Source organism: Halichoerus grypus, chromosome 7, assembly GCF_964656455.1.
Source record: "Halichoerus grypus chromosome 7, mHalGry1.hap1.1, whole genome shotgun sequence".
Lineage (NCBI taxonomy): Eukaryota > Metazoa > Chordata > Mammalia > Carnivora > Phocidae > Halichoerus > Halichoerus grypus.
In genome coordinates, this window is record NC_135718.1 from 150,966,528 (window position 1) to 151,081,812 (window position 115,285).

The 115,285-nt window shown below is 43.4% G+C and overlaps 2 protein-coding genes and 1 pseudogene across 8 annotated transcripts; 2 read left to right on the plus strand and 1 right to left on the minus strand.

Moving 5' to 3' along the window:
* Nucleotides 1-24,586: 24,586 nt before the first annotated feature.
* Nucleotides 24,587-24,772, minus strand: LOC118530961 (ATP synthase F(1) complex subunit epsilon, mitochondrial pseudogene; annotated as a pseudogene).
* A 2,498-nt stretch (nt 24,773-27,270) lies between these two features.
* Nucleotides 27,271-59,799, plus strand: SLAMF1 (signaling lymphocytic activation molecule family member 1). 2 transcript variants are annotated; one of them, XM_078078450.1, is made up of 7 exons: nt 27,271-27,603; nt 35,471-35,809; nt 37,562-37,846; nt 46,799-46,897; nt 49,524-49,597; nt 57,608-57,700; nt 59,291-59,799. In XM_078078450.1, the coding sequence occupies exons 1-7, from the start codon at nt 27,528-27,530 to the stop codon at nt 59,513-59,515; spliced, it is 1,191 nt and encodes a 396-aa protein (XP_077934576.1). In that variant the 5' UTR covers nt 27,271-27,527; the 3' UTR covers nt 59,516-59,799. The 2 variants fall into 2 exon arrangements, with proteins under 2 accessions (XP_077934576.1, XP_035940608.1); XM_036084715.2 differs by having other exon boundaries at nt 27,273-27,603; nt 59,123-59,429.
* A 134-nt stretch (nt 59,800-59,933) lies between these two features.
* On the plus strand, nt 59,934-99,556 carry CD84 (CD84 molecule). 6 transcript variants are annotated; one of them, XM_078078452.1, is made up of 8 exons: nt 59,934-61,556; nt 83,995-84,342; nt 88,473-88,724; nt 89,067-89,186; nt 89,844-89,876; nt 90,874-90,971; nt 92,011-92,070; nt 93,943-99,556. In XM_078078452.1, exons 1-8 carry the CDS (start codon nt 61,508-61,510, stop codon nt 94,000-94,002), a joined length of 1,020 nt encoding a protein of 339 aa, XP_077934578.1. In that variant the 5' UTR covers nt 59,934-61,507; the 3' UTR covers nt 94,003-99,556. The 6 variants fall into 6 exon arrangements, with proteins under 6 accessions (XP_077934578.1, XP_035940625.1, XP_077934581.1 ...); XM_036084732.2 differs by lacking the exon at nt 59,934-61,556 and adding an exon at nt 69,854-69,988; XM_078078455.1 differs by lacking the exon at nt 59,934-61,556 and adding an exon at nt 69,929-69,988 and having other exon boundaries at nt 84,145-84,342.
* The last annotated feature ends 15,729 nt before the right edge of the window (nt 99,557-115,285 follow it).

The window sequence follows — 115,285 nt, forward strand, 5'->3', positions numbered from 1 at the left end:
ACCACCATAGGGGCCAGAGCTTCTGCCTCCAAAATTTCCTCCTTTCATGGGTCCAAAATTTGAGGATTGATCGTTGTAATTGCCAAAATCATTATAGCTTCCACCACCTCCAAAGTTGCTTCCATCATTACCAAATCTGTTATAGCCATCCCCACTGCACCAGATCCACCACCATCTCCACTGCCACCAAAGCCACGTCTACCACTGAAGTTCCCTCCATGACCAAAGTCATTCCCACCAAAACCACCTCCATGACCATCACCAAAGTTTCCAGAACCACTTCCACCTCTTTGGCTGGATGAAGCACTAGTCATCTCTTGCTTAGATAGGGCTTTCCTTACTTCACAGTTGTGGCCATTCAGAGCATGGGACTTTTGAATGACATTCTTGTCTACAGAGTCATGGTCATCAAATGTTATAGAAGCAAAACCTCATTTTCCGGGTAAGATGGTTGCAGTGCGTGCGCTGAGGACCTGGAGCCAGAATGCTGGGTGGCTGATTTGTGTTCGTTACTTTCAAACATCTAAAACATAGGATAGGATAATGTATTCCATTCTCCATATCCTGAGAAGGAATGTGAATAAGAGGAGAGAGGAGTCTAATGGGTAATTATGGACATTAAAACAATAAATATTCTACAGAAATGAAGGTATCATAATGATCATTTTGTAAGAGGCCCACTTTAATCATAAATAGCATCAAGGTGAGTTTATAGCAGCAATGTCCACAATAGCCAAACTGTGGAAAGAGCCAAGATGTCCATCGACAGATGAATGGATAAAGAAGATGTGGTATATATATACAATGGAATATTATGCAGCCATCAAAAGGAATGAGATCTTGCCATTTGCAACGACGTGGATGGAACTGGAGGGTGTTATGCTGAGCGAAATAAGTCAAACAGAGAAAGACATGTATCATATGACCTCACTGATATGAGGAATTCTTAATCTCAGGAAACAAACTGAGGGTTGCTGGAGTGGGGGGTGGGGTGGGAGGGATGGGGTGGCTGGGTGATAGACATTGGGGAGGGTATGTGCTATGGTGAGCGCTGCGAATTGTGCAACACTGTTGAATCTCAGATCTGTACCTCTGAAACAAATAATGCAATATATGTTAAGAAAAAAAAAAAAAGAAGAAGATAGCAGGAGGGGAAGAATGAAGGGGGGGAAATCGGAGGGGGAGACGAACCATGAGAGACGATGGACTCTGAAAAACAAACTGAGGGTTCTAGAGGGGAGGGGGTGGGGGGATGGGTTAGCCTGGTGATGGGTATTGAGGAGGGCACGTTCTGCATGGAGCACTGGGTGTGATGCACAAACAATGAATCATGGAACACTACATCTAAAACTAATGATGTAATGTATGGGGATTAACATAACAATAAAAAAATTAAAAAAAAAATAGCATCAAGGTGAATATAATCCAACGTTTTGATTTGCATTCAGAAATCCAGGTTGCTTCTAATGTTGTCTAACTGACTGCTGTATGTCCAAGTGAAATTTTGTAACAAAAAAGAAATTGTTTTAAATCTACTTGATTTTTTTCAAAATGAGAATCACGTAAATTAGAAAATAATGAATCAAGTGAATGTTATTTTTAAAATTTAGCCAGTACAAGGAGTTACGAAGAAAATAAAATCGTCCATAATCATATCGCTGCTAACATTTAGATCAAGGTAGCTGTATACACAGCTATTCTTTTTATAGAAATGAGATCACGCTATAGCTACTATTTTGTAATTTGATTTTTTAATTTAACATTATGAGTAACTTTACATGTCAATAAATAATTCTACATTAAAAAAAAAAAAAAAGAAGGGAAGCAAAACCTCTCTTTTTGCCACTGCCCCAGTCAGTCATGATCTCAATCACTTCGATTTTCCCATACTGTTCAAAATAATCTCTTAGATGACCTCCTTCAGTGCCTGCTTTAATGCCACCAACAAAAGTCTTTTTCACAGTTAAGTGCCCACCAGGTCTTTGAGAATCTTCTCTTGAGACAGCCCTCTTTGGTTCTACAACTCTTCCATCCACCTTGTGTGGCCTTGCATTCATGGCTGCATCCATCTCCTCCGCAGTGGCATACGTGACAAACCCAAAGCCTCTGGAGCGCTTGGTGTTTGGCTCTCATTACCACACAGTCCGTAAGCATTCCCCACTGCTAAAATGGCTCCTCAGACTCTCAACGGTTGTTTCAAAGCTCAAACCACCGATGAAGAGCTTCTGCAGCTGTTCAGGCTTTTTGGGAGACTCTGACTTAGACATGACAGTGGTGGGAAGGGAGACTTTAACGATGCCTACTCGGCGGTGTCCACGGGCAGAAAGGAGTAATCTAACGAACATATCTTTTTATTTTACTTCTTGAGGCACACACATTTTTCCAACACTCTGTGGAAGCCAGTGGCTTTCACGACACAATTCCTTTGAAGTCATTTTGAGTCTCTGTGAACTCCTACAGGCCTTTGATCCACTGGATTCTGTACTCGTGGGGCACCACGAATGTGTACATTTGGATGAGGCAGCCAGAACAGGATGGACATGCATACTGCATGGATTTCCTCTGTTCATGTGCATGCTCCATTGTCCCAAAGGAATTCACTTAAAAAAACACAAGTTGAAAGATGAAATGATTAAGAATTTCAAGATGGTGACAGCAGAGCACCAAACCAAGTGAAGAACCCTCTGATCATAGGGTCCTGTTTGACTCAATCGGTTGCATGCCCATGCAGCTGGGTTTGCCTCAAGGATACCTGATACCTTACACCAAGACAATACTTCTCTGGGAGTTCCAGTACAAGGACCTAGCCTTATTCTCATGGATTCCCCAGCCCCTCATATGTTTATATACATCAAAACTTAGTGGGGAGATTTTTAGTGAACTCAAATGTTAAAAAAAAAAAAAAAAGACGGGGCCCCTGGGTGGCTCAGTAGGTTAAGTATCTGCCTTCAGTTCAGGTCACGATCCCAGGGTCCTGGGATCGAGGCCCTGAGAGTCGGGATCCCTGCTCAGTGGGGAGTCTGCTTCCCCTCTGCCTCTGCCCCTCCCCCAGCTTGTGCTCGCACACGCTCTCTCTCTCTCTCTCTCAAATAAATAAAATCTTTAAAAAAAAAAAAAAGACAACAGACTCCCAAATGGAGTCACTTGTGCTAAGCCCATGTTGCCAAACCAAGACTTAATACCTAACTTAATTGCAGTTTCAATCTCTTCTAGGTTGAACCAATCAATCTGGAATTACCAGATTACCTCATTGCCCCTAAAAGAAGGTGACCTTGCCTGAAAGAATCCACTCTTTGCTAGTAACTTTTGTCCTGCTCTCTTCTGCCTATGAAAGTCTTTCATTTCATACAGCTCTTCAGAGCTCCTTTCTATCTGCAAATGGGATGCCGCCTGACTCATGAGTAAGACCAATAAGATCTTTAAAATGCACTCAGTTGAAATTTTTAAAAAGATTTTATTTATTTATTTAGAGCCCGCAGGAGTAAGGGGAAGGGCAGAGGGAGAGAAAGAATCTCCAGCTGACTCCTCACTGAGCACAGGGCCCAACACGGGGCTCAATCCCATGACCCTGAGATCATGACCTGAACCAAAACAAGAGTTGGACGCCCAACCGACTGAGTCACCCACGTGCATTAATGAGCCATTTGTCTTTGTGCAAGGAAGATATTCCAGCATTTGCCCAAAGTTCTTAACTGTGAACAGCCTCCAGTAAGTCCCATCCTTCATCCTTACTTAGGATGACATCTTTGTGGTCCTCCTTCAGGCCACTCTGGTGAGTTCTGCAGCACTGCCCTCTGCTGGCAAAACTGCAGCCAGTTTAAGTGAAAGGTAAAGCTAGGGATGAGGTCAATGCTACAAAAACTTTCACTTCAACTGCAGCAAACCTGGGCATCTTGTTAAAATACAGATCGAGTCAGTAGGTCTGAGGTGAGGACTGAGATTCTGCATTTTAAACAAGATTCTAGGAGATACTGATGTCTTTGTCCACAGATCGTTTTTTTTCCTCTGTAATTTTTTTTTAATTTTTTATTGTTATGTTAATCACCATACATTACATCATTAGTTTTTGATGTAGTGTTCCATGATTCATTGATTGTGTATAATACCCAGTGCTCCATGCAGAACGTGCCCTCTTTAATACCCATCACCAGGCTAACCCATCCTCCCACCCCCTCCCCTCTAGAACCCTCAGTTTGTTTTTCAGAGTCCATCGTCTCTCATGGTTCGTCTCCCCCTCCGATCTCCCCCCCTTCATTCTTCCCCTCCTGCTATCTTCTTTTTTTCTTAACATATATTGTATTATTTGTTTCAGAGGTACAGATCTGTGATTCAACAGTCTTGCACAATTCACACCGCTCACCATAGCACATACCCTCCCCAATGTCTATCACCCAGCCACCCCATCCCTCCCACCCCCCACCACTCCAGCAACCATATGATCCAGCAATTGCACTACTGGGTATTTACCCCAAAAATTCAAATGTAGGGATCCGAAGGGGTACGCGCACCCCGATGTTTATAGCAGCAATGTCCACAATAGCCAAACTGTGGAAAGAGCCAAGATGTCCATCGACAGATGAATGGATAAAGAAGATGTGGTGTATATATACAATGGAATATTATGCAGCCACCAAAAGGGATGAGATCTTGCCATTTGCAATGACATGGATGGAACTGGAGGGTGTTATGCTGAGGGAAATAAGTCCACAGACCAGTTTTTGAGCAGTAAGGCACAAGATGTCCCTGAGCTCCCTGGTTCTAGGCCTGTCCAAGAGACTTGGTTTTCTCCCACTTCCTGCCCTGCTCTGCTCCTGGACAACACACTGCTTCCCTTCTCAAGTTAAAATGTCCAGTGGTTCTTCCCGGGTTCCCACGATCCCCAGGTGTACCACTATGTCACCAGGGACCAGCTCGTCCCAGAAGGCAACACAAGGTGACACACAGAAGGTTTGCAAGACCAAGAGCTCCTGAGAAGTGAGAGAATGCAGCCTTCATATCTGGCCCTGGTGGTGGGACCTGGACCACTAAATTAGACCTGAACCCTTTGACCAATGAGCTTATTCATTCCCCACCCATATTTCCTGAGCACTGGGCCATACTGGGTACTGGGAGCTGCTTAATGAGAGCTAACATTGACTGATGTCATCAATGTGCCTGGCTCTGTGCTGAGCAATTTACCTGAATGCACTCTTTTAAGGAATGGGGATGGGTATTGGAAGAAAAAACTTTCTAAACTGTTCATTAGGGATTTTGATTTAAGATTTTATTTATTTGAGAGAGAGAGGGGGCGCGTGTGCACAGCAGTGGGGAAGGGCAGAGGGAAAGGGAGAAGCAGACTTCCCTCTGAGCAGGGAGCGGGACTGGGGGCTCTGGCTTTATCCCAGGACCCTGAGATCATTACCTGAGCCCAAGGCAGATGCTTAACAACTGAACCACCCAGGCGCCCCAGGGATTTGGATTTAAATGGCTTCCTTGGCAGATGCTTAACAACTGAACCACCCAGGTGCCCCAGGGATTTGGATTTAAATGGCTTCCTTGACCCTGTTAATGCTACACAATTCTTGCTGAGACCAAAGCTATCTTAGAAAAGTCCCATCCTTCATCCTTACTTCTTATCGAGGAGTAACAGGATCAACCTCCTCCAGTGCCTTGGGGCTATGTTCAAGTGCACTTGTTAAAGTGGCACCCAGAGAGATGTGCTCTCCCCTCTCCCTACCTGTTGCTCCCTCAGAAGACTGCATGGGGGGGAGAGGACAGATTTAGCCCAGAGCCACCTGCATCAGCTGCAAAGTGGTAACCACAGGCCCTCATTCTCATTCACCAGCTGCAGGGCCTCTCCCGCTGTGCTCCTGCTGGGCCAACCGAGGCCCAATCTCTTTCTTTGTGCAGTCTCCTCCCTGACCCCAGCCTCTAGTCTCTCCTCTCCTCCACCATCTTCTCCCTTTCCAAAATTCTGTCACCTCATTTTCTATTCCCATCATCTTCCCATCTCTTATTTTTTTGTTCTTCTGGTCCACATCATCCTGTGGATCATTTCTTTCATTAGTTCTGCTCTTCACTCAACCATTTCTGCCTCTGATGTCCCATCTGCCCACAAGGGTCTGCACAGCCCCTGAGAGGTGATGCTTTGGTTGGTTTCTTTCCTCCCTTTGTGAAATAGGAAGTGTGGTCCCCTCAGTAAATGTCTTCCAGCGCTGTGACTTCTGTGCCTGGGGGTCCAGCTCAAGCAGAGCTCCCTTTGGAGCTTTAACCGGATTCCAATGGGACTTTTCCTCGTGCCTCAAATTTAGAGCTAGGAAAAAGAGACTTCACTTTTTGAAGAGAGCTACAAATAAGTTGGAGATAGTACCACCTCCAGGGGTGACTGAACTGATTTTGCTACTCAGGCAATCACCCAGCACTTCTTCTTTTTTTTTATTTTATTTTATTATGTTATGTTAATCACCATACATTACATCATTAGTTTTTGATGTAGTGATCCATGATTCATTGTTTGCGTATAACACCCAGTGCTCCATTCAGTACATGCCCTCTTTAATACCTATCACCAGGCTAACCCATCCCCCCACCCCCTCCCCTTGACCCTGACTATGGACTCAGTTTGTTTCTCAGAGTCCATAGTCTTTCAAGGTTCATCTCCCCCTCCGATTCCCCCCCTTCATTTTTCCCCTCCTGCTATCTTCTTCTTCTTCTTCTTCTTCTTCTTCTTTTTTTTTTTTAAACATATAATGTATTATTTGTTTCAGAGGTACAGGTCTGTGATTCATCAATCTTACACAATTCACAGAGCTCACCATAGCACATACCCTCCCCAGTGTCTATCACCCAGCCACCCCATCCCTCCCACCCCCCACCACTCCAGCAACCCTCAGTTTTTTTCCTGAGGTTAAGAATTCCTCATATCAGTGAGGTCATATGATACATGTCTTTCTCTGATTGACTTATTTCACTCAGCATAACACTCTCCAGTTCCATCCACGTCGTTGCAAATGGCAAGATCTCATTCCTTTTGATGGCTGCATAATATTCCAGTGTATATATACACCACATCTTCTTTATCCATTCATCTGTCAATGGGCATCTTGGCTCTTTTCATAGTTTGGCTATTGTGGACATTGCTGCTATAAACATCGGGGTGCATGTACCCCTTCGTATCACTACATTTGTATCTTTGTCACCCAGTATTTCTCATCACCACTCCATCTAAACAGAAGACTGGGGAGGGAATAGAAAAAAGGGAACCATCAGGATCAAAGTTGTTACAGTTGGGAGAGACCTGTGGCTTTTCCCTCTCCTCCTCATGAATGAGGTGCCCTTCTCATTATGCCCATTGAAAGGGGCCTCTGCAAGCCCCTCTTGAGAGATTCAAGGTATGCAAAAGAAGTGGATACTAATGCCTCACTTCCTGGCCAGGCAGTGATCTATTAATCTTCCCTAAGGTAGAAGTGTGACATTGGGGGCGCCTGGGTGGCTCAGTCGTTAGGCGTCTGCCTTCGGCTCAGGTCATGATCCCGGGGTCCTGGGATCGAGCCCCACATCGGGCTCCCTGCTCCGCGGGAAGCCTGCTTCTCCCTCTCCCACTCCCCTGCTTGTGTTCCTTCTCTCCTGTGTCTCTCTCTGTCAAATAAATAAATAAAATCTTAAAAAAAAAAAAAAAGAAGGGTGGCATTGGATGGGAGCTGGCCTGCACACACACTGCTTGGAATGGCAGGGGTGTCGTGTCCCCAGAGGATGCCGCAGACAGGAACCAGGCTTCACAAGGTGGGCGGATCCCAGTGGCAAGAGGTTGCTGCACCATCAGTGGGAGCTGAGTGGGAGGAAAGAGGGCCAGAAGAGGCCAAGTCAGAGAACCTCTCCCACACAGCACAGTCTTCAGTGAAGAGCTCCCCACCCCCACAAACCTTGCTGAGGCCCCTAAAGCATTTGCATGGTGCTTCCCAAAAAAGCCAATATTTAGGTGTGTGTTATAGAGGCATCTGCAGTGGGTGAGTAGCAGCCAGAGAAAGAGATGATTAACAGCAGCAGGACAGCTAAGAAACAGTTTGGCTCTCTCCTCCTTGCCCTGAGCCATTTGAGAAGCTGGAACTGGATGAGGTAAAATGGGAGGGTGGGGAGTTTAGATCATACTTCCCTCCCCATTACAGAGTTTCTGGACCATGAGATAAGCCTGTGCTGGAGTGACAGGAAGAGGTTAAAAGGGAATTTTACATCGAACTGTACTATTAAATTACTAGAAGTGATAAAAATGAAACTGAGGGATTTTCCCAAAACATCCTTAAGTGACAGAAGGCAGGTTTGACATAGACTTGATGTGAAGGAGGGAAAGATCATTCTTTGATGTTAGCTCCCAACCCGCTGAGTTCAGAATATTTAAAAAAAAGATGGTTACTTGTGTTTATAAAACAGCTGCTATGAATCAAACACAATCCTAGATTTAGCACTCAGAAAGACAAACATCGTTCTTGCCTTCATGCAGATGATATTCTAGTCTGGAAGACAGCCCTAAGGAAAATTAGTAATTTAATTTCAGTTAAGACAGTGCTACAGATACTAGATACGACAACTTCTAGACAGAAGAGTAGTGAGGACTGAGCTAAATCAGGAAGATGGGATCTAGTTTTGAGGGTCAGAGAGAAATTCCTTTTGGAATCAGAGACTGAGAAAATGAGCAGGCGTTAGATTGGTCAGGGGAGTGTGTGTGGAGGAAGAGCCCTTGAGATGGAAGAAAGGAGCATGAGACAGGGATGCTCCGGAAGAAAAAAACAACCTGGTTGCTGGAGAGATTTGAGTAAAAAAGTATCTAAAGAAAGCTGCGGGCATATTTCTAGATGGCAAATAGAGAGCCATCTTGGGTGGTGGTCCTTGAAAAATAAACCAGTTCTCAAAGAATTGGATGTTCCTTAGCATAATAATTCTGGGGCTTTAATTTCATAAGAGTCAGAGTCATATCAAAGAAAAATTTCATTTTCCTGATGGGACTGAGCCTGTTTATTTCCTAGGAAAACTAGTGAGAAAATTAGCTGCAAAATTTCACTGGCATGGAGACTTGATTAGAATGGAGAGGACCCATTTTCTTTCTCATCCTTTAGACTACAGTTTACCTTTCCCCACTCCAAAACCAACTTTGATTGAGCAAAGGAGAATTTCAATCGCATCAGGCCAAAGCCAGGGCATTTGTACTTGCAAAAGGCAAGGGAGGGTTGCAAAGGCAGGACCTGTGCCCTCTGGATCAGCTAGTTGTATGCAAGATACCCAAACAAAGGAGAATTTTACTGAAGGGTTTGGGAGTAACTAGGAGAATCAAGGGGAAAGCTAAACCCTGGTGTCTAGGTAGCAAGACTTAGTGGGCAAATTTTTAGGGTTCCCCATCAAGATGAATCAGTTCTAATTATTTTCCAGACTTGTGACACTGCTTTGTGTGCAAATTCCTGTAACTAACCACTGTTTCTTCTGAAGTTCCCTGGGCTTTTGAGGTCCACTGGGCAATTCAGTAAAGACCTTTATTTGCATCCATGGTAGAGTGGGTATTATTTTTCTGAGAAAACCAGGAAATATAAGAGGTATTCTGGAAAGGGCCAGTAATCACTTTCCAATCTCTTGTGAGGGGACTGGGAGAGGTAAGTTTGGAGGAGAATCGGCCACACCTTCTTGTGATTCTCCAAGTAGTCAACAAAGATAGTTATTGATAGCATCGAGCAGATCCATAAGCCAGGACCTACAGAGACACTGCCCTAATTCCCACTTCCTACCTCTCCTGCTTTGCACCAGCAGATACAAAACTGAATTCAGGAAAGCCTAACTCAGGAAAAGGAGGGAAGCTTTGCCACTCCTGAGATACAGGCTGAGATCAGTGGGTCTGGGAAGGCTGGAGAAAGCATGGCAGGAGATGAGACTGCTGGGGCAGCAGGGCCCATTTCATACAGGGTTTGGGAATTTTATCTTAAGAACATTGGCAGGTGAATAGTGGGCTTTCAGCAGGGAAATGCATGGCCAGATTTGTGTTTTGAAGATTGCTTTCATTGATGTATGGAAACTTGCCAAAATGTTACAGATTCTATTGATTCTGTAACTAATTCTAAGTGATTCTATACGAACTTTCTGTAGGATGAAGAGGCAAATTTTTTGAAATATTTCATTGAAAAATTCCAGATATCAGTTTGGTTTTATGTATTTATTTATAAGATTTATTTATTTATTTTCATGGGGAGGGGCAGAGAGAGAGGGAGACAGAGAGAATATTAAGCAGGCTCCATGTTAAGTGTGGAGCCCGACATGGGGCTCGATCTCACGACCCTGAGATCATGACCTGAGCCAAAACCAAGAGTCAGATGCTCAACCAATTGAGCCACTCAGATAGCCCTCAGTTTGGTTTTAGTTTATGAAAATTTTTTCTACTAGATATGGGATGATTAATATAATGCAATATGGAAGCTTTAGAGGTAGACCCATGGGCCTCAGAAATGACTGTGGTAAATATATATACTTCTATAAATATTATCACATATTTACATATGATAATAAATAAATATAAATCTATTTACATATTAAATAATTGTATATTCCTACATAAAGGAGAGACAAAATAGGTTCAAAATGTTGTGGCTACATGGACAAAACTGGGGAAGGACTTGAAATAAAACCTTGAAAACAAGTATTTTCTCAGAGCCAGGTGCCCCGAGATGTCCCCCTCTTACATGGTCAAACCATTTCTGGGTGGCAGAGACTCCCAATTGCTTACTAAATAAATATTTAGGGGCGCCTGGGTGGCTCAGTCAGTTAAGCGTCTGCCTTCAGCTCAGGTCATGATCCTGGAGTCCTGAGGGAGTCCTGGGACCTAGACATATCTGGCTTCCTGCTTCGTGGGGAGCCTGCTTCTCTCTCTCCCTCTGCAGCTCCCCCTTGCTTGTGCTCTCTCACGCACGCTCTCTCTCTCAAATAAATAAATAAAATCTTTAAAAAAATATTTGTCTTCTCTTTTTTCTCAAATCAACAAACCTGATATTTAGTTGCACACATTGCCATTACTGTAAAGGTTGCATTTCTCAATTCCTTTACGTGTAGATAAATTTTAGCTATTGCTATATAAGCAGAAATTGTGTGGGATTTCTGGGAATGGAATGGAAGGTATTTTCCATTTCTTCTTTCATCCTGCTTTCTAGGACAAAAATGCATGGATGGAGTTTCAATAGTCATTTTGAACCATGAGGATAAAGGCCATGATAGAACCACCATATCCTAGAGATATCCTAGATATCCTAGAAATATACAAAAATCAGTATACCTAACTCAACTGCCTACCTCTTTTTTTTAGTGAGAATAATAAAGATGTATCTTGTTTAAGGCACTCTTTTTCATTTCTCTTTAACTCATCTAATCTTAATCCTAACTGATTTTCATGTGTAGCTTGAAATACAGTTACCTACTCCCCAAAAGGAAACAACTAAAAGTTATAGCTAACTCTTTTTTTTTTTTTTTAGATTTTTAAAAAAATTATTTATTTGACAGAAAGAGACACAGTGAGAGAGGGAACACAAGCAGGGGGAGTGGGAGAGGGAGAAGCAGGCTTCCTGCCTAGCAGGGAGCCCGATGTAGGGCTTGATCCCAGGACCCTGGGATCATGACCTGACCCGAAAGCAGACACTTAAAGACTGAGCCACCCAGGCACCCCAAATTATAGCTAACTCTTGTACCTAGAAGTCATGCCATGGATACAGTCTTCTCTGAGTTCAGTCAACTAAATGATGGCTATTTTCCCTTTAGTTCTCTTTATTACAGGCCAATCTTACTTGTGAATAGAAATTCTAAATAAAATATTACTAAATTGAATTCATCAACATAATAAGATATGCTATAGGACTTATCCCAGGAAAGCTAAGATATCTTAACTTTCAAAAACTCTGTTTATGTAATTAACTACATTGGCTAATTAAAGGGGGAAAGCATAAATCACTTCAATAAATGAAGAAAAAAGGTAAAATCTTTATGACAATTTAAAAATCAACATAGTAGCTGAGAATTCTCTTAACCTGATAGAATTTCATACATGCACACATAGACACATGGCACACACACATGGTACGGTAGCAAAAATGGCAGAATAAGGGCCTCCAAAAGCTCTCTCATCAATAAAGTCAATGAGAATATAGGGAAAAAATAATCAGAATCATCTTTTTCAGAATTCTAGAAATGAACCAAAGGCTTACAGCAATTCAGAGAGCATTTATTCAAGAAGAATGGCTGAATCCCAGTAAGAATAGTGAGTTCTGTGGTATTTTAACTTGCCCTACACACATCCTACTCTGTCTAGCCTCTCTCTTGCCTTTAAAACCAACAGCCCACAATCGTGGTGAAAGCCAACAGTGTGACAGCCACTGGTGGGGCAGATAGGGGTTGGAACTCCTTTGAAACTTCACTCTCAGAGAATTGTCGTTATTTGATCTATCTGGTGGTTCCTTGAAAGACCCCACTTGCAAGGTTGTCTTTATTGGACCTGACTGGGAAATCACAGTGTGAAAGCCTTTATCCTGTGGGTGTTTGTCAAACACAATTAGAGGCAACTGATTAACTTTGCAGCTTTCTGAGGTGTTGGATAACAGTTCTTTTATTCTTATTTTTCTGTTGAATCCAAAAGAAGAGAAGAAAGCTTCCATGAATAACATAGGTAGGGGTTATAGGTAGGTTGTAGTTCAGCAGGGCTCTGCCTCACAATGTCTTTCCATTTCAGTTCCCAGGCACAGGAGCAGCTTCTTTCTCTGTTAGGCTATTCTCTGGGAGAGGGTATGAATACAGAGTAGAAGGGTCTTTTTTTTTTTTTTAAGATTTTATTTATTTATTTGACACAGAGAGAGAGATCACAAGTAGGCAGAGAGGCAGGCAGAGAGAGAGGGGGAAGCAGGCTCCCGGCTGAGCAGAGAGCCCGATGTGGGGCTTGATCCCAGGACCCTGGGATCATGACCTGAGCCGAAGGCAGACGCTTAACTGATTGAGCCACCCAGGCACCCCTAGAAGGGTTTTTTTAAAACACAGGTTTGACTGTGACATTTCCATGCTTAAAATCTTCAAGGATAGGTGCTTTAGAGGGCCTGAAGGTGACTACTAATCCCTACATGACTTGGCTTCTGTGAATTTCTTCTGTCTAATTTCTAGCCTGGCCCCTCCCTAGCATCAATGCTGCAAGCTTCCTGAACTACTTGTAGTTCCCCAAATTCACCCAGCCTTTGCTCAAGCTTTTGTATTTCCTGGAATCTCCCCTCCCCCTCCCCTCCTTGCTTGCCCAAAAACTCCTACTCATTTTTCAAGATTCAAACCAACTGTTGCTTCTCCAAAGCCCCAAAAACACTTCTTAGGGATGAGACTCTCTCCTCCCCCATACATTACTTCTTTATATCCCCTGTGAGATGGAGAAGATTATTGCAGAGAAGACTCAGAAATCATCAGTAGGGAGGCCCAACGAATTTGTATTTCCCCATATTTTCTTCAATCTTGGAAGACCAAGAGAGGGAAGTGGCATGCCCGAGGCCATGTAACAAGTTACCAGCAGAGTTGAAGCTGGAAGTCAAAGATGTTTTCTCTTTCATTTGGAGTTTGCTGATGCCCACTTGGGCACTCTTTGGGACTTGACCTATTTTCTCTCCTATGTTCATAAAGGTCTCCTGGATTCTCTCAAACCCCAGACCACTGAATTTTGCAAGGCTTGCTATGATGGCAATGTTGGTAGACTTGCTGGTACCTCAAGAAAGCCCTGGAATGAGTTCCACTTCTAGGCTTATACCTAACATCTAGAACCACAATGGAAGCCTCTGGAAGGCTGCATGATGTAAGGGAAAGAGCATAAACTCTGGAGCCAGACATCTTAGGTTTGAATTCCAACACCCACCAATTACCAGTTTTAGAACCCTAGGAAAAGTAAACTTTCTAGTCTCAATTTCCTCATGTGAAAAATTGGATGCTCTTTTCATCAAGATTAAATGAGTTAACCTTAGTAGATCATTCAGCACAAGGTCTGGCATACAGTAAGTACTCAATAAGTATTAGTTGCCTTCTTTTGTCTCATACTGCTCCCTCCTCTTTCCCAGGCACAGGAGTTTAATTTGACTGAATCAAGACAAGATCTCTTGGCCTAACTTTTTCCAGGTGTAAAATAAGAAGGAATTGATTATGTGGTCTCTGTACCCCAAATAATACCTTCTTTCTATTCTTCTTGCTTTTAGCAATCTTCCCTTCAGGTCTGTGGACAGAGCACAAAACCTGCCCAAGGGTGTGACTTGCACAACAGAGTTTTTGCTCTCAGAGGAAGTAGAGGGGAGTTGGGAGGTACCTGGGGAAATGCAAATTTGTGGCTAAGTAGGACTTCCCTGGGTCTGATGATTTCCAAGATGCTGCTGAGATATAATTCCAGTGATGACGTGGAGAGGAGAGGCCAGTCCTACCTCAGAGAATGGTTGTAATTAGCATGTCTATTCCACAAATAGTTTTAACACCTACTGTATGTCAGGTATTGTTAGATTGGGGAAATATGAATATAAATAGAGCAAAACGAAACTCAGTGAGGGGGTGAGTAGATTGACCTAAACTGAAGAGACCTGGTTTCTGGTCATTGCTTTATAAAAACTGGCCATGTTGCCTCTGGCAAGTCCCTCAGTAGTAAGTGTTAACCTCTAAATCTCTGCTTTCTGATAGTGAGATGAGGGACATGGAAGAATAGCTTCTAAGGTTTTGTGTGTGTGTGTGTGTGTGTGTCCGTGTCCCCAGATTTATATCTTCTCTGAAACTGAGTTCTGTGTATTCAAGTACTCTCTGGAAATTTCTATCTGGATGAACCATAAACACTTCAACTGAACATATCCCAAGTGAACAAACTAATCTTATACTCTTGCTCCCAATTTTGACCCAAAGTTATCTTTACCTCCTATACTTCCTATCTCAGAGACTGCCATTGCTATACACTTGAAGACTACACCATAAATCTAAAGGCCATTGTATACAGGTTCTTCTCTGTCACATCCCACATCTAATCAGTCGCCAAACTTTACCAAATCCACCTATGAAATGAGTCTCCAATGGACCTCCTTCTCTCCTACCTCATTGCCCCTTCTTTAGTGGAGATTATTAGTTCTTCTAATCATCTCCCTGTCTGTAGTTTTACCTAAATCTCTCCCATACTGTGCCTGAAGTAACCTTTCTGAAGCAGAAATATGGTTACTCACCTGCTTAAAACTTTTGGTGGCTCCCATCAAGAGGATGATCAACTTTCTAAGAGCATGTTTAATTATTTATGTGTGAAAAAGAGTTTTGATCAGGTGGAAGGAGGGACATTATCTCTTGTTGGAAAGCCTCAGTTCCCTTGGTAGAGTATCCTTAGGAATGAATGAAAAAACAATGAGGAAGAGAAGGGAACTAGCAAACATTGAGTGTCCATGCTATATCAAATACAGTACTTTATAGACACTATGTTGTTTTACCCCTTGGAAAATATATGAGATATTTAAGGTCAGGTTCCCCCCAAAGTAGACTCTGAGATGGAGATTTGTGAGCAGGAAATGTACCAAGGAGTACTTGTGAAATCAACACCTGTGGGAAGTGAAAGACAAAGGACTGAGCAGAGGGAGAAGTGGAACTCCGGAAGCAGTTGGAACAAAGGCCTCAGCTGACCATCCGAGGACCTGGGGAGCTGGGATGCCCCCTAAGGGCTGCTCCAAATTGAGGCAAGGGGACTAGACTTTTATACCCTTTCAGTGACCAGCTGACCATTTGTTAGATGTAGGTGGTGCTCATCAAAGGAACTGCCTGAGGGTGGCTCCCAAGGAGAGACTTGACTGCAAGCTGTCAAGCACCAGTGCTTCTGGCAACTGGGGAATGGTTGCTTTGGTTCTCAGACCCAAGCAGCACATCATAGCACCCATTACATGAGTAAACTTGTAGTGCACTATTTTATAGAGGAGAAAACTGAGTGTCACCAACAATGTGATTTATCCCAGGTCATACACGTAGTGAATGAAATCCCTGTAGTTACAATTCATATTTTTCGGACTCCATGCTCCTTTGACTACAAATACTTCTGCAATTAGAAAAACTTTCATTGGCGTCAGGTCAAACCTGAACCCTCAGAGACTTTGGGTGGCATAAGTTATTACACACGTTAATCATTAGAGGAAGAATTAGAGCCAACCCATAGTGAGGCCAAGTATTTAAGGTCTTAGAGATTTCCAAGAACAGACAGTGTAAGTTTCAAGATCTGTGGGGCCTCCAGGTGAAAGCCAGGACAAGCAGAGCGGGACCATGCTTATGGCAGGCCCAACGTGGGTCTCTGTAGAGGACTGGTAGCTGGAAAAGCCAGCAAGGCAATAATCACAGACCTGGCAGCCAGTGGCCAGAAGTGGCCCGCAAGTTAGAGAGCTCAAAAGGCTGATGGTAGAGGGACCAAAGGGAGGGGGAAAGAGAGGGCCTTAAGGTCAAACGGAGGCAGTTTCTTTTTTTTTTTTTTTTAAGATTTTGTTTATTTATTTGACAGAGAGAGACACAGTGAGAGAGGGAACACAAGCAGGGGAGTGGGAGAGGGAGAAGCAGGCTTCCCGTGGAGCAGGGAGCCCGATGCGGGGCTCGATCCCAGGACCCTGGGATCATGACCTGAGCCAAAGGCAGACACTTAACTGACTGAGCCATCCAGGCGCCCCAAACGGAGGCAGTTTCTAAGAAGAGGACAGGAAATACCAAAGAAGTCAAGGGTCATAGGTACTTAATGATAAATACATTAGGATATGCTGTGCAGAACTCAGAAAGAATGATGAAGGCTTTGCTAAGCAGCATGTCTCCTAGGCCAGTGTGGCAGGAGGTAGTGGAGCTTATGTTCAAGTGCTGTCCCTGTTCCTTATTTACTATGTGACCTCAGACAAGTTATTAGCTCTCTAAGGCTCCGTTTCCTCATCTGTAAAGTGGGGTAGTAATAGTGTAGGGCTCGTGGGAAAGAGAAGCTGTTTCTGTTGTGGGATTCTCATATTCTTCCATGCCCATGACCTAGCATACCTGTGTCAACATGCCAAATTTAGAACCCAGGATCTTAAAGCAAGTTCTTGTATTTTGAGAAGTTCAGTAAGCAACATAGGAAGCACCCTGATTGCCCCTCTTGCTCCCAGCTTTCTATCTCAGTGTGGAATGGTGGACACTCTGGGATGTGGGTACACGTCTACAGAAGGAAGCCCCCATGGGAGATGCTAGCTGGAGGAAAGCTGAGAAGGACAGCTAGGTCTTGGGGTGCCATCTGAGCACACAGTTTAATATCCTGGCCACTTGGGGTCCAGACAAGACCAGGGTTTAGTATTTTAATGGCCTTTACCCTGGTTCTATCATCAGGGAGCCACCCTCTTGAAGACTGTACAACAGAAATAGAAGCCTGCTCTTAACTGACTTACTCACTCCTAGAAAAATATCTCAGGATGGAACCCAGGGCTTGTCGTTTTAACTCTGTTATCTTGCTTAACAAAGCAAACAGTTAAACTAAGGAAGGAAGCCTCTGTGTCCAGGTATGGTCTATACTTTCACCCCATGGAATGCCATCTATAGTTTAACATTTTAAACAATTTCATGATCTTCTTTTGCTCTCTTTTCAAGGCAAGATAATTATTAATACAATATTCTTTAATAAATCCCTGTTCAGGGGCGCCGGGGTGGCTCAGTTGGTTAAGCGACTGCCTTCAGCTCAGGTCATGATCCTGGAGTCCCAGGATCAAGTCCCACATAGGGCTCCCTGCTCACCAGGGAGACTGCTTCTCCCTCTGACCCTCCCCCCTCTCATGCTCTCTCTCTCTCAAATAAATAAATGAATTAATTAAAAAAAAAAAGAAATCCCTGTTCATTAAACTAGGCAGCAGCACATAATCATACATTTTAATGTATTATGTTAAATAAAAAAGAACACAAAAGTGTGTGCAGAGCCGTCATTTTAGTTACAAATGTGCTCATGGAAGGGGTGACCTACTGAGGCAAGAGGAAACTTCACTTAAGCTACTGCCCAGGAAGGAGTGTAGCTTCCATGCTGGGCTCCAGCGTCTTGACTACAATTGTTATTTAGAACTAGCCCAACTCTCAGGTGTTTACTTGGGATGACACCCGGAGGCATTTTTTACTTGAAACTTCGTAATACAGCAAAAGAATAAATTGAGGTGACCAGACCCATCTTAGAACTCTGTAAGTATTTTTACAGTCACAGTTAAATTAAAAAATAACTCATTACTATGCTGTGTGATTTTGATCTTGACTTCAAATCCCTCTGCATGTAGATTTTGCGAAACTGAATCAGGTTTGGCTAACGGCTCAGTTCACATTTTCATTCTGTTTCACATTTTCTGTTCTGATTTATATGTAATTGTATGGTTCCTGTTATGTTTTCTATGCTGATATTTTTATTTATGAAGTGTGATCTTCTATACTGAGGTGTTCAATTCCTTTATAACAGAGCTTTTAAATACTTATTGCAGAAAATTCACCTTTTTTTTTTTTAAGATTATTTATTTATTTATTTATTTGACACAGAGAGAACAAGAGAGAGAGAGACAGAGAGCAAGCACAAGCAGGGGGAACGGCAGGCAGGGGAGAAGCAGGCTCCCCGCTGAGCAAGGAGCCCAATGTGGGGCTCCATCCCAGGACCCTGGGATCATGACCTGAGCAGATGCTTAACCGACTGAGCAACCCAGGCACCCCACTCACCTCTCTGTCTTAAATTGCTGAGAGTTCTTAATGGCCTCAAACGTGCTTCATCTCTAATTTGTGCTGCAAAGTTACTGTTGCCTCTCATGGGGAAGCCCAGGACCGACATTCATTGCCAGGGTTCCTATAGCATTCTGGTCCAGTTTCTGAGGATTGTCCCTGATCTTGACCACAAGGTAGTACTTCCTGTGCATCACCTGCTGCGGCCACATGTGGTTCATCATCTAATCACTCATGCCCACTTTCAGGAAATGATGAAACCGAGAGACACCAAGTACAAAATGGCTACCACATGCTGGGCTTTGCGCTGAGTGCCTTACTTGCATTGATGTCATTTAGTTTCCCACAACCCTGTGAGATGTTTCCTTATCTTTATGTTACTGACGAGGAAAGAAAAGTTCAGAGAGATTATGTAACTTGCCCAAGATCACACGACTTATAAATAACAGACTGGGGACTTGAACCCAAGTCTCTCTGACCCCAGAGCCAGAGTTCTGAGCCAGCCTAATCTAGGGCCTCCTAAACAAAGAGTTGGAGATCTGCAAACTTGAAAGCAGTTGTGACAAGGCTAGAAGACTATGGAAGATTTTCTTTTCTTTCTTTCTTCTTCTATTCCTTTAAAAAGATTTATTTATTGGGGTGCCTGGATGGCTCAGTTGGTTAAGTGGCTGCCTTCAGCTCAGGTCATGGTCCCAGGGTCCTGGCATCAAGCCCCATGTCGGGCTCCCTGCTTGGTGGGAAGCCTGCTTCTCCCTCTCCCCCCCCCCCCCCCCCGCTTGTGTTCCCTTTCTCGCTGTCTCTCTCTCTGTCAAATAAATAAATAAAATCTTAAAAAAGAAAAAAAAGATTTATTTATTTATTTTAGAGAGAGAGAGTGGGGGGAGGGGCAGAGGGAGAGGGAGAGAGAGAATCTCCTGCAGACTCCCCGATGAGCGCAGAGCCTGACCAAGGGCTCCATCCTAGGACCCTGAGATGATGACCTGTGTGGAAATCAAGAGTCAGACGCTTAACTGACTGAGCCACCCAGGTGCCCTTCTTTCTTCCTTTAAAATGTTCTTCAATACTGTATTACATTTGCAATTTTAAAAAGAGGAGACAGAACCCTAATATTTAAAAATCCCATTTCCTACAATCCTTCTCTTAACTAGAAATGTTATTTGATAAAGTCATTCAAGTGGTTGATAATTAAATGTGTAAGTCCTTGTATGATTCCATCATTAAGGGATGTTGAGAGTCATTATATTTAAATCTGATAGAATGTTTTCCTCATGGTTAGCGTGGGGTCAGGCAAGTGCATGGAGAAGAGGAAGCTATTGGACTTCCTTGCTGTGCATCATCCGAGGGTATCCCCACACTCTATCGCTCTCTCTAGTGATCCCAGCTAGAGTTCTTCACTCGAGTCCCCCAGTCTATAGCTCCATTTTCCAAGCTGTTCAAGTGTCCTAGCTTTTCCTTCTTCCCTGGACTCACTTCAGGTCAGCCTACATCATTGGCATGTCAGTGCAGAAATCCCATTACATATGTGGCCTGTGAGCATCTCAGAAGGTCATTCAATGACCTCATGGAGCATGCAATCCCTCCTCCCCAGCTGTCTTCATCTCTCAGGAAAGTGATCACTGGTTAGGGACTGGGACTATTCAGAAAGGAATGAATTCTGTTCCTTGCCAGGCTTTGCAAGAAGAGTGCTCAGTGGACTTGCCAAAGAGCCTTCTAGAACTGCTAAAGAGGAGCCCTTAGTTTGAGCTTTGTGTGAAGGGAAGAAGAAGGCTGACCATGGTCATCCAGGGTTTGTAGCATACTTTGCGAATTATTGTTATATTTATAACTCTATCTAAGAAGGTAGATCAGAGCTATGGGAGGCAAATTTTGGTGCACAGAAAAGGTCTGAGGTTGGTGACTCAACAGCACTGTTACTGGTTCCTAAACTCAGTTCCTTCCTAGAAGGAGTGGAATGGCGTGGGCATTTCCCTCTCTCTAGCAGCTTATGCCGGTAGAAAGCAGGCCAGCAAACTACATGGCTGCCACATAAGGTAATTTGGGGGATACTAGGAAGCACCCCCAACCCTACCAAGAATACTTCTCAAAGAGCTGTGGAGACCGCAGGGACAAGAGAAATTTAGAGTCAGTCCAGGGAAGCCCCAGAAGGGAGAGATCCCCACATATTGGCTCTGGGGTCTGGAAGGAGGGCAGGAACATCAGTGGAAGTGACTAGAGTTTGGGGAGGTAACCGTCAGATTACGGATGCGCATGGATATCTCTCCTCAACCTCTAGACTCTAGTGTTCTGACCTGGATCTGAACATTGGAGGAGGCGCTGATGTGGGAAACCTGCGGAAGGCCTTGGAGTGAGTAATTTCAGCCTCACAGGCTCGGTAAAGGCCAGAAGGCACTGCAGGTGGCATCTTCACAAGCCACTCTGGGCCATGTCTCCAGCTTCTCTTCCTGAGCCTGGGTCACTCAGCACATCCATTTGCTCAGGAGGATGGCTACTGGCATGAACACAGAGGATAAAGATGTTGGGCAAAACCTGGGCCTTGGTCTGTGATAGAGCCACCTCAGAGCCTGGTTTCTGCCCCCCTCCACCCCCCCCATGCCCCTCAGCCCCCACAGCCCCAACCCACTGGAGGGCTATCTGCTCCACTGGTCTGCTCAGTCTCTGTATCAGACACTTGTCCCGTGGGCTTCCTCATCTCACCCAACAGGGCTGAGCCAGGGTGTTTTTTCCAGTGATTTCCCCGGGCTGATTTTAGACTTTGCAATCAGGTCTCCTAGGAGATGTTTCAGAATTTGGGGGAATTTTGTATTTTCATTTTGTTTTTGTGGGTTTTTTTTTATTGTTGTTGTTTTAATTTTTTTTTTTTTAATTTTTCTTATTCCAATGGATGTGCTTATCATGGGCTCCAAGCAGCCAGGTAGTCTGGTCTGCCCCTCCGTGATCCCTCCCTCTGGTGGTGGCTCATGTTATAGGGACCTCTCTGGTCAGAGGCCATGATGAGCACAGTCTTAAGCTGGGAAGCAAGGATGCTCAGGGGCAGCCCAGCTCCAGGCAAATTCAGGCAGGTCACTTTGCCACCCTAGCCATAAAGTGTCAGGAGAGAGAGTAGCAAATCTTAGGGGGATGTTACACCCTCCTGTTTAGGAGATAACCTCATTGTGCAGCCCACCTGAGATTGGGGAGAGCTCTTTTCCATAGACATATGGTCCTCCTCAATCTCAGAGTGGGGTTCCATATAGCCAAAGGGAAGGAAATGCTGCTTTGTCACAGGTGATGGAAGTAAGGGCAGGAAACGCTGCTCACTCAGGATTCTCCTGTTGTCCATACCTTCATCTCTGTGCCAGAGGGAATATTCCATGGATAACAGGTGATTGACCAACATGAGCCTAAGGATTGGTTAAAGTTCTTGCCAAGTGTAATGGAAGTGGTATGGTGAGGGGAGAAGGCACAGACTCTGGAGTTAGGTAATGCAGGATTTGAATCCATTTCTTCCATTTTGGGCACTCTGAGCCATTAGACAAATTATTTAGCAGCTCTGTACCTCAAGCTGTAAAATAGTGATAATTATACCTGCTTTTTCCTATTACAGAAATTAATGAAATAACGTATGTGGAAGCCCCAGGCATCCAGGGAGTTCAATTAGTAGGATTTCCTTCATCCTTATCTTCTTGAGTATTCGTGGGGATAATGAGTACACTCCAGGGAAAGAGAAAGAGGTTTTGACCTGGAGTCAGGGTTCCCAAGTTTGGTCCAGTTCCTGCCTTCCATCACCACCAGCTCTGCTTCCTTCATAGGGCTGTTGTAAAGATCAAATAAGGTAGTGAATATGAAGGCTTTTGAAAATGGACTTATAAATATGAGGCTTTATCACTTGCATATCTTTGGTTGTGGGTCTGTCCGAATCTGCTCTTTACAGCTGATGGAAATGGCTTGGTGTACCAGATAACAGTAACTACAAACCTTGTGGTGGTCACCTTGCCGCTCAGGTCCTATCTTGGTTTCCTGTGGCTGCCATAACAAATACCACAAACTTGATGTGGCTCTACTGTAAGTCTTTGTAAATACTCTTTATCAGGTGGAGGAAGTCTTTCTCTATTTCTGGTTGGCCAAAAGCTCTTATTAACAATTTTGTTAATTTTTTTCACACCTGTTAATATGATCTTGTGATTCTCCTTCTTTATCCTGTTGATAGGATAGATTGATTTTTGAATGTTGAACCAGCCTTGCATGCCTGGGACAAATTCCACTTGGTTGAAAACATCCCACTTTTTATACATTGTTGGATTTGATAGGGTAATATTTTGTTGAGGATTTGTGTACTTACGTTCATGAGAGATACTGGCCTGTGGCCTTTTTTTTCTTGTGATGTTTTTGTCTGATTTTGATATTAGAATGAGTTAGAATATTGAATAGAATGAGTTAGGAAGACAGTATAGAATGAGTGAGTTAGTATGATTTCTGATTTGGAAGGCTATTTAATTGTTGATTCAATTTGTTAATAGAAATAAACCTATTTAGATTGTCTATTTCAACTGTGAGTTCTGGCAAATTATGTCTTTCAAGGATTGGTCCATTTCATCGATGTTATCAAATTCATAGGCATGAAGTTGTTCATAATATTCCTTTATTGTCCTTTTTATGTCCATGGATTTGGTAGTGATGTCCCCTCTTACATTTCTGATATTAGTAATCTGTGTCCTCTTTTTTTTTTTTTTTTTAATTTATTTAGCTTGGCTAGAGGTTTACCAGTTTTGTTGATCTTTGCAAAGAACCAGCTTTTGCTTTCATTGATTTTCTCTATTAATTTCCTGTTTTCAATTTCATTGCTTTCTACTCTAGTTTTTATTATTTCTTTTCTTCTGCTTACTCTGGACTTAATTTGCTCTTCTTTTTCTAGTTTCTTAAAGTGAAAGCTTATGTTACTGATTTTAGGTCTTTTTTCTTTTCTATTATGTGCATTCATTGCTATCAATTTTCCTCTAAGCACCACTTTTTTTTTTTTTTTTGTGGCTGAATCCCACAAATTTTGATAAGTTGTGTTTTCATTTTCATTTTGTTCAAAATATTTAAAATTTTCTCTTGAGATTTCTTCTTTGACCCATGTATTATTTAGAAGTGTATTATTTAATCTCCACATATTTTGGGATTTTCCAGTCATTTTTTTGTTACAGATTTCTAGTTTAATCCCTCTGTGATCTGAGAGCAGACAATGTATGATTTCTATTCTTCTAAATTTGTTAAGATGTGTTTTATGGCCCAGAAGGTGGACTATTTTGGTGAATGTTCCATGTGAGCTTGAGAAAAATGTATATTCTGCTGTTATTAGGTGAAGTAGCCTATAGGTATCAGCTGATTGGTGGTGGTGTTGAATTCAATGGTGTACTTACTGATTTTCTGCCTATTGGATCTGTCCATTTCTGATAGAGGGGTGTTGAAGTCTCCAGTGATGATAGCAGATTCATCTATTTCTCATTGCAGTTCTATCAGTCTTTGCCTTATGTATTTGAAGCTCTGTTGTTAGGCACATATACGTTAAGGATTGTTATGTCTTCTTGGAGAATTGACCACTTTGTCATTATATAATACCCTTCTATTTCTGATAACAACATTCCTTTCTTTGAGGTCTATTCTGTCTGAAATTAATATAGCAACTTATGCTTTCTTTTGATTAGTGTTAGCATGTTTTCTCTTTCTCTACCCATTTACTTTTAATCTTTATATGTCTTTATACTTAAAGTGGGTTTTGTTTTTGTTTTGCTTTGTTTTTTTGAATCATACTTCAATTTATTGGCATTGTCAGGCTGTGAACAAGACAGGTATTTTTTTTCCCATGAAGGGAGATCTTTTTCAATCTGCCCTAACATATGCCCACACATCGTCACCTGGAAAATGCAGCGTTTCAAGCTTCAGTCAGAGTAGATTATTCCTTTTTCACTTTCACAATTTTTTTGCTGCTGCCGGAAGTCTTCTTGGCATTTGTTTCTAATTCTATCGTCAGTGCATCTCTCACTGCTTTTGCACAGATCTGGGAGTATCAGATGTAGCTGAGTCCCATCTGTCACCAGTACACCACCATGATGCCTCAAGAGTGAGTGCCCCTGGCCAACTCGCAAGGACATGTCAATGCTGGCTTAGTGGGCAGCCCAGCTACAGGAAGATCAGGCCTGAGAAGCAGAAGGGGCAGGACTCTGGACCTGCCAAACCTGCCACCTCTTGCCCTGATCCACCTCCCTAATGGTCCCTGTTGTCCACCAGGAGCCAATAGGGTCTCGTTTTTTTTTTATCCATTCTAACAATCTCTGTCTTTTAATTGGTTCATTTAGATCATTGGCATTCAAAATGTTTCTTGATATCATTAGAATATTATTTACCATATTTGTTACTGTTTTCTATTTGTTGTCCTTGTTCTTTGTTGTTATTATTGCCTTACACTCTTTTTCTGCCTTTTGTGGTTTAATCGAGCATTTTATTTTCTCTCTTTTCTTAGTATGTATGGTATACTATTTTTTTAAACTTTTTTTTTGTGGTTGCTCTAGATTTTGCAATATACATTTACAACTAATCCAAGCACATTTTCAAATAACACTATACTGCTTCATGTGTAGTGTGAGTACCTTATATAACAAAATAATCCTAATTCCTCTCTCCTATCCTTTGTATCATTGTCCTTCATTTTACTTATATATAAGCATTCAGAAGCATATATATACATAAGAAATATACATAAGCACACATAATTGAATACATTGTTATTATTATTTTGAATGTGTTATCTATTAAATCAATTAAGAGTAAAAAAATAAGTTTTTATTTTACCTTCACTTATTCCTTGTCTGATGCTCTTCCTTTCCTTATGTAGATCTGAGTTTCTGACCTATATTATTTTCTTTCTCCCTAAAGAACTTTTGTGAATATTTCTTGCAAGGCAGAACTACTGGCAACACATTCCCTCAACTTGTGTTTGTCCAAGAAAGTCTTTGTTTCTCCTTCACTTTTGAAGGATGATTTATCAGGATTCAGAATTTTAGGTTGGTGTATCAGATTCTCTCAACTCTTTAAATATCTCACTCTATTCTCTTCTTGCTTCCACTTTTTTTTTTTTAGGTTAAAGAAATGAGCAACATCAAAGATATATATTGCAACTTTGTTTGCTGGTCAGTGACATTAGTGACCTTTTGCTGAATAAGATGGTAGTTATTAAATACTGGAATAGTACTTCCTCAAATTTGGCATGCTATTTACAACATCAAGGCTACAGTCATGATATACTTTTAAGTGTAATCTGAATCTTTACCTTTTCTTTATCACTTTCTTACATCTATAAAATCAACAAAATATTAAAACCAAAGCTCTGGTTCTGTCATTTGCCAATACGCTCCCACCCTGGCTGATTTCAAGCTACCAACATGGTGTCATTGAAGGTAGTACAACAGCCCATATGATATCTGGTATTTTATTTCCACCATAGAGATACAATAGTGGTAAATGTCCTCAAGAGCATAAGTAATAGTAAAATGTTGTGAACTAATTAGGAAGTAATGAGTTTTGAGTTTTTATTCCCTTAGTTTTAATATAATTTATTTAATTGTAAATTCATACAATTTGAATTCTTAATAATGATAATATTTATCAATCACCTAGCTCGCAAGATTCCTGAAAATTTAACATTCGGCTCTCACTAGTTGGTACATGCTAGCTCCCACACACCACCAGGTAGTATTGTGGGGAGGATGCTTGGGTGTCACATGAGAGAGGGAGAAAAGCAGTGAAGATAAAGAGTAAGTTCACATATATCACCAGCTCTTGTTACCCTAATTTCCTCAGGAAGGCCCATTGGAGAGTGCCTCTGATCTGTTAAAATGGTTTTTTTTTTTTTTTTTTAATTTTTAATTTATTCATTTGAGAGAGGGAGAGACAGAGAGCCCATGCAGGGGGAGAGGGAGAGGGAGAAGCAGACTCCCTGCTGAGCCAGGAGCCTGACATGAGACTCGATCCCATGACCTGGGATCATGACCTGAGCTGAAGGCAGATGCTCAACCATCTGAGCCACCTAGGCGTCCCTAAAATGGACTTTAAAAATAAGAGTCTAGTCTCTCAGCGTAAAAGATGGTAAAAGCATCTTTCCAGTGTTTTCATTTTTATGGCTTAACTCATGGAAAAGTATGTCTTTCTTCTGCCAGTTTTAGTCCCTTCTCCTCCACAAAAAGTGAGACACAAGCTTTGAAATAAAGGTACACAACCAGAGCTCATTGAATTCTACCACACTGCACCTAGCTGGGAAATTGGGTTTCTGCCCACTGATCTGTCCTTGTCTTCCCCACGTCTCTGTGGCTTTGGCATCAGTACTGCATGTGGAGGTGTGGAACAAATCAGACATGAGACGTAAGAACTCTTTAACGTTTAGTCATCCAAGTTCAGCCTTGAACTAACTGACCCAGATTTCGGAACCGTCTGACAAGACTCCATCTCTTCTTTGCACTCTAAAAAGAGTTACCAGATAGAACTACCAGGGAAGGCAGGGGTGGGGAGGAGGGGGGTAAATTTCTGCTCAAGGCTGGGTTTGCTGAACTACTTTCCCGTCTTTAGCAGTCTGAGCATTTAACACGGACTTCTTGGGAACAGCAAAGTGATTTAAAGCCTGAAAGGAGATGAGCAATCCTCGAGACTCAGGCAGAAAAAGTCCCAGTGATACAGGAAGCCATCTGGTTCCTGATGCATAACTAGGCGGCAGAGGCAGCTCTGCCTGACACGGACCTCACTCACTCTGTCGTGGCGTCTGCAAGCAGCTGCTGGGCTCCTCAAGGGGCTCCCTTCCCTCTCTTCACCGGCTGATGGATCCTAAGGGGCTCCTCTCCTTGAACTTCCTGCTGTTTCTTTCCCTGGCTTTTGAGCTGAGCTGTGGAACAGGTGAGTGTTCATCTGTTTGAGGATGTGAGTCCCGCCATTACCTGCCGGGAGTTAGCCAGCCCATGGATGGAGAGAAGTCTCAGGGACTGGGGCTGTGGTTTGTCTGCCTCTCTCTCAGGGTTTGGCTCTGAGTTCCTTCTGACTCTTTGAAAGAGGAAGGAATGTTGTGGGTTGGCTCAGCCCCACCAATCCTAGTTTCCAAGGAAAGCAGGAGCCCTCAGCCAAAGGCACTGGTCACATTCCAGACCAGGTTCTCAGGGTGGGAGGTTCTAGTCAAGGGTCTGGTTGAGTGGTTGTTTTCACATCTGGCAAAGACCCAGACTAAGGGACTGAAAAGGACGGATGGAGCTTGGGGAGAAGATGACTCCTACATCCCTGCCCTTGAAGGGGAATCCTCACACATGTGAGCAAACCAGAGCTATGGTCCAACAACAAGGAAGGGCTGTAGGGGGAAGAGAGGGTAGAAGTGAAGTGAAAACCTCAGGCATCAGCTGAGAACAGACAGTAGCCACAGTGTGGTCATACTGGTGGCTACTTTCCTGGAAGAGAACCTCCCAAGGTAGTGAGACAGGGAGGGGCCAAGATTTCTGGAAATATAAATTGGGAACTCTCAAGGGTCAGGGCAGCTCCAGCAGTAGGGCCAGACACACAACACAGGGTTTGGGGCTGGGCTCTGCTCTTGTCTTTCTGGCTTGTGTTCCTCCCAGAGGCAAGATGGGGTTCTCTGTTAGTAGTATCAGGGCTATGAGAAACAGTATTTGAGAAAGAAAAAGCCATACAAGGAGTGGACTTTGGGCTGTGAGGAGTGTTGAAGTGCTTGCAGGCCGGTTACACTAGGGGAGGCAGCCTGGAGTGGAAGCAGCATTAGGGAAGGGGGGAAATCCTGAGGCTCTGGGTTGTTTTGCACTTGGGGTTTTCAAGACCACAAATCCATTAAGGACTTTTCCAGGAAAAGTCCAGAGATACGCTAGGGATGTCGGAGAGGCTGTGCATGGGATCTATCTTTTGCTAGACTCCCAGATAAAGAGGACATTTATTGACCCCCTGTTTCCCACAGAATCAGGCAGACCCAGAGCTATTGCTTTCTGAGGTCTAGGGAAGGGGTGATCGAGCTCAGGGTTCAGAAAGCCAAACTGAACCACTTTAAGCCACCAAAGAGAGAGCCAAGACTTCCCAGTGCACCTCATTTGTGACTCTACCATTTGGGGATATTTTTCAGTGACTATCAGGAGTAATGGGGTTGAACAGTGAGCTGGACTCTTTAAATCTCTGTGCTTGCTTGCCTGCTGGCCAGCCTGGCCCATGGTGTCCCCATGGCACCAGGTGCTGACAGCGCTCCACTGGAGGTTTGGAGGTCCCTTGTTAGTGAGAAGCAATACAGCCCCGTGGGGCGTGATTACCCAACCTGTAACGTCTGTCTTCCTTGCATTCCGTTTTCTCTGAAATATGCACATTTTTAGTGTTTTTATTTTTAAATACACACCCTTTTGTGAAACCCCAATTAAACACAGATGGAAAAGCTTTGCAAGTGGGACAGGTCAACCACAACAGTTACTCAACCAAGAAGTGCGATTCTTGTAAAATCAGGACCCACTCTCCTTCCCATCCCTACTCAGCTTGCCTCCCAATTCCCTGTCAGAATTGTAAAATCAAAAGTCCACATGTCCCTTCCCCCAATAAAGCGAATTTTCCATTCCCTCAATGGTATATTTTGAAAATAGACTTTATTTTTGGAGAAATTTTGGGTTCACAGCAAAAGTGAGCAGAAGGTACCAAGATTTCCCCCTACTCCCACACATACATAGCCTCCCTATTATAAGCATCCCCCACCAGAGGGTTGCATCTCTTACAACTGATGAGTTGCCCCAGGGGGATTTTGTATTCCTCCATGTGGGTCTGCCCCACCTCCTTCACACACATGAAGGACAAGTGTGTGGGTTCCAGATTTGGCCCATCTTTGTTCACTGGGCCATTCTATCCCAAGATGTAGATCTAAGCACTTCTCAAAAGATTTAATACTGGGATACTTTTTTCTCAAGAGATTTAATACTGGGATACAATGCCATCATCTTCACATCTCCAGCACCAGACTGGAAATCAGAACATCAGGGCTGATTGGTTTTATCCATAGACTGACTTTGGACAATCCCACTGAGTAACTATCTGTTAAGGACACGCGATGTGGCAGGCATTGTGCGAGGTGTGGGGGAAGCAAAATGAACATCCACAGCCTTTGCCCAGCACCTGACATATCAGGGCATATCAGAGCCCTGCCACAAATGATTGTTGAATGAATAATAATAGTATGTACAGCCTGCCTCCCATATTCCAGGCATGGTCCTAAGTGCTATGTGTATTATTCATTTAATTCTCACACCAACTCTATGAGATATGTTATTATTGTTACCATTACAATTTTATAGAAGAAGGAATGAGAGGCACAGAGAAGTTTAGCCCTTTCTCTGTAGTCACACAGCTTGACTTCAGAGACCTCAGTAAATGAACCTGGATAAACTTATGTTTGGTGGGAGTGGGAGGCATGTTAAAATTTGTATCCAGGTCCATGGTAAAAATTAGAATATGCTATCTATAATTGGAACATATAAGTTGATTTTAATTGAATTGAAATGAAGTGTAGGAATATTCAAAAGGTGAGAGAAGTTGATAAAATTATAGAAGGAAGTAGAGGGCATATGGAAGTATTTGATCTGGAATTGGGAAAGTGGATAAGAACTTCTTTCATCATGTAAGTTTTCATTTAATTTTTTTATTAACTGGTTTGTTTATTGGAAGAGTATCACACATATGTCTATTTAAAACTTCAAAAGTACAAAAGGGTATATACAATGGAGACAAATTCGCCTACTATCCCCCCTGCTGGAGGCAACTGCTATCACCAGTTCCTTGTGTATCTTCCCAAATATATACACTGGATTTTTGTAAAACTTGAAGAGAGTATTCCAGATGAAGGCACCAATGCAGAGGTGAGGTGTTGCGAGTGTTCAGGGGGATGGCAAGTGGTCTGCTGAGCTTGAAGCCTAGGGTCCATAGCCAAGGCTTTTCCATCTGCTCAGCTGGCAAGCAGGGAGAAGGGTTCCCATCATTTCCCCCCACACTGTACTTCTTAGGGATGTTTTACAGATGAAACAGAGTACATTCTGATTTCGGAGAAGGGGGGAACTTAGACTCTGTTGCCATTTGCTCACTCATTCAGTTTTTCATTCTCTTGAGCAACAAGGATTTACTGAGTTTCCTCTATGTCCCAGGTGGGTGTTAGGACTATAAGTGGACAAAACAGACACAGTCACTACTCTCAGAAGCTTATTCCTGAGTAAGGATGACAGGCATAGAATCAGAGTTAAAAGCGTGATGAGTGATGTGAAGGGGACATAAAAAGGCACTGGAGGGAGGCCTAGATGCGGCTAGGGGTCAGAGGCAGAGACGGGAAGCACGGAAGGAGTTAGTCAGGAAAAAAGAGGGCAGGAACTGGTGTTCAGGCTGGGGCATGGAAATGCCAGTACTCTGAGTCAGAAAGACCAGCAGCAGCAAGGAACGGGGGGCGGGGGGTGGTGGTGGTGAAGAGGATGGCTCTTGGGACTGGAGGTTAAAGAGCAGCTTCTCTTCCGGGGCCTAGATTTGCTGTAAGAAGTGTGAGGCCTGGAGAGACCCCCGCCTCCTCTCCCTGAAAGCTATGGCGAGAGGCTGTGAGCCCATGTGAACGTGTTATGACCCAGCAAAACAAAGCGAGTGGTTATCGTTAGGTAGAATCCCATCCTGTGAAGGGTTGGCCAAATGGGGCTCATTTCAGGAAAATATCCACGGGTCCATGTGAATCACTCTACTTTCTAAGGAGAATTACCCTTGAAGAAAGTGAGTTGGTGTTAATGGCTACAAATGTTTCCTCCAGACTCTTGAGTAAACAGGGCTGACTGAATCACAGCCCTGCTGGAAAACACGCATCAGGCAGTAGGATGTTTCGGGAGCGGGGACTCCACTTGAAGGGTTCTGTGAACCACTTTAAAGTCCCCACTTGTTTTTCCACTTGTGCTTGGGTGGTGCTGGTTTTTGGTACCCCTTCCAGACCCAGCCACTCACACACACTCGGTTGTGAGATCGCCATTCTTCATGTGGGCTGCAGGGTGTGAGGGTTTCTTCCTGACCGATTTTTGATCTCACTCCCCGTGCGTGAGTGAGCAGATGCTGCCCAGGCTGCCCTCCCATCTGCTCCTTCTTTTCTTTTTCTCTTTCCCTTCCTATTTTCTTTCATTGATTTCTTTGGTGGTGGTGGTGGCTCCTCCCTATTCCATCTTATATCCTCCCTTCCCCTCACTTTTCCTTAATCGTTACTAGTCTCCACCAATCTCACCCTAATTTCAGCCCAGGTGGACTGCCTATTGTTCTCTCCCAATCTCTGGATCTCTAGCCTGATACTAGCTGGGCCCTTTATGGGCCCGTGTTGGGATTTCAGGGCATTTTGGTGTCAAGAACATCTGGACCAGTTTGTCCAATTCTCCAACAGCCCATGTGAGCTGCAAGTCAATGATGTCCTTTCTAGGTGGCTGCACTCCTTAAGCAGGCGGTTTTGTTTTACTTCTCTGGCTTCCTTATCAACTAAAGCAATCTATGCTCTCTGAGTCATGGGCTCATTCTTTTATGAGAATTAGCTTATGGTTAAGTTCAGTTATTAAGTTCAGTTACATATCGGACAAAGCTAAATAAAAGAGATTTTAGTCAGGTAACGTAGCTTTCAGCACTCATATTTTGAACAGGTATTTATTAAATGCCTACCATATACATGTTTTGTGGGTTAACTACTGTTGTAGGTCTTAGACACAAAACAATGAACAACGGGGTGCCTGGGTGGCTCAATCATTAAGTGTCTGCCTTCGGCTCAGGTCATGATCCCAGGGTCCTGCGATTGAGCCCCGCATCGGTCTCCCTGCTAGGCAGGAGGCCTGCTTCTCCCTCTCCCACTCCCCCCTGCTTGTGTTCCCTCTCTCGCTGTGTCTCTGTCAAATAAATAAATAAAATCTTAAAAAAAAAAAAAAGCCAATGAACAGAATGAAATTCTTCCTCTTGAAGAGTTTGCATCCTAACCAGGGACACAAAAATAAAATAAAATAATGTATGATATATCATCAGAAAGGGGTAAGTGTGCAGTCAGAAGGGGTGTTTATTTTATATAGGATGGTCAGAGCAGGTTTCTCAGAGGAGATAATTTTTTTTTATGTTATATTAATCACCATACATTACATCATTAGTTTTTGATGTAGTGTTCCATGATTCATTGTTTGCGTATAACACCCAGTGCTCCGTGCAGAACGTGCCCTCTTTAATACCCATCACCAGGCTAACCCATCCTCCCACCCCCCTCCCCTCTAGAGCGCTCAGTTTGTTTTTCAGAGTCCATCGTCTCTCATGGTTCGTCTCCCCCTCCGAATCCCCCCCTTCATTCTTCCCCTAGAGGGGATAATTTTTTGAGCAGAAACCTAAAATAAAGTGAGGGAGTGAGCTATCCCGATATATAAAGAAAAAAGATATCTAGAAAACAGCAGAAGCAAAAGCTCTGAGGAGGGAATGTTCTTGATGAGGTGTTTGAGCCAGTATGACCATAGTGCAGTGAGTGGAGAGAGAGGGAAGGCGAGGGGTCAGGGACGGGGTTACCCAGAGTCTTCGAAGCCATAACAAAGCCTGTGGATATTTTTTCTATGGGTTTCAGAAATCCCTGGAAGTTTTAAAGCAGGGGAGAGACAAAATCTGACACAGGTTTAAAAAGATGACTCTGGGGGCGCCTGGGTGGCTCAGTTGGTTAAGCGACTGCCTTCAGCTCAGGTCATGATCCTGGAGTCCCGGGATCGAGTCCCGCATCGGGCTCCCTGCTCAGCGGGGAGTCTGCTTCTCCCTCTGACCCTCCTCCCTCTCATGCTCTCTGTCTCTCATTCTCTCTCAAAAAAAAAAAAAAAAAAAAAATCTTAAAAAAATAAATAAATAAATAAAAAGATGACTCTGTCTACCGCACGGATGCCAGGAGATTAGTTGGAAGCCAAAGGTCATGTCAGGCTGTGACTCTGGTGGCAGAAATGAGGGAGGTTTGAGGTGCTTGGATTGCAGACATGTTCTGAAGTTAGAGCCAACAGGAGTTGCTGATAGACTCCATAAGGAGTATGAGAGAAGGAAATGAGTCAAGCATGATTCCCAGTTTTGGTCTCAGAATTTGGGGGAGTTGCAATGTTGTCGGTGGGAGGGGCTTTGGAACCAAGAGTTTGTTTGCTAAGTTTGCAATGCCCTTTCGACCTCCGAATACTGATCCATGTAGGCAGTTTGGGTGGGAGATCTATCTATGCAAGTGTTCCAGAAGTATGTCAACCCATGCAACTGGATGAGTGTGGCTGGGAGGGACGAGATCGGAGTACTAAGTCCTGGGATGATCCAATATTTAGAGGTCTTTAAGAGCAGCAGGTTCCAGTCAAGGAGACTGAGAAGGAGAAGCCAGTGAAATAGGAAGGAAACCGGGAGAGTGGGGTTCCAGGGGTTGAATGAAGGCAGTGTTTCAAAGAGGGACTGATGAACCATGTCAAGTGCTCCTGAGAAAGCAAGATGTGGATGGAGAATGGACTCAGCACCATGGCACATACAGTGACCTTGATAAGAGTGGTTCCAGTGAGTAGTAGGGAAGAGCACCTGCTAAGAGTAGGTAGAGGAAAAATGAGTCAGGAAACAGAAACAGAAAATACAAACACACATTAAAGGACTTTGCAATAAAGGAAAAGAGAGAAATGAGGCAGCAGCCAGGGATGAACCTGGGGTCAGGGGAGGGGTTTGTAAGATGAGGGAAGTTACAGGTTGGAATGTTGTGTGTTGATGGAAATAACCCACAACATTCTATACCAGTAATAAAGCTGATGGTGCAAGGGGTGGGGGCTATTGCAAGAGCAAAGGCTTGAGGTGGGTGAGTGTTCATGATGGAAGAGGCTAACCTTAATGGGAGCATAGACCATCCATCTGGGTAGGTGGGTTTCTCAGTGGTAGTTTCAAATGGAAGTTCTCTTCTCATTTCTTCTACATTTTCAGTGCAATGAGAAGCAGAGTCATCAGCGGAGGCCATGGGTTTGAGGAGAGGGGAGGTGTTAAATAGTCAGCAGTAGGATCTCTTACAGTGACTTGAAAGGGTGTGGTTTTTTGTTGTTGTTTTTTTGGGGTTTTTTTTTTTTTGGTGGTTGTTGTTGGCTCAGCTCTTTTGAAAAAGAGAAATAAAATAATTTCTTACCCTTGATATTAGAAACTATCTTATGGTCTTTTTGAGAGCAAGAATTCCACAGTTTGAACACTGGGCTCACCACTCTCCTAGCTCCACATCCCTCAGACTTTTCTCTTTCTTCATTATCTGAAATGATGCTCTGTAGCCTTGGTCTCCTGGGCTCACGAGCTCAGAATCAGCTTCAGTTGCTCTCTGCCCTTCATACTATGTACCCAGTGGTGGTGAGAAGTCTGGTCAAGGAATTAGCAGACCTGGCTTCTAGACCAGTTGCTGGTTGTGTGACTTTAGGGATGTCATTTAACTTCTCTGTGCCTTAACTATAAATCTGAGTTGACAGAATTATCTCCCAGATCAAAGAAACCCAGTGTCCTAGTTAGTTTGTACATCTCCTTTGTAAGTAATTTTAAGATTTACATTGGGATTTTTGAAATATTGAGAATATAGTGGGACTGTCATGACCATTCTTATAGGCTATTAAGGACCTGGCAACCCCAGGGATAGTGCAAGAGGAAGAGGGAGGACCTTCCATCTGTCATTCCTGATCCACAGACAGGATGTGATTCTCAAAAGCCCCTACAAAAAGGGACTTTCTTATTCTTCCTCACACAGGTGAGAGCTTGATGAATTGCCCAGAAATCCCTGGGCGGTTGGGAAGCAGTTTACTGCTGTCCCTGGCATCTGAAGGGATAAGTAAGAGCATGAACAAGAGCATCCACATCCTCGTCACCAGAGCAGAATCACCGGGAAACAGTGTCAAGAAGAAAATAGTGTCTCTGGATCTTCCAGAAGGGGGTTCTCCACGCTATCTGGAAAATGGCTATACATTTCATCTAGAAAACCTGAGCCTGGGGATCCTGGAAAGCAGAAAGGAAAATGAAGGCTGGTACTTCATGACCCTGGAGGAGAACTTTTCAGTTCGACACTTTTGTCTGCAGCTGAAGCTCTATGGTAATAATGGGGCTTCCCCAGTCTGCACGGGTCAGGGTGGGGGGCACCCGAGATCATCCTTTACCTAAGGATTTAGGCGTCTCTCAGAAGCAAGAGTATCCAGGATTGGGAGCAACTTGAAAGGTCACCTAGTCTAGGGTGTTTAAACTGTGCTTTAGGAAGAGGTTTTAGAGATTCACAAATCTTTTTTTGTCCAAATTGCTCATTGGTGGTAGTTGATTAGCACTAGTTAGCCCTACCCCCATTTCCCAAAGAAAAGGAACCCAGCTGCTTATGGACTACAGGGCCGTGGCCCCAAGAGTCTCAATTAGCAAATAAGACTTGGTTTGAAAAAAAGGTTTTTCCCTCGATTTTTAAAATGTTTGAATACCATAGATCGAGCCCAGCCTTTTTTCCGTCGATGAGGACATTGAAATCCAGGGAGAAGTGGTTGGCTTGTGCTTATACAAGTCCTCATGGGTGGTTCCCTGAATCAGCCCGTGCACCACTCACATGCCCTGTGCTCCTGCACAGTACCACATCTACCTGGTGGAAAAGCACTTTTTCTCATTGAAACAGAGGCTCTGGTTATAAAGCCGCTCAGCTGCAGAACTTGAACTAGAACATAGGTCCATCTGAATCCAAGGCCAGTGCTTTTTTGAGCCTCTTTAAATGCCAGCCCCTCTTGAATGCACCCGGAGTTTGTGTCTCTTTGGCCCAGAGGCTCTTTGAATTTCCAGGAATCCTGACAACAGCCATGCGGGTTGTCCTGCTTTCTCATAGAGAGACTTCCTCATCTCTGAGACGGGACAGAGAGCCCCACCTACCCAGCATCCCCCTTCCTCCACATAGTGTGTGCAGGCTCCCCTCAGCCCTCTGCCAGGTACGGGAGAGCTCTGACTACTCCAATAGTGGCCTAGGGATGACACATCATGCATTTTCTAGAACAGCTCACTGCCTTTGTCACATCTTGTCACATAAATTCTTACCTTGGAAGATAACAGTCTCTGCAACCATGAAAGAAAGAGGCTGGGTTTCAGAGTCAGACAGCTTTAGGTTCTGATCTCAGCTTGAGTGATATTATGTGAGACACCCCACCTCTCTGGGACTCAGCTTCCTCATCTGTAAAATGGGAATACTTATAACTAAGGTTATAATTGTTGAGAAAGTTGTCAAGAAGATTAAAGACTATGATACATGTAAAATTCCAGAATCGTGCCCATCCTACAGTAGTTGCTAAATAAATACAACCTGCCCCCTTGCCTTGGCCATTTCACAGCATTAGAGTGAGATCCCCCCCCCGCCCCCCCCACAGACACACACAGACACAGACACAGACACATAGACACACACTCACAGACCCCCACGCACACACTCCAGGTAAGACCCCACCACTATGTCATTCTTTCATGTCTAGAGGTAATACTTTAGCCAGTGACAATTAAACCATGCAGGATTAGTTGGCAGAAAACACCACAGGTAGAAAACAGAAGAGCAACTCAGATTGGGAGCATCAGCAAGAGCAAGCGGATTCCTAACAGTAGTGGTAGGAGGGAACTAAAAGACAAATGATTTTTCCCTATTTTGTCCTGAGGTCGTACTGGAAAGGAGAGAGGGATTTGGGGGAACCAGCGGATCCCCACTAGAAATAAATCACACTGCAGACCCACAGGGAGGGAAAACTACCATTAGGCTGCATTTTCTTCTAACAAGAAGGTCACTTTAGAATCCCAGGGGGTTCAGTGATGGCTTCCTTCCTCCCCCTCCTGACAGAGCAGGTCTCCACTCCGGAAATTAAGGTGTTGAACTGGACCCAGGAGAATGGGAACTGCAGCTTGACGCTGGCCTGCGAAGTGGAGAAGGGGGACTATGTGGTTTACAGCTGGAGTGAGGAAATGGCTACTGACCCACTGATCCCAGCCAACGGTTCTTACCTCCTGCACCTCAGCCTCGGCCCTCAGAATGTCAACAATGTCTACTTCTGCACCGCGACCAACCCCATCAGCAACCGCTCACAGATCTTCACCCCGCAGTCCAAGTGCAGGCCAGAATCTTTAGGTGAGTGCCCTGGTGGGGGCGGGCATGGCACATTGATGATATGGGCTCAGTCCTCACCTGGACTAAATGCTCTGCTCCCATAGCCGTGGCCTCCACCTTGGTAATAACACTTTCCATTTTCTCTATAGTTGAGAAAAGCCTCCTCATGTGCATTCAGTGAATGCCCTCTGCTCATAATCACCAGGTTGGCATTATGCTCGGTTCATACTTGAGGACAACAATAAGAAATGATGGGGCCAGACCCAGCGTGCAGGCCTCCCAGTTGCGATTCTTCCTCTCCCCTCCTGTCTTGGCTCCAAGCTGCAAGGGCAGCTGGGTGAGAGAATGAAGGTGGCAGGTCCCGACTCCCCAGTCCATACTCCACTAATGGTGGGACAGGTCTGTACCATCAATAAGTACTGTTGACTACCTATGCCCAGCAAATTGGGCGTGGATATGATACATGATCTCTGCACTCCAGCAACATGTTGTAAAGATAAGACATGAGACAGAGAGCCCCACCTACCCAGCATCCCCCTTCTATTACTAGAGGTAATACTTTACCTCTAGTTCAATAATGAAAAGCAGGATATAATGAAGGGCCACATTTTATGGAATGGACTGTGAATCTCATAGCAAGTCAAAGGCCAGGGGAGTCAGCTCTCAGACTGAGACCTGGACTGTGAAGTTTGGGAATAATAATAAATCATGTAGTACTTTGTTATTGGCAGAGCACTTTCAATGGTATGATCTCTTTTAATCCTCACAATAACCTTACCAGATACGTGGTATCATCGTCTTCAGTGTACAGATGAGGAACTTGAAGGTCGTAGCATTTAAGTACCCTGCTCAAGTTTCTTCAAATTATAAACAGTAGAATCAGCACCTGCACTCAGACCTTCTGACTACTCAGTCTCCAGGAAGAAGAGCCTCGTTATTCTGCTGTCAGAGGAAGGGAGGGCTGATTAAGTAGTTGTTTGAGGTTGGAAGCAGGAAAGATAGACCACTGAGCCTTTTCAATAACAGATCCTGTGTCCATGCCTCAGGTGTGTACAGGGACAGAAGGACCTGGGTTTTGGCCTTCAAAGAATTACCTATGTCGTGACTTCTCCTTCCTGCATCCACCACAGGGAACAGGAGTCATTCCAAGGAGACTTCAGCCCACAATAGACTTGGTGTCTGTGCAGGAGGCTTTATAGAGTTTACAGAAGGTGGCCCCAGGGATCCTCGACCCAATGCTGTTCTGTTTGCTTACAAGGATAAGGTCACTTCACCTGTCTAAGACTTAGATTCTTTATCTAAAATAATAACAACTGACAAATCTTAATTGTTTATTGTGTGCCACTTAGGTGGAATCTCATTTAATCCTCACAGCCACCAAATAATATTAGTATTCCCACTTTATAGATGAGGAAGGAAAGATATCAAAAGGTCACACACAGAGCAAGTAACAGCTGAGCTGTCTGATCCTGGAATCCTTACAGGTACTAGTGGAAGAGAGTGCACAAAAATCGCAGGGTTTTTTCTTGGGGGCACAAGCTTCTGTGGTTATAGCAACCCTCTTAGAGCAAAGACAGGACATCAAGTGTTTTACCCTGGCCCATCTCAAAAAAGGAAGAACTCTCTTCATGCTTCTCAGTGTGGCTTAAGAAGAATTTAATTAGTGCATCCCAAAGTCTTGATAGTTCATGAAGCTTAGCTAGGGGCACTTGGCTCAGGACATTCTAAAGAAACATGTGAAGATGCTCTTACTTACCTAGGTTACATTAAGGACCAAGTATGCACAATATGACCAGCTTTACTGAGTATGGAACAGGCTCTAGTGAGGGGTGAAGGAATATGAACAATAGAAACATGGCGTCGTGAGAAAGCCCCGTGAGGATCTCAGCTCAGCCGTTAGGAGAACCACCTGACATGAGGCAGTCTTTTCACTGTCTTGGGCCCCTGTTCCACCATCTGTAAAATGAAAAGGGTGACCTAGTGAAGTTCTGTCCAGAGTCCATATTCTATGATTCAGTTTGCACGTACATTCATAAGAAGTGCTAACAAAAGATTACAACAAGTATTAGTCTGCTGGGGCTGCTGTAACAAAGTACCACGAATGGGGTGGCTGAAACAACCCAAACTTATTGTCTCACAGTTCTGGAGGCTAGAAGTCCAAAATCAAGGTGTTGGCAGGGCTGGTTCCTTCTGACGCTGTGACGGAGGGGTCTGTGGAGGTCCCTCTCTGTGGCTGGCAGGTGGCTGTCTTCTTCTGTCTGTTCACACTGTCTCCCCTTGAAACATCTCTCTGCTCAAATTCCCCCTTCTTATAAGGACACCGATCATATTGGATTAAGGCCCCCCTGTAACTAGGGCTGCCATAACAAAATACCACACACTGGGTGCTTAAATAACAGAAATTTATTTTCTCACAATTCTGGAGGTTAGAAGTCCAAGATCAAGTGTTGGCAGGGCTGGTTTTTCTTTCTGAGGCCTCTCTCCTTGGCTTGCAGGAGGCTGCCTTCTTGCTGTGTTTCTATAGGGTCTTTCCTCTGTGAATGCACAACCTGGTGCCTCTTTTTGTGTCCAGATTTCCTCTTCTTATAGGGACACTAGTAAGATTGATTAGGGCCTACTCTAATGGCTTAATTTTAACTTAATCACATATTTTAAGATCCTATCTTCAAATATATTCACATTCTGAGGTACTAAGGGTTAGGGCTTCAACTTAAGAATTTGGGAGGGATACAATGCAGTTCATAGTGCCACCCTGATGACCTCATTTTAACTTGATTACCTCTATAAAGACCCTGTTTCCAAATAAGGTCATGTTCTAAGGACTTCAACATATGAATTTTGGGGGGAAACACAGTTCAATCATAACACAAATAGAGATCCCTCCAGTGCCTAGGTGGCTCAGTTGGTTAAGTGACTGCCTTCAGCTCAGGTCTTGATCCCGGAGTCCCGGGGTTCGGGTCCCGCATTGGGCTCCCTGCTCAGCGGGGAGTCTGCTTCTCCCTCTCATGTTCTCTCACTCTCTCTCTCTCAAATAAATAAATAAAATCTTTAAAAACAACAACAACAACAACAACAAAAACAAATAGAGATCCCTCCTCCCTTCCTCTAAGGATGAGGGACAACAGCACATCAGAGATTACATAGCTGGTCTGTGGCGTGCCATTCTTAGTAAACCAGGTTGCCTAAAGACAGAAAGCAGAGTTTTATTAGTTTATTGATTTGTGTTTGCAAATGAATATTATTAATTCTTAAAATACTGTGCTTAGTTTGACAAAACTTTTATTGAGCTTCTACTATGTTCCAACATTGTGCTTGGTGCTGAGTACACAAAGACGAAAAAAGATATGATTTTTGCCCTTAAGGAAGAAGATAGTTTCTGTAAATAACTGATCCTAGATTGTGTGGTGTGATGGGCAGAATGGAGGTAAAAAGAGGAAGCAATGATGGACACCATCTGGAGGAATCAGAGAGAGCATCATAGAGGATGTGACATAAACTGGATTTTGAAGAATAAACAGAAATTATCCAAGCAGATAAAAGAAAGACATTCCAGGCAGAGGGAAAAGCAGAGGCAGCTGGGTCTTGTCCTGTATTATCCTATAGGCAATGGGAAGTAATAAAGCGTTTTAGGTAGAGGAGTAACATGATCACCTTTGCATTTCAGAGAGAAAATTCAGTGGTGTGGAGAAGAGGTGGGGGCAGGACAGAGGCAGCAGAAAGAGAAACTAGTTGTGGGGAAGAGCTACCATTGCAGTGATCCATCAAGAGACGACAAGGCCTGGACCAAAGCAGTGACCATTAGTTTAATGAACACTTCATACAAGGGACTTTCCAGTCTTGGGATGAAGTGGTGGGGTCTGAGAGTTTATTAAAGGTCTCTTCACCATGCCAGTTTTCTAATGACATTTGTCCAGCCTCTCAGTCATATATATTCATCTTTCTTCCAATTGCCATATCATTACTTTACAGTACGAGACATCTTAATGTCTCTTGCTATGAAGCATCTTTATTGCAAAGTCCAAGTCTTAGTTTGCTACAGAGCACTCTCAGGGAGTCATGTGAAGCATGTTCATGTGGGTCAATCGTGTGTGACCTGCTGTTGTTCTTCATGACCATCTTCTGAAATAGTTGTATCTATGCTAGAATGAATAATACAAAACCTTAAGTAATTCAGCTAAAAGGGAATGCCCCTGGAAGCTCATCTTGAAAAGAGGACCCTTTTCAGTAGAGTAGCAGAAAGTTGGCTCAGCAAGTCTGGGTTAGCTCAGAGGAAGAGACAAATGACACCTACCAGCGAGCCCCAGGGGCTCCCCCTTTCTGACAAGGACTTTCTAATAATGGGAGCACCCGCTGCTACAGAGTCATCTAGACGTTCCATGCGCAGAGGCAGGTCCCTCTTCATGGTACTCCCAGTCAAGTAAGCATGACAATAGTGGTAGAAGGATGGAACCTGGTACTTCTCATGGGCCTTGTTTCATGGCCACAGCGGCTGCAAGGGAAGCTGAGATGGGTAGGCCGAAGCTGGACAGCCATGTGACTGGACAAGGTTTGTGCTGCCACGGGAGCGTGGGGGCAAACGGTGGGCACAGCTGCCAGCCTCTGACACACAATGCTGGGTGGGACAGGCAGGTGTAAGGGGTTTTTCTGGAAACTGTGAACTCTGTAAAAATGTGTACTTGGACGGTCCCAGATCTCAAATTAGTGCATGGTTTGTGTGAGCATCCTCCCCCCCACCCTCAATTCTGAGTGGAAGCCACCATCAACAAGAAGGTGTTTTGTTTTGTTTTGTTTTGTTTTTTAAGATGGCTGGCTGGCTTCTTCAAGTAGTTGCGTGCCTTGCAGACTGCTTGCTGACAGAACCACATGAAAGGCAGGAAAGAGATCTAGCATTCTCAGACCGTTATGGTAGCGTCTCGGATCTCCTGGGGGCAAACTATATTTGTTTCTCAGAGTCTTTTTTGTTTACTTCTTTATCTCCTTAAAGAATAAGTTTTGGGGACTTGAAGGGGGCGAGAAACTTTTGTGTTTCTGTGGCAGCAGACTTTTAAAGATAAAAAAGGTCCTCCAGCATTTTCCTTGGAGGCATGCCTACTTGCCAAGTTGTCACGGTTTAAACCACAGCCAGTAGGGTAGAAGAATGGTGCTGGAGTTCTCAACCAGCCTCCTTGGCTGCTTCTAGGAGGCTCCAGGGGGGAAAAGGCCCCAACCTCCTGTACGGGAATATTCAGATTTGGTTTCTTTGCGAATGAACGAACAACATTGCTCTGATTGCTGAGCAGCACCGATCTGAGAGTCCTCACTGAGGAAGAAGATGGAGAGCTGGAGTCTTCTGTCACAGGAAACGGTGGTTTGAAAATGGGAACACAGGTGGTGCTGAGGACACAGGCACACCCTCTTTTTCTGGTTCCATTTCATTATTGTGAAGCATATGCTAAGTAGGTCATCTCTCATTCCCATCGATTCCTGCTTTGAGCCATTCAAAAGTAACCCTGCATTCCTTCTGAGACCTTCTGATATTCAGCGCTGTGATCATTCTTAACCAAAGGATGCAGGACAGTCCTCCCCCCAGCTTTGTTCTATGGCTTCTGATTTAATTTGCCTTCCTTTATCATGTGCTTATTAGGTGCCCCCCAACCCTATGTTGTATCAGGTGGGGGGCAGTGCAAATAAAGCATAAGGAACAGGGTCTATCTTCAAGAATTTACAATCCAGGTGGGACCTTATTAGGTAGAAAAATATTATCATCTTAAGAAACCTCTACTAGAATTCTTCTCATAAGGAACAGGGTACCTTCATGTAAATGTTAGAGGGCAGAAGGTAAGACCCACCCCAAGGAATTCAGCTGTGGGTTAGATGATTCTGTATGAGAAACGGGACAGATATGGCTTGTGCAGATAAAGGAAGAGAAAAAGAGGGTCTGAGCCTGTCAGATGGTGGAAAGCTGCCCAGTTTACAATGCACTCTGCTCCCTGTGACCTTTCAACTCTTCAGTAGAGGATTCACATCCACAAAATTCTTGGTGTAGGTTTTGGGCGTTTTTTGTGTGGAAACTGATGAAGGCACAGAGCCTTGCACGCAGGATAGCCCAGACTGCAGCAAGCAGAGTCATGCGAGCAAAGACTTGGAGGACCACCAGGAAGTAATTACCAGAAATTGCAGGAATCCTCTGTAGCCTGACCCCAACAAGCCATAAAAGTAGCATTTTGTCCATGTTTATCCAAATTGCTAAGGGCATAGAGTTTCTGACATTCAGTTTCCATATAAACATTCATATCACTAGATAATAGTACCAAGTAGATGAGCACCAAGTACAAGACCACTTGGACCTGCTAGATAGGGAAACCAAGTCATAAGCAAACAATAGGATGGGGCTGGAGTGTCTCTGAACACCAGTGAAGGGACTTCTCTGGATGTGAGATCAAACCTATCTTCTGTCTTTCCAATCAATCAATAGGACCTACTGTGTGTCAAGTCCTAAGACAGCCACAAAAGAGGCAAAGAGGTGGCCTCTGGCCTCTGAGAGGCTAGCAGCTAGGTGGGGGATTGAGGCTAGTGGAAGGAGCTAACTTTTCTGCACCACATTTATGCTCCAGGCATTGCTCTGGGCACTTCCCTTAATTATTTCCTTGGCTTGTTAGAAAGACTCTGTGAACTAAATATTGTTGTACTCATTTTGCAATCAAGGAGACTGAGGCCCCAGAGGTTATGAGCAATCTATCTGAGGTCGCAGAGCTATCAAGTGGTAGGTCCAGAATCTGAATCCACCTGTCTGGTTCCAAATGACCTCGCTGAAAATGGTCTGCACCACAATGGTAGTGTCACAACTCAGGTTCTAAGACACACGACGAAAACCAAGGTGCTGCACAGTCCCAGGGAGAAGGAAGAATGGGAGCTGGAATGGTCAGGGAAGCCGACACAGAGAGGGTAGGATTGGCCTGGGGGCCAGCACTGGGCAGGCCTGGTGGGCAGCTGAAGGTTGAGGAAGGGGAAGGGGCACAGCACAGCACAGGGGACAAGAATGGGCAGGTGTTGGAGGGAGGATGTGGACGGTATGGGCACCTCCCAGGGCTTTCGGGGGGGGGGGTTGCCCATCGCCATAGGGGAAAACACAAAATGTCGAGTCTACAGTTCTCATCCTGCCCAGCTCTGCCATCGGCTTCTCTGTGACTCTGGGGACACCTCTGAATCTCATGGTCCTCAATGTAAAATTAGTGAGTTGGGTAAGATAACGCAATAGCTCCTTTAACAATTAAAAGCCTCTTGGACCTATCACTTAAGTCCTTGAACAGATTCATATTACTTTGTATACAAAGACTAGGAGAAAAATTAGGGCTTATGAAATCTCTCTCAGGACAAAGGCCTCTCAGATCTGGCAGGAGACAGGCAGAAGCTGAACATTTATGTTATAGGACAAGGAGAGCAGATGGCTTTCATCCTCCTGACTCCCTGGAAAAGCCAGAGAAGGCTGGGGCGCAGTCCTTCTTAGTTCACGTGAGAAGGTGAGCCCCAGTGCATTAGCAGCAGTACCGGGCGACAGGAGAAAGGCTCGCGTGGCAGGTGTGCCCAGTGCAATTTTGTCATCGGCTACGTTGTGGTTCAGAGGCACCTCCTTGTTGGTTGGTTTTACTTTATTTGTATCTCAAAAGAAATTTGAGGGAAATATTACCTTTTAAAAGGATTGAAATGGTTGGAGTCTTTGTTCTTAAATGAACTGTTGTTTTAGAAGGTCCCAACCTAGGTGAGGGAAGAAGGAAGAGGAAAGAGTCTCAGAATAGTCAGAGCAACTGTAACCATTTGCTGGGTCAGTTCCATGGGCTGATGGAACACGATGGGGCTTGGCTGCTGCCGTGCAAGGGTCAATTGTATTTAGACCCTTAATGCTATTACTTTACTTAGAATCCTGGTGCTTCAGGTTGACCCCAGCGTTCATTACCTTGGGGTAACTCACCCCAAGCCCGTAAGTCTCTCTGACTCTCCAAGAAGTCTGTCTTCAGCATTCAGCCACGTTTCTACCCCTCGACGAAGCTCTAGTATATGAAGGTCTCCATGCCTGCTTCCTTATGCACAAAACGGGAGTAATGAGAGTAACTACCTCGTAGGATTGTCGTGAGGATTAAATCCATTAGTACACACAATGCACTAAAAATAAAGCCTGGCCCATTGACAATGCTCCATAGTTGTCTGTTATTATCTGAGTAAGCTGGATGTCTTGTTTGCTGGGGCATGAGTTCTCATTCACTGTTTTCCGAGGTACTGCTCCTGGCTTGGAAGGATTTGGCGAAGTGCGTACAGGAGAGAAAGAAAAAAAAGAAAAAAGAAAAAAGTAGCTCTACGACCTCGAGCCTGGCTGACTGCTACTCTAGGACTTGTGTTAAGCACTGGAATCCCTGAGAGGAAAACATACATGCTTTTCTTTCAGTTCAGGTTCAGTGGGTTCAATACAGTTATTTGCATGGGAGGACAATAATAGTACTATTATGTTTATTTTTAGAGAACAAAAGTCGGTCGTTCTTCCTCCCAGCGTCACATGAGCGTGGTGTGGGAGTGTGGGGACAGCAGGTGGAACCAGCATGTTCTTTTTACCAAAACGGATGCAGGACTCCTCAGAGATTTAAAACCAGGGAAATGGGCAAGCGATGTTGACTTGGGACAGACAAAGATGTGTCTGATTTTGGATACGTGGTCATGCAGGTGCAAATCAAGCATTTGAATAGAAAAACCCTTACAGGAGTTAGGACATTTCCATAGGAAATTAGGAAAGTCGAGTATGGTGAGAGGAATTAGGATAAGAGAAGAGGTAGGAAATCGTTAGTGGTCTGCCGCTGCTGTCTGAAACCATTAGAATGGATGTGTCCCCTGAGAGAGAATATAGACAGAGAGCACGGGGCTTGGGCTCCCCACTTCCGTGAAGGATGTTTTTAACCTTACAGTACTGTTGAGATTGCCCTTTGACTTTTTTTTTTTTTTTTCCAGAATCAACACAATGGGGACTGTATGCCGGGCTGTTCTTAGGGGGCATTGTTGGTGTCATCTTGATTCTCGAAGTGGTAATACTGCTGTTGAGAAGAAGAGGTAGGTGTCTGCCAATAAAGAGATTGCTATCAGACCCTGTGGTAAGCAGGGAACCTCTCCGCACAGGGCAGATCTGCTTGCACCACTCTGGCTTTCTGCCTGAAGCACCTTTGCAATAACACTAAATACACATACCCTGGGACCTTGCTCAATTCAGTCTAATTCAATATGTCTTGATCCCTAATTAGGCCACGGGGATGGAAAGAGGGATGAGCCACAGAAGGTTGAATGTGGGAGACATGACAGAGATCGTTCATGTTCAACATGACTAGCACTGCAGGGGAGGAAGGTACCGGATGCTGAAGGGGTCCAGACAAAAGACTTGACAACGTTCACTAGACACAGAATCCAGGGGACTCTTGGATCTCGTTCAAGAAAAGTTATAATTACGGACCAAAAAAAAAAGGGCATTATAATAAGATGTTTTCATCCAAGGGTTGAAACTTTTCTACAATCTCTTTTTATTCTTGCAATTTCCCTCCGAGAATTGTAAGTTAGTTGTCTCTACGTGACTTAGCAGTGGGGTAACAGAGGCACAGAGAAGCCGTGTGACTCATGCAAGTTCACCCAGCCAGCTAATGAGAGAACCAGAACTGCATGTCTCCCAACAACCAGGCCACGTGCCACTGGGAAGGCCCATGTGCCACTGGGAAGACCCACAGCAGAGGGAACACTTTTTGCTAAGATTTTTACACAAATTCTGACTCATCTTGGGAAACTGTACAATTTGTGAGGTTGCTTAAGACCTGACTAAGCAATATGGAAGATCACCCAGGGTAGCTATTAAGGCCCAGTTATTCCCTTGCAGTTTAAGCGCCTAGGGGAAGTGTCTCCTGGCCTCCCCTCCAAAGGGTCCCCTGGTTCCACGTCACAGGGAAATGTGCTCGGCCACACTTTCATCACCCACCCACACCAAAGTCAGAAGGTCCTGCCCCCAGATCAGGATAGGTCCCTGGGCTGGCTTTCCCACGGTGAGGACAGGACTTGATCCTCACACCACCAAGTCGATGGCTGATCTTATTCTCAAGTAGATCAGCGTTCTCACGTGTAACCTTCTCAAAAAAGCCCTTACCACAGCACTCTTGCTGGGTTTGCTTGTATAAGAAAGTCTAGATCACAGCACATCCACCTACTTTTATCTCATTTCCTCCAACTAAGAGTTAGATGGGGAGGGGTGAGGGTAGGGTGATTCAGACAGAAACCGTGTTGAGAGCCTAAGGCGATGGGGCAGGGCACCCACATTTGGTTGGATAAGAAGGAAACATTGAGATACCAGGATTGAGAAAACGGAGATTAACGCAGCCATGCTAACCTAGCCAGAGTGGGTGCCAGGATCCTAACTCACATTCTTTCCTCAACCACATTCTGCTCATCGCATGTTTGTGCTCTGAAGGGAATAATGCCCCCCCATCTGCCCACAAGTCCCTGTCACCCTCCTCAGCATACATATCCATCCTTTTCTCCAGCCACCCTGTATTCCTTGTAAGCCAGGAACATGAAATCCTTGCCTCAAACCTACGGGAAAACCTACATTAATTGCTGTACCCTTTGCAAGACTTCGTTTTGATTCTGTTAGCACTTTCTAATGCTGTCACCTCCAAAATGGCCTGGCTCTGAAGGTGTTCAAATGGTTTCTCTGGCAATTTCATATCCAGAATACAGTGGTTAAAAACATAGGGTTTGGCATCAGACAAACTTACATTCAAATGCGGACTTTGCCACTGACAAGCTATGTGACTAAATAAATGAACTCTCTTCTGCAAAATGGGGATGGTATTATGTACCCACATGGTATTGTTGTGGGTATCCATGAGTCCAAACGCAGAAAGTACCAAATACAGTGGCGTCCATGGTTAGACGATGGATCATGGACAGGTGCATGATGGCTGGTTGGCTGGCTGGCTGGCTGGCTGGATACGTACACATATAGACAAATCTTTTAATGGAGTTGAATTAACACATCAATGTTTAAGTCCTATGGCCAGCAGGGGGCGGCACAAGGAGCATCTGGGAATAGTCCTTAGAGCCAATTTAAGTACATGAAGTCCTGCTAACAAAGGACAATTTTGTGCTTCAGGACACAGTAGGAAAGGACATTACACAGTCTACATCTTCATTTTACAGTTATGGTAAGAGGCCATCAAGTGCCCCAGAAACAGAGGGGTGAGAAAGCTGAGTGAAGCAATGTACGACAAACGGGAGAGTACAAAAGAGTAATGAGCCCTGTCCTCGGAGAACTTAGAATCTTATTAGGAGACTAGATATGCACATCAAACAATAGAGATTAAAATAATTGAATGGCATTCCAATTGCATGTAACACATACTGGGAATTTACTATGTGCCAGGCACTGTTCTAAACACTTTACAAATAATATCTCCTGTGATCATCACAACAACACTGTGGGTGCAGATACTTCAGTCCCATTGCACAGATAGAGAAATAGAATTAGAGAGATGGAGTAACTAACCTAAGGTCATGTGACACATGTGTTGGGACTTGGTGTTTGTGCCTTTGGGACTCCTGGGGCAGGTGGGGAGGTGGTGGGGGGTAAAGACCAGACAGGTCTGAGCAGAGTTTGTGGGCATGCCAGACAGAGATAACCACTGTGGTTTCTTTTCCCCAGGTAAAGCAAATCATTACCAGCCAACAATGGAAGCAAAAAGCCTTACTATTTATGCCCAAGTCCAGAAATCAGGTGTAAGTTCTCTATTTTCTTTGTCTGGAGTGGGCCTGTTTCCCCGTGGGATTCCTGGCCAGTCCATCTTGCAAAAGGCATTAAACTTCAGTGTCAGAAGGGACTACTTGTTATTTGAAATAATGGAAAACACTGGGTACTCTTCTGGTCATCCATGTCTTCATAAGGGAAAAATGAGGAAGCAAGAAACACATGACACACGACTCCTCCAGCCCTGGGGTTCCGAGTGTCTGTGGTTCCCTGTTACCAAACTCTTCCCTCTCTAGGGACAAGGGCGCAGGCTTGAGGACAGAAGGAAGGTGCAGTAAGGCTGTTGATGATGTGCTGGTCTGATCCAAGTGTAGGAGTGTGCAAAGCACCATGGAGACAGGGAAGGAGGATCTTGAGGATTTGGGCTGGGTAGATGGAAGGTGATATGTAGGCTGGAGATGAAAGATCTGATGGAAGGCGGTTGGACTGAGGGAGAGCCACGATGAAGTTGAGGAGCAGGTATGTTAGGCGTAAGAGGGAGGCTAAAGGAATATGGTTAGATGGGTATATACTCTAGTTCTTCAGACATGAAGGCAATTCTAGGTGATGTACGGACCAGAATGTGGCCATTCAGAGGACTCTAGGACAAAGCTCTTATTTCTGCCGCCCCCTAGTGGCTTGGAGGGTTTAATACATAGGCCATCACTACCGCTGAGAACCAGGCTCCATTTAAATATAGGAGAGTCCCAAGAGCAAACTCCGTCCTTGCATTTACACATTTGGTAACCAGTTTCAGCTTTAGCATGGTGCCTTCCCTATCTACTCTGTCTGATGCTGTTCTTTTTACTCTAAACTACGACATATATGCCAGAAGTACGCAAAGTATAAATGTCAGCTCAATGAATTACCCTACCGTGTTATCTAGTAAAGCAAATCTTCCCACCTTGTTTTTCTCCAACAGTTTTCAACTAGTCTTGTCCCTTCGTACTTTTGTATATATTTCAGAATCAGCTTCTCAAGTATCAGGAAAGGGGAAAAAATCCTATTAGGATTGCATTGAATCTACAGATCTATTTGAGGAGAAATTACATCTTTCAGTATTGAGTCCTCTAATACCATATAGCTACCAGCCTGATCAAGGAACAGAACATTGCCAGCAACCCCCACAAGACCTCCTGTACCCACCCCTTCATCTCTATTCTCTCTCTCCTCACCAAAGATATCACTGTCCTGACTTCTAAAAATATATTTTAGCGTGCTCTCTCTCTCTTTCTTTAACTTTATAAAAATGGGATTCTACAGTATTTTTCCTCTTGGGTCTGGTTTTTTCCCCTCAGTATTACTTTCATGAGATTCGTATGTCTTTGTGCTTGGATATAATGCATTTATTTTCATTGCTTTATAGAACATCACTGCGTGAATATACAAGAGTTCATTTATCTAGTTGACTATCGATGGACACTTGGGTTATTTCCAGTTTGAGACTATTATAAAAATTCCAACTATGAACATTCACATGTGTATCTCTTGGTAGATATGTGCACCTATTTTTGTTGGGTATGTACCTAGAAGTAGAATTGCTGAATCATGCAGTATGCACATCCTCAACTTGGCTAGATAAGGCCAAACAGCTTTTCAAAGTGCATGCACCAGTTTACTTTTAGGCCAGCTACACATTCTAATCAAAACTAGGTGTTATCAGCCTTTTAAATTTTAGTCATTCTGTTGGACGTGTCTTTTTATAGTTTTATTTTGCATTCCCCTAATTATTAAGGAAATTGGACAATGCTTCTTATATTTATTGGTCATATTAATATCCTCTCTCTTAAAGTGCCTGTTAAATCTCTTGTCTGTTTTCCTTAGAATTTCAGGCTTTTTTTTAAATGATTAGCATAAGTTCTTTAAATATTTTTAGCTTTTTGGCAGTTACATTTTATTTTATTTTTTAATTAAAAAGGGTTTTTTTTGGCAGTTACATTTTAGCAAATACCTTCACCCATTCTGTGTTTCGCCTTTGCAATTTCTCAGTGACACCTGATAAAGAAAGGTTCTTAACTGCAGTATAGAGCAATTCAGTAATCTCTTCCTTTGTAGATAACGATTTTTGTGTCCTGTTTGAGAAATCTTTCTCTACTCCTGGGTAATTAAGATATTCTATCATTTTCTAAAAGCTGTGTGGTTTATCTTCCACATTTATATCTGTTATGTACCTGAAAATGGCTTTTGGAGTAGGGTGTGAGATGGGTCAGGTTTCATTTTTCTCCGAATGGATGTCCTATCGACCACATATTGAAAAGATGGCCCTTGTCCCTGTTAGTGCCATCTTAATCACAAACCAAGAGTCCGTATATGTGAGGACCATTGTTTTGGTTCTCTGTCCTGCTCCCCTTCCTGTTCGTTCACGTTTGTGCCGGTACCATACAATCTTTACAAATTCATTGTAGATTACAGATTCATTACAAGTCTGGTATCTGGTAAAATGTCTTCTTATTTGTCTTTGTTCTTCTTCAAGAGTTCTTGGCCATTTTCTGTCATTTGTATTTTCATATATATTTTAGATTCAGTTTGTCAAGTTCCACCTAAAAATCCTGCTGGAATTTTAATCAGAACTGCACTGATCACTTTGAGGAGACCATACGCACTTATAGGATTGAGTCTTTCCATTCACAAAATAATACATCCTTTCCTTCATGTAGGTCTTCTTTAATTTCTCTAAACAATGTTTTATAGTGTTTTGCATAAGAGACTTGTCTGTCATAATTTATTACTTGGCATTTGAGCGTTTGAGATTTTGGAATACTATCATCAACATTATCTTTTAAAAAATTTTTAGTTTCTATATATTATAGATACATAGAAATACAATTAATTTTTGTATTTTAAACTTATATTTGCAACATTGCTAAACTCACTTATAAATTCTAGTCATTTTTCTATAGGTGACTTGGATATTCTCTGCACAAAATTGGATCATCTGTAAAAAAAACTACACTATATTTCTTCATTTTCAAATCACATAACTTCTCCTCCTGTTTTACTGGCTGAGATTTCTTATCCAGTGTTGAATGGAAGTGTTAAAAGAGGCGTCCTTGGATGCTTCCAAACTCAAAAGGGAAACTTTCAACATCTGGCCATTAAATATGGTTTTTGCTGAAGGTTTTTATAGCTGCCTTTTCATCTGATTGAGAACATTCTCTTCTGTTCCTGGTTTGCTAAGGAATCGGCGTTGAATTTTATCAACACTCTCTCTGCATCTATTGATATGGATTTTTTATATTATCTTTTTTATTTATCTGCTGAACCACACTGATCTGCAAAGACTACACTGCATTTGCGTTCCTGGAATAGAGGCGATGTAGTCTGGTCCTTTTTAAATATCGCTGGGTTTTATTTTATTAATATTTTGTTCAGAGGATGCTGTTGCTGTGCTGTTTAGGCTTCCAAGTGGAATTGGCCTACAATTCTCCTCTCTTGTAATGCCCCGGTGAGGTTTTGATAACAAGATTATGCTAACCTCACAAAATGAGTAAGAGTGCATGTTCATTTCCTAGTGCTACTGTAACAAGTGTTTGCAGACATGGAGACTTAAAGCTACAAAGTCATCCTCTAACAGCTGTGGAGGCCAGAAGTTCAAGACGGAGGTGTGGGCAGGGCCATGCTCCTTCTGAAAATGTTGCTTTACCTCTTCCAGCTTCCGGTGGCTCTGGGCCTCTTTGACATTAGTTGGCTTGTAGCTGCAGAACTCCAATTTCTGCCTCCACCTCCGCATACATTTCTTCTCTCTCTGTCTCTGGGTCTTCTCCTTTCCTTTTAAGAGTAAAAGGACACTCATCACTGGATTTAATCCAGCTTGACCTGAGTTTGAAATCCTTACCTTAAGTACATCTGCAAAGATGCTCTTCCAAATAAGGTCACATTTAGAGATTCTGGATGGACCCATCTTTTGGGGGTCACAGTTCAACCCACTATAGGTTGTATTTCCTCTGGGCAGGATTGATGTTATTTTTCCCTTAAATATTTGGTAGGATTAATGGGTAAAGCTATCTGAGTCAGGGGTTCCTCTGAGGGAGGAATCTTTTAAATTATAATTTTTTTTGAAGCTGTTATATTTTTATTTATTTACTTATTTATTTATTTAATTTATATTATGTTATGTTAATCACCATACATTACATCATTAGTTTTTGATATAGCGTTCCATGATTCATTGTTTGCGTATAACACCCAGTGCTCCATGCAGAACGTGCCCTCTTTAATACCCATCACCCGGCTAACCCATCCTCCCACCCCCCTCCCCTCTAGAACCCTCAGTTTGTTTCTCAGAGCCCATAGTCTCTTATGGTTTGTCTCCCCCTCCAATTTCCCCCCCTTCATTCTTTCCTTCCTGCTATCTTCTTCTTCTTCTTCTTTTTAACATATAATGTATTATTTGTTTCAGAGGTACAGATCTGTGATTCATCAGTCTTACATAATTCACAGAGCTCACCATAGCACATACCCTCCCCAGTGTCTATCACCCAACCACCCCAACCCTCCCACCCCCCACCACTCCAGCAACCCTCAGTTTTTTTCCTGAGATTAAGAATTCCTCATATCAGTGAGGTCATATGATACATGTCTTTCTCTGATTGACTTATTTCACTCAGCATAACACTCTCCAGTTCCATCTACATCTTTCCAAATGGCAAGATTTCATTCCTTTTGATGGCTGCATAATATTCCATTGTAGATATAAACCACATCTTATTTTTTTTTTTTTTAAAGATTTTATTTATTTATTTGACAGAGAGAGACACAGAGAGAGAGAACACAAGCAGGGGGAGTGGGAGAGGGAGAAGCAGGCTTCCTGCGGAGCAGGGAGCCCGATGTGGGGCTCGATCCCAGGACTCTGGGATCATGACCTGAGCCGAAGGCAGACGCTTAACGACTGAGCCACCCAGGCGCCCCTAAACCACATCTTATTTATCCATTCATCTGTCAATGGACATCTTGGCTCTTTCCATAGCTTGGTTATTGTGGACATTGCTACTATAAACATTGGGGTGCACATACCCCTTCGGATCCCTACATTTGTATCTTTGTGGTAAATACCCAGTAGTGCAATTGCTGGATCGTATGGTAGCTCTATTTTCAAATTTTTGAGGAACCTCCATACTGTTTTCCAGAGTGGCTGCACCAGCTTGCATTCCCACCAACAGTGTAGGAGGGTTTAAATTATAATTTATTATACCATTCTCCTCCCTTTTAATAATTAAGCAACTTTTTTCCTGTTTTTTAGTTGATAACCTCGAAATTATAAAATGCACCTTGACTCACCAAAGTCTAACATTTATTCTCTTCCTGGACAAAACTTCATCTTCCCTTTAACTTCACCTTCTGATTTATGTGCCTTTTTTTGGCCATTATTTTAATTTCATGTATGTTTTAAACATAGGAGACCTAATTGTTACTGTTTTATACATCAGTATGCATTTACACTTACCTATGTTTTTTTTTTTTTTTAAAGATTTTATTTATTTATTTGAGAGAGAGAATGAGACAGAGAGAGCATGAGAGGGTCAGAGGGAGAAGCAGACTCCCTGCCGAGCAGGGAGCCCGATGTGGGACTCGATCCCAGGACTCCAGGATCATGACCTGAGCTGAAGGCAGTTGCTTAACCAACTGAGCCACCCAGGCGCCCCACTTACCTATGTTTTTACAATTTTCTTTGTTCATAGTTGCAATGCTATATGATATCATATAAAGACTAATAACGTAGACAATGATTAAATGTTAATATTTCCTTTGTTCTTATTCATAATGGTGATATGATACCATTATAAAGACTAGGGTAACAGGGAAAATTATGTAACACACATTTGCTGTCTGCTAGGGAACTCTCGTAGGTCTTCTCAGGACTGCTATGTTGTACAACTCTGGGAAACAGTGCTCATGAAAAATACGTGAGAATAACACCCCTGGAGTTTCTGTAAATCACGCTCCCTAGACTCATGCCCTAACTGAAGACACAGGGATACAAAAATGTACTAAGTTATTACAACTATGTTTAAGAGAATTTCCTAAATCCAGGTTAAAATCCTGAAGGGAAAAATAACAATGTGCTAACCATGTTGTGTTGAAGTAGTAAGTATAGGTGGTTTCCTTTATACTTTCTTCCTCCTTTCCAAAACTTCTTCACTAAACATGAAAAGCGTAAGTTACTAACTTCTCCCCCATGCCTCTAAGTCAGGTCATACCAAAGTCCTCACAGACAGGAAGACAGGCAGGGGTGGATAAAGGTCTCTTAAATTGTTTCACATTCTCTTCATCTATCTCCTTATTGCAAATAATTCTTCCTTAAATTCATTTTTTCTCTGAAATCTAGTATCTATGAGTTGTATGGGATCTTGAAAGTCATCTATTTGAATCACCCAATTACTGCTTGAGTTATCTTTTCATTATTACTTCCAAAGTGTTGGCTAGCTCCTTTTTACTAAAATACAGTGTGTGAATAGGCAGCATCAGCATCACCTGGGACATCTTTAGAAATGCAGAACCTCAGGGCTTACCCCAAGTCTTCTGAAATAGAACCAGCTTTCTAACAAGACACCCACGTAATGCATATGCACATTCAAGTATGAGAAGCCCTGGTCTGCCTCAGGCACTTCCAGTAATGGCGAATTCCCTGCCTCCCAAGGCAATCCATTCCACATTTGAGCATCTCTCAGTATTAGAAAGATCTTCACTATATTGAACCTCCAAATTCCAATCTTAGTTTAAACTCGAAGGACTCTACAGGACAAATCTAATTCTTTTTCTACATGACAATCCATCAAATATATAAAGAGAAAGATCATGTCCCACCTTGAATCTTCTTTCCTCCAGTAAACGTTTTCAATTCTTTACCTTTTCCATCAGAGGACGAGATTCTGAGCTTTCTCACGTTAAAACCCATGTTTAGTTTCTAGTCTTGCTCTACATCCAGGAGAAGTGGGGAGTAGCAATATCCTACACTGGTGTCCCTGAAGTGTGTTGAAAGGATGACTTCCCTGGCATAAGTCTTGTTACCTCTATTTAATGGGGATGTGGTCTCAATTTACCCCTACATTGACTTCGTCCTGGTATTATGGATTTTAAGTCATTTAAAGTAACATCAACTGATTTTTTAAAAATGTGCCCAGTACTATTTTTGTGGGGAATGTGAAGAAATACAGGAATAATTAGTCTGTTTGAAAAAAACAACATGTAAATATATCAGAGTGCTTTAAATATCGCACAGTTAAGTGCCATCATGTATGAATTAGACTTTAAATATCTGGGGTATTTAGGTCATTATAAGTTGGGGTAAGCAAAGAAGAGTAGCATGCTGGGAAGAGCATGCACTTTAAGCTGAGAGGCCTCGTGAGACCCTTAGCTTTGATATATCATATAAAGACTAATAATGTGGACAATGATTAAATGCACATAGGAAAATATTAAGTCTTTCCGAGCCTTAGCTTCTCCATCTGTGAAATGTAACAACGGGATTTAACATGCAGAGTTGATGTGAGACAAATGGGCACTTGTGGAAAACATTGTATGTATGCTTATTATTATGCTTATTATATTATTAAGTTCAGTACTTGGGCAGGAAAGAGAAGTCACAGGAAACCCTGTCAGAGTCAGGAATAGCAGGAACAGCAGTGTGGGATGGGATGAACTCGGTGACAGGAGTGAGACAAATGTTATGAAGATCCCGTTCCCTTCAACTGCGCTGGTGACAGCCCCACCAGTCCTGGTTCACCATCAGGAAGACTTACAACATCTGGGAAGGTCTGATGGTGCAGTGGGCTGCCTCTCGAGGCTGTGAGCTCCACGATGCCGCTGGGGGAGTCCAAGCAAAGCCCTGAGAATTGAATTCTGGGGAATTTGCAGGAGCATTTCCACCTGGGAAGGAGGCTGGACCAGTTGACTCTGAGGGGCTCTCTAGCTCAAATCTTCTGGATCTTGTGCTTCTCCGTGGGGAGAATCAGATGGAAACAACTCTGCTCAGCTGATTTCCTCTTTCTTTGCTTCTCTTGTAGTCTGTTCAGAAGAAACCTGATCCCCTGCCAGCTCAGGACCCCTGCACCACCATTTACGTTGCTGCCACAGAACCTGTCCCAGAGCCTGTCCAGGTGAGGCATCTCTCTGAGCTTCTTCTCTGCAGGGAGGGAAGAGGTGGTGGAGGGGATGGTGGGACCTGGGTAGAGCCGAAATAAAACAGTCCTGAAGTGGAGAAGGCAAGCCCTAGAAAGTGGGTCTCAAGGATCCTCCACGGTCTTGGCTGCGGGACTTCCGGGAGACCCCTCCTGGCCGCTCACATGGGAATACAGCTCTTTCTCTGTTCACTAGTGTTTCTCTGAGAGCTGTCCAAAAACCACATCAGAATCCGCTGGCATATTTGCTAAAAATAAAGATTCCTGGAGCTTTCTCTTAGGATTCTGTTCAATCAGAATGTCCATGGTGAGCAACCAGACATTTATCCATTAAAAAAACAGCCTCCCCAAGTGGTCCCAGAGCATGTTTACATTTGGGATTTGCATCTTGAGTCCAAGAGCTCCTGAGTCCAGCTGCATAATAGAATCGCAGGACAACTTTGTAAAAAGGCTCATGCGGGGGCTCCATCCAGCCCAGTTTCATCAGAATGTCTAGGACTGGAGCTGTGCCTGGCACGAGCCCACAAGAGAATATGGTGTGCAGCCCAGACTAAGCCTTGCTATCTACCCCCACTGCAAGATCAGCATGGATCAAGTTTACTTGATAGGAATTATTTCTTTTCCTAAATGGACAGAAATAAATTCTGGGCTGAAATCTTGGCTTCAGTGGGGTTCTATTAAATAAAGCATTTTATGAGATAATTGAGGATCAAAAGGCCACAGAAATGCCTACATTGACTCCTCTGCCTCAAAGCTCTTACTGGACTCACACCCGGAGATGCCTGGGACGATGCCCTGTCTGCATCTGGAGGTCTATTCTCAGAACACTGTCCTATTCAATGGGGAAGTAAATACATGAATCTGATTTTAAAAAGCTTTAAGAAATAATGTAGATTTTTAGTGACGTTTTCTTCATCAAAAACAGTCTTGTTGTATTTCACATTTTACAGCAAAACTTCCTGAATTCCTCCATTCCTGTCTTTCTCTGACTCTTGAATCTACTCTACCTAGCAGACGTCTTTGCCTGCAGTCCTGTCTTTCCTCCCTCATCTCTGCTCCAATTCTTCCTTCTCTCTTTGGGTCTCACTATCCCTTTCTAAAGCTCCGTCAATTAGAATTCTCTTGGTTTCCCCAACTCTGCCCCATGCCCAACAGCAAAGCAAATGGTTTTCCTTATAAGGCAAGGTCAGGGCAGAGAGCGAAGAGAGACATCTCCTGGGTCTCCCCAATGGTGATGGGGTGCACACACCTGGAAGGGAGCTGGAGCCCTGAGGTGCCGCTCCCAGCAAGTCACTGCGCCACCTGATATCTGAGACTCTTTCCTTTTACTAAGCAGCGCGCTTTCCATCTGTAGCCTGTGAAGCTGGTGCCTCTACTCACAGACTTCTGTTTTGTCCCCAGGAACCAAATTCCATCACAGTCTATGCCAGTGTGACACTTCCAGAGAGCTGACACCACAGACTCAGTGAAGGGACTTTCTGAGGGAATATAGAGGGGCCACAGTAAACACTGAACTTGGCTCCATGTCCCAAGCTCCCGTGACACTCTGCATATCTGTACTCTTCTCAGATCAACTCCTCGGTGATGCTTCTTCCACAGCCACCTGTGGGGTGGACAAGGGACCGAGGCTTTCCGAGCACTCAGCCTGCTCCTCAGAGCCCAGGCCTGGAAGAGAGAACTATAGGTACAGCTTTCCAGCTTTGTGGTATAGCAGACGGAATGAGTCATGTGGGTCCAGTGAGCCCAGACCTCCAGTTGTCTTGCTCCGTGCTGGGACTGGACAAGAAGAGCTGAAGGCAGGAAGCTGCGACATCCAGTACCTCTCTCAGACAGCTGACGTCTGCAACGTCTTACGTCTTGGCTGCCTGTGCTTGGTCCTGGGAGCTGACCCTGCTCCACACAGACCTGATCGAGGCTCTGCGCCTCACTTTCTCTCTCTGGACGGGCAGTGAAGGGTGGACTCCTTCTTATATGTAGAACACTCTGAGATTATTCTCTGAAAGAAGCTAATAGAGTCAGTATTTTATTTGCAAAACCCAGAAGCTGAAGGGTCAATAAACTGACAACATAACTGTGAAGTCTCTGAGCTTTGAATAATGGAAGGAAAATCACCTGAGATTCTCAAAAAATTATACAATATTTAAGTTCAATATTATATATCATATATATACTTACATATGTAATGTTTAAGTATAAGAATACTTAAAAGTAGTCCATGCAGATGGCATTAGGTTTAAAGAAACATGGCAAGCGTTTGGTGGCGCCATTATAGAGGAACTCGGCATAATCAGACCTTGTCCCAGGCTGATCTTTCACTTCTCAAAAAGGTCTTTAAATCCCTACTTCTCTGTTTACTCCACTGAGCAACGCCTGTGGATCCTCAGCTAAGATGCTCTCGCTGTGTCCTGAACCCATTTACATCCATGGCCTCACGACATCTGGGCCTTTACCAGGCACCTGCACTCCCCTTCTCACACTAAATGTATCCTGACGTAGAAAATTAACATATTGTAACCCAACAGCTTCAAATAATTGCATGCTGAATAACTTAAATTGCAGGCTGCAGACAGAAAGAGCCTCTTCTAGCAAAGTCCTATTTTCTTCCTATTCTCTGCTCTCAGGCAGGCGTGCTTCAATTTAAGCTCTTAGTTCAGTTGGTTAAATAGGTTCTTGGAAGACCTTGGTGAACACTGGTTCAGAAATCACCAGGCATCTCCCAACCGTATAACGAGGGTACCGACTTTCCAGTGCAAGGATGCTGGGCACCCGCTGCACTGCTCTTGTCCTCCTGGAACTAGACCCCGACTCTTCCTCCCCCTCCCTGCCTCCGCTGGACTTGGAAACTCAACGTTGCTGGCCTGCTGTCTGCACCAGTGTGATCTCTCCAGCGTCCCTTCGTCCCTTCCGTTCTAGTTTCTAATTCAGAGTCTGGGACTGAGGGGCCAGTGTTAGGTCATGCAACCATGTTCCGCCTCCAGGGGAGGCTGGGAATTGAATATCTGACATGTTCCACTTTCACAGTGGTTGGTGAGTTCTGCCTCTTACAAGTTAGGGAATTCCGCAAACACAAGCAAGTGAGATTCAATGCTGAGCAGGCAAAAAAGAAAAAAAAAACAAAACCAAAGTCCACTACACCGCCCTCGTATAAACGTAGGCTCATTAGCTGTCTGTTCTCAGAAACTGAGGAAGCTTCTATCAAGGATTTGTAAACCCTGGGGTTATGAGCACTCAGTCCCTTACTACAACTCAGAGTGTTCTAGCAGGTCAGTTCTCAACACTTGGGTTTTTTCTGTGGCCGAATTCTACCCGATGGAAGGAAGGAAAGAAAGGGGGAAAGAAGAAGCTCTCTCCTCAAAATTCCCTGACCGAGGCTCAAGACCTCACTGAGGAGGATGGCTGTGTCTTGTGGACTTTCAGGCTGTCCTTCAAATGACATTTAGATGTCAGGTTCTGCACCATCAGGCTCCAGGGTCAAGTGGGAAAGCGCACACGCCTCAGCTCACACCCTTCCCCCGGGGCACTGCTGTGGGGCTGGAGCTTTCCTTTTCCTCAACAGTGTTAGGTTGAATTCATCTGTAATTAACCTAACCCTTCAATCAAACTGCTACTTTAGAGTCTAGTTTCCCCGTGTTTCTTTTCTAATGTTTTCTTTTGACTGAGCATATCTGCATTCTAGAGAACTCAAGAGGAACAGACCATTCTCGGTTTTAAGGGTCTGGGCTCGGAAATGCAACTGGGTGTGGTCCCAAGCCTCTTGAGGACACTTAACTCTGCTCCTACAAACCGATGCGATTGGTGAACCATGCACAGGCAGGCCGAAGAACCACTGATGACCGTAAGTTACGTCTCTTCCTGGGTTTTTGTTTCTACCTCCTGGAAATGAATAAAATTCGGACAGTCCATCAGGGAATTTGCCCTTTTGTCTTGTGCTACCTGGAAGATTCATAACAGAGCCATCCAGCAAGACACGTTCCACAGCCTTGTGTTTCTGCAGCTATGAAACGCTGAGGTTGGGGCGCCTGGGTGGCTCAGTCGTTAAGCGTCTGCCTTCGGCTCAGGTCATGATCCCAGGGTCCTGGGATCGAGCCCCGCATCGGGCTCCCTGCTCCGCGGGGAGCCTGCTTCTCCCTCTCCCACTCCCCCTGCTTGTGTTCCCTCTCGCTGTCTCTCTCTCTCTGTCAAGTAAATAAATAAAATCTTAAAAAAAAAAAGAAAGAAACACTGAGGGTGGCTGATTGGGTTTGATGAGCTGTGAAGCTGTCCCTTTCCTGGGATGCGGGCAAGCGTTAGCTCTGTGCCCCCCAGTCACCAGAGTCGGGAGCCACCGTGCCCCAGAGAAGACAGCTGTATGGGCCCACGCCTGCCAATATTCCCAAGGTGATATCAACAGTAGAGTTGCCTGGGCAACTTTAAAAAAAACACTGATGCCCAAACCCTATCTCAAACCCAAACGAAATCTGGGTGGACGTCTTCGGAGCCACCACCTAAAGGCTGCCTTGAAAGCCGGAAGGGATTTGTGATGCGTTGCATGCAGCGGCCACAGGAGGGAGATGTCGCAGCACCGTCCCCTCCACACCAGCACCGCCAAAACCCTTCCGGGTCTGAGGGAGGAGGACTTAGTAGTGGCGGGCTCCCTGAAGCGGTGGCTGGATTCCCATCAGTTCACAGCACTGACAGGCTGGCGGGGAGAGCTGACCCCTCCCCTGGAGACAAGGAAGCCCAGGGTGGACTGATGGCCGACTCTAGTCAAGGTTTGCTGCAGTATGTCTCTGTCACAGAAGACTCCTACTCAGCGCTTCACCTATTCAACAAAGTTATTAAGTTCCTACTAAGTGTCAGAGCTCTTCATCTAGTGGGAGATGCAAAGAGCACAGACGATGATCGCAGCCTTATGCTAGGTAGACAACCATGTGATCTACTGGGACTCACGTGAAAAGAAGGAGATGCTGTTAGTAATGACAGTGGGGCGGTGGCTGGGCAAACCAGAATGGGGAGTCTCCTTAGCAGAGGAAGAAAGGGATGCTCAATTAGCACAGAGGAGGTGCACCAAACTCAGACTTCAGGAGTGAGGAGAGTAGGCTTATTTTACCTAAAGTTTGAAGTAACAATGGAAAAGAAGTAGAACATTTCCAGCCGAAGATAAGACACAGCAGCTCAGAATTTAAAAACAAAACAAACCAAAATGAACCAAGATTTCAGATTTACTTTTATGGCAGTCACACTTCCGACCTGAGAATAGGAAGAGGAGAAAAAAAAAGCATAATTTATGCAAATATCTATGCAAATGTTTTACTCTCTAAATGTATGCGATTGTTCTGCAAAATTTATACTCCTGCTGACAGTACTTAGAGCTCCTCCTGTCCCCGTTCCTCAATAGCACTTGATATTAGCTGATTTTCTTGGCCAATCAAGTATGTGATCTAGTAGTTATTTTAATTTTCGTTAAAATTATGTCTAATTTTTAGACATAAGTTTATGTCTATTTGTAGACATAATTTTTTGAAAATATTTTTATGAAACTACTTTTCCAGTTCACCATTATAATAAAAATCAATTTGTCATCCAATATATTAATATTTCAGAAATCAAATAGTATTAATTAGCTAAGTGCCCTTTTAAATCTCAAACATCCTTTGGTTCGGATGACAAATTATGTGGTTATTCTAGAAAGGAGAGAACAAGGAATTGACCCATGGAGTTCACAATGTGGACATCATTCCAGCTTACTGAGAGAAATAAATGCTAAGTCATTTTGTTAGGAGGTAGGGATATCAATACTAATTAATTCTTATTACTGATAGAAAAATATAGATTTGTATATGTTTCTTAAAATGTAATATGTAATCACTAATAGAACCGATTGGTTTCCAGATGTAGGACAGTCTATTAAGGCATTATGACATATTGGCGAGAGAAAGAACGAGGCAGTAGAAAATGTGGCTTCTGGCTGACCTGTTTGTGGATGTAATGCTCCACCAAGAAGAAATTAGGAGGACACACTACAGCGAGTTGGCCCAGGGGCACCATCATGAAAATGTCAAGCGGCCAGGTCAATTTGAATAAAAAGAAACATGGCCATCCTTCTGACAAATTCTAATTGTATTTCAAGCAGTTTTTGTTTCATGAATGTAAATGCTATGCTGTTAGGTGCCTGAAAGTTTTACGGTCACTACATCCTTTAAGCAGACTGCGTCTACGTTTTATCATCATGCATGCTCTCACTCAAACCACATACTACAATGTGCTTATTGCACAGAGCTCACATAAAAAGGAAATTTAGGAATTATGTTGGAGGCTTGATGACATCAGGTGTATTGACTACTTGATAGAAGTTCAAGGACTAGCAATCACTAGAGAATACACCATCCACCATTTTCCAAGGAAAGGTGACACCAAATATATAAAATGTCTAACAGTAATACTGAGAGTCTGACATTTGGGGATATTCAGTCAATCTGCATACTTGCAACAAAAATTGAACACAGTGTAAATTGAGTTTCAGGTTCCCAAAGTGCTCTCTACTCAAGAAAACATGTGTAGGAGACTCCAAAATATGCTTAAAATATATGTATATATATATATATTTTTTTACATATGTATACACTGCAAAACAATTACTGTACGTACAATAATGAGCACTCCAAAAGTTATTTTGTACCTTTTGTGATCCTACCCACCTGTCCCACCCATCCCCCAACCAGGTAACTATTGATGTGCTTTCTTTCTTTCTTTTTTTTTTTTTTTTTTTGGTCCCTATAGATAAGTTTGCATTTTCTAAAATTTTTCTGTAACTGGAACTTAGAGTATACTTTGTATCTGGCTTCTTTCACTTGGCATGATTATATTTCACTTAGTGATTCACCCATGTTGGCATGTGCATTAATGTTTTACTGCTGAGTAGTATTCTCTTGTATCAATATAACACAGTTTGTTTATCCATTCACCTGTTGATTGGCATTTGGGATGTTTCCAGTTTTTGGCTATTACAGATAAAGTTGCAACAAACATTCGTGTACAAGTCTTTGTATGGACTAATCTTGTCATTTCTTTTTAGTAAATGCCTAGAAGTAGAAGAGCTGAATTATGTGGTAGGTGAAGTTAAACTTGTTAAGAAATTGCCACTGGTTTCTAAAGTGCTTGTAATATTGTCTTAGTCCATTCAGGCTGCTATGACAAAAGACTGTAAACCAGCTGGCTTATGAACAACAGAAATTTATCTCTCATGGTTCTGGAGGTTAGAAGGTGCAAGGTCATCATGCCAGCAGATTCGGTGCCAGGAGGTCCCAGTTCCTGGTTTGTAGATGGCTGTCTTTGTGCCGTGTCTTCACGTGGTGGAAGGAGGAGGATGCTCTCTGCACCCTTTTTTATAATGGCATTAATCCCACTCAGGAATGCTCCATTCTCATGATCAAATCACTTTCCAAAGCCTCCACCACCTGATACCATCACATGGAGGGTTAGGTTTCAACGTATGAATTTTAGGGGGACACAGACATTCAATCTACAGCAACCATTTTAGGTACATATATACCAGCAATGTGTAAGAGTTCCGGTTCCTCCGCATCCTTACCAGCATTTGGTACAGGGAGTCAGGTTTCTCCCGAGAAACAGAACCAATTGGATATCTATGTGGGTAGCTAGAATGAGGTTTCTTATAAAGAACTGGCTCATGATGATGGTGGAGGCTGTAAAGTCCTACAGTGTGCTGTCTGCAAGCTGGAGAACCCAGAGGGCTAGTGGTGTGACTTCCAGTCAGAGTCTGAAGGTCTGAGAACCAGGAGCATGGATGGTGCGAGCCCCAGGCGAAGGGCAAAGATTGATGTCTCAGCCCGGGCAGTCAGGCACAGACAGCCAATTCAACCTTCCTCTGCTTTACTCAGTGCACCAATTCAAATGCTAACCTCTTCTAGAAACACCCTCACAACACACTCAGAAGTAATGTTTTACCAACTATCTGGGTATCCGATAGCTCGGTCAAGTTGACACATAAAATTAACCAACCCAGCGAGTCTTTTTAATTTTACCCATTTTAAAGTATGTGTAGAAGTACCTCATTGTGGTTCTAATTTGATTTCCCTAAAGGCTAATGACGTTGAGCATCTTTTCATGTACCTCTTGGCCATCTGTATGTCTTCTTTAGAAAAATGTCCATTCAGATCTTCTGTCCATTTTTTAATTGGATTTTTTTTTTTTTTTTTGTAATGGAGTTGAATGAGTTCTTTTATATTTTGGATATTAGCACCTTATCAGATAGATAATCTGCAAATATTTTCTCCATTCAGTAGTTGCTTTTACATTTTTCTGATGGTTTCCTTTGTTGCACGGAAGCTTTTTAGTTTAATGTAGTCCCATTTGTTTTTGCTTTCGTTGCTTTTGATTTTGGTGCCAGAATAAGAAAATCATCACCAAGACTTATGTCAAGAAGCTCACTGCCTATGTTTTCTTCTGAGGGTCTTGTGGTATTCAGGTCTTTAATCTATTTTGAGTTAGTCTGTCTATGGTGTAAGATAGTGGTTTGTTTCACTTTTTGCATGTGAATATTCAGTTTTCCCAACACCATTTAGTGAAGAGACTGTCCTTTCCCCATTGTAGATTCTTGGCTCCTTTGTTATAAATTATGTGACCATATATGTGTAGGTTTATTTCTGATTTTATTTATTTGACCCCTCTCTCTTTTTTATTGGTGAGAGTCTTTTCAGTTCTGTTTATCTTTTCGAAGACCAGCTCTTCTTTTCATTGATCTTCTTCCTATTTTCTTTCTCATCCCTATTTCATTTATTTCTGCTCTAGCCTTTATTACTTCCTTCCTTCCACTAACTTTGGGCATCACTTGTGCTTCCTTTTCTAGTTCTTTGAGGTGGAAAGTTATTTATTTGCTTTTTTTTTTTGGAGGTAGGTATTTACTTCTATGCACTTCCCTCTTAGAACTGCTTTTGCTGCATCCCACAAATTTTGGTATGTCATATTTCCATTTTAATTTATTGCAAGGTATCTTAAAATTTTTTTTTTAATTTTTTATTGTTATGTTAATCCCCATACATTACATCATTAGTTTCAGATGTAGTGTTCCATGATTCATTGTTTGTGCATAACACCCAGTGCTCCATGCAGAATGTGCCCTCCTCAATACCCATCACCAGGCTAACCCATCCTCCCACCCCCCTCCCCTCTAGAACCCTCAGTTTGTTTTTCAGAGTCCATAGTCTCTCATGGTTCCTCTCCCCCTCCGATTTCCCCCCCTTCATTCTTCCCCTCCTGCTATCTTCTTCTTTTTTTTTTTTCTTAACATATATTGCATGTATCTTAAAATTTTTGATTTCTTCTTTCACCCATTAATTATTCAGTAGCATGTTGTTTAATCTCCACATATTTGAGAATTTTCCAGTTTTCTTTGCATAATTTCTAGTTTCATACCTTTGTGGTCAGAAAAGATATTGATATGAATTCAATTCTCTTTAATTCATTAAGACTTGCTTTGTGGCCTAACCTATGACCTATTCTGGAAAATGTTCCATGTGTACCTAGGAAGAATGTATGTTCTCTTGTTTTTGGATGGAATGTTCTGTGTATATATCTTTTAAGTCCATTTGGTCTAGTGGGTCATTTAAGGCTGATGTCTCCTTATCATTTTCTGTCTGGATGATCTATGTGTTGATGTAAATGGGGTATTAGGGACCCCTACTATTATTGTCTTGCTGTCAGTTTCTCCCTTTAGGTCTATTCATATTTGCTTTATATATTTACGTGCTCCTATGTTAGGTGCATAAATACTTACAAATGTTATATCCTCTTGTCAGGTTGACCCCTTTATCATTATGTAATTGGATGTACATAACTTTAGATGCAAGGACATACACAGACTGAAGGGGAAGGGATGGAAAAAGATATTCCATACAAATGGAAACCAAAAGAAAGCTGAAGTAGCTATACTTATATGAGACAAAATAGAATTTGAAACAAAGGATAATATATATTCAAGTATAATATATTTTATTCTGCTTTGCTTTATTTATTTTCTTGGGAATGTAACCCCTTCCCTCTGCATGGCTGTTTGAGGGAGAAGCTGATCATTAGTATTTCCCTTAGAATGAAATTGAGCTGGAACAGGTCAACAGTGTTAGGTTGAAGTCATCTGTAATTAACCTAACCCTTCACCTCCTTCACCATCAGTGCCTTTTAGAGCTTGCTCATATTTGAGGTGGGACAGGGTTGGGCTGTAGTTTCAGTATTTTTTTGTCTACTTTTATATTAAAACTCTAGAATCCAACTATTATGAAATATGGGGTATCTTACAATGTGTCTCTGATTTCCAGTCCCTCCTCAGTGCCACTTTCTCAGCAAAATTCTGGAGGGGATGGGAATTGTTGGGCAAAACTATTTGGTTTTGCATTGGAGGCTTCTGAATTCCATCCTGTCTTGCCAATTTCATCTAAACTTGTCCTTCTTCTCAAAGTCTGTGTCTTCTGGTCTGAACCCCAGACCAGCTTCCTGCCCCAAGTCTTGAGCTATTTAGCTCTTTGCTCAACTACAAAGGGCACATGTTTCACTGGAATTCAGTCCATCAAGGGTTTTTTGCAAACACCATTCAATGCATGTCCCATAGAAGAGTATGATTCTTATTTTGTTTTTGTTGTTGTTATTATGGAATGGGAGGACTTTTGTATCTTTCTGCATCATATCAAGAGAAGAAGTCTCAAAAGTTAGTATCTTCTTGATAAAAATATACTAGTTATCTGGTGATCTAAGGCTGAAAGACAGAGAAAAGACACTGGCCCAGGTTCAACAGGAGATACGTCCTTGAGTAAGATACCAATCTAGAATTCCTAAAGACATAGACATGAGACCAAGCAACAGCTGTAAATGGCCAGAGGGGATTGAACATTCCTATAGAGAAGGAAAAAGGAAGAAAGAGAACACAAAGTTGGGTTTTCAGCAGCTCTTGGCAACTTCATATTCTTTCTTCTTTCTTCCTTCTCTGTGCGATGAATAGATGATAGATGTGTGATTTTGCACCTGTAGCAATTACATATGTCAGGAAGTAATATGGTTCAACCTTATGAAATGAATAAATTAATTTGGGAAACTTCATTTTTATTTTCAATGTTTCTTTGGTCCCAAACAGCTGCCTGGTTCACCACATACTACCTTTATGTAGATAAAGGTATTCAACTACTCAATTTTGAGCAAGTATATAAGGAGAATGATGAACAGGATAGTTCCGTGAATGATTTGGGAGCCCAGGAGTTGGCCAAGGACACTTCTCAGTGGGAAAACCTTTACACAATCTTACTGCCCTTAGGTCTCAGAGGCCATGTCCTCAGCTTCCCCCAACGCTCCCTGAAACAGCTGGGTTCAAATGTAAACTGCTTGGCTCCTGGGCCCAAATATTTATTCCCATCACCTCTCCCTGACACCCCACACATATACAAGGCCCCTATTATTCTTCTAACAGGGAGTGGAGGCCTCTACTAGAGAACAGTCCTGTATTACATGTAGTTCAATCATAATATAATTATACTCATTATGTTATATAGTATACAATACACATAATAATTTATATAATCAATATAATTATATAATACAATTATATATAGTAGAATTATATGTAATATAATTATATAACTGTAATTCTATAATGTGCGTTGCTACCATTTATCACGTTCCTATTGTGTCAGCACATTCTTCCTATTCCCTATCCCCCTACCACATTTCACCTAATAATGCTAACTTGCTCTTCAAGTCTGCCTCAGCCGGGCTGTCAGTTCCTTTGGAAAGCCTTTCTCACACTCTCCTTGCCTGGGTTAGAGTCCCCTGCTGCTCTCCCAGTTCCCCGTATTTCCTCTCTTGCAACACTTATCGTACTATATAGGAATTGCCTATTTAATTGTTGATCTCCCCAACAGGAACATGAGCTCCATGAACAGAGAGGGATCAGTTGCTTTGTTGCTGTGGATAGTGCCCGTTTGCAGAAGAGCGCCGGGCACGCAGTACGCATTCAATAAATATTTGCTGAATAAATAATTAATTAATGCGAGGCATTTTGTATTATATAATAGGAAAAAAATTATCATCATAATACATAGACCAATGTTTCTCCAATCCGCTCGCTCATACTTCCTTTCTTAGCGGTGGCTATAAACTGAGCAGGGAAACTTACTTGCAACTGGCTCTTTGTTGGAGGAACGCCTTCTTGTTCACACGAGATTGCAGCCTAGAAGGACATGGCTCAGCGCTCCCTCTGGATCTGCTTCCTGTGCCTACAAACCTGTGAGTTCTGGCTCTTGTTGATGCCCTCCTAGTTTTCTATTAAGTTTTAGAAATTGCCCGTAAGGAAGACATTGAAATGCCTTCTCCATCTATTTTAACAAGTACACCCTGGGTTTCAGAAAGTATCCAACTGTCTGGGGAGAGACTTAAGATCCAAACCTAACTGTTTTTCAGCTTTTGAGTTTATGTTTCTGAATTTTATTTGTGCCCACTCTGCAAACCCTTCTGCTCAGGAGAGTCAGCACTTGGTAGGCCCACCGAGAAAGCACAGCAAAAGAATGTATCATCTAAAACCTTGAATAACTTAAAAGCATTTCTTTTTGGCTTTAGATGCTGGTGTATAGTTTTTGACAGAGATGTGCCTTTCCAAATTATATTTCATTACTGTATCAGGTTAGAGTAATGCATACCTATAATTATCATTGTAAGATCTTCATCTCTATAAGCCCCCTTTATTTTCAAAGCACATTCAGAATTATTATTCTGCTTCTATCCTTCAAAAACTCTCCAAAGTAAATGAGGAAGAGATTGTTATCTCCATTTTACAATAAGTTAGGTCTCAAAAAAGAAATGGAGAACTTGAAACTACTTTTTTTACTTACAGCTGAACAGTAAACTATAAGGACACATGGATACTGGTTGTTGTTAGTACAAAGAAAACTATGTAACATCAACACAGCTCTGGGGTGTTTTGTCTTTGCAGTCTCTCATTACATCCAAACAATTACCTTCTGTATATAAAAATTGACTATGCTTGGCATTTCTTTTTTTTTAAGATTTTATTTATTTACTTGTTGTTTTTTTAAGATTTTATTTATTCATTTGACAGAGAGAGAGAGAGAGAGCACAAGCAGGGGGAGCAGGAGGGAGAGGGAGAGGGAGAAGTAGACTCCCCACTGAGCAGGGAGCCCGATGTGGGGCTCGATCCCAGGGCCCCAAGATCATGACCTGAGCCAAAAGCAGACACTTAACTGACTGAGCCACCCAGGCACCCCTATGCTTGGCATTTCTAAATCTACTTATAGTCTCTCCTACCCACTCTGAAAAACCACTGGCAAATTCCTGCTATGTGTTAGAACACAGAGAATCTAGTGGGTTGAGATTTCCTAAAAAGGTAGAATCAATACACCTTGGTCTCTCTGGTTCCCTTGACCACTTAAAGATGTGGCTCCTTTAATTTGAACTTCATGGAGATTGCAACGACTAGGCAGGACAACTTTTGGGATCCTGTGCTAACCCCCCTGACATGGTAGACAGAAAATGCAAGTAGATGGGGAAGAGAGTTGGATAGAAGCTAAGTGAAAATCTAAGGATGTCCCCAATCTTCCAGAGAAGGGCTGGAGGGTGACATTTGATGTCACTTAATTTGCAAAGCATTCTACAATTTTTATGCCTATATTCTTATGGGATTCACACTAAAGCCATTGAAGTAAGCAAAAATAGATATTATTAATCCCATTACACACAGAAAAAGGATAAACTAAGACTCAAGTTAAACAATTCACCTGAAATTTCACAACCTGATATTTGTAAGGTTGCAAAACGATGTTGGTTCCTCTAATCCTAAGGATGGAGCTCTTTCTGCTCTACTCTTCTTGGCTTCCTCTCATTGGGTTTTCAGTTTCTTGAGGCTCTTTAAAGTGTTAGTGCATGCAGATTTAATGTGATCCTTATTAAAATACCAACAGCATTTTTTTCACAGAACTAAAACAAACAACCCTAAAATTTGTATGGAACCACAAAAGACCCCGAATAGCCAAAGCAATCCTGAAAAAAATAAAATAAAATAAAACTGGAGGCATCACAATCCCAGATGTCAAGATATACTACAAAGCTGTCATCATCAAAACAGTATGACACTGGCACAAAAATAGACACATAGATCAATAGAACAGAATAGAGAGCCCAGAAATAAACCCATGATTATATGGTCAATTAATCTTCAACAAAGGAGGCAAGAATATGCAATGGGAAAAAGACAATCTCTTCAACAAATGATGTTGGGAAAACTGGACAGCTACATGCAAAACAATGAAACAGGACCATTTTCTTACACCATACACAAAAATAAACTCAAAATGGATTAAAGACCTAAATATGAGACTTGAAACCATAAAAATCCTGGAAGAGAGCACAGCCAGTTAATTTCTCTATAACACTGGTCCTGGCAACCTTTTTCTAGATATGTCTCCTGAGGCACAGGCAACAAAAACAAAAATAAACTATTGGGACTACATCAAAATAAAAGGCTTCTGCACAGTGAAGGAAACAATCATAAAATTAAATGACAACCTACTGAATGGGAGAAGTTGGTGATAAGAAAGTTGGGGCGCCTGGGTGGCTGAGTCGGTTAAATGGCCAAATGACATGTCCAATAGAATTCCTTTGAAATCACTGAAATAAGAGAAGTCTGAGTACACAAACTCATGACTCGTCCACGTTGGAAAAGTTTTCTCAAAGAACCAAGACTCACAGTCATGTGCTCCAAATTCCGCTTTCCCATCCTAACTTGTGACTATGATTCTGATTCCCTACCTCTGCAAGGGTCTAGCCACGCACCCTCTAGGGTGGAAGACGGAAGAATCCACCACTTTTGCTCCATGCCCATTGTCTTCTATATGTTCTTTCTCACACTCTTTTAATTCTTCCTTTTCTGTACACTTTTCTTGCTTCAGTTTCTTTAACCATTCACCTGGCTCCCATTTCCTATCCCCCAGCAATAATAGTAATAACTAACCATTTATGGAGCAATCATGACATGTTTGGCATTTCTCTAAGTAGTCATATTTATTATTCACCTTAATCCTCACAATATTGTATGAGATGAACACTATCAATACCCCAGTTTTACAGATGAAACACAGGAAACTAGAGGTCGTTTAGCCGAAAAGTGGAGGAAATAGGATTTGAACTCCAATGTTGTTAAACTTAACCACTGAAAAAGGCTGCCTTTGCCTTTGATGCCCTTGATGCTGAAATGGAATCATTCAGGCAGGGAATGGGGCTGGTGGGCAGGTCTTTGCCAACCATAGAAGTTTAAGCAGGGCACTGAAGCAGAATATCCAAGGAAATGAGCATATCCAGACATGGTTCAAGTATCAGTCATATCAATATGATGTGAGTGGATTTAAATTAGTTTTTTTTCAAAATAAACAAAGGTCCAATATCAACAAGGTCTTGATGTCCTGTTGAATGTATAGCACAGTAGAAGGATTTCAGAAGTCAATACTGAGAAGTCCAAGAGGTGAGTGGGCCCACCTGGATATCTGTCCACAGATAAGTAGGTCCTGACCATTGTCCTGGGGGTTAGGCACAGGATTTCATGGCTGGAGGGGTCCTGGTGAGATCCAATTTGCTATCAGTCCAAAGTCCTTGTAGAGAGGGGCCTTTGAGATAAAGATAAAGCCTCTGTTCTAGAAAGAGGTTTGAGCAGAATATTACTGCAGACATTCAGAAAGGTCTAAAAAGCAGAAGCCCACTTATAGAAATGGAAAAATATGTTATGTATGGGGGAAACTGGATATCAAGACATCAGCTCAAAAATCCTGGTTCCAAATAGAGGCTGGGAAAGAGCATCAGTGTGCTAACACAAGACTTGTAGGAGGCAGTAGAGACCCACCTCGGCAGCCTGATGCGCTGAAGCAGGCCTGGAGATCAGCATGGTGACTGACCAAGCAACCAGCATGCCTTCACAAGAGCTCCAAGTTTCAGTGGTAGACATAGGCTAGTCAAGTGTTTCCTGAATCAAATCTTTCTTGTCTTGAACCTTAGAGAGGAATGAACCTGCAAGTTTGGGATTACTAGGCTCACCTGTGTGGAAGCTGGAAAAGAAAGAGGTATGAGCAATCAGTTGGGAGACTGATGTTGGTGGCACTATGTACCCATATTTTCTTTGTTATACTCAATTTTTGATTATACACCAATAGAGGGAAGTAGTGGCTGGCCAGGATCCCATCTCGGTTTTGAGAATTTGTGTGTGCACTTGTTTTTGTTTTGAAAAAACGGATTCAAGTCAACCCAGATCTCAAAAAAGGTGGTAAGAAAGTTGGGGCTTCTGGGTGGTTGAGTCTGTTAAATGACCAACTGTTGATTTCAGCTCAGGTCATGATCTCAGGGTCCTGGGATTGAGCCCCACATTGTGCTCTGCACTCGTCGGGGAATCTGCTTCAGGATTCTCTCTCTCCCTCTGCCCCTCCGCCCCCAATAAATAAATAAATCTTTAGGGAAAAAAAGAAAGTAAAAAAATCTAGTAGACATTAGTATACTATTGTGTGGGGGTGGTAGGTTCCTTTACTTAAACCCTTGTGACCAAGGACTTTCCACCCTCATGGAGAATGACACAAAACTGGTTACTCAACCCTTTGCTTCCTCTTTGTCCTTTACTCGCCTTCACTCAGTGTAACGCACTGTAACCCATCCTCTCCTGACGGGTGCAGGGTGCAGTCATCTCCAGCTGCCCTTCTGTGCCTGTTGTATTTAGGGTCCCCCGACTTATTGATCTAGGAGACAGTGGGTGGAAGGAGAGGAGGGGATGGTTAGCTAGTGCCCTCAAAGCACAAGAAACGCTTACTCGAAGGATCCTAAAGAAGCTGGGAGAGGGGGATGGTTCTGGTGGCTGTTAGCAGCAACATGCTCTTCCTCATCTCTGCTCTCGGTTTCAGCTCCCTGCTCAGGACTCCAGTGCTCCTACTTTCCTTTTTCCCTCCAGAGTTCACTGGGGTATTATTTTCATCTCTCTAACCACGGGTCTTTGTTTTATATAGCACACACATACAAGTGCCTAGTATATGCCAGACACCGTTCTAAGAAATTTACAAATATTAACTCCTTTAACTCTCATAACACGTCTATGAGGTAAGCGCCACTATTAGCTTCATTTTAAAACTGATAAAACGGAGCACAGAGAGGTTGCTAACTTTCCCAAGGTCTCAAGCTCACGCAGTCAGGTTCTTCTTCACTAAGTGAACACCCAAGTACACACCCTAGGGTTCCAGCCTTTTCTTGCCTTTGCTTCTCCTCTAGTGTTGTCTTTCTCACCCCTCCCTTCTGTGGTCTGGTATATGGAAGTCAGGAAATCACAGTCACTGAGAGATGTTGTAAGAGTGGGTCACCTCGGGGCACCTGGGTGGCTCAGTCGTTAAGCATCTGCCTTCAGCTCAGGTCATGATCCCAGGGTTCTGGGATCGAGCCCCGCATCAGGCTACCTGCTTAGTGGGAAGCCTGCTTCTCCCTCTCCCACTCCCCTGCTTGTGTTCCCTCTCTCGCTGTGTCTCTCTCTGTCAAATAAATAAATAAAATCTTTAAAAAAAAAAAAGAGTGGGTCACCTCTTCCTCACTGGCCTCCCAAGGTTGCTCAGCAACCCTTTCATCCCCTTAATCAATGTCTTGTTGGCCCTCTAGAATGTTCCTTATGGTAGCATTTCCTCAAAATTTTTATATTTATCAAAATAATAACAGCAACTACCATTTATATGTGCCAGGCATTGTGCTAACTGCACAGCCTCATAATTGTATTTAATAATTATCCACATTTGAGAGGTGAAGAACCTGAGGATCAGAGAATTTCAGTAATTTTCTCAAAATAGCATAGCTAGGTTCAAATATACCTGGATTCAACACCTGTGCTCCTCATCTTTACACTTCCTACCTAGACCCACCCTCACCTCTTCACTCTTAGCAGAGAGCCTCACCTTCTACATTACTAAAGAGATGCAGGTCATCAAGCATGACTATCTTCTATTTAATCCTCTCTACTCCAAAATGTCCACTGTGTATTAAGCACCTCTAGGTGCCCCCAAACAATTCTATGGGATGGGTATTATTACATGCCATCTTGTAGTAAAGTAAGATAAGGACCTCAGTAAATATCAGGGGTTGAACTTGAGCACAGACCACCTGACTCAAACCTGTGTTCCCTCACCTCACCAAGCAGCCTTTCTTCTATCCCCATCCCCAACAATACCTCAAAATACTCTGTCCTTTCACTCATCATCTCCTTTTCCCCTTCCACTTCAGACGAGGTATGACCCTCTTCTGATTGAAAATCTCTGCCTTCCACTTCCTGCCTCCATCCTTTGTTCCATGACAAACATTAGTGGTCTGTGTCCCTGTACTGTCCTGGGTCTGGGGATTTTAAGTTACAGTCCCTGGACTCAAATCATTCACAGGGCTCAGAAACAGACACACGGGTTCATGACTACTACATAACATAGCAAGTACCATGAAGGAAAAACAGAGCTCCAGAGAGCCCATGAGTAGGAGCACCTAACCTAGAGCAGGGCTGATCAGGGAAATTTCTACATGGTCTTCTTACCTACCACCTACCCCAACTAACCTCTTCTCTCTCTCTCTCTCAGGTAAAATTGGTATACAACAGTATGTAAGTTTCAGGTGTACAACACTATAATTTGACATCTGTATACTCTACAAAATGATCACCACCAAAAGTCTAGTTACTGTCAATCACCATATGGTTGACCTTCACCCATTTTGCCCACCCACCCTCCAACCCGTCCTGGTAACCATCAATCTGTTCTCTGTACCTGTGAGTTTGTTTCTGTAGTATTTTTTTTTTTTTTTTGGATTCTGCATTTGAGTGAAATCATATGGTATTTGTCTTTCTCTGACTTATTTCGCTCAGCATAATACCCTCAAGGTCCATCTGTTGCAAATGGCAAGATTTAATTCTTCTTTATGGATGAGTAGTATTCCATTATATATATATATATATATATTCCATAATATGTAATATATTATATATATTATTTATATATATTCCATTGTGTGTGTGTGTATACCACACCTGCCTTATCCATTCATCTATTGATGAACAATTAGATTATTTTCCTATCTTGGCTATTGTAAATAATGCTGCAATGAACATAAGGGTGTATATATCTTTTTGAATTAGTGTTTTCATATTCTTCAGCTAAGTACCCACAAGTGGAATAGCTGGATCATAGGGTAGTTCTAGTCTTAATTTTTTGAGGAATCTCCATACTGTTTTCCATACTGACTGCACCAATTTACATTCCCACCAGCAGTGTATGAGGGTTCCGTTTTCTCCATTTCTTCTTCAACACATGTTATTTTTTGTCTTTTTGATAATAGTCATTCTAACAGGTATAAGATGATATCTTATTGTGGTTTTGATGTGCTTTCCCCTGATGATTAGTGATGTTGAACGTCTTTTCATGTGCTTGTGGCCATCTATATGTCTTCTTTGGAAAAGTGTCTATTCAGATCCTCTGACCATTTTTTAGTCAGGTCATTAGTTTTTTCATTGTTGAGTTGTATGAGTTCTTTGTATATACTGGATATTAACTCTTTATCGGATATATGATTTGTAAATACCTTCTCCTGTTCAGTGGGTTCCCTTTTGTTTTGATGACGGTTTCCTTCACTGTGCAGAAGCTTTTTAATTTGATGTTGTCCCAGTTGTTTATTTTTCCTTTTGTTTCCTTTGTTTTTAGTGCTAGATCTACAAATGCATCACTCAGATTGATGGAACTTGCTGCCTACGATTTCTTCTAGGAGTTTTATGGTTTCAGGTCTTACATTCAAGTCTTCAACCCATTTTGAGTTCATCTTTGTTTACAGTATGAAATAGCAGTCTAGTTTTATTCTTTTGCATGTGGCTGTCCAGTTTTCCCAGCACCATTTATTGAAGAGACTGTCCTTTCCCCCTTAGATGTCCTTGGTCTCTCTCATAAATATGCAGGAAATCTCTTCTGTTTTAAGACAAAATCAAGTAAATTAGTTTTACTGGCCTCTCTAGCTACCATTCTATTTCATCCCCTTTCTTTCACTGTCAAGATTTTCCACTTACTTAGCACATATTCTATTCTCAATCCTCTAGACTCTGGCCTCCATTCGAATCATCTTACTTGCACCACATTCTCAAGGGCCATCAATAACCTCCTAATGGACAAACCTAGAGTCCATTTTCAGTCTTTATTCCACTTGAACACTCTGAATCACTGAACATCCATGACAACCCCCTTCTTGAGACCATTTCTTCTCTTGGATTCCATGATATTGTCCACTACTGGTGCCTCTCTTGCCACTTGTTCTATTTAGTTTCTTTTGATAGTGCCTCCCTGTGACTGTTCACAAAGCAGCCTTGGACTTTAGCCTTCCTCTTCCTGAATAACTCACCTCTCCCTCCATCACCTCCTCTCTGCGGATGATTCCTAACCTACTTAGATTTCAGTTCAATGGCAAGTGACAGTTTTCAAAAATAAGAGTGGCCTAAAGAAGAAAGAAGTTTATTTCTTGCTCATGTGAAAAAGTCTGGAGTCAGCAGTTCCATTGGTTGAATAGTTGACAAGGTAGTGAGGGATACATACTTTTTCAGTCTTCCTGCTCCACCATTTTCAGTACTTGGCTTCCTCCTCTTGATCCAAAATGTGTGTCTGAGATGCAGCAGCCATAGCATTCCAGCCTGCAAGAAGCAAGGAAGAGATGAAGAAAGCAAAATGCCCTCTTCTTAAAGACACAACAGTCATATACAACTCTTGCACTTTCATCCCATTGACCTGAACTTAGTCATATAACCAAAGTTAGCTAGCAGAGAGCTGGACGATGTAGTCTTTATCCTGGGTGACCACATCCCCTGCTAAAAATTAGGCATTCTCTTACTAAGAATAAAGGAGAGAACAAACATTGGAAAATAACTGGCACATTCTGCCACAACCCCCAAGCAATACTTTCTGCCCATTCTCTTTCCTTATCTTTCATCCTTCCAACTACTTACCAAGATTGTCCACCATCATCTTTTTTTTAATTTTTAAAAAAATTTTTTTAAGATTTTATTTATTTATTTGAGAGAGAGAGAATGAGAGACAGATAGCAAGAGAGGGAAGAGGGTCAGAGGGAGAAGCAGACTCCCCGCCGAGCAGGGAGCCCGATGTGGGACTCGATCCCGGGACTCCAGGATCATGACCTGAGCCGAAGGCAGTCGCTTAACCAACTGAGCCACCCAGGTGCCCTGTCCACCATCATCTTAAATTCAACATTTCTTTTTTTTATTGGAGAGGGCGGAGGGAAGGGAGAGGAGAGAGAGAATCTTAAGCAGGCTCCGTGCCCAGCACAGAGCCTGATGTGGGGCTCAATCTCATAGCCCTGAGATCACAACCTGAGCCAAAATCACAAGTTGGATGTTTAACCCACTGAGCCACCCAGGTGTCCCTCAAACTCAATATTTCTAACACTAAACCTATTTTCTCCTTTGGACTTTTTTCCAGCATAAACTTAACCAGTTTTCCAGTATCTATCAGTTTTCACTGACACAAAGTAGATTCTCAGAATATATGGTTGAACAATTGAATTCTATCAGGTTCCTCCTTATTCCCTATCTTTCTTTGCACTATCTCTCTAATTCAGCACTTCCTTTCCATTCATCTTATCATCCTCTGGTTCATGCCCAGATGCCTATAATAGCTTCCAAAATGGTCTCTCAAGCCCAGTTTCTCTTTCCTTTTACTCTTCCTACACATAATTACTATATTACTATGACCCTAAAGTATCATTTTAATCTTCATCCTTAAGAACTTTGATAGCTCCCCTCTGCCTATGATGTAGACCTCAAACTCAAGGTTGTCCCAGATCTAAATCAGATTTGTATCTCCACCTTATCTCCTTTACTCCGTTATGCAAATCTTATATTCATTCAACCCACATCGCATTTTCTCCTGCTTCTAAATTTTTATTCAGGACCTGAGGACCCGAGAGAGTCATCCTTTTCCTTTCTCTTCAGTAAAATTCTATTTGCTCTTTCAAAGTCCTCCTCAAATTCTCTAAAAACTTTCTCTAAAAGTTTTCCCTAAGCTCTATAGCTCAAAGTGATCTCTCCTTTCTTTGTATTTGTACTGTAATTACTGTCTCTACCATTCACTTGAATTGACCATTTACTACCTCATTTTTCAAAGGAGAGTTATGTGTATGTGTGTGTCTTATTTCCTAAACAGTTATGAAATTCCTAAAAAACGGCAGGGAACCGGTTTGGTCATAGACTTGCCTAGTGTATTACATGGTAAGTCCTAAAGACATTTTTGTGCTACAAGTTCTCTCTGGAGATGGGTTTTCCTTAGGTCTCTTCCAATGCTAATATAATGTTTGCATTATATTATAGCACCTGGATTATATTACTATTATATTATATATTATATTACTATATATAATAATATAATATATAAATATAAAATATGTAAAATAATATATATAATAATATATAATGTATATTATATATACTGTAGCACCTACATTTTATTATAGCACTTACATTATCTTACAGCACCTAGAAGAATAAATATTGGGGTAGCTTGATACGGAGATTCTTTTTTATTTTTTGTTTTATTTTATTTTTAAAAAAGATTTTATTTATTTATTTGACAGAGAGAGAGACAGCGAGAGAGGGAACACAAGCAGGGGGAGTGGGAGAGGGAGAAGCAGGCTTCCCGCCGAGCAGGGAGCCCGATGCGGGGCTCGATCCCAGGCCCCTGGGATCATGACCTGAGCCGAAGGCAGACGCATAACGACTGAGCCACCCAGGCACCCTTGGAGATTCTTTTTTAAAACCTAAACCTTTTTTAAAACCTAAAGTCTTACTAATAAAGTCTCACTAATAAAGTCTTACTAATAAAAACTCCATCAAGTGGAGTGGTACGTAAAACTATCTTTCTGGGCTTTACTTGAATTAGCCCTTAATAATGGCTCTTTATACATTCTTCGGTATGGTCCTGGACCCCCCTGGGCCATCATAGGGGTGGCCTAGGAAGTCCTAAATGGCACATACCAGTTACAAGGATGATGATGAAGAAAATGAAGAGCATGAGAATCATCGTCATTATCAACTTGAGAAACAACTAACATGTATGGTGCCTTAATGGTTACAAGACATTCCACTCATATTATATGATTTGCTGGTCACTAATTAGATAGAACAAACTTTATGTTATTGTTTCCATTCTACGGATGAAGCGACTGAGATTCAGAAAGGCTTTGTGGCTTTATGAAAGTTGGCCAGCTTTTAAGCAGAAGTGCTAGCACCTACATCACCAGGCTCCTTGTCTTTCCAGCCACCTGACTCAGACCGCAGTCAGAGTGCCTGGAGGTGACCGAGTCTGCATCTTGTGCATTGGTGAGCCCTAGGCCTTTCCTCAGCAGCCCAGGATTCTCACCAACAACACAAGCTGCAAGAAGAGCAGCAGGACTTTCCCCAGTTTGACCTGACCTCCACTGCTCCTGTCTCCTTGCCCTTTGATGCACCAGCATCACTTCCTGAATGACTTGCTATGGGGGAGAAGTCAAAAACAACATGACACATGCTCCGCGTTTTGGCCGCCGAACCGCCATGAGCCCTAGGAAGTTCTGTTTTCACAAATCGCCTACACACTTCCTGGAGCTTGAGGAGAGAACCCACATCCTCTTCACATTTTTAACTTGAATCTACAGAGCAGAATGACAGTTAGGTGCCAGGGTCTGACTTTTAAAAAGCCGCACAAGACATGGACTATCTGGCACCAGGATCAGCTGTCTAATTGGCAGACGCCAGCACAACATGAAAAAGGTGGGGGGGGGGGGTCCTTGTTCCAACATGAAAAAGGTGGGGGGGGGTGTCCTTGTTCCAACAACAGTAAGACTTTCCAGGCTGCGTCGCTGCATTACAGCACGTTCAGAGTCCTTCTGAGCTCAAGGCTCCGTGCACCTGCACAGGTTGAGAGGGACTCAGGCGGGCACACACCACGTGCCCCTCTGCCACACCCCATCGGCCCAATGGAACAGTTCATCTGGAGAGAATTAATGCTCAAGAAGCTGGATTTTGGTAAACTAAGACTCTTGCCACTGAAGGCGGCCTTAGTCTCTCCTTCTGTTCACCCAATAGTTTGTTTCTTTTGCTCTTACCATTTGGCACTCATCAGATTGTGCTACTTTTTTTTTTTTTTAATTTTTTTTATTGTTATGTTAATCCCCATACATTACATCATTAGTTTTAGATATAGTGTTCCATGATTCATTGTTTGTGCATAACACCCAGTGCTCCATGCAGAACGTGCCCTCCTCAATACCCATCACCAGGCTAACCCATCCTCCCAACCCCCTCCCCTCTAGAACCCTCAGTTTGTTTTTCAGAGTCCATTGTCTCTCATGGTTCTTCTTGTGCTACTTTTTACTTACATACACGTCTGTCTTATTCTCTAGGCTGTGAGCTCCTCAGCACTGCAACCACATCCTATTCTTCCCTGAGTCCCTAACACAGCATCTGGCACAATGTTAGCACTTAACAAATGTCTGTAGATGAGGGTTCTTAGTTTCCCCCTCCCCCATGACCCTGTTACGTCTTCTTCTGTACTTAACCCAGCCCAACTAAGTCATCATGTCTCACCTGGGATGGTCCTCCTAAGGCAAAATCTTGGTTGGTCTGAAAGAAAAGAGGTTTGTATTCGCAATCCGTGGGCTCATGCAGGGGTTACTGGGCTGGAGGGCAAGGGCGGCCATTTTATAATTATATTGCCTTTCATTTTACAAACCACGTATTAAATCAGTTTACCTTCATAAGGTGAAAGAGGAGAAGAGAGAAAAAAAATAAACCTCTCATTTCCCCCCACATTAGATTTTAAAAGCGTTCATCCTTCAGGTTTTACTAGAAAGTGTTTCTGGATTTTCCAGAACATGTCAAGTCCCCTTGCTATTCTTTCTCAAAGCACCGTAATACTTATACAGTTGACCTTGAATAATGCAGGGGTTGAGGGTGCTGACCCCTCATGCACTTGAAAATCCATGTATAATTTTTGGCTCCCCCAAAACTTTACTAATAGCCTACTGTTGACCAGAGGCCTTACAGATAACAAATAGTCAATTAACACATATTTTGTATGTTTTATTGTGTTACAATACCTTATTCTTACAATAAAGTAAACTAGAGAAAAGAAAATGTTATTAAGAAAATCATAAAGAAGAGAAAATACATTGGCAGTACTGTACCATATTTATGGAAAAAATTCATGTATAAGTGGACCCACAGGGTTCAATTCTGTGTTGTTCAAGAGTCAACTACATATTTTGTATCTGTGCATCTGTGGTTATCCAATCAACATGGATCTCTTCCTTTAACCGTTAAGTTCCTGAGAGCAGGAACTTTATATCAATTTTTACTCACCACTGTATCCCCAGCTCCTTACATCGCACTTAAAAGAGTAGATGCTCAGCAAACGTTTGTATTAGAAATTTGATTAATAATTACCTGCCGTAGTATCTGGGACAAAGCTGACCTTGAATAAATCCATGCATTCATTCATAAATGTATGAATGAATAAATGAATTTTGCTTACTTCTGAAGTGTTCCAAGAGATTCTAGGCAACACATAAGTGAATTCCATTTATTATTCATTCCACAAATATTTACTAAGCACCCAGTACATGTCATGTACTCATCTAGAGGCTGGAGATAGAGTAGTGAACAAAAAAGACCTCCCCAAATCACCAGCTTGAGAAATATTTACTCCAGAACTTCCAAAGCATTCTCTGCCTGTATCTTCTGGGATTAACGGCATAAATGTAGCTTTCTTCTTGGAAAGACTATAGCAGCCAGGCACTTGTCCCAGCTCTTCCAACACTTGGCAATATGATCTTGGGAAAGAAAGACACTTAATTCTCAAAACTTCTGGAGGTGTATGGTCTTCATCCCTCTAATCCCTTAGACCTTTCAGTCTGTAAGTCTAGATGAATGTTTTTCATGAAATAGATCCCTTGAAATTCACTGGAAACTCCGTTTTTGAATGAAAATCCCTTAGAAAATTTAGCCATCATAACATATTATATGTAGAGTAGAATACCAAAAACAAAAACAAAAACAAAACACAAAAAAACAAAAACAAAAAACCGCTCCAGAGGTTGGATGAGCTGCATCCAGGCAGCTCTTCAGGGAGGCTCAAGCCTGGGGAGACAGGAGACTTTAAAAGGTGCAACAGTGAAATGGCTATATGGTTTTCTATTTATGTCCCCAGGTCTGGAAGCAGAAGGAAGTGACACAGACGTCTTCACGGTGATTGGGATTGTGGGGGAGTCAGTCACTTTCCCCTTAAATATCGAAAAATCACAGCAAGTTGTCAACATTGTTTGGAACTCTGAAACATCTGTTGCTTTTGTAACGCCAGGAGACTCAGGAACAGCACCCAAAGTTACTGTGACCCACCAAAATTATAATGACCGGATAAATGTCTCACGTAAGAACTACAACCTGGAGATCAGTAATCTGAGGATGGAAGATTCGGGCATCTACAAAGCCGACATAAATACAGAGACCCTTGAAGGGATGATCACCACCACCAGGCGCTACAGCCTTCAGGTCTTCCGTAAGTTGTGGGAGGATAAAGGGCTTGTTTTGTTTTGCAAATTTGCTATCTATAGAACACCTTTATTTCTTTATTGGTTTCCCTAAATCTTTCTGTACTTATAAATCCTTATGTAAATACACCAATACTAAAAAAGAGGATGTGATTTTGTTTGTTTTTAGCTATGTAATCTTCAATCAACAAGTTGTCCCATGGACCTGGTTTTTCTTTTCTATAAAATGTGAATAATCAATCATATTATTCACTTCCCTTGGTCACTGAGAGGATCAAGTGAGATAGTGTATGGAAAGCACTTCTTTAAAAAAAAAAAAAAAACACCTCTTTATTTTAAAATAAGTGTAGCTGCACAGAGAGGTGTAAAGAACCAGGCAGAGAGGGGCGCCTGGGTGGCTCAGTTGGTTAGGCGTTTGCCTTCGGCTCAGGTCATGATCCTGGAGTCACCGGATGGAGTGCGGCATCCCGCATCGGGCTCCTTGCTTAGCGGGAAATCTGCTTCTCCCTCTCCCTCTGCCCATCATCCTGCTTATGCTTTCTCTCTCTCTCACTCTCTCTTTCAAATACATAAATAAAATTAAAAAAAAAAAAAAGAACCATGCAGGGAGGTTCTATGTGCACGTCGCCCAGTCCCCCCTTTTACACAAGTTGCATCTTGTGTAACTATAGAGAAGCAGGAATAAGGAGCTTATTCGGATGTCACAGTTGTACGGGCTCTCATTTATGTGTGAGTATATGTGTAGCTTGCATAGTTAATTCACATGTGCGCCCTCATATGATCACTACCGCGATCCAGATCCTCAAGTGTACCATCGCAGCAAGACTCCCTCAGCCGCCGTTCAGAGTCCCGCGGTCCCTCCCCAACTCCCGGAAGACCTTAATCCGTTCTTCATACCTATCATTATGTTATTTCACAAATGCCACATACATGGACTCATGCAGTAGGCATGCTTTTGAGATTGGCTTTTTTCACGCAGCAGAATTTATTTGAGAGTCATCTTAATTATTACCAGTATCAATAGTTTATATCTTTTTATGGCTGAATAGAATTCCATGGTATAGATGGACTAGTCTGTTCAACCATTCACCCATCAAAGGATATTTTAGTTCTTTCCAGTTTGGGCTTATGACAAATAAAGCTGCTATGCACATTCATGTACAAGTTTCTGCATGAAATGACTTTTTGCTTCTCCGGGATAAATGCCCAAGAATGAAAACATATGGTAGATCCATTTTTCTTTTTTTTCTTTAAAAGATTTTTTTTTATTGTGATAAAACATACATAACACAACACTTAACACTTTAACCATTTTTTAAAAGATTTATTTATTTATTTTAGAGAGAGAGAATGCAAGTAGGGGGAGGGGTAGGAGAGGGAGTGAGAGAAGCAGACTCCCCGCTGAGCGCGGAGCCCCAACAAGGGACTCGATCCCAGGACCCCGAGATCATGACCGAGGCCGAAATCAAGAATCAGATGCTTCACCGACTGAGCCGCCCGGGCGCCCCTGTTTTCATCTCTTCATACGTTCAGTGTTACCCCCTCACCTCTGGGAGGTGTTATGCTATCCGCAGGTGGGATGGACCACGGGAAAGTCTCATTTTTCGCTCTATACATCTGTACAGATCACTGTTACAGCTCACCGAGGTCACTCCAGACTCCTCTGGGGGTTTTTCACAAGCCATCACTAAATCTGGTCTGGAATAGATCCCTTGAAGAGACTCACAAGACCAGGGCTTCTGGTGCGGTTGGAATGAAAAATATTTACAGCTTCTTCCTTACCATATTCTACTTCCTCACAGGCACAGACAAGTTTAAAAAAGCCGGGTTGCCCACCTAACAAAATCTATACCTTTTGGGGAGTTAGTGGAGAAGATAGTGATACAGGAACTGACATTTACTGAACTCTATGTGTCTGGCCTTCTACCACTTAATTTTTAAAACATATAGAGAGATCACACATATTTAGGCAATACACGCACAGAGTAAAAGCAGTATGCAGTGCACTGCAGCACTCAGCAGTGGTCACTGCTGCTGGCTTGTTTTGTCTCTCCCACAGATAATTAATGTGGCTAGATAGATGATAGATGATAGAAAGACAGATGGACGGATGGGTATTAGAGAGTTCTTTAAACACAATAACCCATGTAGCCCTCACAACAAACAACCCTAGCAGGAGAAAATTATCCTCAGTGAAGCTGTGTGCGTCCCCGTTCTAGAGAGCAGCAGAGCCTGGTCGGACCCAGGTCTCCAGTGGCTTCTCCACTCTCAGCCACAGCCCCGACCTTCTCTGCCCAGCAGCCTGATGCAGGTAACTTCTCAGTTCCTGCTGAGAAAAATGAGATAGGATCCTATTCCTTACCACTATCCCCCACCTCAACACCCAGCAAAAAAGAGTTTCTCTAAGAATAAGTAAATATCAAGCAGAGAGTTGGACATTCTTGTAAATCCAGTTTCTAAAGAAATGCACACACACACACACACACACACACACACACTTTCGCTCATTTTTTCCTCTATACATCTGTATAGATCACTGTTACAGCTCACCGAGGTCACTCCAGACTTCTCTGGGAGTTTTTCACAAGTCATAACTAAATCTGGTCTGGAATAGATCCCTTGAAGAGACTCACAAGACCAGGGTTTCTGGTGTGGTTGGAATGAAAAATATTTACAGCTTCTTCCTTACCATATTCTACTTCCTCACAGGCACAGACAAGTTTAAAAATACCACAGGAACTAGAAAGCCACATGCTGGTTCCTTCTGAATCCTTCCCACATGGCTAGGGGAGAAGGAACAAAGCCTAGCACAGCAGCCTGGCCAAGAATGAACTAAATTTACCAACTCAGAATGTGGGCATTTTCTTATCTGCTGGTAAAGGGAAGATCTTCCCTTTCCTTCTGCCGGCCCCAGATAGCTCTTAACTTCAACCTAAATATAATTGTTCTTCCGTAACCCTTTACTAGCCTACAACTTGGACAGTTACCTTTTGATTGCTTTAGTAAAAATATTTTTTTAAATGAACTTTTAAAGAGATTTTAACTTTTCACCAAGGGCACTTTAGAACAACACAAAACAACTCAATGAAAACACACCAGAAAACAGAGCCAAAAAAAATTTTTTTAAAGACTGTTTCGTGCAACGGTGTGCTGGTCCTTGACGGTGTCTGCGACACAAAGGACGTGCGGCACACGATTTCATAAAAGGTAATAAAATATACCCTGGTCTCTATCGTGCATCCCATAGAGCTAATTGTACGCACAGAATGCTCTCGTTGAGTTGTGCTGAACGTTCATACCTCCCAGGCTACAGGTGTCATCGACGAAGAAGCCAATGAGAATGCTGGCTGATAGTTTCATGAAGTGAGCTAAGAAGGAAAAAGTAACTCAACAAACATATATTTCAGAGCTTCGCTTGCACATTAACAAGAGAGACCTCTTTGCTGAGTTGGATAACGGTTTTCAAATACTGGAAGAATATTTCCTAGTTTTTTTGGTGCTATTCACCAAAAAACTTTTAAGTTTAATCAACCTTAGCTATCTTTCTTCCATTGTTTTCTTCTGTCTAGACTGAAACTCCGCAGAGCAGTCAACCCAGCCCAAGTTTGAGCATTTGCCAATTTCTCTTTTGGGGGGATGGGGGTAAAGGGAGAGAGAGGGAGAGGGAGGGAATCCTAAGCAGGCTCCATGCCCAGCGTGGAGCCTCACGTGATGCTTGATCTCATGACCCTGAGAACATGACCTGAGCCGAAATCAAGAGTTGGAGGCTTAACCGACGGAGCCACCCAGGCGCCCCATTATTTGCCAATTTCTGTGGTGTAAATACTCCCTCTGGGTTTTAAAACTTGCAGAATTGGGAAGACTTTGTATATCATTACAAAAGACAGATACTGTAGATGTAAATAACTTTTAGAGTGTAGATAAGAGTAAATTGGCACCCCCCCCAAAAATAGAAAGTGGTGAATGTTGAGTATGTATTAGCTTTTTAAAATACAATTAATTTAATTTAATTTTTTTATTTTACTGTAAGTTTTTATAATTTCATTTTTCATGAATCATTTCTGAAAATTTAACAGTCGGCTGTCCCCGTACGGGCTAGCTCCAGCTCACCACTGACACACCTGTCTTCCCCTCTTAGGTCGGCTTGGGAAGCCAAAAATTACGCAGAGTTTAATGACATCTATCAACAGCACATGTAATGTCACCTTGACATGCTCTGTGGAGGAAGAAGAAGAGAATGTCACATATAGTTGGAGTCCCCCGGGGGAAGCGGGGAATGTAGTTCGAATCTTCCGGACCCCCGACGACCAAGAGCTGACCTACACATGCACAGCCTGGAACCCCGTGAGCAACAGCTCAGACTCCATCTCTGCCCAGCAGCTCTGTGCAGGTGATCAGCTCCATCCAGCTCTCCTGCAGTCTCCAGCACTCACTCAGAAGAGAGGCCTGGGCTGGGCCTTGTTCCCCACGGTGGTGGGGAGGCCAGGCCTGGTCTCCAGGGGCATCTCCTCCCGGGAGGGCCTGGAAAAAAGGCCAGAGCTTTCTGAGATAGGCCAGGCATCTGGGGTGTTCTGAGGCAGGCCCTACTTGGCCCTCTGATTCTGTTTCTAATGCTGACTTTGAATAGCAGAAAGTCCAGTTTCCCTTGGAGACTTGGCACTCCCCTGGAGGGCACCCCATTTTGATAGTGCCCCTGAGTGTGGCCGAGTCCCACTGTCTCTTCTGTTTCCAGACACTGCAACAGGCCTCCATTCTCGCCACACCGGGCTGCTGAGCGGGCTGGCGGCGCTCTTTCTCTTTATACTCATTGTGCCTTCGGTACTTTTGTTCCTTTTGTGCAAAAGAGGACAAGGTAGGATTTTTCCAGAAGGTAAAATGTGGAAATGTACCTTCCTTCTTCCTGGGACTGAAGTCATTTATCCAAGGTGGGGTAGAGCGGTCCTTTGTTCCGGGGAATCCGTCTTCTTCCAATCCCCCCTCCTCCACCTCACCATCTCCAGAGTGCGGACCCCTGGATGACAGTGCCCTGAGTGGGCTTCATAATCTGTGCCCGGTGTCATCGGTATCTGGTGGGCCCAGAACCTGGGTGTGAGTTCAGTACCGCCATTGAGAAGCTGTGCTTCACTGGACATGTGTCTTTCCCTCTCTGGCTCAGTGCTCTCACGCGTGAAATGAGATTTGAACTAGAGGGTCTCCTGGGTCACTTCCAATTCCATCATATTTTGACTATGACCTTTGGAGAGTCACAGAGGGACAGGTACTAACTTTGCATTCCATGGGCGTCACTAGATCCCTCTGGATCCCTCTGGATCTTTCTGTAGTTGTGCCATCTGCAATGCAGAAAACCTAATCTTAGGCCCCCAGAGGAGCACTGTGCCCTCCTATACCTCCTAACCCCATGATCTCCCCAAATCTTCCTTTCCCACCAATCACAGTAACAAGCCTGGGTATAGAGGGGCTAAACCTCTGTTTCCATGTTCCTGACTCTCCTTTGGGTCTGATTCCTCAGGTTCCTTCTTGAAGCCCTTCAGTAAGAACTCTGGTAAGTTCTCAGCCACCAGTTTCCCCGGATGACAACTGGGAGAGATGAGTTCACGGCAGATTGGTTAAGACTCAGCTTGTGCCTTGCAGGCGGTCTGGGCCGAAGGTCCCAGCTCGGCCGTTTATCAGTTACAAGTGATCTGTCACCGTAAGCATGTTTTGTCAGTGGTAAACCAGACATACAGGATGCGCTGCACATACTGATTAAGGGGATTAAACGGAATTACCCACATAAAGTACTTGGCCTGGAGCCTGGTACGGAGTAAGGACTCAGTAAACGTCAGCACTGTGCTTACGACTGACGGCCCAGGCTTGGCACGGGAGGAGTTAAATTCTCTTCCCTGGAGAATTTAACTCAAATGGCTGTGTGATGGGGAGAAGTCCTGACTCAGGCCATAGGGGATCTTCAGGGTTCCTCCAAGAGACATCTGTCTTCAGTCCCTCACAGTCTCTTGGGAAGGAAGAAGTGCTATTTTTCCATCTATCAACGAGATGACAGAGAGCGCTCGGTCTGGCTTGCCTGCCGGGCCTCAGGCAGGGCCTGGGTCGGTCTGGCTCTCCTGCCTGGTCTGGCACAGGGTCTGGGACAGGACTTAACTCTGTGTGCCGCTCAGCTCACTGTGATTTGTGGATGTCTTGGTGCCCTGAAACATGAAGGCCCCAAATTCTAGCCATCTCTTTTCGACTTCACCCTAAAATGTTCCACGTTAGGAGCAAGGAGAGGAACACACTGGGATGGATGCCTTTACCAGCCCAGGAATTCTTAAGAGCAGGGACTTGTCTCTCCGGGCTTTGCCTCTCCGGGGCTCCCACACCACATGAAATCCCGACAAGAAGGAGAGGCGGTCCCAGGACCCGAGCATCTGTCTCAAGACGATGATAGCCATTTGACCTTTTAGGGCTTCGTTTCTTTACCTTAAAAAGAGAACCTTAGAAGAGGTCATCTCTAAAATCTCTCTGCCTCTCACGCACCGTGCTTCTATGTTTCTTTGTGACAGATGCCATCTCAAAGAAAACAATATACACCTACGTCATGGTTACAAGAGATGCCCCGCCAGCAGAGGGCAGAATCTACGATGAAATCCCCCAATCCAAGGTGAGCTGATGCCACTTACGGGTCCTCACCACCACCCCCAGGAAAGGGAGTCGGGGCAGCAGGCCAGGGATCTGGAGGGTCCAACCAAGCATCATCATGTCAGGGAAATGAGGCCGTGAGCCCCCCGACGAGGACAGGAACATGGCCAGTGGTCACCCTGTGGCAGCCTCTAGGGGTGGAGGCCGCCAGATTCCACACGGGGGTCTGGCTGTGGGTGAGGTGAGAGGCCTGACTAAGAGTGGACTGCCCTCCACGAGGGACAAACAACAAGGGAGCCCCTGGTGTAAGGGGAGGGCTGCTAGGTGGCCACCGACATGGGAACAAGGGCACAGAACCGAGAGAGGTCCCCCCTTCTTAAAAGATTTTATTTCTTTATTTGAGTGAAAGAGAGAGCACGAGCAAGGGGAGAGGGAGAGGGAGAGGGAGAAGCAGACTCCCTGCTGAGCAGGGAAACCCCATATGGGACTCAATCCCAGGACCCTGGGATCATGACCTGAGCCGAAGGCAGACGCTTCACTGACTGAGCCACCCCAAGAGAGGTCCCCTTGAACTTCCTGGTGTGGCGGCGGCAACCCCCTCCTCCCACCTGCCTTTCACCTGCCTGCCCCGCCCTCACCTCCACCCTGAACCAGGCTTCTACAAGCACCGCCTCCCTCTGTGCCCCGTGCCCGCCTGCTCCCCCAGAGGTCGACAAGAGTGCTGGGCAACAGAGGTCTGCCTGGTCCGTCTAGCACCGTGCTTGGACTGATGGGCGGCTAGGTGCACAGAGCCAAAATCTTCAGCGAGCAAGACCTAGTCTGAACCATGCAAACCCCTCCTCTTGGCTCCTGAGGGTTTTACCCAGCAGCTACCCACTCCTCCCGCCCCACACCCGGCCCTGACCCTCTCCGAGGCTGGATGGAACCAGAGCTGAGGCCGGGAGAGGAGGCTACCTGGCGGGAGTGGGAGCAGGGGGGCAGCAGGCCGGGCAGAGGCGGGAAGGGGGCCTGGCGAGGTTTTGCCTGGGCCCCTCACTGAGGGGAAGATGGGTGTTTTACAGGAGCTCCCTGACAAGGAGGAGCCAGTGAACAAGGTTTATTCCACATTGCAGACTGATAAGGTAAATCCTTTTTGCTTCTTATCCCTGTTGCCTGTCTGTTCCAGCCATTCTGCTGCACGCTGTCCATCCAAGCAGGGGCCAGCTGGCTCCCTCGGTGCTCCTCTCTGTCCCCCTCAGGACTAACTGCTGAGGGCCGTGGCACAGAGCCCGGCCCCCAGGTCCATGGCCATCCAAAAGCTGGCCTGCTTGGGATGCTGGGCCTGCCTCTAAATGCAGGAGCCCCCCGGCCTCCGAAGTGCGGTGTGGAAACTCCAGCCTCTAGAGCAGCTGGGGCCATGCCGGCTCACAGAATAAAACTAGACAACAGGTGCCCCCCTCTGGACAGACACAGGCCCACACCAGGTGCCCAGACAGACAAGTGGAACACAGGCTGAATTTCAGGTCCCGTTTCCCCCGCCAGCCGACTTGCACAGGGTGCAGCCCGCACAACAATTTGCAACGGAGCTTCCACACTCACAGTACCCTGTGCCTCAGTGTCCCGCTCTGGAACACGCGTGCACGGAAGGGAGGACTTTCAGTCTGGGGCATCTGTCACTGTGCACGAGGATCCTCATTTCTGCTACAGTCAGAAAGCCAGCTTTGGGGTCTCTTGGCAAACCAAATGTTTTGCCAGTGTTCCTGTTTAAGAGTTGGGCAAAATCATCATGAAAGATACATAGGAACCCAGGGAGTCTAGGGGGAAGGGAAAGTCGTGAGAACAAATAACGAGTGGGAGGAAACATTAGGAAACTGGCTGCAAATGGATGGGAAATGAGAAGTAAAAGCTGATTCGGTAGAGGGCATCTGTGAGCTGCAGACGCAGGACACTTGCAGGGGAACTCAGTGCACAGGTCGTTGGGGTGTGAAGCTAAGCCAGTGTCCTGGAGCCCGAGACGGAAGGGCCTTCCCTCCCTCAGTGCGCAGGAGAGGGAAGGAAGGAGAAGGAGACTAAGGGGCACCGGAGGGACGAAGGACGAGGGGAAGGGGAAGGAAGAAGTGAGGGGCAGGGGGCCGCATGTGTGAGCCGAGATCTGAAGGACAGGGGAGGACACGGGAGGTGACACTGGCAAGGACTGGATCAGAGGGATTAATCAGGGCGGCCGGGTTGAGGCATCTCAAAGCGTGTCCTCTAGACAAGGCTGATGGCGATTATTGATTGGTCATTATATAATTTAAGAAGAATTGTTTTGTTTTGTTTTGCTTTTTTATTCTGTTTTTTTTTTTAATTTTTTATCGTTATGTTAATCACCATACATTACATCATTAGTTTTTGATGTAGTGTTCCATGAGTCATTGTTTGTGCATAACACCCAGTGCTCCATGCAGAACGTGCCCTCTTTAATACCCATCACCAGGCTAACCCATCCCCCCACCCCCTGCCCTCTAGAACCCTCAGTTTGTTTTTCAGAGTCCATCGTCTCTCAATTGTTTTTCCTATCCTTTTGGGTCCACTTTATTTGGGAGCAGGGTGTGGGGAGGGCTCTAGGTCTGTCCACATAACTAGAGCACAGGACGCCGACTCGCCAGTATGTGAAGTGCAGTTATGGAGGTTCAGAAGGAGCTGAGGCTCAGCTAGGAACAAGGAAGGCAGGTAGCTTGAGCCTGGATGTTGCTCAAGCCTATAATCAAAATCAATGCAAATACCCCCTTTCCTTCCTGCTGCTTTTTTCTGGGCTCCGCAGTTGATGACCCAAGGGTTTGCAAGCGGGTGACCAGAGCAGAGGCAAGGGACCCAGCAAAGGGCAAGGCCCTGCTGCCCCAGATTCCGCCAGCACCAGGGAGGCCTGAGGCATCTCCCTGTGCCGTCTGTCTGTCCCGGGCACCACCCAGGGCTGGGCTTCCCCCGCAGGATCTCTCAGTTAACCCGCAGTTCCAACTCCCTCTTGTGCACAGATGGGGAAAACCAGCTCTCAGGACGGCAAACCTCCTGGAACCTATGAAAATGTGATCTAAGCTCATGGCCAGCATTCTCCCTGTGGACACTGAGCTCCAACAACCATCGATACCCCGGCAGATGCCCCGGACCCAGACTTTCTCTGTGCACATCTTACCTGGAGATTGCAAACCATCACGCCCCAATCTGTGACTTTTTTGTGACTGGAGGTGATGAGCCTTCCCAGCAACCCCCTATGTAGACAGGATTGGTATTTTGCATGCCTGTACCCAGCCATGGCACGCCACCTAGGAGGCTCTGATCATACTCAGTGTCGTGGGGAGCCCTGGTGCACGACCTCCACAGTCCACACAGCACCCGAGACAAATTAGACAAAAGCACCCTTCCCCCAAGGCAGATGCGGCCCCTCCAAGCACGTGGCTTGATGAGTAGAGTGTGGGCTGCATTTCAGCCTCTATGTGCCCCTTTGCCCAGGAACCTTTGTGCAGGGGCGGCTGGCTGGCCCAGCCCGCCCATCCATGATGGTGTCGCATGGGAAGCCATGGGAGGTGTGGCTCTCGGCTGTGCGGACACACCATCCAAATGGAGGGTTGGAGAATGTTCCTAGACAGCTGCGGCATTTTTCTTCAGGCTCTACTTCGGAAGGCTCATAAGATTTTCTTTCTGGCCAAGCTTTCAACTTGACTGGGCCATTTATGGGGTGACCAGACATTTGGTTAAATACGATTCTGGGGGGATCTATGAGGGCATTTCTGGATGAGATTAACATTCGGATTGGTAGATTGAGTAAAGCAGATTAATCCCCGCTCCTGTACGGGTGCATATCACCAGATCCATCCAGAGCCTGAAGAAGAAGAGGACAGAGTAGGGGAGAATTAATTCTCTCTGCCTGGCCATCTTAGAGCTGGGATATCAGTCCTCCTGCTTTAGGACTTGGACTTGGACTGGAGCTTGCACCATCAGCTCTCCTGGTTCTCAGGCCTTTGGACTTACGCTGGAGAACTACACCATGAGCAGTCCAGCTGCAGACCCTGGGATTTCTCAATCTTCGTAAGCACACAAGCCAGCTCCTTGTTATATCTGTTTCCTGTTGGTTCCATTTCTCTGAAGAACCAGACTAATACCTATTCCAAGCAGCCTCGGCAAGAAGAAGAGACCGTACCCAGTACCCCATTCACCAAAAGGACTTGACCAGCTATACTTCTGACACTTTAGGGGAGCTGAGTACAACCCAACCATCGAAACAAGAGGGTCATTCTTCAGAGGGAACTTGGCAGATGATGGTGTAGATGATGAAACTGGCTTCGCCTCACCTCTGTTACTAAGGTTCCGTCCAGAGAGTCACTGCTTCACGCTTTGGTTCGATGCCCCTGCGCCCCTGCCACCAGCGCTGAGGAGGAATCACCCATGGCTGAGCAGAACATTCAAGTGATCGTATGAAGAACTGTTTCCCTTATGTGTGAGCACCCATAGCCAGTGAAATCCTAAATCCCCGTGAGCAATCCCAGGCTGGGCAGCAGAAGTGAGCTGCATTTAGGCAGAAGGAAGGTGTTAGTTTCAGTGAATGGTTCCATTGAGCCATCTAGCCCTGACCACCATTAGCACTGTGTTGGGGGATGCAAGACCCCCAAAGTATCAGATGAGCATAATGTCTGCCCTGGTCTAGCTGCCCTGTGCAAGGCAAGCACGGACACTACACATAAATGCTGAATTACACGTTTTGGGGAGTGGCAGCAGCTAGTACAATCAGGGAAGGCTTCATGAAGGAGGTGGAGCTGAAGCTGGGCTCTGGAGGAAGGGTAGGATCTGGCTGAGAATGGAGAAGACAGATGGCATCCAACTGAGGAAAGCACAAGAAAGAAGCAGAGGCCGAACCGGCGTGATGTGTTTTGGGCACCACCCCAGATGCACTGAGCACGTTCACAGTCCCTTGCCTATGATGGCAGAGTGCCTCTGCTTTGGTGTGCCCCCCAACCCCCAGCCCTTTCCACACACGTCAACGCTCAGCTCAAATGTCACCTCCTCTGTGAAGCTCTCCCTGGCATCACTGGTCAAATTAATTATGGCTTTTTTTGCCCTCCTTTCCCCCCCTTGGTCCTTATATCACTGCAACTCATTTCTTTCTGCCCCGCAGTATAGATCATTATTTGTTTCCCTCCACACTGTACATACTGAAGGGCAAGATCCATGACTTCATGACCATGGAGAGTGATCATGTGCGCTGAGAGTTTCAGTCCCCTGTGCATCCACCACCAGGCAACGTTGTGCCTTGTACCCTGCCTGTGAGCAATAAATGCTATTGAATAGAATTGAAAATGACCAGCCAGCTCAAGTAGAAGGTACACGTTGCAAGTATTGATAGACAGAAGCCTACAAGCATAGTGGCATCCAATTACGGCAAGCGTTAAATGTCAGAATGCAGACGTCAGTGTAAGGACATTTTGGAGGGAAAAGACTCTCAGAGTTAGACCAGTGAAGACATCACCGGAAGCCATGAACCAGGTGTGAGTGAAAGGCAGTCACTCCAGGGAGGGACATGAAGGAAGAAATAAGGAGACTTGTCATAAGGATGGAGAAATTCCAAAGGGACACCGAACAGGCTGGGTTTCCCCTAAAATAAAAGCATGCCTCACCTTTGTGTGAGCTGAGGGACCGCTCCTGAACATGGTCCTTCTCTAAACTGTCCTTGCTTCTCCCCCAGTGAAACTGCTAGTGTCCTACAGCCCCATTGGCAAGTAGGGGAGAGGAATAGAACCAGAGGCAAGAGTTCCTTGGGTTTTCCAGGAGAACAAGCCTGGGAAGGAACTAGTACCCAGGAATTCTTCATGTGGCCTTTGGGATTTGGGACCACTGAGCTCCTGTCTCTCACTTTCTTTTCTCTGACTCTTCTGATCTATGAAGATATAAGCTACTCACCCCATCTCTAGGGGCTTGGTTCTCAGATTCTCCTTCTGTGAAATGGGTGTGATCTCATGTATCACACTAAGATGGGCCAGTTCTTACGGAGGTGCATTGAAATTGGAATCTTAGGGGTAGGGCCCTCTAGTGGCAAGTGCCGGTAAGGCAGCACAAGCCAGGCACCTGCGGGTCCACATGGGCTTTCAGCAGAGAACAGGGAACAGGAGGAACAGTGCAGCGAATGCCTCTCAGAAAAAGAAAGTGAAGCCGATTTAAAATGTGATGCTTTTAAAAAAGCTATAGAATGCTCTAAACTGCACAGCCCACAAGAGAGGAGCTTGGCTGGGCCACTTTGGAAACCCAGCAAAGAAAGGAAGGAGCCTGATTGGTCTGGTGATTCTTTTTTCCTTTTTTTTTTTCTTTTTTAAAAGATTTTATTTATTTGAGAGAGTGAGAAAAAGAGAGCGCGCGCGCACAAGCGGGGGGGAGGGCCAGAGAGAGAGGGACAAGCTCCGCCAACTGAGCCCCACGCGGGGCTCAATCCCAGGACCCCGCGATCATGACCTGAGTGGAAGGGAGAAGCTTAACCCCCTGAGCCACCCAGGCGCCCCTGGCCTGGTGTTTCGTAGGTTCAGCCTGGAGAAAAGAAATGGCTGGGCCGTATTTTCTTCCAGATCCATTACTTTTCTTCTACTTGACCTTTCCCTGAATTTTCCTGGGTTTGAGTAATTTTCTCAAGAACCCTTAGAGACAGTCTCTACTGGCTGTAAAATGAAGTTTGGAGGAGAAGGCAGAAGGCGGAAGGGTACTGAGTGGTCCCAAATGCAGGCTCCGATGCTGGAGTGCCTGGGTCTGAATCCTGATTTCTTCGTTCTGTGACCTCAGGCAAGTTAGGTTCGCCTTTCTGTGCCTCAGTGTTCCCACCTGCAAAATGGGGACAGTAAGAGCTCCTACTGTGTAGAGTTAATATGAGGCAGCACTATAAGAATATGCCTCCAAGCTGATCTTACAGGCTTGAACCTTCATCAGGCGCTGACCCTGTGTCAGGTTCTTGCAGCACAAACGTAGCTGATATTGTGCCAATTAGTGTTGTGCGCTGAACTTAACTCCCAGGCCTCCTACACCGATGCTTGTTCCTCCTGTCATTTCACTTACCATGCTCCCCAGCCAGACGGAGAGAACAAGGGCTGGTCTGAATAATAATAATGCAAACAGAGAGCTCCTGAGGGCAGGGAGACTGCAAGAGTTAATTAAGGGCTTCTTTGTATACCAATTGCTATACTAGATGCTTTATACAACTCACAACAACAACAATTCTTCCAGCTTATGTTAAGACTGAGGGAATAAATACCTGGCAAAATCAGGCAGCTGGGGAACACAGGGCTTGAACTCAAGACTTCTTGTCACCAAGAGCCACACACTTGCACCTGACCACGCACTTGAGCCTTCCTATACCTGGCTCTGGACTCCCAGCACCTGGCACTTTTCTTGACATTTCATAGGTGGACCAAAAATATTTGTTGAATGAATATGTACGTATAATAATATTTTAAAGACACCAAGAGCAGCTCCAAGTAAATGTATTCATATATTAATTCCGTTGTTGTCTGGATAACCACTCAACTCTTCTATTGGAAACACCCATTAAGAATGTTGAGTAGAGCTCACTGTCTGCATTTTGGGCAGAGCTGGTTTCACAGCCAACAAGGGATCCAGGTCATAAACACTGCTGATGAGTTGTTATAAGATGAGAGAAAAACAGTGCAAATTTCCACTATTAATATCAGAAGAATAACAGAAACAGAAGAAGAGGTAAGAATTTATGAGCTGTGCAACACTATTTAAAAGTTTAAAAACAGCTGTGTGCCTTTAAGTTTGATGACCCACCATACTCATAATAACTAACATTTATTGGAGCCTATTATGCACCATTCCCCACCTGAAGGTTTTATATGTACTAACTCATCTAAAGCCCACAAGAAACATTAAAAATCATCTAATCCCTGAAGATGCAATCCTCCTTCACTTTACAAATTAAGAAACTAAGTCACAGAAAGGCTCAGCAACTAGTCCAAGTTACTATGGAAACCAGGACTTCACTGCTGGCCTCCCAGGTCCAGGGGCTGGGCGCCGAGCCACTGTTCTCAGTGCCTCCCCTACCCACAGCTTCCCAAGGCAGGAGACTTGTATTCTTGACTCCAGACGCCCTACATCTAAGCAGTCACTAGGTCTTGTCAAGTCTAACTCAACCATGTCCCCTCAATCTGCCTAGCCTCCTTCCCAGTGTCCACTCTCCCAGGTCATTCCTTTATCACATGTGACCTGGGCTGTTATCACATAAAGAGCAATCTTTCCAAAATGCTGACCTTATCACTTTATTTTTCTACTGAGAAATTTTTCCTGTGGGACCAGACTCCTGAGCAATTTGACCCATCAGACTGTCCGGGCCTTTCTCCTGCTTCTTCCCTAAGCTCCAGTCACACAGAAGTACGTGGGTCCATGAACCCACCCAATCCTTTCCTGCTCTACATCTTTGCCCACGCTGTGTCCTGTGCCTGGAAAACCTTCTCTCCTTTCCATCTCTAGCTATTTTATACTCAAGGACCAAACCGAGGATCCCTCTTTGTGTAGAATTCTGAACCCCCCCGCCAACTCAAACTTAAATATATAGCTCGCTTGTAAATTTCCGTTAATAAAGTATTTATTGCCCATAAATTTTACCTCCTAAGTGCCTAAGAAATGAGACTACAGGCTCCATTTCAGCAGGTAAACACAAACTAGTCGATAATGCACCTATTTTTTTGTGTGTCTTACTTTGTTTTGTTTTTCAAGAAAAGAGACCAAGCAAGTAGCAAAGAAACAGCAAAGACTCTCCAACGTGACAAAGGGCCTGTGCTGTCTGAAGCCTCAGGCCCTGAGTAGCCACAAAGGGACTGTGGGGTTGAGGGCAGTAAGACAGAAATTGAGGACGAGGAAGTCTACCGTGAGAGAGGTGACCAGGACCCCGAGAGAGGATGGAAAGCTAGCCACTGGGAGGGCCAACACCAGAAGCAATAAACCAGAGCACAGCACAGGCACGTGGCTGGAGGAAGGGAAGGCAGCTCTGCCTCCATCATCCTAAAGATAGGAAACTGGGCACTTAAGTCACACCTCCCTCCAGGACAAGAGCTTTGCTTTATTCCTCTTGTCATTCACTGCACCCATGATAGAAGCTAGTGCCTAGGAGAGCTTCATAAACATATGAATAAATATTTGTTGAACTGAACTCAGATTGGGACCCAGACACTGGGATTCTCCGTTTCAGAGTCTGGGTCTGGGGAATGGAGAGCAGAGGTTGTGTGGGTCACTCACGGTGCCTCTTGGAGAAAGCACTGGGCTTTTCAGTGAGAAGGATGGGCTGTGGTTCCCTCACAACGGTGGGTGCAGGACCTCAGGATGTTTTGTAAAACCCTGAAGGAGAATGGACTTGCTAAGAGGTGGTGTGTGAGATTTCAAATGGAAGCTTCTAGATCTGAAAACACCTCCATAACTCCCCGCTTATCAGAGAAGCCCCAGATCCTCTGCTCGGAGCAGCTCTTTGCAGATGTGCTTGGGCTCCCAGCTCCCCCAGCTACATCTCCACATCCCTTTCTTGTTGGTCTGAAATTAAGCTGCTACCCTGAAGAACTTCAGAGTCCCTTTGTAGAAACTCTGTAAGCAGATACAGAACTACTTGAGAAGATTAAAAAAAAAAAAAAATTGGTGGTGTTCTTCCAGTGGCCTGAGGTTCTGGCACATTTCATTTATTTTATCCTTATGCGTTAACCCTAGGACTCTTTCTCTACCTCTCCTCCTTCCCCTCACCACCTCCAATACCAACGCCCCCTACCACTCATCCCTCAAGGCTCAGTGCAAACGACCCTTCCTGGGAGCAACTTTCCCTGCTCCTGCAGACCGTGTTTGATGCCCACACTTTGTTCTCATTGTACTACATGTCTTTCCTTCACAGAAGATTTCAAATTTTGTCTTTAAATATTTCTCCTTGTGATTATTTAGTTAACGTCTCTCTTTCCTCACTAGACTGAGCTCCATCAGGGCACAGAACATGGCTGGTTTTGCTCGCCATTTGTACCCACAGTACCTGACCCTGTGCAAGTTGGAGAGGAAGTCTTCAATGTTATCATATTTTGATTAACCTAATGAAATGCACCAGTTTGTGCGGACTTCACCTGCCTTACCTGGAACGTGAGAATCCTTTGGCATGTGTCTCAATGACAAAGCTATTTACTCCTAAACATTAAGACCCTTAATAAGTCTCTAACCTTTGGGTAGAAATGCAGTAGAAAAATATCGAATGTACTTCCTGTGCAGGAAACATAGTTAGGGGTCAGAAAACATAGAAAAAAACTAACATTATAAGGCTAAGACTTATCCTCGGAAAGGCGTGCTCACAGGGTCGTCCTGGGCTGGTGTCTGGGAAGTTGGATTTGGGGAGTTCGACCGCACCCTGATAAGAGTGGTTCACTGAGCTTAAGCTATTTGTACAATTTGGTTTGTGCTGAACACCTGATTTCCTTCTGGGGTTCTGAAATTTTGGTATGTGCTAGGCAGACAGTGCCTCCATCTCTGACAGTTGAAAAAAAACCCTGGAATTCTGGGCGGAGGCAGGCTTCCAGGTGGACCACATTTCACACATGTTGGCACAATGTGTTGCTAGAAGAATTAAGAATGGTCCTGTGTGATTCCACTGGGATAAGACTCTTGGAAGCTTCACCTGGTTTCTTCTGGACACAACTCCAGGTACCATTCCCTTTGCTGATCTTGCTTTGATCTATTCCCTGTAATAAATCGTAGCCATGAGTAGGACTATATGCCAAATCCTGTAAGTCCTCCTAGTGAATCACTGAACATGGAAGTAGCCTTGAAAACCCTTAACACACCTCCTAAATGTTTTTGCAGTCTATCTGACTTCTCTTCTTTCATCTGCCAATAGCTGCCGCAGTCGGGGCCCCCACCACCTCTTCCTGGACAACAGCAGCTTCCCTCCCACATCCACACTCATCCTAGTCCAATCCATTCTCTACACCGCAGCCAGAGTGGTCTTCCCAAACACAAATGTGATCCTGGTGGCAGGAGGAACCAATGGACTGCTGGTGTACCTTTATATCTGTAGTGGTTCACAAGCTGAGAGTTTATAAGTAGAAGAACTTCTTTAACCAGAGAAAAATTGGAAACAATATTCAGTAATCTAATTTCCATAAATGTGCCAAGGCTAGGTGGTCTCATGAACTAGTTCTATCATATTCAGTGACAGGATAATTCCCATGTAATTTTAACTGTTCCAACACATAGAAACTTCAAAGTTCATTGAGCACTATTAATATAACACTGATTCCAAACTAGATGAGGATGATTCTCCAACAAGAAAAATATAGACCAGGGATCAGCAAACAACAGCCTGTGTACAAATCCAGCCTGCCAAGTGTTTTTATATTACCTGTGCGCTAAGAATAGTCTTTACAATTTCCAAAGGTTGAAAAAAAACTTGAAAGAATAATATTGGTAACATGTGAAAATTATATGGAATTCAAATTTCAGTGTTCATAAATAAAGTTTTATTGGAACACACACAACAGTCATCTGTTTATGTATTGACAATGGCTGCTTTCATTCTACAACAGCCAAGTTGAATAGTTGCAGTGAAGAATGTATAGTTGCACAGTGTAAAATATTCACTACCTTGACTTTTACAGGAAAAAAGTTGTCAACTCCTGATAATCTCACTTATACATATAAATACTAAGATCTTAATTTAAAAAATAAGAAGAAAAAAATCTTAATTTAAATTTTAGTAAATGAACCAAGCAATGCATGAAAAGAAAAAAAAAATACAATCAAGTAGGGTTTATCCCCAGAATGCAAAGATGATTTATCTTTAAGAAATCTTCTATTGCGGGGCGCCTGGGTGGCTCAGTCGGTAAGCGTCTGTCTTCGGCTCAGGTCATGATCCCAGGGTCCTGGGATCGAGTCCCACATCGGGCTCCCTGCTCCGCGGGAAGCCTGCTTCTCCCTCTCCCACTCCTCCTGCTTGTGTTCCTGCTCTCACTATCTCTCTCTCTGTCAAATAAATAAATAAAATCTTTAAAAAAGAAAAAAAAAGAAATCTTCTATTGCAATTTATTGTTTAAACACATTAAAGAGGAGGGGAAAAGACCATAATCATCTTGACTGATGCCAAAAAATGTATTTGATAAAATTCAACAACCACAACTGATTAGGAAAAAAATTAGCAAATAGAATAAAAATAGAAGACGTTTCAGTCAATGCCCAATCAGAAAAATTGAAACCATGTTAAATATCCAAACCCCACAAATTGAACATAAGAATTGAATACAAAAGTGATGGAAGGGTTTGAGGAGTGAAACAGGGAAGATGAGGTTACTGACCAAGTCCAGGAAGGTGTTACCACTCTTGGGGGACTTTGCCTTTGGAACTAGTGCTGTCCCATCACAGGATGCCAGGAGTCCGTACTCCAACCAAAGCCACAAGAATCTGGGAGCCTAAGTTGCCCCACCACTGTGGCTTCCATCATTGGAGCCAGAGCCCACAAATACCACACTGCCAAGACTTCTGGAATGACTGCTGGAACTGCATTGCTAGACCAAGAACCCTGGAACTGCATTCATTTCCCATTATTGCTGCCACTGCTGGGGACATTATCAGAAGCCAAGATGAAAAAAACGTTTCTCCCTTTTTCCCACTTTCCAGTGTTTCACCAGTACCACCCATTGATAAAAGTATAGAATAATATCCCTCATGAATGTTGATGCAAAAATCCTCAACAAAATACCAACAAACCAAATTCAGCAGCACATTAAAATGATTATATATCGTGACCAAGTTGGATTTATTCCTGGAGGGCAAGGAAGGTTCAACATAAAAAAAAACAATGAACGCAATAGAACAATTAATAGAATGAAAGGGGGAAAAACCACATGATCATCTCAGTTGATGCAGAAAAAACATTTGACAACATTCAACACCCTTTTCATGATTAAAAACAGTTAACAAATTAGGAATACAAGGAAATTACTTCCACATAATAAAAACCATGTATTAGTTTGCCAAAGACTGCCATAACAAAGTACCACAGGCTGGATGGTTTAAACAACAGAAATGTATTTTCTTACAGTCCCAGAGGCTAGAAGTCTGCAATTAAGATGTCAGCAAGATCAGTTTATTGTGAGGCCTCTCTCTCTGGCTTATAGATGGTTTTCTTCTCCCTGTGTCTTCACATATCTTCTCTCTGTGCATGTCTATGTTCTAATCTCTTCTTTTTATAAAGACATCAACCTTATTGAATTAAGGTCCACCCATACGACCTAATTTTAACTTAATTACCTCTTTGAACATCTTATCTCCAAATACAGTCACATTCTGAGGTAGTGGGTGTTAGGACTTCAACATGTGCATTTTGGCAGGACACAGTTCAACCTATAACATTCTGCCTTCTGCATCCCCCAAATATGTCCTTTTAACAAGTAAAATATGTTCACTCCATCCCAACAGCCCCAAAGTCTTAACCTATTTCAGTATCAACTCTCAGTCCAAAATCTCATCTAAATATCATCTAAATCAGGTATGTGGGAATCTCAAGGTATGACTTACCCTGAGGGAAAATTCAACTCCAGTTGTGAATCTGTAAAACCAGACAAGTTATATGCTTCCCCAATATAATGGTGAGACAAACAAAGGATAGACATGCCCACTCCAAAGGGAGAAATAGAAAAAAGGAAAGGAGTCACATTTGTTTGTTTTGTTTTTTTAGAGTCCATATACAAGTGAAATCATATGGAATTTGTCTTTCTCTGTCTAACTTATTTCAGTTAGCATAATGCCCTCAAGGACCAACCATGTTGCTATGATTTCCCTTATATATGGAATCTAAAACAAAACAAAACACACAATCAAATTATGACAACAATCAAATTATGACAATAACAACCCAAAAAACCCCAAGCTCATGGATAGAGATAACAAATTAGTGGTTGTCAGAGGGGAGGGGGGCATGAGGAGAGGGTGAAGTGGGTGAAGAGTTTCAAAAGATAAAAACTTCCCATTATAAAATAAATAAGTCATGGGGATGTAATGTATGTTATGAAAACTATAGTTAATAATATGTATTGCATATTTGAAAGTTGCTAAGAATAAATCTTAAAAGTTCTCAACACAAAAAAAATGTGTAACCATGTATAGTGACCAATGATAACTAGACTTACTGTGGTGATTATTTCCCATTGTATACAAATAGAGAATCATTATGTTGCACACCTGAAACTAATATAACTATATGTCAATTATACCTCAATAAAAAAAAGGGAAGGAGTCACAGTTTCCAAGCAAGTCCAAAACCTAGCTGGGCAGATTCTATTAGAGTTTAAGACATGGTAGTAATCCTCTTTGGCTCCACGCTCTGTTTGGTGGATCCACCTGGGTGGCTCTGCCTGCTGGGACCACCAGGTTCATCCTCTCCACCTTCGGCAGGGGCCCCACCCCTCTGTAACCAAAAGCAACCCTGACCCCTGAGCTGTGCCTTAGAGCCCATGGTGGCAGGATCAGCCCTGGCTTTTTTCTCATTTCTGCAATGATAATACATGTTTGCAGCTGGATAACTTTATTGGTCTATCCTGTAGAATTCCAGAAATCCCACGGCCTTCCTTAATCTAGTCCTGTCTCTGTCTCCTTCAGTCCAAGTTGACAGCATTTCTGCTGGTATAAAATTCCCAAAAGTCTTGTTGGTCTCCCGTGCAATTCACAGAGGCCCGCACCATCAGACAACAAGGTCCTCCCCAGATTGTTCCTGGATAACCCCATCTCTATCCCTGGCTTCCCCTGAAATGATTAATTGTATCCATAAGTCACACACCTGTAATTCAGCCCCATAATAGGCCATATATGAAAAACTCACAGCTAATATCATACTCAAAGGTGAAAGACTAAAAGCTTTCCTCCTAAGATAAAGAAGAAAACAAGGATGCTGGTTTTTACCATTTCTACTCAACATAGTATTTGGAGTTCTAGCCAGAGCAATTAGGCAAGAAAAAGAAATAAAAGGCATCCAAATTGGAAAAGAAGAAGTAAAATGATCTCTGTTCATAGATGACATGATCTTATATATAGAAAACCCTAAAGATTCCACACACACAAAAAAACCTATTAGAACTAATAAATGAGTTAAGCAAAGTAGCAATATGCAAAATGAACCCACAAAACACAGTTGTTTTCATACACCAACAATGAACCACACAAATAGGAAATTGTGAAAACAATTGCATTTACAATAGCATTAAAAAGAATAAAATACTTAGGAATAAAATTAACCAAGGAGGCAAAAGTCTTAAATGTAGAAAATTATAAAACATTACTGAATGAAATTAAAGAAGACAAAAATAAATGGGAAACATTCTGTGTCCATGAATTGAAAGATTTAATATTATAAGGTGACAATACTATCCAAAATGATCTACAGAGTCAATGCAACCCTGATCAAATCCCAACGTTTTTTGCAGAAATGGAAAAACACATCCTAAATTTCATAAGAATGTCAAGGGACCCTGAATGGACAAACAATCCTGAAAAAGAAGAACAAAGTTGTTTGACTCACACTTCCTGATTTCAAAACTTATGGGAAAGCTAGAGTAATCAAAAACAGTGCCGCATAGGCATAAGACAGACCAATGGAATAAAATAGAGCACCTAGATACAAACCCTTGAATAAATGTTCAGATGATTTTTGCCAAGGATATTGAGAACATTCAATAGGGAAAGGACAGTCTTTTCAACAAATTATGTTGGGAAAACTGGATCTCTACATGCAAAAGAATGAAGTTGGACCCTTATCTTATTCCATACACAAAAATTAATTCAAATGGATCAAAGACCTAGATATAAGAGCTAAGACTAAAAAACTCTTAGGCGAAAACATAGGGGAAAATCTTTATAATATTGGATTTGGCAATTATTTTTTAATATAACACCAAAAGCATAAACAACAAAAGAAAAAAAACAGGTAAACTGGCCTTCATCGAAATTTAAAACTTTTGTGCCTCAAAAGACACTATCAAGTGACATAATCCCAGAATGGAAGAAAATATTTGCAAATCATGTATGTTATAGGAGATTAATATCTAGAATATATAGAGAACTCCTACGACTCAATAACAATAAAACCCAAACAATTTTAAAAGGGGCAAATAACTTGAATAGGTGCTTCTCCAAAGAAGATATACAAATGACCAATAAGCACATGAAAAGATGCTCAACATCACTAATCATTAAAGAAATGCAAATCAAAGCCACAATGAGATACTACTTAACATCCATGAGGATGATTATTATCAAAAAACAAAACGACAAATGTTGGCAAAGATGTAGAGAAACTGGAACTTCTATGCATTGCCGGTGCAAATGTAAAATGGTGCAGCCATAATGGAGGACAGTTTAGTGGGTCCTCAAAAAGCTAACCATAGAATTATCATATGACCCAGCAATCCCAATCCTAGGTGTATATCCAAGAGAATAGAAAGCAGGGCCTCAAACAGATACATGTACTCCAATGTTCGTCGCAAAATTATTCACAATGTGCAAAAGGTGGAAACACTCCAGTGTCCACAAATAGATGAATGAATAAAGAAAATGTGTTATATTAAAAAAACGGAATATTATTTAGCCATAAAAAATAGAGTGAAATTCTGATACATCCTATAATATGCATATACCTTGAAGACATTATGCTTTTTGAAATAAGCCAGACACTAAAGGGCAAATATAATTCCACTTATATGAGGTATCTAGAATTGGCAAAGTCAGAGAGAGAGAAAGTAGATTAGGTTGCTAGGGGCTGAAGGAAAGGAGTAACAGAGATTCATTGCTTAATGGTTATAGAGATTCTGTTTGGGATAATAAAAGGTTTTGCACCCAAACCCATTGTGTGTTTTGGTAGGGGCGTGGGTGTCCAAACAAACAAGGAATTTCCCAACACCAGCTGGGTGTCCTATAATTCAACTCAATTCTGACCCCATCTACCTGGAGATAGCATAAGTTTCCACAGGTTAAGTGTTTAGTCCCACAAGTCTGCCCCACCATCCCCATTTCAGATGGCAGTCACAAATGCAGGGCTCCTGACCCACAGGCTATAGATTGAAGGTTCCAACAACCCCCTCCTTAGGTTCAATTAATTTGCTAGAGCAGCCCACAGAATTCAAGGAAACTCTTCATTTACTAGATTACCAGTTTATTATGAAAGGATGTAACTCAGGAACAGCCAAATGGAAGGGACGCACAGGGCAAGGTGTGGAGAAAGGGCAAGGAGCTTCCAGGTCCTCTCTGAGGTCACCATTCTCCCAAATCTCCACATCTTCACCAACCCAGAAGCTCTCTGAACCCCCTCCTTTTGGGTTTTCATGGAGATTTTGTTATGTAGGCATGATCGATTAATTCACTGACCATTGGTAACTGATTCAACCTCCAGGCCCCTCCCCTCCCAGGAGGTCAGGAAGTAGGACTAAAGTTTCCATGAATGCAGTGGTGGATAAGTGACTGTCCGATCATTTGACACATTCACATGGCTGGTTCCCCTGGCAACCAACCCTCATCTTAAGGTGAAGTCCAAAAGCCACTTGTTAACATAAATCCAGTTGTGGTGGAAAAGGTTTGTTACGAACAAAACACCCATTTCTCTCTTAAATCTCTGAAGAGATTTTAGGAACTGAGGACAAGAGACCAAATATTATAACAAAAGATATTCCCATTACTCTAATCACTGAGGAAATTCCAAGGGTCTTGGGAGCTGTGAGACAGGAACCATGGGCAAAGATGAAATATATATAAGAAATGAGTGACCAAATATATATTTCTCATAAATCACATTATCACAGATAATAAAAACATTTTGGAAATAGATACAGGCATATCTCAGAGATATTGCAGGTTCAGCTCCAGAGCATTGCAATGAAGTGAGTATCACAATAAAGTAAGTCAAGTGAAATTTTTGGTTTCCCAGTGCATATAAAAGTTATGTTTATACTGGGGCACCTCAATGGCTCAGTCAGTTAAGCATCGGACTCTTGATTTCGGTTCAGGTCATGATTTCAGGGTCGTGGGACTAAGCCCTGCATTGGGCTCCCTGCTCGGCGGGGAGTCTCCTGGAGATTCTTCTCTTTCTCCTTCTCCCTCTGCCCCTCCCCCTGTTCACACACACACACACACACACACACACACACACTCTCTCTCTCTCTCTCTCTCCTCTCTCTTTCTCTCAGATAAAGAAGTCTTTTAAAAAGTTATGTTTATACCAAATTGTAATCTATTGAATATGCAATGGGAGTATGTCTAAAAAAAAGTACACACCTTCATTTAAAAATACTTTATATCAAAATAAAGAGCTCATACAACTTGATACAAAAAAAAACCCCAATCAATCCAATTTAAAAAACGAGCAGAGAATATATAACGTAAAATTTACCATTTTAACCATTTTTAAGTGTACAGTTCTGTAGCATTAAGTACATTTACATTGTTGTGCAACTGTCACCACCATCCATTGCCAGAACTTTCTTCTTTCCTAACCGAAACTGTCCCCATCAACCCTATGAAATCATGGGAGGAAAACACTGAGCACAGTACCAGACATTGAAGAGACACGTAACAAGTGCGTGTTCCTCTCTGCCCTTGGAGTTGCTCACCTGCAGCTCTTCCGTGAGTTAAACTTTATAGGTGTTCGTCATTAACCAGAGACCACTTAGGAAAATTTTCATTTCCCTTTCCTACTTCCCTTCCCCCATTTTACACGCCAACAACTTGTCTCTTAATTTTATTTTGAACATTTGAATATATGTTGAAGATGAACACTTTTCTGAATATTTTGACATAATCAAACCTTTAAGACAGCGCATTTCATTAGTCAATAGGCGAGTGTATGTTCTCTTAGGTGCACAGCTTTAACATTATTTGAGTAAGTGCCTGTTCGCAATTCATAGTGATGCCAGTAAGTCTTCAGTTCCCAGATGACATGTACAACCTTTATGGCGGGAATGCAGTGGTGGAGTAAGTGACTGTCCGATCATTTGACACATCTCTCATCAGGAAGACAAGGACTATTCTTGAGGCAAAACAAGCGGTGAGTACGGTTTTAGACCCTGCTTTAAAACTGTAAAATTAAAAAAACCACTAAATCCTCGATCACCTGTGGGCAACATGGATGAGCGGTCAGTCAATCTGGGAAACAATTTCAGTGAAAACCTAGATTGCTTATTCATGTAGGCATGTGTGTTTTGCCAGTGATGCTCAGTCTGCTTGTAATCAGATGATACAAGAATTTGAGTTAGGGTAAGTCTGTCAAAGCCAGTAAGATCATTCAAATACTGGTCTTACAAGCAGACATCAGAAGTTAATGTGAGGGAGTAGGATGTAGGATTCAGCACCTGGAGTCTGCTTTTCCTGGAGGTACGTTGTCTGTGTGGCCCAGTGCCTCATTTTCCAGGATCTGCTGTTTATACTCCTGAGAATTTGATTTACAAGTTTTTGGCCTGGATCTTGCTTTGATTTTAAGCATTTAGAGGGTCCTAGGCAAGGGTGCCCACCGTAGTGAAGCATGTGTGTGTCTGCAGCCCTGAACATCCTGTGGCCAAGAACCGTATTTATAGTTGCTACACAGTCATTTATAGACACTCCCCTTTGGACCCATTTATTGATCTCAGTGTGGGACAAAGGTGTAATGCCTGCTCAAGATAATCTAGACGTGACTGGTTTGAGATGGTTTCATTCTAATGGGGGTGGGAGGACCTGTATTTAAGACCACATGGCAGGCTAGACAATCCCAAAAATTTTCCCACTACAGAGCATCTAGAAATACTGATAAAATATAAACAGCTTTTGAGTGCACAGTTTAGCTTTCAAGACAGACATTCTTAAGGAGCAAGTAAAGAGGAACTCGAAGTGAATTAACATTTTACATATGTAATCTGAAAATTACAGTGTCGTATTTGTTCATTCTAATAGACTAAAGCACTGGGAGACGGGAGGCTGGTGCCCCGCATCCTTGGGAACGTTCTGCCTCTCAGCTCTGTGTGGACGGTCTCCCCAGCCCCCCAGGCAACGAGGCGTTCAGCTTGAGGGTCTTTGTAGGGTGATGAGAATGTTCTACAGCTAGACTGTGGTGATGGTTGTGCAGCTCTGGGAATACACTAAGGTGCAGGGGGCTGTGCGCAGGGAGAAAGAACCCGCGTACCTCCCAAAGGAAAGAGGTCTTCAAGGGGGAAATCCTTTCGCATTTGCCTCCTAAGCTCCCTGCATGTGGGAATGCCCACCCTCTCCCCCACTGAAATCCCTCTTTCTCCAGTCTGAGGGAGAGAGTCAGAGTTGAAGGAAACATTCGAGTACCTACAACATGCCAGGTGCCGGGGCTACATCATCTTCTGTGTCCTTTTAGGACAAACCTGATCCTGTCACTCACTTCCTGCTTGAAACCTGTCCACGGCTTCTCCTTGCTCATAGGCTCAAGGCCAGGTTGCCCGTAGCTTCCCCCCCGTCTCCGGTTGTTTTCCTCCTTGCTTTGTTCTCCAGCCAGAATGAATGAAGTTGCCCAAACAGCGCCTTTGCCTGGGCCTGGAATAGACTCCACCTCCACCAAGGCCTGGCAGGATGAAGATGGGGTTGAATGAACTGTTTTCCTCTTTAAAATTGAAATTTTAAGTGGAGCAAACATAAGTATATAACGTGGGGAAGGGAACACAATACTTGTTCCCCTGAGCCCCCGGTCTTATCCCTGTGCCCTCCCCATCCACAGGGAATTGCTGTCCCGATTCGTTAGTCATGCCCTTGATTTCTTTACAGCTTGACCACAGAATGGACTCATCCTTAAACACTGTTGTTTGGTTTTGCCTGCACTGGAATTGTATGTGAATGGAATCCTACTCTTGTCTTTTTCTGTGTTGTTTGCTGCCCAGTCTTGTTTCAGAGGCACACAGGTGTGGACGTGCCACATTTTCCGTGCTGTTAACGCAGGTCGCTGTGCGTGGCTCTGGGTACACACACACAAGGTTTCCCGGGGCGTGGACTCGCTGGGTCACAGGATACACACACTTTGAGCATACTGGTGTCGCCACATTTTCTCAAGCAGTTGGACTGGTTTATACTTCCAATGACCGTGCGCTTCCACTTTCCGGGAAGGTTCCCCTTCTTGGCTCCTCCGGGTAGAAGCATGTCTTAATGCCACCTCCCTGGGTGGCGCGTGGAGCCCTGAGAGTTTTACGGTGGTCACAGTCCAATGGTGAGCGAAGGACGAGGCTGTGGTCTCACCCTTGCTAGAGAAACAGACACGCATGCACACACGAGAGCATCCATGCTCTGCACACTTTACGGCTATCCTGCTCCTGAATAGACATTTTTTTTTAAGATTTTATTTATTTATTTGACAGAGAGAGAGAGCACAAGCAGGGGGAGCGGCAGGCAGAGAGAGAGGGAGAAGCAGGCTCCCCATGGATCAGGGAGCCCCATGAGGGGCTCAATTCCAGGATCCTGGGATCATGACCTGAGCCAAAGGCAGATGCTTAACCAACTGAGCCACCCAGACACCCCATGAATAGACATTTTTCTTTTTTTTTCTTTTTCTTTTTTATCCTTTCTCCAACTGAGGCATTTTATTGTTGCCTCTTATACACACACACAAACACACACAATGTGTAAACAATTTAAATAACATGTGGAGAACAACCAAATTCAAGACTGTGGTTGCCTCTGGGAATGGGGGAACATAAAGGGATGCTCTATTAATTCACGATATTTTGTTACTTTCAAAAATGTTTTTATTTTAACTCCTGTATAGTTAACATACCGTGTTATATTAGTTTCAGGTGTCCAATACAGCGACTCAGCAATTCCGCACATTACTCAATGCTCATCATGGTAAGTGTACTCAAACCCCTTCACCTATTTCACACATGCCCCGCCCAACACCCCGAATAGACATTTTTCTAAAGAAGACATACAGATAGCCACTGGACACGTGAAAAGATGCTCAACATCACTAATCAGCAGGGAAAAACAAATCAAAACCACAATGAGATGTTGCCTCACCCCAGTCAGAGTGACTAGTAACAGAAGACAAGAAATAACAAGTATTGTTGAGGATGTGGAAGAAAGGGAACCCTCATGACTGTTGGTGGGAATGTAGACTAGTGCAGCCACCATGGAAAACAGTTTGGAGGTTCCTCAAAAAAATTAAGAATAGAAATACCATATGATCCAGCTATTCCATTTCTGGATATTTATCCAAAGGGAACAAAAACACTAGTTTAAAAAGATATATGCACTTCTACATTTATTGCAGAATTATTTACAATAACCAAGGTATAGAAGTGAACATCCACTGATAGATGAATGGATAAAAAATGTGACATATATAATCGGATATTACTCAGTCATAAAAATGAATGAAATCTTGCCATTTGCAAGAACATGGATGGACCAAAAGGGTATTAGGCTCAGTGAAATAAGTCAGACAGGGAGGGATAAATACCATATGATTTCACTTATACATGTAATCTAAAAAACAAAACAAACAAACAAAAACAGGCTGATAAATACGAGAACAAACTGGTGGTTGCCAGAGGGAAGGGGGGTAGGGGCATGAGTGAAATAGGTGAATGGGATCAAGACATACGAACTTCCAGTTCTAAGTCACGGGGATGAAAAGTACAGCATAAGAAATATAGTCAATAGGGGCCCCTGGGTGGCTCAGTCGGTTGAGCGTCCAACTCTTGATCTCAGCTCAGGTCATGATCTCAGGATCGTGGGATTGAGCCCTGCTTTAGGCTCTGCACTCAGCAGGAAGTCTGCTTCTCTCCTCCCTCTCCCTCTGCTCCCCCCCTGCTTGCGTGCTCGCTCTCTCTCTCTCAAATAGATAAATAAATAAATCTTTAAAAAGAAGAAACATAGCCAATAAATTGTGCTAACCTTGTGTGACGACAGGCAGTAACTATACTTACAGTGGTGAGCATCTCATAATGCCTATAAATGTGGAGTCACTCTGTCGTACACCTGACACTAATAATACCAGTTTTATTTTTTTTAAGATTATTTATGCATTTGAGAGAGAGAGCACGGGGGGAGGGGCAGAGGGAAAGAATCTCAAGCAGACTCCACGCTGAGCAAGGAGCCGGCCGGATGCGGGGCTGAATCTCACAACCCTGAGATCATGACCTGAGCTGAAATCAAGAGTTGGGCGCTTAACCAACTGAGCCACCCCGGCGCCCTTAATAATACTAGTTTTATAGTCAATTATAGTCAATATAGTCAACAACGCTTCAATTAAAAAAAAAAAAAAAGAACATATTGCTGTAGTCCTTACATAGGAATACATTGCATTGCATTTACTCATTAACTTCATATTTACTGAGTGTCTGTTATAGTCCTAGGTACTGTGTTAGGCTGTGGGTAAGAATGGTAATCAACCCATTTCGTGTCCTCAATTAAATTATAAAGAAATAAAGAAGAGAGGCCAAGGAAACATTCTGAACCACGTGAGAAATGCTATGATTTGAATAATAAGAAGAGCAAATCACTTCACCCAGTTTTCAGGAGGTTTGGGAAAGTTTTTCAAGGAGATGATATCTTGTATGTGAAATTGTGCTATGTACCATGACAGACTTGCAGATACAACCAAACAATCCCTAGTTTCAAGGTGAGCATGGTTTTGAACAGAAGATAAAAGGCAGGTAAAGAAGGTCCAGACCACCCAGACTTTCTCCACATCAGCAACAGGCCAGTTAGCTTTCTCATCTTCCTGTGTGTTCACTGGAATAGCACTTTTAATTTCCTCCAACAAGTTTTCCTTTGCATTCACAACTTGGCTCACTGGTGCAAGAGGCCTAGGCTTTCAGTCTGTCTCAGCTTTGGACATGCTTTCCTCACTAAGCTTAATCCCTGCCAGGTTTCGATTTAAAGCAATGGATGCGTGATTCTTCCTTTTACCTGAACACTTAGGGGCCGTTCGTCGTAGGGTTATTAACTGGCCTAATTTCAATACTGTTGTGTCTCAGGGAATAGGGAGGCCCGAGGAGAGGGAGAGAGACGGAGGAATGGCCGTCGGTGGGAAAATCAGCACACACACATATCTATCGATTAAGTTCGCCATCTTATATGGAAGTGGCTCACAGAGCCCCCAGACAATTACAATAGTAACATCAGGGGCGCCTGGGTGGCTCAGGAGGTTAAGCGTCTGCCTTCGGCTCAGGTCATGATCCCAGGGTTCTGGGATTGAGCCTCGCATCGGGCTCCCTGCTCAGCGGGGATTCTGCTTCTCCCTCTGCCTCTCCCCTCTCTCATGCTCTCTTTCTCTCTCACAAGTAAATACATAAAAATCTTTAAAAAAAATAGTAACATCAAAGATCAGTGATCACAGATCAC

Excerpts from the sequence above, each read along its gene's own strand:
- SLAMF1 (XM_078078450.1), top strand. The coding sequence starts at position 27,528 with ATGGATCCTAAGGGGCTCCTCTCCTTGAACTTCCTGCTGTTTCTTTCC. Across the intron at positions 37,847-46,798 it reads GTGCAGGCCAGAATCTTTAG|AATCAACACAATGGGGACTG; the intron begins GTGAGTGCCCTG and ends TTTTTTTTCCAG. Across the intron at positions 49,598-57,607 it reads CCCAAGTCCAGAAATCAGGT|TCTGTTCAGAAGAAACCTGA; the intron begins GTAAGTTCTCTA and ends CTTCTCTTGTAG.
- CD84 (XM_078078451.1), top strand. The coding sequence starts at position 81,449 with ATGACAGTTAGGTGCCAGGGTCTGACTTTTAAAAAGCCGCACAAGACA. Across the intron at positions 84,343-88,472 it reads CTACAGCCTTCAGGTCTTCC|GTCGGCTTGGGAAGCCAAAA; the intron begins GTAAGTTGTGGG and ends TTCCCCTCTTAG. Across the intron at positions 89,877-90,873 it reads GCCCTTCAGTAAGAACTCTG|ATGCCATCTCAAAGAAAACA; the intron begins GTAAGTTCTCAG and ends TCTTTGTGACAG.